Source organism: Phacochoerus africanus, chromosome 2 (genome assembly GCF_016906955.1).
Source record: "Phacochoerus africanus isolate WHEZ1 chromosome 2, ROS_Pafr_v1, whole genome shotgun sequence".
NCBI classification, from domain to species: domain Eukaryota; kingdom Metazoa; phylum Chordata; class Mammalia; order Artiodactyla; family Suidae; genus Phacochoerus; species Phacochoerus africanus.
The window spans coordinates 272,250,999-272,387,300 of NC_062545.1; the positions used below are offsets into that span (position 1 = coordinate 272,250,999).

Below are 136,302 nucleotides of genomic sequence, written 5' to 3' on the forward strand. Positions count from 1 at the left end.
CTGCAACCTGCACCCTCTCCTTGAATGAATGGCTCCCCTCCAGGCTCCTCTGGTTCTCCTTTCTGCCCTCTCTGGTTCACAGCACATAATCACCGGCAGGCTTGGAGCAGCTGCACAGGACATGCGCTGTGTGTGGCTCACACTCCGGCTGTCTGGAAGGCTGTCATCATCTCTATGCTCAAAGCAGCCATTTAATACGGGTGTCCTTTATACCAGGCCAGAGTTACGGCCTTTGCAGGCGTTCTGATCTATCGTTATCCCCATTCCCCAGATTAGATAACTGAGGCTCAGAAGGGATCTGGATTGTAGACTCGTCGAAGGCCCTGACCAGTCTTCTGGGATAGAGTCTGCCTAGTCTCCTCTGCCTGCCTGGGAAATGGGGTACCCCCTCACTTCCATCAGGTCTCTGCTCACATTTTGGGGGGCGGGGGTGGGGACCGCACCTTCTGTATATGGAAGTTCCTGGGCGAGGGTTGAATCCAAGCTGTCACTGCCGGCCTATTCCACAGCCACAGCCATGCAGGATGTGAATCACATCTGCAACCTAACGCCGGATCCTTAACCCACTGAGTGAAGTCAGGGATCGAACCCACATCCTCATGGATACTAGTTCTTAACCCCCTGAGCCACAACGGGAACTCCCTCTGCTCACGTTTTTACCAGAGTCCTCCCCCAATCACCCTATCAAAATAGCAACATTGCCCTCGCCTCCAACCTTCCCTAGCTTTTTTGTTTTCCAAAGCTCCCATCACTATCTGACAATTCTATTTATTGGCTTGTTTGTGCCTTGTCCTCTTTTTTCCACTAGACTGTTAGCCACACGTGGGTAAGGATTTTGTTCATCGTGCTCATTGCTTTATATCTGGAGTCTAGCAGAGCTCCTGGTCAATAAATATGCCTCACATGGGTGCATGAGTGACCGTCTCTGCCTCACAGGCCACTGATCTGCCAGCGATGCGGCCACTCTGTTCACACACAGGGTGACCCACAACAGCATGGGACAGGCTGGCCTCTCTTTCCAGGCCTCCTAATGGGGAATCCAAATTAGGTTCCTTAAGGGCAGAGGTGGATGGCTAGGCCTGGGGCCCCATGGTCTCTCCATGCGACAAGGATACACGGGGTAGGGCTGTGGGAGTCCTAGATTCAAATCCCACTGTTTTACCACCACCATGATGGTTGGGTTTGGAAAAGGCTGCCCCTTTCCCAAATGAGAAGGCCCAACTCTCCCAAGAAGGGTCTTCCAAGCGTCATGGGCTTTGTACTCGTGGTTTACTTGGGCTGGCATGCTCCTCCCCCCTGATCTGCCTGCCTGTGGCTGGTTCCTTCTCATCATTTAGGTCTCCCCTCACATACCACCTTCTCAGGGAACCCCCCTAATCTCCCAGGCTAAAGAGGCCTCTTTGCACCCACACAGGTACCCCTCTTCACACCCCTTGTGTATTTCTTCCATCCCTATTAGTATAAACTATTTTCACTTGCCCTGTTTCATGTACCTATTTATGCATTTACTGTCTGTCCCCACCACCTGGAAGTAAGATGTATGAGGGTGGAGACCTTGGTTGTCTTGCTCACTGCTGTGTCTCCAGTGCCTCGGACAGGGTCTGGCTTATAAGTAGGTGTTCCGTAAATTTTCATTGAATTCATGTTCTGTTATCTTCTCATTCTACAAACGGGAAACTGAGGCCCGAGGAGGGGAAGGGACAGGCCAGAGATGAATTAGTGCCAGAACGTACAGTAGAAGGCAGTGAGGCCAAGTGGCACTCCAGGTCACTGAGACTGTGACCTCGCAGGAGGCCCATCTCTCCAAGCCTCAGTTTCCCCATGTGGAAGATGGAGTGAGGCAGCCATGACAACCATCCGTGGGGCCGGGTACGAAGACTGCCTAGTGCCTAGGACATTTTGCCCATTTACAGGAACGACATCTACTGTGAAGCCTTCGCCCCCACCCCTCCCGCCCCCGCCCCCGCCCCCGCCCCCGCCCAGACACGGCTCCAGCGCCCCAAAAGCCGCAGAAGGAGAAAACTACAATCCCCATGGTGCAGCGGCGGGCGCCTGCGCATGGCTGCCGGCCCGCAGCACTTCGGGCGCCCTCTAGCGGCACCCTGGAGCAGCGCTCCGCTCTGATCCCCGAGGGGCGGGGGACCCGCGGCGCAGGCAGTCGGAGCGCGCGGCTGCAGCGGCGGAGCCGAAGCCGAGAGCACCAGCGGCGGCCGCATCGCAGCCCGCGGGGCCCGCCGCAGCCATGGGCAACCGCGGCATGGAGGATCTCATCCCGCTGGTCAACCGGCTGCAGGATGCCTTCTCTGCCATCGGCCAGAATGCGGACCTCGACCTGCCGCAGATCGCCGTGGTGGGCGGCCAGAGCGCCGGGAAGAGCTCGGTGCTCGAGAATTTCGTAGGCAGGTAGGAACGGCGCGCCCCTGAGCGCGGACTCCCCCAGCTCGGGTCCTCCCGGCCTTCGCCTCCCGGCCCCGACGGCGCCGCGACCTCACAGCCCCTGGCTGGGCGCCGCGGACCGCGCGCCCCCCACCTCCAGCCCGAAGGAAGCGGCCCTCCCCTCCCCAAGAGCCCCTCAGGGGTGCAGCACCCCCTGCTTGTCCGCAAACGTCAAGCCGGCGACCACGGGATCACGCCCCCCTCCTCCGCCCCATCCTTTAGGGAAGACAGCGCTGTGCCAAGAGACCCTGGTAAAGGACTGTCCCCCACCCCCCACCCTCCATGGGCACTGAGGGGCCTGCATTACTCAGCACCTCCCTACGGCTCTGGGGGGGGGTCCCTTAAAGCGGGCAGCGTCCCCAGGGCAGTTCCCCCACCCCCAGGCTCTACGGAGGACAGCTCCCTCCCTTCACGGGAATTCCTGGACCTTGGCAGGGGACACCCCCCCCCCAATTGCCCCTGGGAGAAGACATAGCCCCCTGGGCATCGGGGACCAGGCACAGCCTCCCCCCCGCCGTCACACACACACACCTCTGCGGCCCCAGCCGCCATCCGTGCGCAGCGCGGAAGAAGGGGGAGGCGCGGGCTGCAGGATGGGTTGGGGGGGGGATCCTTTACTGAGCAGCCGGCCCCTTGCCCCGCCGCCGCCCCTGGGTGGGGGTGGGGGGAGCCTGTCAGTGTTGTTCTCCCCTTGGCCTGGCAGAGGAATTGTAATGGAGGGAGAAGGCGGCGGAGGGCAGAGATGACTAAGACAGGGAGGCAGGATGGCGGGGAGGAGGGGGGGGAGCCATTTGCACAACCTAATCCCCCTCCTGCCTCTGATCCCACAAGGCGCTGGGAGGGCCAGGTGGCAGGGAGTGGGGGGCAACCACAAAGACAAAGGATCCCGGGTTTAGGGAGGCAGGCAGGGTCGTGACCCCCCCAGGGTTCCCTAAGAAAGGGGAGGTGGAGATGGCTTTTCGGGTGCTGAGAAGGAGAGAGGGGGCGCTCTCCCGGTGCTGGAGGGGGGGGGGGCTGGGCAGACTGAGGGAGGAGGCAGGAGAATTGACACTGACCTCCCCACTCTGTCATCTCCCTCTCTCACCTTCATCAGAAACCCTAGCTTTCTTCCAATGACCTTCATGGCTAAAGAAGCCAATGGCACATGGGAGAGGGAGGCAGGCAGAACTTCCCCCTCAGAGGGACACAGTTCTGGGGCAAAACATCCTGGGTCCAAGCCAGGCTCTGCTGTGAAACCTCAGGCGAGTCACTACCCTCTCTGGGCCTCTGTTTCACCATCTCCATTGCGGACAGCCAGGCTGGAGAGGTCTTGCCTCTTAAATGACCTGGGAAGCCCAGCGCCAACCCCAGGGGCGAGAGGAGAGGGTCGTGCCTGGAGCCATGTATCTGTGGGCTGTTGGAAAGCCACTGTGGGGGTGGCCAGATCCATCTGGTCAGCAGAGAGGGGTGCCGTCTGTTTCCAGGGGACGGACTCCCACAGAACCCCCCCTCCTGCTCACGTGACACCCCCCCTCCCCAGAGCTGCAGAGACACCAGCATGAGACACACAGATGGGCCCCTTTCCTAAGGGCTGGCAGTCAGAGTCCAGGGAGGGGGGGTGAACCCTGGAGACAATAAAGCCCTGAGGCCTTGGTGCTGTAAATGACACGGACACCCAGCACTTTACAGTGTGCAAACCACAGTCCTTCCTTCCATCCGCTGGACGGCTGCTGAACCCCTGCTCTGTGCCTGCTGCGTGCTCTGCGCAGGGGCTGCAGAGGGGAAGGTGACCCCAGCACCCGTCTGCTGAGCCCTTCCCACGGGCCCCACACCATGCTCTATAGGCTGGGTCACACAGCCTCATGAGGCAGGTACCCTGGTGGCCCTCCCGCAGGTGAGGAAACAGACCCTGAGGTTGGAGGCCTTGCCCAAGGTCACACAGCCAGCAAGGACAGCATCTATTAGACTCCCATGTCCAGCCCGCCCAGCCTGAGCACCAAGCTTTGCACTGAGCTCGGGGATGTGCAGGTGTGGTGGCCCCATTTTCCGCATCTGGGGAATGGACACACTGACAGCTGCCGCCCTGCCCTCCTGATCTTGGCTGTGGGGCTCCAGGGAGCTCAAGGGTGGCAAAGCCCTCTTTTGTAAACATGTAGGAGGGAGCTGTGGATAGGTTTGGGGACACACCTGGACGGTGGCCTCTTGGAGCGCACTGTCCAGCAGAGAGGTGCCAGTGGGGAGACAGGCCCGGCCACCATCTGCAACTGTTCGCTTGTCAGCTGGTGGAAAAAGATGTGGACTCTGCTGGGGAGGCCGGGGCCCTCTTTCCACCCTCCGCCACCCAGTACCCGTTGATGGAGGGTGCACAGGGTCACGAGATGAGGCAGGCCCCTGGCAGAGCAGGAGGCTGGGCCTGGGGCTAAGGAGCGAATGGGGAGGTATGGCTTGATCCTCGTGAAAGCCAGCAAGGAGGCCAGGGCTGGAGTGCAGATAAAATGTGAGCATTTTGCCAGGGCCCCAAGTTTCCCTTTGTCTGCCTGCAGATGTGAGCCCCGTCCCCACAACATCTGTCCAGCCCTGAGTCCAGCATCCTGGAAGAGGCTTCCAGGCTCCTGTGCCCCTGGCCTCGCTCCTTCTAGTGCCCAGGCCTGCTGGCAGTTGGGCAGTGCCCACCTTCCCTCCAGCTTGACCCCTGGTGAAGCCAAGGCCAGTGGGAATGTGGCAGAGGGGCTGAGGGCTCGGGCTCTGGCATCAGACCTGGGTTTGTAGCTTAGCTCTGCCACTTAAAGCGGGGCACTATTGAGCATGGTTTTGAAGCCCTGCTCAGCCCTGCCTGCTCTGCCGTGGCTCTCAAGCTCCCGACCTAGGGCTGGGTCCCCAGACCCGTGAGCATGGTAACAGTGGCTCTGCCTCCTGAGGCTTTCCGGGAGTCAACCCCCCATGGAGAGGAAGTGGAAAATACTCCAGAGGAAACAGAGGCTGCTCCAGGCCGGGCTGGGCTCCCGGGCACCCAGGAGGAGCCTGCTGTCAGCTCTGCAATGGAGGTGGCCCAGATAGCTGCCCAGGACCCTGCCAGGATTTGCCTGGGGCTAGGCTGTCTCTTCATTCCCCTTTTAACAGAGGGGAAACTGAGGCTGGTTCCTTCCGTCATTCAGCAGACATCCACGGAAGGTCCATGACGTCTCGGCACTGGGGATTTCATAGTAGAAAAGACAGAAGCTCGCCTTCCAGAGGGGAAGCTCTGAAATAGTAAACACAGGCGCACGGGCGTGCGTGTAGGTGAGGAAGGCAACCGGGAGTGCGGTCAAGGCCGGGAGGGAGAAGGGCTGCGTTCACAGGGAGGTCCGAAAAGGTTTTTAGGAGGCAGTGGCATCTGGGATGAGAACTGAGGGGTGAGAAACCACATGACTATCTGGAGCAAAGCATTCTAGGCTGAGGGGAAAGCAGATGCAAAGGCCCTGGGGCAGCAGTGAATTTGGTGGGTTGAAAGAACAGAGAAGAGGAGTTCCCGTCGTGACTCAGTGGTTCACGAATCCGGCTAGGAACGATGAGGTTGTGGGTTCAATCCCTGGCCTTGCTTAGTGGGTTAAGGATCCAGCGTTGCCGTGAGCTGTGGTGTAGGTTGCAGACGAGGCTCAGATCTGATGTTTCTGTGGCTGTGGGGGAGGCCGGCGGCTACAGCTCCTATTAGACCCCTAGCCTGGGAACCTCCATATGCCTCGGGAGCAGTCCTAGAAAAGGCAAAGAGACAATAATAATAATAATAATAATAAATAAAAATAAAATAAAGAACAGGGAAGAAATACTGTGGCTGGTGTTTGGTAAACAAGGTAGCCACGGCTTGGCGGGGGTAGATCTCCAAGATCCTCAGATTATGCTGAGGAGCTGGGTTTGTTTTCATTATCGTCGGAGGCTTTTAAGTAGTGGGGTGACTTGAGCTGATTCCAGCAAGTGTGTGATTTGGGGAGTGGGGCGGGAGACAGCTGAGGAGGCTGCTTCGTGGGGAGTGAAGGGGACGGGGGCCTGGACCAGGGCCTTAGCAGAGAGAGGAGGAGACTGATGGGGTTCAGGATGTATTTAGGAGGAAGGTCCCACGGACCCTGCCAGGGAATGGGATGTGGACGGTGTGCAAAGAGGAATCCCGGATGCCTTCAGCGCCTCTGACCCTGGATGGGTGTTGTTGCCATTAATGGAGGAACAGGTTGGGGGGGGGCGGGGTGGAAGGTGATAAGGAGTTTGGTTTTGAACTTGTTGTGTCTGAGATGTCAGGTGGGCAGTGTGGTGATGCAAGTCGGAAGCTCAGGGGAAAGGCGGCGGGTGGAAATAGAAATTTGGAAGAGATGGGGTGGAAACCCGTGAGCATAGATGAGATCATCTCGGGGGTAAGTGCAGACAGAGACTGTGTGGGCCCCCGGGACACCCCAGCATTTTGTCAGCAGATGCCAGGTACCCTAGGCTTCCCTTTGTCTGCCCCCAGCCGCGAGCCCCCTCCCCACAACATCTGTCCAGCCCCGAGTCCGGCATCCTGGAAGAGGCTTCCAGGCTCCTGTGCCCCTGGCCTCGCTCCCACTAGTGCCCAGGCCTGCTGGCAGTTGGGCAGTGCCAACCTTCCCTCCAGCTTGACCCCTGGTGAAGCCAAGGCCAGTGGGAGTGTGGCAGAGGGGCTGAGGGCTCGGGCTCTGGCATCAGACCTGGGTTTGTAGCTTAGCTCTGCCACTTACAAGCTGGGCACTACTGGGCATTGTTTCAAAGCCCTGCTCAGCTGCTGTTTCTCATCTGTAAAATGGGGATAATAACAGCCCCTCCGGAGTTCCCGTTGTGGCGCAGCAGAAACGAATCTGACTAGGAACCATGAAGTTGCGGGTTTGATCCCTGGCCTCGCTCAGTGGGTTAAGGATTCGACGTTGCCGTGAGCTGTGGTGTAGGTTGCAGACACGGCTTGGATCTGACATTGCTGTGGCTCTGGCGTAGACTAGCAGCAACAGTTCCGATTGGACCCCTAGCCTGGGAACCTCCATATGCCTCAGGTGCGGCCCTCGAAAGACAGAAAGACAACAACAATAATAATAATAATAGCCCCTCCCTCCCAGGATTGTGGCAAATGTTGAGATGGTGCCTGTGAAACACTCAGGGTAAGCTGTGGCACAGAGGACTTGCCCATTCTGTTCCCACTCAGGGCATAGATACTGGTTGGGGGGGGTGGGGGGGATGGGGGAGGGGAGGGGAGGGGAACCTCCTCCAGCCAGGAGGGGTCCAGGAGCCTGGTGCGGGAGCCTCTGCCCTCGTGACCCCTCCTACCCTGCTCAGGCCCCCAGCCACCTACCAATCCCCTTCCCCCTTCCTCTGTGCTCTCATCCCAGCAGGGACCAGTGCTGCCAGTCTCTGGCCTCCGAGAGCCCCTCCCTCTGTCCGCCCCAGCCCCAGCCACGGGGGACTGCCCACTCCCCACTCCTAAGCTCTGTCTCTTCCTCCGAACACTTTGGGCTACACCTTAGTGGTCCCATTTCCCAGATTTGGAGATTGAGGCCAAAGAGGACTAGGGGATGGTTGAGACCTCGAAACTAGAAAGTCACTGACTGGAGCGGGCAGTGACACCTCCTTGGCACTCGCAGTGAGCCAGCCAGGCCCTGAGGATACAGCTGTGAACCAGCCAGACCCAGGCTTGCTCTCAGGGGGCTCACAGCTGAGCAGGACAGACGGACACTAAATCACATAAGAAGCTCCTTTGTTGTGGATTTGAAAAGGGGGCCAGGAGCCTGACATTGAAGGGAAGGGTGTCATCAGGGGGCCAGAGAAGGCATTTGAGCCTTTAGGTCTGGGCCTGAGCAAAGACAGGGCTGGGTCAGGCAAAGGAGTGAAGCGCTCCAGGAGCGGGGTCCCACCTGAGCAAAGGCCGGTGGTGGGAGGGACCCCCGTGGGTCTGAAAACGCAGAGGAAGCGCATGTGGCCCAGTGAGAAGCAGAGGCCGCAATGAGACCAGAGGGTCGGGGACAGGCACCCCCACGCAGGCAGCCTCGCTCTGTTCACCCTTCTCCCTTCTCAGAGTGTGCACCCCCCGCTAGACTTGCATGTCCATCCCGGCCAGGCCATGACCTCCCCAGCCCCCTGCCCCACCCCGCGGGCCCCCAAGGAACTGGGAATGAAAGGCGACTCTGGCAGACAGCATCTGATCCCGGCGCCAGGAGAATCGAGTTTCCCAGGCCTTGGCTGGGGTCGTGGGGTCGGAACCTGGGGGAGGGGGATGCCGGCGGGCGATGCTGTGGGGTGGAGCAGGAGCGGAGGAAGCCCGGCGCGCGGTCGGCGTTATGAGGCCTGGAACAGGAACAGAAGTGGAGCCCACGTGCCGTATGTCTAAATATTCCAGTTATAAATCAAGCTAAGGAACTGCTAAATACAATACCTCTGCCCTCCCGCCTTGACAAACACACCTGCAAAGCAACCTGGCAGACTGGTGTTGAATTTAGAATTTCCTCGGAGTTCTGTGGTGAGAGGTGACCTTGTAGGGACAGGTGGCCTCTCTTCTGAGGCTGCCCTCATAGTCCGGCTTCATGCATGTCCCAAGAAAGGATCCCCCCATTGGCCCAGCAGTGAGGGCAGCCCTCAGCTACAGACCCTAGAGGTAGGCTTGAGACCGAGAGAAAAATCCAGGGCCCTCTGTTTTTCCTAGACGGGGTGCACAGGCTCCAGCTGGGCACTCCCCTCGGTCCTTGGGAGCCCCCTTGCTTCACAGGGAAGGTGAGGCCAGAGATCCCAAGAGGGCTGGGGCCCAAGGTCAAGGCCCCGACTCCCCATGTTCAAGGGCAGTGCTGATTACTACCTTCTTGGAACCAACAACCTGTAAGTGGAAGGAGCATCATCCCAGGTTTTCAGGTGGTGAAATGGCACAGAGAGGGGAGGGGATCTGCCTGAAGTCACCCCGGCAGGACAGGAACCAGCACAGGTCCCCTGCCTCCATGCGAATGAACTCCTACCCCCTCCCTGGCCTGAAAGCTGGCCGAAGAGTAAAGACAGTTGGGAGCAGTCAGCTTGGAATTACTACAAGCAACAGGAAAAAAAAAAGAGGAATATTGGCCTTGGAAGGTGTTTGAGACATTGTCCTATATGCATCTTCCCAGTGCCCAGGTCAGAGGTCCCGGGGTCAGCGCCCCCTGGCCTCTCATCCTCTCTGTCCAGTTCTGTCCATAAGCCCTGTGGATTCTACCCCCGCCCACCTCCTCTCTCTACCTTGGCTCCCACCCCCTTTGTCTTAGCACCAGCCAGTCTCCTCTCTTGCATTTGACAGCGCAGGACTCTCCATGGCCTCCCAATCTGATCCTCTCCTCGGCCCCCTGCCCTCCAAACACAGCCTGAGCTTCTGAGCTGGGGCCCCTGAGGTCTGCCTTACCCAGCCGGGCTTCCCCTCCAGCCACTCCCTCCTGGTCCGCCTGAGTATGTTTTTTTGTTTTTGTTTCATTTTTGTCTTTTGTCCTTTTAGGGCTGCACCCATGGCATATGGAGGTTCCCAGGCTAGAGGTTGAATTGGAGCTATAGCTACCGGCCTACGCTGGAGCCACAGCAACACCAGATCCAAGCCGCATCTGCCACCTACACCATAGCTCACGGCAACACAGGATCCTTAACCCACTGAGCAAGGCCAGGGATCGAACCCGCAACCTCATGGTTCCCAGTCGGATTCATTTCCACTGCGCCAGGACAGGAACGCCACACCTGAGGGTCTTGTAGTTCAAGGGGAAATGGGCTGTGTCCTCTCTCCTGAGCACCAGTGCCTGTGCTGCTTTCTGCTGGGAAGCTCTTCACCTCACTTTCATCTTCTTCCTTCACTGGCTCATCCTCCAAGTCTCACATCCACCGACACCTCCTCCAGGCTGCCTTCCCTGACCACCCTCTAGCCCTTGACCTCAGTGTTGGGGGGGCAGGGCTCAGTTTTCTCCCAGAATGCAGAGCCATTGAAAGAGAAAAAGGCCCATAGTCTTGGGGGAACTCTTTTTTTCCCCTTGGTCTCAGTGCGCAGCAGCTTGATGTGGAATCTCAGTTCCCAGACCAGGGATTGAACCCGGACCACAGAGGTGAAAGCACTGAATCCTAAACACTAGGCCACCAGGGAACTCCTGAGGCCCATGGCCTTGGGCTGAGAGTTCCTGGCAGAGGAGGCCCAACCAAGGTCACTATGAATATTTTATCTGTTTGTACCATGCCATTCTTTTATCACTGGTCTTACTTAGCACAGGGGAATGAAGCCACCAGTCAGGATGGGGAGAAAAATTTCAACAGGTGAATGCGTGCTCCCCTCCGCCCTCAGCTCGCGAATGCAGTGCTCTCGTAGGCACCAAATACATGACAGGCACTCAGGTAGCTCATGGCACCATCCGTGGGCACTCTGTTAGACCCTTCTACAGCCAGGATCTCAGGGCCTTCCTTCAACAGCCCTAGGAGGGAGGTGCTGGCTGGGGTCCCATTTCACTGATGGGGAAACTGAGGTTTGGAGCAGGGAAATGATTGGGTGGTGGAGCTGAGATTGCTTCACATCAAGCTGCTAGTGATAAGAAATAAGGATCCAGGAGTTCCCGTCGTGGTGCAGTGGTTAACGAATCCGACTAGGAACCATGAGGTTGCGGGTTCGGTCCCTGCCCTTGCTCAGTGGGTTAAGGATCCGGCGTTGCCGTGAGCTGTGGTGTAGGCTGCAGACACGGCTCGGATCCCGCGTTGCTGTGGCACTGGCGTAGACTGGTGGCTGCAGCTCCAATTAGACCCCTAGCCTGGGAACCTCCATATGCCGCGGGAGCGGCCCAAAGAAATAGCAAAAAGACAAAAAAAAAAAAGAAATAAGGATCCATAATGAGCGACTTGGGACACGTCCATGGTGGGCTGTCAGGCAAGTAGAACCGCTACCTAAGAGTGGCTACGAGCCTTAGTTTCTTTCCCTTTAAGATGGGGAAACTAGGGAGCTCCCTTCGTGGCTCAGCAGTTAACGAACCCAACTAGGATCCATGAGGATGTGGGTTTGATCCCTGGCCTCGCTCAGCGGGTTAAGGATCCAGTGTTGCTGTGGCTGTGGTGTAGGCAGGGAGCTGCAACTCCGATTTGACCCCTAGCCTGGGAACCTCCATATGCCACAGGTGCGGCCTTAAAAAGCAAAACAAATTTAAAAAAACAGAGAGAGAGAGATGGGGAAATTAGTCACAACATCCTCATATAGCCGATGCATATGCAGATTTCTTTTGACTGCAGTATCTCAAGTCTCTGCAGAGGTGCGGGTTCAATCCCCAGCCCAGCTCAGTGGGTTAAAAGATCTGGCATTGCTACAGCTTCAGAGTAGGTCACAGCTGGGGCTTGGAGTCAATCCCTGGCTCCGGGAACTTCTGTATACCATGGGTGCAGCCATAAAATTAAAAACAAACCAAAAAAACAGGATACAGATTTCTTAAACAGCTTTATTAAGGTTTGATTTATGTCATAAAACTCACCCCTTTTTAGTGCGCACTTCAATGATTTTGAGCATATTCACAGAGCTGTTGTGCAACCATCATCACAATCTAATTTTAGAACTTCCATCACCCCAAAAAGAAACCTCGTGATGATGCCGATTTTAAAGCCCCCAGCAGTTCCTGGCCAGCAGTCAGCGATTCCTCAGTATTTGCCATGACTGTTAACCATAAATGATAAAATGTTTACAATAGTGATCCCCAGGTGTTGGGATGATGGGTGCTTTTTATTCTTTCAAACATTTTATGTATTATTTGAAAATGTTTTTAAAGGGAGAACATAAGATTTTTTTAAAGTAGGGGCAAAAGAGAAATCTATTTCCACTTTGCAAGTATACAGTCGTCCACGTTTGAAAGAAAGGAGGGAAGGAAGGGAGGAAAGAGGCAAAGAAGAAAGACAAAAAGTGGGGAGTTCCCATCGTGGCTCAGCAGAAATGAATCTGACTCGGATCCACGGGGACGCAGGTTCGAGCCCTGGCCTCACTCAGTGGGTTAGGGATCCGTCGTTGCCGTGAGCTGTGGTGTAGTTCACAGGGCTCGGATCCCACGTTGCTGTGGCTGTGGTGTAGGCTGGCAGCAACAGCTCCGATTGGACCTCTAGCCTGGGAACCTCCATATGCTTCGGGTGCAGCCCAAGAAAAGACAAAACAAACAAACAAACAAAAACAACAAAAAAAGATCACAGGTTCTCTTTAATGGAGAAAATGGTTGTGGAGCGCTCACCGGACGTGGAGTCCAGACAGACCCCGGGGTACAGTCCTATCCTGTCACCAACTTCCACTGTGATCTGGGGCAACACTTGTCCCCCCCTTTTTGTGCCTCAGTTTCCACATCTGTACAATGAAGGCGATGGCGGGAACATTGGAAGCTCGTCCTCAAATCATTCTTTCGGCTGATCAGGGGTGACCTGATCTCAGGCTCCATGCCAGGCACCCAGCTGGGTGCCGGGCAGACGGTGGTAACAGGACCAGCCCAGCCCCTGCTCTCAAGATATCAGAACATCAGGGGAAGCCAAGGCCAAGGCTGCCCTGAAATGCTCCAAACTTAGCTGGAGATTCATGGGCCATGTGACATGGGCTGGCCTGGGGCCTCCTGGGGCAGCAGGAACAGAGAGGGACTTGTTGCCTGGAGGCAGCCTCACCTCCTCCCGACTGTATTTCTTGGCCTGCCCACTCCCTCACCTCTACCCTAGCTCCCTGCTTCGGAGAGCACCTCGCAGCCTGCCCGGCCCCCTCTCTCTCTACTTCTGAGGCAAGATTTGTATGGAACTGTCCTGGCCTCCGCCCCCCCCTTCCTCCGCACCCCCCCACCCCCGATGGGTGACACGGTGGTGGGAGCCCAGCCTGTATTCTCAGCTTGCTCAACAAGTTGTATTTATAATCACTGCTATCATTTATTCAGGCATTAATTTATATAAGCCTCACAGAAACCCCATTTTACTGAGATGGAAACTAAGGCTCAGAGAGGTCTAGTCATTTGTCCATAGCCACACAGCTCCTTCGGGCACCTCTGACATTCAATGCCAGGCCTGTATGACATTAGAGCCCAGGAAACAGGAGACTTAGAAGGATGACCACTGCTGGGTACATGCCAGATCAAGCATGCTGCTTTCCGGTGTTGTCTGCATTCAGCAGGACCTGGGAATCAAGGTCCCTTGAGCTCTAGGCCCAGATCTCAGATAACAGAGTAGGGCTGGGGGTCACTTTGGGTTTTGGGGTAATTTCTCCAGGGCTCCTGGGGTGACAGTGCCAATTTAGACAGGGAGTTGTGGTGCCTGGAGGTCCTGAGCTGTGTTTATTTCATCATCCCTGTTCTTGGGGTTTGAAGGTGTCTCTGCAGTCAGCAAGGCAAGGCCTCCCTGGGAAACCGCCATCTGTCCAGAACAAGTGGGAAGAGCTGGCATGTCACCATCCACCCCTCCCACGCGACATTCGAGGCTGGTGGGCCCAGCACACTTCTCTCTGGGCACCTGTCCTGTCCTCCCTCAGGCTAACCAGGAGCTGGGTGGGAGGTGCTGGGGTGGCTCTGACTGGAGACCAGATCAGGCTCCAATCCCCAGGGAGGGGGTGCCAGGGGGCACTTTAACAGAGCACAAGGGGCAGTCTGTCCAGGTGGAAGGCAGGAGCTGGGGCGGGGGGGCACACACTTGTGCCCAACCTGTGCCCAGCAGGAAGTCCAGCCAGGAGCTGGGCACTCGCAGTCTGGACAAGGGAAGCAGCCGGTGCTCTTCGCTGCCCATCCAGGGATGGGCCTCCCACTCTGATCCCAACTCGGCCCCCTCTCCCGTGGCTGTGTGGCCTCACAGCCCCCTGCTCCTCTCCGGACCTGGGTCCCATCCTCTGGACGGTGACAGAGGAGTGAGATGAGCTCTGAAAACTCCTCCTCCTTGCGGTCCACCATTTCCATCCAACATTCGGTGGAGAGAATCCCACGATCTGATTCAGAGCCCAGAGGAGGTGAGACAGAGGGTTCTTCAGATGCTGGATTTCGTGTTGAAATTTGGGAATCCTCCGAGGGAGGAGGCTGAGCACAGGAAGCGCTCAGCAGGCCCCTCTGATGCTGAGCGCCTACTCTGTTCCAGGCACAGGCTAAGCTCTTTCCTTGAAAAGGCTCCACGACTCGTCCTGCAGTCGTGAGTGGTAGCCTGCGGTGCTGGGTTTAGATCATGTGGCTTACAGCTGAGAACCCAGAGGCCCAGAGGGGGAAACTACTTGCCCAGGGGCACGGGGCCAGGGAACGGCCCAGTTGGGATTCGAACCCAGGGCCTCTGCCTGGCACTCACTCCTCATCACTGAGCCAGGGATTCTTAAACTTGACAGGAACATGAAAATCACATGGGGAGCGCATTTAAGATCCGGATTCCCTCCTCCTCCCCACCCCCACTGAGATTCAAACCCAGCCTGGGTGAAGTATGTGCATTTTAACAAGCTACCCAGGGAATTTTTTTTTACATTTTATTTTATTTAAAAAAGCTATTTTCATCATAGCTGATTTGTCCAGGGAATTCTGATGTGCAGGCCCTTTGAGAGCCTGGGCCAGGGCCAAGATGCCCACCCCCCGGGGCACCCACATCCCCACCCTGGCTCTGGGAGATCCTGGTCTGAGGAGGTGCTTGGCTCCCACACATGGCTCTGCGCTCTAATCTCTGCTTTCCATAAGCTGCTTGTCCTTTAAGTAGCCCTGGGAGGGAGCGACAGGGAGCGGACTAGCCCAGACCCCTGACAACCCCTCCAGCTGGGCTCCCCAAAGCTTCCATATGACACCTCAGGGACCACTGCCCCTCAGGCCTACCAGGGCCGAGTGGGCCCATCTCTGAGGGGCAGTTGCGGGGGTGGGGGTGGGGAGCGCTCCAGGGAGGGTTCGGGTCTCTGCATGGGGAGGGGGCGCTTTGTGGGGAGCCTCATCCTTCCCAGCCCCTCCTGCAGTTTCCATGGCAACAATGGTTGGACCAGTATCGCTGGGTGAGGAGCTGGTGGGGAAGACGGTGGACCTCAGGTCCCCAGGCCCACCTCAGCCTCTGTGAGACCAGAGGTCCCGCCTAAGGGGTCACCCCCGGCAAAGGAGTAAAGGATGGGAGAGACAGAGACAGGAAGTCCCCCACCGGCCCCCCAGTTAATCACCTCCCTCGCTGTGCTGCCTGGTGCGCCTCTGTCTCAGCACATGTCACACCGCATTGCATTATCTGTTGACATGTCTCTCCCACCACGCTGTGAGCTCCTCGGGGTGGGAATTGTCTGACTCATCCTCTCCCATCCCCAGGGCCCAGCACAGGGCCTGGCACAGAGCAGCTGCTCCCAACTATGTTCTAGACTGAATTAAACTGAATTACATAAAAAAGCAAGTCTGGGAGTTCCCGTCGTGGCACAGTGGTTAACGAATCCAACAAGGAACCATGAGGTTGTGGGTTCGATCCCTGGCCTTGCTCAGTGGGTTAAGGATCTGGCGTTGCCATGAGCTGTGGTGGAGGTGGCAGACTTGGCTCGGATCCCGCGTTGCGGTGGCTCTGACATAGGCTGGCAGCTACAGCTCGGATTCGACCCCTAGCCTGGGAACCTCCATATGCCATAGGAGCAGCTCAAGAAAAGGCAAAAAAAAAAAGACAAAAAAAATTTTTAAAAAAAGGCAAGTCTGGCTCCTCAGGTTTAGGGGGCAGCAGAGTGTGATGGGGAAGTTCCCAGGCTCTGGGGTCCAACAGACGCTGGCTTTGACGCTCAGCCTTGTCATTCCTAAGCGAACTTGAAGAAGTTGCCTCACTTCTCGGAGCCTCAGGTGCCTCCTCTATAAAAATGATCATTTCCATATGAGAGCACTTTTCGAGGACGTGGGGCTTCAGTCCTCTTTTTTGTACTTTTATTTTTATTTTTTGGCCACATCCATGGCATAACAGGAGTTCCCAGGCCAGGGATCAAACCTGCGCCACAGCAGTGACCAAAGCCTCTGCAGTGACAGTGCAGGATCCTTGACTTGCTGTGCCACAAAAGAACTCCTTGGTCCCCGTTTATTAAGGACCTCCCGTGAGCTAAGCCTTGTGCTGGGCCCTGGGATACAGTGACATACAGAAGGATGCAGGCCCTACCCCCTGAAACTCACTGTCTTGCACAAATGAAAAGCATCTGTCTGGCATCTAGAGGTGATGGATAAATGCAGGATTTTATCATCCTCCTTCCCCATAACGTGGCTGGCTCCTCCCCGCTAGTCTCTGCTCTCCCCAGAGGTAGGGCAGGGTGAGGACAGGGGATGGAAGAGGCCTCCCCAGGGCCCCAGGAAGAAGCCTTGAACCCAGAAGCCTAGGCCTAGTCTGTTGTCTGGGGTGCAGGAAGCTTTGTGAGTCTGGGTTAGGCTCTCAGCTGGGACAAGGGACCCAGGTTCATGCTCTGGCTCTGTCCCAGTCCTGTAGGTCCTTGAGCGTGTCCCTTCCCCTTCCCGGGTCTCTCTCCACGAATCAGGTGGCTGGCCAGATCGCTACAGTCCCTCAGGCTCTGGCCTGCTCCCCCTTTCCAGAGTCCTGGGAATCCTATGACTGTGATCCCAAGAGCCTGTCCCTGGAGAGGCTTCATTCTTGTGCTGGCCTGAGTGGGACCATGGGTGGGTGGGGAGATGAATATTGCTGACCGGACATAGAGAAGTGGCATGCTCAAGAGTTAGCCGAAAGGCACAGACTTGGAGAACAGACTTGTGGTTGCCAAGGGGGAGTGAGTGGAGGGGGAGTGAGTGGATCGGGAGTTTGGGGTCAGTAGATGCAAACTTTTACATTTAGAACAGATAAGCAATGAGATCCTGCTGTATAGCAAAGGAAACTACATCCAGTCACTTGTGATAGAACATGATAGAAGATAATATGGGAAAAAGAATGTATATATATTATGTGCGACTGAGTCACTTTGCTGTACAGCAGAAATTAACAGAACAAGAGTTCCCGTGTGGCTCAGTGGAAATGAATCTGACTAGTATCCATGAGGACGCAGGTTCAATTCCTGGCCTCGCTCATTGGGTTAAAGATCTGACATCGCCGTGAGCTCCGGTGTAGGCTTGGATCTGGTGTTTCGGTGGCTGTGGCATAGGCCAGCAGCTACATCTCCGATATGACCCCTAGCCTGGGAACTTTCATATGCTGTGGGTGTGGCCTTAGAAAGACAAAAAAAAAAAAGTTTAAAAAGAGCTGAAAAAACTGCTGAGGTTGACACTGGCACAAGAAACTGTCTGAGGAATAGATATTAAGTCTGGGGGCAGGAGGTGACCTAGCAACCCCTTGGATCTAGTCCTTCAAGGGGAGCTGGGTCTGCAGGGAGCTAAAGGGCAGGAACCTTTCACCAGGGGGTCAAACAGATCTGTGCCCAAGGGTCTGGTAGATACTGGCTTTGCAACCTGAAGGTCTCTGAGCCTCAGTGTCCTCATCTGTAAAATGGGGATAACAGCAGTGTCTTCCTCGTGAGGCTATTAGGTGGAGTCCATGAGACACTACCCACAAGGAGCCTGGCTTGCAGTAGTCACTTAAGAAACATGAGTTTTTTTCCTTGTCTCCTCCTTCTCCCATCCCCCTCATCCTCAACCCCAGCCAGATGGGGCCTGGGAAGGGGAAGTGAGAGGGTGCCTTTCCCCACAGCGGAAGGGAGGGGAGGAGGTGCAGCCCCATTTCCTTGGCATCCATTCTGGACTGGACACTTAGACATGGGTGGCGGGGCATCGCATGCCTCAGTTTCTCCTGAGTTGAATGGCAGTGGCTGGGTTGGGGCAGGAGCTTCCTGTTGGCTCAGAACCAACACAGAGCGGATCTGAGAGTGGTCTGGGGGTCTCTGGTCTTGTTTTGGGGGCAGTTCAGATGCACAAATTCTGTGACCCAGAGAACTCAGGTGGCCTTTTCACCTTTCTCACCTGCCCTCTCCCCTTAGTGACCTAAAGCCCTTGGGCTAAGGTGTGGCAGGGCACTTTTGGAGAGCTTCGGAGCTCCCAGTGGCAGGACAGGTGCCCCTAGGACAGAGGGAGCCTCCTCAGACCTTACCCCTCCTCTCACTCCCAACTCACTGCAGGGACTTCCTGCCACGAGGATCTGGCATTGTCACCCGACGTCCCCTGGTTCTGCAGCTGGTCAATGCTACCACAGGTATGGGCTTCCCCTCTTGGGGCCTCATTTCCCATCTGAACAGCGGGGATAAAAATGCATAAGGGAGAGGTGGCTTTGTTGTGGGGGGAGGGAAGAGAAGGCGGTGTTGGGGATGCGTGTGTGTGAGGGATCTTTTCCCAGGGGGAGAAGGGATCCAGGTGGGTTCTGGGCTATGATGCTTACTCCCCCTCCCCCCTCCTCCTTCTGGGGCAGAATATGCCGAGTTCCTGCACTGCAAGGGGAAGAAATTCACCGACTTCGAAGAGGTTCGCCTGGAAATTGAGGCCGAGACAGACCGGGTCACCGGCACCAACAAGGGAATCTCTCCAGTGCCCATCAACCTCCGCGTCTACTCGCCGCACGGTGAGGCGACCGCTCTGCCCGCGGCCACTGAGCGCACTTCCTGAGCCACGCCCCTTGGGGAACCAGCTCCTTGGCCCCGCCCCTCAGCTGGCACCTCCTTACAGACCCCGCCCCCACGGCGGCTTCTCCGAGCCTCCTGCCCCACGCCCCACCTTGCTATGGCTCCGCCCACCCCTGGCCACGCCTCTAACGGGCCTCTGCAGTAGCTCTCTTCCCTAACCCCACCCACCTACGGCCAAGCTTCCCAGCGGATCTCTAAGCCCCGCCCCGTTCCTTAATTCCCCCCCCTCCCCGCCGCCCATGGCCACGCTCCTCGCCTTGAGCCCGCCCTCTTGCCGCCCTGTCCAGTGCTGAACCTGACCCTAGTGGACCTGCCCGGAATGACCAAGGTCCCGGTGGGGGACCAGCCTCCTGACATCGAGTTCCAGATCCGAGACATGCTGATGCAGTTCGTCACCAAGGAGAACTGCCTCATCTTGGCTGTGTCCCCTGCCAACTCCGACCTGGCCAACTCCGATGCCCTCAAGGTCGCCAAGGAGGTGGACCCCCAGGGTAGGTTCCCACAGGTACCTGACACGCAAGGCCCCGGGGGTCTATTCACAGTGTAGGGGGGAGCCACCAGAGGGTCTCAGTGAATAGCCGTGGGATCAGGTTTATATCTTTAAAAATCATTTTAGCCACTGTGAAGAATGAATGAGTCGGGGAGAGAAGAGGCAGGCAGTGGGTGAGGGAGGGAGTGGGCTGGGAGATGGGGGGAGTGGGGTGAGATTGGGAGAGCCTGGGGTCTCCTGTGTGAGGGCGAGTGCGGATGTAGACAACCCTCTCCCGCCACCACCACCTCCCGCCCCAGGTCAGCGCACCATTGGGGTGATCACCAAGTTGGACCTGATGGACGAAGGAACAGATGCTCGCGATGTTCTGGAGAACAAGCTGCTCCCGCTGCGCAGGGGTAGGCAGGCCACGCCCCTGACCCACCCACCGCCCCGCCCCTTGGCCCCAGCCCGCCCCCTGCAGGGCTGGTGGCCCCTGACCTCCGCCCCGTCCACAGGCTACATTGGCGTGGTAAACCGAAGCCAGAAGGACATCGATGGTAAGAAAGATATCACGGCTGCCTTGGCTGCTGAACGCAAGTTCTTCCTCTCCCACCCTTCCTATCGCCACTTGGCTGACCGCATGGGCACGCCCTACCTACAGAAGGTCCTCAACCAGGTAGGGGCTCAGGCCAGTCTGAGGCCTGGCGAATCCAGCAGGAGGACAGAATCATTAAAGTTTGTTTTGCGAAGGTTGCCTACCATCCCATAGAGCTTTGCTGACTGTTTTCTGTCTGGGGCCAGGCAGGGGAGCCCCGGAATCCCCCAGGATGGAGAGAAGTCCCAGGCCTCATGTGGAGGTTGGCCCTGACAAGGGCTTGGGCTTGGGGACTCAAGACTGAAGACCTTGGTTCCTTTTGAAATTGGGAGAGGCTCATCTGGGGATGGGTGGTTCCAGGGGCTTCCCTAGGGTGTTTCTCCATCTCGGATGGGGCCTGCAGAATTACTGAGGGGTGTGTGTGTGTGTCTGTGTGGCATGGGGCAAAATCAAAGTCTCTGGAGGCCACACACCTGGGTTCCTCTCTCAGCTTTGTCGCTCACCCACCAAGACTCTCCAGCTCTCTGAGCCTCTATTTCTGCATTGGTAAAATGATGATTGGTGATAAGATCCATTCCTTAGGGTTGTTGTGCAGTTCCTCGAGATACTGTGTGTGGGAACCTAACCACAGTGAGCCCCAGAACTTGAGAATTACCTTAAAGGAGGCCTTAAACCCAGAGAGCACAAGGGGACAGCCTTCTAGCCATCACCGGCCGGGATTCATTTCCTTTGGCTCTTGTGGTGTCCGAAAATCTTAAATTAGTCAAAATCAGGTAATTTCAAATAAAAATCTAGGGAGTTCCCGTTGCGGCTCAGGGGGTGAAGAGCCCGACTAGTATCCATGAGGATCCAGGGTCGATCGCTGGTCTCACTCAGTGGGTGGGGATCCGGCGTTGCTGTGAGCTGTGGTGTAGGTTGCAAACGCGACTCGTGGATCCCACGTGCCAATGCAACCCCTCACCTGGGAACTTCCATAAGCCGCGGGTGCGGCCCTAAAACAAAACAAAATCTAGATTTCTGGCTTCTATTGGAAATGGAGTTATTGATTCTTTTTTTTTTCTTTTTTTTTGTCTTTTTTGCTATTTCTTGGGCCACTCCCGCGGTATATGGAGGTTCCCAGGCTAGGGTTCAAATCGGAGCTGTAGCCACAGGCCTATGCCAGAGCCACAGCAACGCGGGATCCGAGCCGCATCTGCAACCTACTCCACAGCTCACGGCAATGCCAGATCGTTAACCCACTGAGCAAGGGCAGGGACCGAACCCGCAACCTCATGGTTCCTGGTCGGATTCGTTAACCACTGCGCCACAACGGGAACTCCTGATTCTTGAACTCAGTTAATACATCTCTGTGGCATGTACTGGGTGCCAGGCCCTGCCCTCCGGCAGCATTCATTCTGGTGGGCAAGGCAGCAGTGGGTGGGGCTGTGGCTACACACGTCACCAGGGCCACAGAGACCCCAAACATGTGGGTCCCTGCCTGATCCTGTGGGCATTCCGGGGGTTGTGACCATGGCTTCAACCCTTTCCTCGACCTCATCCCCAGCAACTGACAAACCACATCCGGGACACACTGCCCGGGCTGCGGAACAAGCTGCAGAGCCAGCTGCTGTCCATTGAGAAGGAGGTGGAGGAGTACAAGAACTTCCGCCCCGATGACCCAGCACGCAAGACCAAGGCTCTGCTGCAGTGAGGCCCTCCCCACCTCCTGACTCCCGAACACGGAGCTGCCCCCCCACTGCCCAGCCTCCCAGCACCAGGCTCTCCCTCCCCTGGGCTGCTGCCACCCACTCAGGTCATAACCCTCTCCCCTCCAGGATGGTCCAGCAGTTCGCTGTCGACTTTGAGAAGCGCATTGAAGGCTCAGGGGACCAGATCGACACCTACGAACTGTCGGGGGGAGCCCGCATCAACCGGATCTTCCATGAGCGCTTCCCCTTTGAGCTGGTCAAGGTAGGCGGGTTCCCCAGGGGCAGGAGGGCTACCCTCCCTCTTACTCACCTACCTAGGTCTTTCCCACGACCCCACTAGAGGCCCTGGTGCCCAACCGTGGGAGCAGGATAGGCCCTGACCCACCCTCTCTTGCTCTCCTCCGCAGATGGAGTTTGATGAGAAGGAACTCCGGAGGGAGATCAGCTATGCCATCAAGAATATCCATGGCATTAGGCACGTATGGGGCCTGGGGAGGGGAGCTGAACCCTGGAAAGCAGCAGGGGTCTAGCGCAGAGGCAGAAGGAGTGATGGAGTGAGCCTCCCTCAGGAAGGACCAAGAGCCCCAGTCCCCAGTCTCCTGTCCCCCAGCTTTCTGGCCCCCACTTTGGATGGGCTCTGGCTGGGGGGAGGTGGATGGGAGATGTGGCCATCCCCCTACCTGCAGCCTGCTGCCCTCCTTTGCTTGGCTCTGAGAGTAGGGCTCGGAGGCTAGACCAAGCTGGATGGAGCCCAAGACACAGTGGCTGGAGAAGCACCCTCAGGGCTTGGGCCCCCCGGCCCATCTAAAGCTGCCCAGACCACTGGGGAGGGGCCTGGGGTGGAGCATCTAGCTGTTGGTCTGTGAACCTTTTATGATGGGATGGGGCCTCTCCACCCTCCAGATCCTCCCATAATCCCATTAGCTCAAACTTGGCCCCATTCCACCCCACCTCCCTCCCTCTAGCCAACCCCAAAGCCTGTGAAGCAGGAAGGAATACTGGAAATAGACTGTTCCTTAAAAGCTTAGCTCCCCTTCAGGGACCCAGATCTGCAATGATCATTCAACGAGAAAACTTTAAAGCACCTGCTATGTGCCAGGCAGTGAACAAGACCAGTCCCAGGTTCAATTCCAAGGTTCAGCATGGAATTTACAGACTGCATTGGCCAAGGCACAGGGGAAAAAAAAAAAAAAAATCCTCTCTCCTAGTTCCCTTCAGCAGATAGAACCTTTTGGAAAAATAGAATCTTAAGATGAAACAGGACACAGTATGCACCAGTTATAAGCAGACCTTGTCTTGCCCTAAAGAGCATCGATTCAGAATTCCCATCATGGCTCAGTGGCTAACAAATCCGACTAGGAACCATGAGGTTGTGGGTTCGATCCCTGGCCTCGCTCAATGGGTTAAGGATCCTGCGTTGCCATGAGCTGGGGTGTAGGTCGCAGATGCGGCTCAGATCCGGCGTTGCTGTGGCTCTGGCAAAGGCCAGCAGTGACAACTCCGATTTGACCCCTAACCTGGGAACCTCCGTATGCCAAGGGTGCTGCCCTAGAAAAGGCAAAAAGACCCCCCCCCGCTAAAAAAAGAGCATCGATTCAAAGTCCTTCATTAGAACCCCTCAGGTGGGGACACTGAGGCCCAGAGAGGGGTAGTGGGAGGACCCCGAGGGCAGAGCTCAGGGGGTTGGGGTGGGCCCCTGGCCTGGTGCTCCTGGCAGGAGCTGGCCTGTGACACCGTGCCCTTCTCCTGCTCCGGGCGTTCAGAACGGGGCTCTTTACCCCAGACATGGCCTTTGAGACCATTGTGAAAAAGCAGGTGAAGAAGATCCGAGAACCGTGTCTCAAGTGTGTGGACATGGTTATCTCGGAGCTAATCAGCACCGTTAGACAGTGCACCAAGAAGGTAACCAGCGCCCGGCCAGCCCCCCCTGCCCCGCCCTGCTCTGCTGCTAGGCGCTCCTGCCCCACCTCCCCCACTGCCTCCTCGGTAGCATGTTCAGGCCTCGGCGGGGTGGGGGAGGCAGGCCACCGCAGTCCAGGACAGGGGGACTCTCCCAGGGGGCCCCACTCAGCCCCCGGCCCCTAGGCCCGGGGACCAGGGCTTAGACGTTGGTCAGACAGCTGTGAGGGTGGTGATCCGTGCTCGGAGCCCACCCAGGGCTCCCCCAGCTCAGGGAGAAGAGGCCTTGAGGGCACCCTAAGCCCCTTACCTGCCCTCAGAAGGGGGGGCCTCTCTGGGGGCTCCGAGAGGGGTCTTGGGGAAGCCTGGGCCCTGGAGACAGATGAGAGACAGGACTTTCTCGGGTGCTGCCCTAGGGGCCTGGAAGGCCAGAAGGCTCCAGAGGACCCAGGTCAAACAGGTGTCCCGACTCCCCACTGCCCCGCATCTTCCCCATCGTACCCACCCTCACGCAGGACCCTCCCTCGGGACTGAACCCATCCCTTCCATCCACATCCAGCCTTCCAGAGACAGAGCCCGCTTCCATCTGCTGCATCATCTGAGCCTCGCAGAACCACTCAAGGAGGGCAGGGCAGGGCAGGGAGGAGGGCACCCATTTCACAGCAGGAAAACCCGAGGCTCAGGAGAGCAAGTGACTTGCCCAACATCATATGAGCTAGGAGGTGGCAGAGCTGATACTCGGAGCCAAGGCTTTGGACTCCAAGTCCAGTGCTCGTTTGATTCCACCCCCAGCCTCCCTCCCTTTCCCCTCCCCACTCCTGCCCTGGCCCCTCTCTATCACCATCTCCACTCTTTCTGTCTTCCCTTTTCTCTCTCTTTCTGTCTTTCCAAACTGAGTTCCTCCAGACCCCTTTGGGAGAAAGGCAAAGAACACCCCTCGAGGAGAAAGGGAAGGGCAGGAGTAGAGGAGGGAGCTAGAGAATGGTGATCAGGCAGCTACACAGCAACTCCAGAGGGCACCATCTGCATCTTTGTCTTTGTAAATGGAGCCCCCTTGAGTTGTGCAGTGCACAGCCTGGGCAGCTGGATGCAACGACCTTGATGGAGGTAGGGAATGTTCTGGGCTTTGGAGTAGGGATGCAGTAAATACAGGAGGTTCTGGGAAACCTAGAATTGAAGAAAATATGAGTGGGTGGAGTCCTGACCTGGGTCAGCTCCTCAGCAGGACCCAAGGCTGTGACAAAAATGTTGTAGGAAAAGCGAGAGAGGGCAGGCTCAGTGTAGCTAAAGAATGGGGTGGGGTGGGGGGAGCAAGCCCTGGGGAGAGAATATGAACTCAATAAGGGCCCTTGGATGAGGCAGGGGCTTGGGCCCTCAGACCCCTCCAGACCCTCAGAGCCCTGGTGGGAGGTGTTTCTTGGCAGCACCTGGGAGGTGCCAGTCCGGGTGGCAGCAGGATGGCCAGGTCCCACGCTCACATTGTCTTCTCTCTCTTTCTCTGTGTCGGTGTCTCTCTCTCTTCCCTCGTGCCCGTGCCATCCTCCACCCCGGATCCTGGCCCTGCTTGGCTGTCACTCCCCTCCTTCTCCTTGCCCGCCCACCCTGGCTGCTCCTCCTCCTCCCGTCCCCTCCTCCTCCCCGGGTGCAGGACGGGCCTCTTCACACCTGACCTCGCTTTTGAAGCCACAGTGAAAAAGCAGGTGCAGAAGCTTAAAGAGCCCAGTATCAAGTGTGTGGATATGGTAGTCAGTGAGCTCACGGCCACCATCAGAAAGTGTAGCGAAAAGGTATGACGGCCGCCTGGGAGGGGCTGGGCCTGGCCGGCCCTTCCTCAGGGCCAGGGCCTCCCGTGGGCAGAACCATCCGCTGAGCAAGCCTGGCAGCCTCTCAGCCACCCACGTGGACCCAGACGCCCAGGCTGGTCCAGGTGATTCCTGGCCCTGAGGTCTCATGCCAGCTAATACCCCTGGGTCTGCCTGCACTCATGATTCCCTCAGGCCCCATCTCTGCCAGAAGACTTTGCTCGAACCCAAGCATCCTCAGTGGCCTCTTTTGATGACCTGGGTGAAAGGAGTTGGCCGCCGTTTATTGAGCAAGTGTTCAGGTGGGCTAAGTGCTTGCCCTTGGTATCTGACATGATCCTTTTAACAACCCGAAGAAATGGGCAGTACTATTCCCCTTGGACAGAAGACAAAACCGAGTCTCAGAAAAGAAAAGCAGAGACTCAGGGACGCCAAGGGAAGAGATCTGGGATCAGGGCCTCCTGGGGTCGGGGAGCTTCCCCAGTCCCTCCATATCAATTTGCCGAAAAGCATATTGGATTACTCACTTTTCTGTAATCCGTACATGTTTGACGGGTCAGCCTCTTTTGAGTCATCTGTGACCTTTTCGATGCCTTTTTCCTGTCTGTCACCTTTGGGACATGTGGGGGATTTTTAGCCAGACCATCTGAAGCAGTTCTTCCCAGGGGACTAGATGAGCCCAGCCTCACCTGTATTTGCAAAAGTTCCCTATGCTGGGAAATGGGGGCACCTCTGCCTTAACTTCCTGTTTCATATAAGTATCATGGTTTTCGTGGCTCCTCCACAGATAGTCCCGTGCACCCCTTTCACAATCCTGCATCACTTGTGTGCCAAATGGGAACAGAGGAAGCAAATCAGCATCCACTCGGTGCCTGGTCCTGGTGGGATCAAATCTGGGCTAGAGTCTCCGTTGCATAATGTATATCGTAGCATCTAAATTATAGTCCCACCGCATCATGAATACTAAGCAATACAATCTTACTTTTTTTTTGCTTTTTGGTTTTTGCTTTCTTTCTTCTTTTTTTTTCTTTTTTCTTTTTTCTTTTTTTTTTTAACTTTTTAGGGTCACACCCGCTGCACTTGGAAGCTCCCAAGCTAGGGGTCAAATCGCAGCTACAGCTGCTGGCCTACGCCAACGTCACAGCAATGCCAGATCTGAGCCATGTCTGTGACCTACACCACAGCTCACAGCAACACCAGATCCTTAACCCACTGAGTGAGGCCAGGGATCGAACCCACATCCTCATGGCTCCTAGTCAGGTTCATTAACCACTGAGCCACAAAGGGAACTCCCAACACAATTTTACTTTTGCTACACTAAAAAAACATCGAGTTTATTTTAAGCTGCCTCAAATCCCTTTACAGAAGAAGACAAAAGATAACTCAGTGGTTTAAAAATTTGGGTTTTCATTACAAAAGTAGCACATGCTCAATGAAAGAAAATTTGGAAAATGCCCAAAAGTAAAAAGGAGGCAACAACCCTCCCTTTCCAGCGAGGCACATGGAGATGGCTGTACATTTTCTGCAAGTATAATCCTTATTTAAAAAGTGAAATTATCAGCGTTGGTTTTCTTCTGATCATACGTGATTATTAGAAAAATATTCAAATAGCCCAGAGAAAGCAAAAGTCCCTAAAACCCCACAAGCCTAGAGATAAGGATTGCTGATGGCACACCCTTCCTAACTAATTACAGAGATACACCAGTTTTAACCTAAATGGGATCACGTGATCACACACTGATTCATGAACACTTTTTTACCACGCAGTGTGGATAGAATCCTTCCATGTAACTACATAAAGATCATGCCCTTGAGGGGTTCCCTGGTGGCCTAGCCGTGAAGGATCTGGTGTTGTCACTGCTGTAGCTTGGGTCACTGCTGTGGCATGTTCTATCCCAGGCCTGGGAATTTCCTCATGCTGCGGGTGTGACCCGCCCCCCCCCAAAAAAAATCATACTCTTTTTTTTTCTTTTTTGTCTTTTTGCCATTTCTTGGGCCGCTCTCGCGGTACATGGAGGTTCCCAGGCTAGGGGTCCATCAGAGCTGTAGCCACCGGCCTACGCCAGAGCCACAGCAACACGGGATCCGAGCCGCGTCTGCAACCTACACCGCAGCTCACAGCAACGCCAGATCCTTAACCCACTGAGCAAGGCCAGGGACCGAACCTGCAACCTCGTGGTTCCTGGTCGGATTCGTTAACCACTGAACCACGATGCGAACTCCAAAAATCATACTCTTGAATGGCTGAATTGTACTCTGCTATAGACATATGACAGGGTTTATTGATGCAATATCCTACTGACAGGTAGGTTGTTTCAACCTTTTTTTTCCCCCCTTTTTCAAACAGTGCTGTATTTGTCATATTTAGCCTGTTGTTTGTGGAGGACAGATTTCTAGTCTAGGATTGCCTAGTCAATGGAGGTGAGGACTCACAGTTTTGGTAACTTCTGCAAGATTTGCTCTCCAAAAAGTTCTCACCAGTTCCTCTCTCCAAACCATTTTCCCTATGCACAGGCTTATTTATCTTGTTAGGTATTCACACGGTGAATATACTAGTATCCTGCTTTTTCTTTCTTCTTTTTTTTTCTTCTTTTTTTTTTTTTGTCTTTTTAGGGCTGCATCCATGGCATATGGAAGTTCCCAGGCTGGGGGTAGAATTGGAGCTGTAGCTGCTGGCCTACACCACAGCCACAGCAACATGGGATCTGAGCTGTGTCTGCAACCTACACCACAGCTCATGGCAATGCTGGATCCTTAACCCACTGGGCAAGGCCACGATTTGAACCTGTGTCCCCCTGGATGCTAGTCAGATTCATTTCCACTGAGCCACAATAGGAACTCCTTTCTCTTGAGAATATATATTTCGGGGGATATTATTGCACAGTCTACAGCAGCATTCTTAATGATTGCACAATACCCTATTGAATAGAATTATCACGGTTTACTTAATCGTTTTCCTATTGGTGAACATTGAAATTGTCTCCAGTTTTTCAGTATTATAAATAACCTGGCAATGAAATTTTTGTGTATAAAGAACTTTGTTTTTCTTTCTCTAGGATTATTTCCTTAGGATAGATTCCTAGAAGACTGATTACTAGACATAAACATTTAAAAACTGTGGAACGGGAGTTCCCTTCATGGCTCAGCGGTTAACGAACCCGACTAGAATCCATAAGGACGCGAGTTGGATCCCTGCCCTTGCTCAGTGGGTTAAGGATCCGGTATTGCCATGAGCTGTAGTGTAGGTTGCAGACGCGGCTCGGATCCCACATTGCTATAGTTGTGGTGTAGGCTGGCAGCTGTGGCTCTGATTGGACTCCTAGCCTGGGAACCTCCATATGCTGAGGGTACAGCCCTAAAGAGTGGAAAGAAAAAAAAAAAAAAAAGACAACTGTGGAGCCCTTTGCTGAATTGCAGACCAAAAAAGCAGTAATTAGGGTAAATGGTAATGTTTTAGGAACAACACAAATGTCCATCAAGAGGGGATTGATTATAGGATCACAAAAAATGAAAGACTATAGTTGTTAAAAGGCCAAGGACTATTTACTTCCATTCACACGTCCCTCCACAAGGTACTATGGAGAAGAAAAAGCGGGTTTCAGAAAAGAATATATAGAATTTTTGGGAAATGGAGTTCCTGCAGTACACAGCAGGTTGAGGATCTGGCACTGCTGCAGTTGTGGTGTAGGTTGAAGCTGCAGCTCTGATTTGATCCCTGGCTCTGATTTGATCAGAGTATGGCCAAAAAAGAAAAAATAATAATAATTTTTGGGGAAAAGTAATATATATAAGTGATAAATATATAAGCTATATATCATATAGTAATATATGTAAATGATAAAATTCCAAAGGCATAGTTGCTAACCATTATTTTGAGAGAGCAAAGAACATAGGAATATTTCTGTTTCACAAAGTTTAGTTCAGATTTCTTACAATGAGTCAGTAAATTTTTGTGTGCAGAAAGTTAGTCAACAAAAAGCTTTAGAAAGGAAAGCCTGGAGTTCCCGTCGTGGCGCAGTGGTTAACGAATCCGACTAGGAACCATGAGGTTGCGGGTTCGGTCCCTGCCCTCGCTCAGTGGGTTAATGATCCGGCGTTGCCGTGAGCTGTGGTGTAGGTTGCAGACGCGGCTCGGATCCCGCGTTGCTGTGGCTCTGGCGTAGGCCGGTGGCTACAGCTCCGATTCGACCCCTAGCCTGGGAACCTCCATATGCCTCAGGAGCAGCCCAAGTAATAGCAACAACAACAACAACGACAAAAAGACAAAAAGACCAAAAAAAAAAGAAAGGAAAGCTTTACACCATTTCTACAAAAATATTTTTGCCTTTTGATTGATTTAATGCATAGTCATTTTTTTGTTTACATAGTAAAATTCACCCATCTTTATCTTAATTTTTTTTTCCTTCCTAAGTCTTCTCAATCTAGCAAGCCACTCTTTCTTTCTTTTTTTTTGCTTTGCTTTTTTCTTTTCCTTTTTTTTTTTTGTCTTTTTAGGGCTGCACCCTCAGCATATGGAGTTCTCAGGCTAGAAGTTGCAGCTAGAAATTGAATTGAAGCTGCACAGCCACAGCAACACAGGATCCGAGCCATGTCTGTGACCTACACCACGGCTCACGGCGAACGCCGGATCCTTAACCCACTGAGCAAGGCCAGGACTTGAACCTGCGTCCTCATGGATACTAGTCATGCTAACCATTCCTAGCCCTTCTGGGATGAGAGTTTTCACCTCTGCATGAAAGGCAGAGTTTAATGGCAATCACGGGGTGTGCTGCTCAGTCCTCCCAACAACCCCAAGAGGGAAGCTGCCTTTGTTACATCCATCTCACACATGGCGAAACTGAGCTCAGAGAGGTCTCATCATTTTCCCAAGGACAGTCAGTGGGACAGAGGGCTGGCTTTGAACCCAGAGCCATGTGGCTCCAGGGCCTGTGTTCCTGACCACTAAACAGTGGGCTCCAAGCTGACTGCCCTGCTGAGCCAAACACAGAGAGAAATGTTCCATTTGAAAAACTGGCTGAAAGTCCTGGAAATGCTCAGAGGCAGCCAGAATGGAAAAAGATGCTCAAAAGGAACAGAACTTCTCAAAGGGACTGAGGCTGCCCTGTCACGTGTGTCACATGGAAAACTTGACAGATGTGACATCCAGGCGGTTAGTGGCAGAACTGGTCATGCTCTTTGGCAAATTGCTGCCTCCTTCTCCCTCCTTGCCCCCGCCCACCCCCACCCTGGGAGGGAGCACTTGGGACCGTCTCGGAGGAGGCTTTCTGGCAGCCGTGACTCGGTCTCAAATCTGCCCCAACTTGGAGACTGTGGGAAATGAGAGCCCATCCTTGAGCCTCACGGGTCCACTGGGCCCCTCCAGCCAGTGTTGTTTTTCAAGCCCCTGGTCTCAGGCTGCCTCTCTCCCAGGTCCCCTGAGCTTGGCCACATCAGCTACACCTTTGGCACCGCCACGGGACAGTCAGGGGGAGATGGGAGGATGTGGCATCTTTCAGGTCTGCCTCTCCTGGGCTGGCATCCAGGGCGCTGCTCTCCCCCACCAACCTCCCAATAACCCCCACCCCCCCCCCGCCACCGCCCCATCTCCTTGGCCTCTGTCTTGCCCTCGAAATCACTACCTGTGACCCGGGCACGCTAACCTCCAGCTCTTTCCCACATAGGGGGACGCACCTGAGGGGCCTGACCCAGGTGCGGAAAGAGGGACGAGGGCTAGGTCTGGGCCCCACTGTGGCAGAGGAGGAGGCTCCCACCAGGGGCAGCTCAGTGAGGTCCCCCCTCTGAGGAGTTGCTTGTTCAGGAGCCAGAGGGCAGAGGAGCCCACACGCACCCACCCTGACAGGAAGGGCAAAGACATTCATCCTTCATTCATTCCCTCATTCCCTCAACATGCCCTCTTGGAGCACTGGTGCTGTGCCCAGCCCTGCCCCTGCCTTCAGGGCAACTAGTGAGGGGGTGGGGCGGGGTACATGGAGGTCACTAACGCAGATCACGGGTGATCTCGGCAGGCTTCCCGGAAGAGGCGACATGCAACAAAGTCTTGAAGGAGGAGTTGACATGGGCTTTGTCCAGAGCCGGGCTGAGCTGAGGACAGAATTCACAGGCAGAAGGGGAAGAGCTTGGAGCAACCTTCCCTTTGCCCTCAGCAGATAAAAACTGGGGCGGGGGGAACAGGTCCTGCTGAGTTCCTACCCCAAAGGAGTGGGGTAGAGACAGGCTGGCCGGCCAGCTGGGAGCCAGGCGGATGTGGTCGGGAGGGGAGGTGGTGCCAGGCCAGGGCATGCAAAGGGAGGCAAAATCGGGTGGATTCTACCAAGAGGGCCCCAGGGTCCAGCCAGGCCCCCGCAGGGTACTGCTCATGCTGCTGGCACCCCAACTCTGCATGCCCCACCCCAACCCCACGCATGTCTGTGCCTCCTGCATGTCCCTTGTGTGACTGCTGGTTTTCGCCTGCCCGCTCCCCCAGCTCTGACAAGGAGCATTGCCCGTCCCCAGCCTGACTCAGGAGGCCACCTGGCACCTTGGGCCCTGCCCTCCCCAGATTCTCCCCGGATAGTCATCTGCAGGCTCTTACCTGTCTGCTGCCCCACCTGACAGTGCCACCAGGCCTTGGAGAAGGCAAGCAGTAGCCCTGAGGACCAGGGAACACTTGGGGAGCTAACGGCGCCCCAGACCATTCTGTTTCCGAGACGGCTGCCACCGATTCCGGGCGTTCCTGCGCCCCCGGGAGCCGCCTCCCCCGTGAAGTTGCCCGAGTAGGCTAGCGAAGAGGGCCTGGAGCCAGGAAGACCCTTGAACTGCCATTTGGAACCCACAACTGGGGGAAAGGGGTGGCCGTGGCTTGGTGCCATCAGCTTCCTGGGACCCCAGGCCTTGGCGTTCTGTGTGCGCCCGCCCCCGCGCCCCACGACCCTGGATCCCCCGACTCTGGTGGGTTTGGGTGCTTCCCGCCCGTGCCCCCCGTGTACGTGGCTCTCTCCCCTCCCACCCTTGCCCAGCTCCAGCAGTACCCGCGCCTGCGGGAGGAGATGGAGCGGATCGTGACCACGCACATCCGGGAGCGCGAAGGCCGCACCAAGGAGCAGGTGAGTCCCCAGCCCGCCGCCGTTCACGCCTGTGACCCTGGGCTCGCCCCCTTCTCCCCGGTCTGGCTCTTCTGTCTCTGTCTCCTTTGTACTTGCTCTCCTCCCACTAACTTTCTGCTTCTCTCGCTTTTTCACTGTGCGAAAATACGTATAACATACATTGTACGATTTTAACCAAAGTGTGCATTTCAGTGGTACCAAGTATATTCAGATTGCTGTGCAACCATCACAGAACTTTTTCAATCTTTCTAAATGAAACTCTATTCCTCTTAAACAATGGCTCCTGTTCCCCCCTCCTCCCAGCCCCTGGCAACCACCTGTCCACTTCCGGTTTCTATGAACTTGACAACCTAGGTACCTCTATAAATGAAAGCATGCAACATTTGTCCTTCTGTATCTGGCTTACTTCACTGAGCATCATGTTCTTAAGGTTGTAGCATGGGTCAGAATATCTTTCCTTTTTACGGCTGAATAATATTCCATTGTATGGATAGACTTTTTTTCCTTCTTCTTCTTCTTTTTAGAGCTGCACCCACAGCATATGGAGGTTCCCAGGCTAGGGGGGTCGAGTCAGAGCTACAGCGGCTGGCCTACACCACAACCACAGCAACACAGGATCTGGGATGGGAGTTCCCTGGTGGTCTAGCAGGTTAAGGATCCAGTGTTGTCTCTGATGTGGCTGGGGTCACTGCTGTGGCTCAGGTGCGATTCCTGGCCCCGGAACTTCTTCATACTACAGATGCGGCCAAAAAAATAATTTTGGTGTGTCCTCTTCCAGACATTCATCCTAGGAACATATAGATTCCAGATTTCCTCTAAATCTTTTTTTTTTTTTTAGGGCCGCACTCACAGCCTATGGAAGTTCCCAGGCTAGGGGTTGAAATGGAGCTGCAGCTGCCAGCCTACACCACGGCCACAGAAACCCAGGATCCAAGCTGAGTCTATGACCCACAGCTCGCAGCAATGCCGGATCCTTAACCCACTGAGTGAGACCTGGGATCGAACCCGTGTCCTCATGGATACAAGTCGAGTTCGTTACCACTGATCCACAATGGGAACGCCCGGATTTCCTCTAGATCTTAAAGAATCACAAGCCTGCTGTGTGTCTTGCCTTTTTTCTCTAAAGATAATTGTAGCTAACATCTCTTGAGCACCTGTTACATGTCAGACACGTGACTTTCCTCCTCCTGTTGTGTCTTCACCACTTCCGTGAGGCACAAACACTTCATTTGTGGAACGTGAGGCTTTGTGAGGACAAGCTCACCGGAAGCCGCAGGGTCTGGGTCTGAACGCAGCCGCGTGCGTCAGGAATGGCATTCTCATCATGCCTCCGTTATAAATCCTATCTTTCTTCATTACTTGCAAAGGGGATTTGTCCAGGCCAGAACCGAGAAGTTATCCTCATTCTTTTGAACCGCTGTAGAATGCTTTCTTATTTAGAAGATACCAGAGTCTATTTCACCTTCTGATGACCATTGGCTGGTTCCCAGTTGTTCTCTGAGAGATGGTTCTAGAAATGAATATATACTTAAAAAAAAATTTTTTTTGTCTTTTGTCTTTTTAGGACCGTACCTGCGGCATATGGAGGTTCCCAGGCAAGGGGTCCAATCAGAGCTACAGCCTCCAGCCACAGCCACAGTAATGTGGGACCCGAGCCGCATCTGAGATCTACACCACAGCTCACGGCAATGCCGGATCCTTAACCCACTGAGCGAGGCCAGAGATGGAACCTGTACCCTCATGGTTCCTAGTCGGATTCGTTTCCACTGAGCCAAGACAGGAACGCCTATACATATTAATATTGTCAAATATTGCCAAACTGCCCTCCAAGAACATGATGCTAATTTACATTTCCACTAATAGTGTGAGGGAATCTGTCTTCCCACCATTGTGCCCACATTGGTCATTATCAATATGTATTATTAATCTGATAAGTTAAAAGGGCCTCATTTTAACTTCTGTCGCTCCATAAATGAGAGGGACCATTTTTTACATACCCTTATAGGTTGTACGCATTTCTTCGATGGATTACGCATTCATGTTCTTTGACTCTTTGGATCTGTGTGTCTCGGCTTTCACTTATCCATGGGGAGGAACTGTGTATTTGTGATGGATACTATTATAGATCCAGTTATTTATTTCTTATGGACTAGAGGTTTATTTACTATGGATTCTACGTATGCTGCAAGTATGCTTCTCCCAGCTTTTCATGCATTTTAAAACTCTGTGGTATCTTTTCCCCATGTCTACTGACCTGTGTATCCTCAAAGGTCATGCTTCTCATCGATATTGAGCTGGCTTACATGAATACCAACCACGAGGACTTCATAGGCTTTGCCAAGTGAGTGCTCCCTGGTCAGAGAAGGTGACATCTCGTGTGATTCTGTGTGTGTGTGTGTTTGGGACCTAGGTCTGCTGGGTTAATGAAGCCCCTGGATCTGGTGGCTACTGAGCAGGGGCGATGAAGCTGAGCCTCTTGAGAGATGTTCTGAAATGCTTCTTTTTCTCTCCCCATTAGTGCTCAGCAGAGGAGCAACCAGATGAACAAGAAGAAGGCTTCAGGCAACCAGGTGAGTGAACCCCAGGGCCCCAGCCCGAGGGATGGAGGGTGCCGGATGGACGCCAAGCTCTGAGAGCCCCCTCCCCCGAGGAGAACGGTCCCACGGGGCCCAGGGAGCCTGTCAGATGCCAGCCACAAGCCTCCCACTCTGCCTCAGTAACCCTCTCTCCTCTCTCCCGATGCCTCTCGTGGTTGCTATGGTTACCTCTTTGCAGGATGAGATTCTGGTGAGTACCAGGACTGGGGCTCTTGGTTTGTGCAGTGAGGGGGAGGAGGGACTCCTTCGTAGCAGGAATGTGCAGGGGTCAAGAGGGCACTCTTTGGCTTGAGCTGCTTGCACACACAGGCATATGGGTGTCCACTCATGTCCTCAGGCCAGAGGCAAGGCCTAACCACACACAGAGTCCTGCCAATCTGTCCATCAGTGCGCATGTGCTAAGCATCTACTTCAGCTGGAGGTAAACCACGTGGGCTGGGGTGGGTGAAAATGCCTGGAAGGGGCCTGGCACTGAGCTTTTTAAAATATCTGCTGGATGGATGGATGGATGGATGGACAGACGGATGGGAGAGACGTGTTTTTAAGCTGGCATCTCTACCAGAGAGTTGAGTGAAGATATGAGTGAGGAATCCCCTGGTGGCCTGGTGGGTTAAGGATCTGGCATTGTCTCTACTGTGGCTCAGGTCACTGCTGTGGCACAGGTTCAACCCCTGGCCTGGGAACATCTACATGTCATGGGTGCAACCAAAAAAAAAAAAGGAATTGAATGAAATGGCAAGAGACCGGGGAGTTCCCATTGTGCCTCAGTGGAAATGAACCCAACTAGTATCCATGAGGATGGGGGTTCCATCCCTGATCTCACTCACTGGGTTAAGGATCCAGCATTGGCTCAAGCTGCAGTGTAGGTTGCAGATGCCGCTTGGATCCAGTGTTGCCGCTGTGGTGTAGGCCAGCAGCTGCAGCCAGCCCCTAGCCTGGGAACTTCCATATGGTGCAGGTTCATCCCCAAAAAAGAAAAAAAAATAAAAGAGAGAGAGAGAGAAATAAAGAAATGACAACAGAGTGCCTCCTCGCCTGCTCTGTCCTTCAGATCTCTACTCAAACATCACTTCTCGACCCCAGTGGTACCACCAGCATAGAGTCTGAGCTTTTCCAGAGGCCACAGTTTTTGTGATAATGCAGGTGTTTGTGTCATCACTGACATTGTATCATTTCCCTCTTGACCCCTATGAGGGGAGGGGCTGGGTCTGTCTTGTGCACCAGTAAATCCTCAGCCCCCGGCACCATGCCTGGCACACAGTAAGTGCTCAGTAGAATGAAAGAGTTCATGAAGGCACCATCCCAGGACAATTCGGTTCAGCAAACACTCACTGGTGCCTACCCTGTGCTGGCTCCTGGGCAGGAGTGAGACCCTGGCCCTGCCCCTCGGAGACCTGGGCTTGCACTCAGGCCACAGGCAGGGCGGGAGTTGGAGGAATGGGAAGTCCCTGGTACCAGGCTCTGGGAGGGGGTTTTGAACGAGCAGGGATGAGGGCAGCGCTGGGGGTGGCTGAGCGAAGACAAAGGCTGCCCATCAGGGCAGGAGGGAGGCGGAGAGGTCTTTCAGATCGTGGAGAGGTCTTTCAGATCAAGGAGATGGAGGACGGGGCTGTGGCATGCAGACTCAATTCCAAAAACAATGATGAGGAGTTCCCATTGTGGCTCAGCAGTAACAAGTCTGACTAGTATCCTTGAGGGTACGGGTTCAATCCCTGGCCTCGCTCAGTGGGTTAAGGATCTGGCATTGCCGTGAGCTGTGGTGTAGGTTGCAGATGCAGCTCCAATCCCACATGGCTGTGGCTGTGGTGCAGGCTGGCAACTATAGCTCCGATTCAACCCACAGCCTGGAAACTTCCATATGCTGCAGGTGCAGCGCTAAAAAGCAAAAGCAAAAAAGAAAGAAAGAAAGAAAAAAAAGGCAATGACAAGATGGGGACAGAATGAGAGAAGGCTCATGGCGCACCTGGCTACCATGTCCCTGTTCATGGCCAAGGCAGCCACTAGCTCTGATCCACTGTGCGACGTGAGTTCTCCCCAGGCTTCTCGGGGAAGCCAGAGGGGGTTAAGGGGGGGCTCCAGGTGGGGCTCTGAGGGTCTCAGCAGCAGGCTTGACCCTAGAGGGCTTTCTTGCCAGCCCCTTGGTCTTTTCTGGATGCTCAGGAGAGATGCCAGGGAGGCCAGGGCTGAGGGAGGGGGGCAGAAGCAGCTCCCTGGTGCCCTCGGTCTGGCCCACCAGCAGGGTCTAGTCAGTGGTCCTGCCCCTTGGAGTAGAATTGACAGGCCCGGAGTTCTGGTCGTGGCACAGTGGTTAACGAATACGAGTAGGAACCATGAGGTTGCGGATTCGATCCCTGGCCTTGCCCAGTGGGTTAAGGATCTGGCGTTGCTGTGAGCTGTGGTGTAGGTTGCAGATGCCGCTCAGATCCCGCATTGCTGTGGCTCTGGTGTAGGTGGTAGCTACAGTTCCGATTCAACCACTAGCCTGGGAACCTCCATATGCCACTGGAAGCAGCCCTAGAAAAGGCAAAATGAAAAAAAAAAAAAGAATTGACAGGCCCTGGTCTGTGTCAGGCAACTTAGGACAGTCCCAAGGAGAATTGCTCCCTGACGTGAAAGGAGACCCTTGCCCCTTGCTGTGGGCTTTCCCCGGGGAAGGGGGATGTGGGCAGTTTGTGCTCAGCCCCCCACCCCCACCCCCTGTCTGCACACTCTGTCACACACACACCCCCCCCGGGGCCTGGGGGCAAAGACTCTTAGACCCCTGCTATCACAGCCTTCCTGTATGCATGCCACAAATATTCAGTGACCACTTACTTGCTGTCCTCGGAGCACACAGTCAAAGGCTGGGAACATACATCAGTGACGGAGAGCAAGACAGGCTGACATCAACAGGTAGCTTCACATACACACAGAAATTCCAAGTTCCAGCCACCGCCATAGAAGAAGACTTAAGAGAGCGATAAAAGATTATAATAGGGGTCCTGGCTTATGCTGGGGCCCAGGGAGAGCCTGCCTGAAAACGTGACCTCTTTTTTGTTTTTTTGTTTGTTTGTTTTTTTGCCATTTCTTGGGCCGCTCCTGTGGCATATGGAGGTTTCCAGGCTAGGGGTCGAATCGGAGCTGTAGCCACCGGCCTACGCCAGAGCCACAGCAACACAGGATCCGAGCCGCGTCTGCAACCTACACCACAGCTCACGGCAAGGCCAGATCGTTAACCCACTGAGCAAGGGCAGGGACCGAACCCGCAACCTCATAGTTCCTAGTCGGATTCGTTAACCACTGCGCCACGACAGGAACTCCTGAAAATGTGACTTCTGAGTCCACACCCAGACCAGGAGTAGGATTTGCAGGGCGAACAGGAGGACATGCTTTCCAGGCAGAGTCAACAGCAGCCTGTGCAAAGGCCCTGAGGTCAGAAAGACGGCTTCGAATAAATTGACTCTTAAGTTGAAAAGATGCTCAGAGTTGTCTTGCCCAGTTGGCCACTGAAAACTCCGCTTGCACACTTTTTAGCAGCGGGGAGCTCATCCCCTCCCAAGGCCACCAGTCCCCTACTCAGATGGCTCTGACGCACAGAGGCCTCTTTGTCCTGAGCTGACCTCTGCTTTCCCCCATCTTCCACTCTGTTCACTTGTGTTTCAAGCCAGGGCAGGTCTGGTCCCCACCCTCCCTGACTCAGCCAGACCTCCAAGGGCTGGGGGAGGGTTGGGCTTTTGAGGGATCCCTCTTTGCCTACCCCATCCTCCAAGGGGGATCCCGGCCTCTGCCCTCTGACCTCCTGCCCCCTCACCCCCCAGGTCATCCGGAAGGGCTGGCTGACTATCAACAATATTGGCATCATGAAGGGGGGCTCCAAGGAGTATTGGTTTGTGCTGACCGCCGAGAATCTGTCCTGGTACAAAGATGACGAGGTGAGTAACAGGCCACTGGTCATCTGGGGGAGGGGGGGTTGGCTGATGGCCAGAGTCAGGCCCGGACCCTACACAGGCTGGGACTTGGAGCGGACCACACAGCTGGGGTAGCGAAAGTCCCATCAAAGACCTGTGGGTGGAGGTGGCAGGCCCTCCTGGGAACTCATCCAGGCCAGATGGAGAAGATGGCTTTGGCAGGACCAGGGGAGCTTGGGGCTGAGCGCCCTGGAGGAAGTATGCAGGGGTGCTGGGCTCGCCAGCCCCCCGTGACCCCACCAGCCCTACAACCTTCCTGTTTTCCTGCTCCAGGGCGTGCCTCCTCCTCCGTGGCCCCCACAGGCCCATGACACACACGAGTCCAGCTGCCAGACACCCTGTTAACCCCTGCACCCCAGTGCCCCAGACCTTGACAGTGGGAGGGAAACACCCAGGGTGCCTCCAGCCCAAGGGGCCAGGAGTGACGGGGTCCCACAGAGGCACCACGCCAAGCCCTCCCTGCCCCCGCCCCCTGGGGCGCGGAGAACCCCTGCCACCTCCCTCCTCTGCTGCTGGTCTCCTTTAAGAATGAGTCTATTTGGCTTCCACATCTGGATTCCAGAGGTGACCAGAGAGCAGGGAGGGCTGGGGTGGCGGGGGCTGGGGGGGTGTGGTAATGAAGTCCAGCTGGCCAAGGGGTGGGGGAGGGACCCTCTTTTCCCTGTGGGGGCTGTTCAGCCGGGGAGCCCAGAGGGTGCGCTCAGCGGGGGAGCGGAGCGTGGGGTGGTGGCCTGTGATTTTGGTCTCCAAGCCCCCTCCTTGATCCCTGCCCCCCCCAAGTGGCCCCAGGCCGGTCCCCCCTCCCCACCTTGGGCGGGGCCCTCCGTCATCACTGGCGGGGGCGCCAAGCCATCTGGACCTCATTACCCCCAGCCCTGGCCTCTCCCAGAGCACAGGGGCCCCTGGAAGGGATGGAGTGTGAGATGGCGGGGCACACGGGTGTGGGGGGCTCCTCCTGCTCGGGGAGGCTCCCTAAATGTGCCCATGACTGGGGATGCCCACGGCTGGCCCCACAGCTCCTGGTGCCTCTGTGTTGAGGTTCCTTAGCTGGGGCCAGGGGACAGTGTGACCTGGGCTGAGGGCCAGCGACTGGCTACAATGGGGGTGGGTATAGCTGAGAGGGGCCCCCTTCTTGTATTTGTAAGGGGTCGTTTTTGAGCCTTGTGTGTACATTTGAGTTGAGTCCCATGGGGAGCTGACGTTGCAGTGTGTGTGTGTGTGTGTGTGTGTGTGTGTGTTGGGGGAGTGGGGTGGGCCATCCGTGCTGGGAGCTGGGGGTCTATGTGAGGCTTGTGGCCATGATGTGTGGGTGTTTCGTAGGAGCGCATTCGGGGGATAAGCATCTGGGTGGGTTCGGTTCATGAGGTCTGCATGTGTGTTTGGAGACAGACCGTGTGTGCCTGACGTGGGACCTCGGGTGTGCGTGCCTGTGCTTGGTGTGTAAGTGTCGGTGTATACATGTGACGAGTGGGCTGGTGGAGGGAGGGTATGCGTGTGTACTGTTCGAGAGTATGTATTGTCTGTGTTCGGTACATACAGATGGGAGAGGGCCAGTGTTCCATTGTGAGTGGGTGTGTGTGTCTGTATGTGCGTGTGTGTGCATGCACGTGTGATGTGTGTGTGCTTAGGACATGGGTGTGGGATTTAAAGTTCGCATGTGGGAATGTACGTTTCTGGGTTGTGGGGGTGTTGGGGCTGAGGCGAGGTTTTGTGTGTGTGTGTCGGGGGGATGGGGGTAGATTTTTGGGGTTAAAACAGCTGGGGTCATGGAGGTGGTCCAGGCTGGGGGGACGTTGACCTATCTCCCTTCTCCATCCAGTCCCGAGCCTTCTGGACTTGGGGACTTGGGTGGCCCTCTGGGCAGACAGGCAGCCGCCCACATCCCCAGCCCTCCCTGCTCCCCCATCTTCCGCCGCCACCCACCCTCCCAGCCACCCATGCCTCTGTGCCTCCCCCCAGCCAACCCTGTGCCCCCCCACTAGCCCCCTGCCCCAGCTCCAGGCTCCGGTCCTGGGATGGCGGGTAGGGGTCCATCCGGCTCTCCAGCGGTGGCGCCGAGGGTCTAACCCAGCCCAGCCTAACCAATGTGCAGACTACTGTACAATTTGGGAGTCCTGAACAGATAGTCTAAACACTGGGTAGACGGAGTGGAGGTGTCCTCTGATCCATCCAGGCAGCCGGGTCTGTCTGTCCGTCGGATGAGAGCTTCGGCCCCATGTCTTGGAGATGCAAGGCCCCCAGCCCAGCCCAGCCAGCCCGGGGTCCCCTCTCTGCTCCGACTCCCCTTCTGCCTCCTTTGACGTGGCAGGGGTGAGCGGGAGCTGTGGCTGGGGAGGAGGGGCCTGGGGAGGGGGCCGGCCTGCAGGAAGGAGGAGGCTGCTCCTACCTAGTGTCCAACCCCAGAGCGCAGGGCGGGTTGCGGCGGGGCCTCCCTCGAATGCTTCCAGATGTTCCCTGGCCGGGTGTGCAACTTCCTCCTCTCCTCCCCCAGCCACCCTCTGGGGCTCCCGGCCACCCGCCTGGCATAAAGAGGGCTTTATGTGGCTGGACGGGCCAGGCGAGTGTGGGGGGCAGAGGGAGGTGGGCAGGATAACGCCAGGACGGGGATCAGGGCGAGACCCATGCCCAAGCCCCGAGTCCCCCCAAGCCCCGAGTCCCCCAAGCCCCACACAGACCCCCTCACACACCACCCCCAGGCACTGGGTGGACTAGGGGGGTACAGGCAGCAGAAACCCCTCCCCTCCTCCCATAGCCCCAGCCTGGGGTACCTCCCAAAGATGCCTGAGAATCCCCTCTTGGACAGAGAAGCCCACAGAGGCATGTCAGCCCATACCAGGGGAGCACACATGTCACGTGGGCCTGGCACCCACACGCCCATCCACAGATGCACGTAACTCCTCCCAGACCATACAGACAAACCAAACTGATTCAGCCCATTATGCAAACGATATGCATGTAAATATGTGCACACACAGCACGTGTCCCCCAGGCACCTTCGTGCAAAACACAGACATTTACAACCACCACCTACACCTACAGAAGTATGCTCACACACACACACAGCCAGCCTGCCACCTCCTCAGGCACACTTGAACACACCCAGGGACACATGGGTGTGCATAATGGTGAGAGGACACGTGCTCAGGCACAGCCACACAGCCACACACGTTGCACACACAGACTCACCATCTCCAGGCTTGCGCTGTGTGCCTGATTGCTAACACATGGGCGGCTGTGGGGAGTGGGCTGAGCCAGCTCTTTGATGGCTGGTGGCCCCCCTTCCCTGTCTCCCCAGTCAGGAAATGAAGTCAGAGGCTTATCCAAAGCAGGCCCTATTGGCCAGACCCGGGGCGAGAGAGGCTGGGGTCCCTGGCTGGGACTGGCCTGGCTCCCCTCCAGGGCTTGATTAGGCTGGGACGTGGCAGCCAAGCTCAGCCAGGCCACCCTGGGCTCTTGGGCTCTGCATGATTGCAGAGGTAGTGGGAAGGGCCTGAATGCCGTGGGGAGCCATGCGGAGCCGAGGCGCCCCCCCAGGCCCAGGGCTCTGAAGCCAGGTTTGCATCAGGGAGAGCCTGTGCTGTGAAAGGGGGCTGTGCCGTGCCTTGGGGTGTCCACAGGCCCAGGGCCACTCTGGGGGTCCACCGCCCAGCCACCGCCCCCCCAGCATAGAGCCTCCTTAGGGGGTGAGGCGTGGCAGAGAACAGGGCCAGCCTCACCCACCACTCCTGCCTCTCCTCCAGGAGAAAGAGAAGAAATACATGCTCTCCGTGGACAACCTGAAGCTGCGGGACGTGGAGAAGGGCTTCATGTCCAGCAAACACATCTTTGCCCTCTTCAACACGGAGCAGAGGTGCCTGCCTGCCTCCTTGGGGGCTGGGGGAGTAGAGAGGGTCCCCCAGATCCGGAAGGGAGAGGGACCTGGCGCAGGCCCTCCCATCCAGTCCTTATTCAACACGTTTGTTGAGCTCCTACTCGGTTCCAGGCTTCATGTCTGTATCGCAGGCCTGTGCTCCCTCCCCCTCTTCCTGTCTCCCTCCTTCCCTCCCTCCCTCTCTCCTCTTTTTCTCCCTCCCCCCCTCTCTTCCCTTCTCCCTCCCTCCTCTTTCTCCCCACCTCCCCTCCTGTCCTTCCGCAGTCACCGGTTGAGTACCTGCCCTGCCTAAGATGCTAGCCCCCTTCTCATGTTGTTCAGTGTCCAGTGGGACCGGCGCCAGTACCAGGCCTCTCACCCCCCAACCCTCTAGTGGACTTTCTCCTACTCAGAGATGAGGTTCAATACAACTGCCATCAGAGTCACCTCCCCTGCCATCAGGGGTAAGCCAGGGGGCTGAGATCTAAGCCAGACGTTGCACTGCCATGGGTGCCCCTTTTATGAGGGCTCAGTCCCTCTCTTTCTTTTTTTTTTAATGTTCTCTTTTGTCTTTTTAGGGCCGCACCTGCGGCATATGGAGGTTCCCAGGCTAGGGGTTGAATGGGAGCTCCAGCTGCTGGCCATAGCCACAGCCACAGCAACTTGGGATCCAAGCCACATCTGTGACCTCCACCACAGCTCAAGGCAACAGCGGATCCTTAACCCACTGAGCAAGGCCAGGGATCGACCCCATGTCCTCATGGATACTAGTCGGGTTCGTTAACCACCGAGCCACACTGGGAACTCCTCAGACCCTTTCTAATAGAGTATTTTACCACTCCTTCTGCTGAAGCCTCACAAGAAGCCTAGGAGGCAGGAATTGTCGTTACCAACCCATCTTCCAGATGAGAAAACTGAGGCTTAGAGAGAGGAAGGGACTTGCCCAATGTCACCCAGCTGGGAAATGAGAAAATCAGGACTGGCCCCCAGGGCATCATGACCCCAGTCCACGCATGCCCTTAACCAGCAGGGTGAGTGGCCTTTGCCCTGTCTCTCCTCCCCACCCGCCCCATTGCAGGAATGTCTACAAGGATTATCGGCAGCTGGAACTGGCCTGTGAGACACAGGAGGAAGTGGATAGCTGGAAGGCCTCCTTCCTGAGGGCTGGCGTGTACCCCGAGCGTGTTGGGGTGAGTGACAGGGGAGAGGGGGCACGCTGCTTAACATGGGGTCCCTGGGGTCCATCCTCAGGGATGCCAATCATGCCATATTCTTGAGCTTTTCTTGGGCTCAGAAATAGCTGGGGGAGTTCCTGTTGTGGCTCAGCGGATTAAGAACCTGACCCAATGTCCACGAGGATACTGGTTCCATCCCCGGCCTCACTCAGTGGGTTGAGGAGCCTTGCTGCCAGCTTCAGTGTAGGTCGCAGATGCAGCTCAGATCTGCCATGGCTGTGGCTGGGGTGTAGGCCGGCAGCTGCAGCTCCAATTCGACCACTAGCCTGGGAACTTCCATAGGCTGCAGGTGTGGGCCTTAAAAAAAGGAAAGAAAAAAAAAGAAGAAAGAAAGAGGGATTCTCCCCCTACCTGCCCTGGGGTGGGATTGGAGTTAAGCCTTCTTTCCTCCCATCCTTCTCCAGCGCAGTTTACATACCCTTCCTCTGCCTCAGATGGCCTTCTGCATCCTTTTTGTATGATGGTAGTTTCCTGCGACCGCCTTCACTTTTCTCCCCACTTTCACTGGGACAATGTCTAGCGTTGCCCTTGGGCTGGGGAGCAGGGCCCTGGGTTCACTCCACCTCTCCTTGTTTTTCCTCTCTGCGTCTGCTTCGGCTGTGCTCGATGGTGGTGGCGGCGGTGGGGACAATGCTGGTGTGGTGACCTCCATGGCTTTGGTGTGGGCCTCCCAGGACAAAGAGAAAGTGAGTGTGCCCGTCCCTCACCTTCTGCCAGGCATCTCCAGCCTAGAGCCAAATCTGGCCAGATCTTTTGACTTAGGAAGGGACCTTGGAGATGTCCTTGCCTGGTTTATGGACTGGGAAAAGAAGGCAAATTCTAGGCGCTAGAGTCACTGCCAAGATAAGGCTGATTGAGAGGCTGGGGTCCTGAGAGACTCTGGGGTGGGCAGAGCCCAGAGCTATGGGGGAGCTGGCATCTTTGTATACAGGCCAGTTGCTTCTCCTGTGCTTCAGTGTTCCAGGCCCCCTTAAAGGAGTGGGACCCCGGGATGCCTGGAACCTGGCCTGGAGGGTCCAGACACCCTAACGCCCTCTGTTCTCAATGGCAGGCCAGTGAGACGGAGGAGAATGGCTCGGACAGCTTCATGCACTCCATGGACCCCCAGCTGGAGCGGCAGGTGGAGACCATCCGGAACCTCGTGGACTCGTACATGGCCATCGTCAACAAGACCGTCCGGGACCTCATGCCTAAGACCATCATGCACCTCATGATCAACAATGTGAGTGCATCAGCGCGCACGCGGGGGAAGGGGGCCCTTTGGGGGACCGAGGAAGCAGGTGGCCAGGTTGGCCTGGGTGGGACAGAGTTTGGGGAGGGAGGCGCAGGGCCACACCAGAGCTGTCGAGTAGAAATAGAACATGAGCTTCGTATATTACTTTGTAGATTCACATACCCAAACGTGCTTCACTGTTTTCCAGAAGGGGCTAGGAAACTGCATCTTTTAAGAGCTCCCACACCGTGTGTTGAAATACACACCCCCACAGAATCACTTCCAACTGTGGCTTAGTGAAAATACACGGCCGGAGGGAAATGAGAACCCTGTTGGAATCCTGGCTTTGCCGCAAGTTCGCTGGGTGACTTTAAGCAAACCACCTACCCTCTCTGAGCCTCTGTTTTCTTATACGTAAAATATGGATAATAGTAGAGTTGAGGATTCAATGAGTTCCCTGATGGCCTAACAGTTACAGATCTGGCGTTGTCACTGCTGTGGTGCCAGTTCGATCCCTGGCCCAGGAACTTCTGCGTACCAGAGCAAGGCCAAAAAAAGAAAAGTGCATGACAACACACCACCTGGCATGTAGGAGGTGCTCGGCATGTCATTAAATAACGAATAAATGAAACAGGCCTATGGTATAAAAAAAAACCCCTCAGGATCTCTCCATATATGTTCCAGAGCCAGGGGCAGGTAACATCTGGAGATTTTAAGAACATTAACCCACCCCCTACATGCAGAAGCTTGCACTGCACCCAGTTCAGGCACACATTGACACCTGTTATTCAAGGACTCAGGAGATTTTAAACTGTCCTCTTCCTTACTGAGGTCCAGTGGAGCATACAAGTCCTTGGAAACGGTGTAACTGCCTTCTTTTACACTGAGAAAGCTGTGTGGCCCGTTGTCCTGGTTCCATGATAGGCCCTGAGTGTCCACCCAGATCTATGACCTTAAACAGTTCACTCTTCTTCTCTGGACCATCTGAGAAAAAGAGCAAGGGAAGCAAGGGAGATCTCTTGAGTTTAGGCGGTGGCAGAGCCCCATTCCCGAGCTCCAAGTCCTAGTCGGGGCCGGCGGGGCGGGCAAATTGGTACAGGCCTCAAGTCCAAACCCTCTCCTCTCTTTGCCTGCCCTCAGACCAAGGAATTCATCTTCTCGGAGCTTCTGGCCAACCTCTACTCGTGCGGGGACCAGAACACACTGATGGAGGAGTCCGCCGAGCAGGCGCAGCGGCGAGACGAGATGCTGCGCATGTACCACGCACTGAAGGAGGCGCTTAGCATCATCGGCGACATCAACACGACCACTGTCAGCACGCCCATGCCCCCGCCCGTGGACGACTCCTGGCTGCAGGTGCAAAGCATACCGGCCGGACGCAGGTACCAGGGCCGGCCCCCACGGCCCCAAAGCCCCCCAGCCCGGGGCCCGCGGGAGGAGGGCCGGGACCGGGCAGTGGCGCGCCCGCGTCACCGGGGCGGCTCCCACCTGGAGCGAGGGGCGGAGCTTAGAGAGGGGCGGGGCTTTTGCGGGGCGGGGCTTGCCGTGGAGCGCTGGCTGCGGGGCGGGGCGGAGCGTCTGGGGCCGGGCTTTAACTCGGCCGAAAACCCTAGGGCGCATCGGGGCGGGGCTTGTGCGCATGGGCGTGGCCGGCACCGGGCTGGGGGCGGGCCCTCTGGGTGGGCAGAGAGGCTCAATCTTTCTCTCCCCTCCTTGTCCTTTGCTCCCCGTCGCCCGCAGGTCACCCACGTCCAGCCCCACGCCGCAGCGCCGAGCCCCCGCCGTGCCCCCAGCCCGGCCCGGGTCGCGGGGCCCTGCTCCTGGGCCTCCGCCTGCTGGGTCCGCCCTGGGGGGGGCACCCCCCGTGCCCTCCAGGCCGGGGGCTTCCCCTGACCCCTTCGGTCCTCCCCCCCAGGTGCCCTCGCGCCCCAACCGCGCCCCGCCCGGGGTCCCCAGGTGAGTAGGGCTGAAAGCGGCGGCAAAGACCGCCGAGCGGGCGTGGCCGGGAGGGAGGTGGGGCCGGATTCTGGAGCCCCGGCGCTGGTCGCCAGACCTGGCCCTCTCCATCCAAGTCACTCGGACTGTGGGTGCCAGAGCCACGAGGAAGTGTGGCAGAGGGCTGGCGGAGCCTGCTCCCCAGGGAGTGCTGAGTCCCGCAGGTGGTCGTTTCTGGGGAGGGGGCCGTGGGGCACCTCCCACCTGCCCCCATCTCTCCAGCACTTGCATGGCGCTTCCATCCTTTTTCACTGTCTCCCACACATTGCATCCCTTCCCCTTTCCCTTCCTAGCTGCTCTCCTCCGTTCTCCATTCCATCTATCCCATTCTGTCCTCTACTTCTCTCTCCCAGCCCCCAGTGAGCCCTCAGGTCTGAGGATCTGACTGCCCATCCTCTCCGGATTTATAGACTTACACTCAGGGCTACCCGGATGCCCCCACTTCCCAGTCCTGACTCTTTGGACCTGTGCCAGGGGGATGTCTGGCCTCTGGCCCACAGGAACAGAGGCCAGGCTGTGACTGTGTGACCAGCAAGGTGTGTGATGTGTGTGTGGGCGTGCACACGGGTGTGAGAGTGTACGAATGGCACCCAGACATGGGATAGGACATGGAGCAGCTAGGGCAAGGGTCCGGGAGCCATGGGGCAGCCGGATGGCTTTCTCCCTTCCCCCTGCCTCTGGCCTGGACCAACGTGGTGCGGGGGCGGGGGGAGGCAGGAGCCGATGAAGGCTGCCCCATTCCCAGAGATTTTTCCAGAGAAAAGGATTCTACTTCATCCCTTGGCCTTGCCTTCTTGATTCATGAGCCTCTTTCAAGGAAGCCCACTCTGATGGCTCACTCAGTCTGCCCTGTTTCTACTGGCCATGTTCCCTGTGAGGAACAACACATCAGACCCATAGCATTGGTTTATGTTTCCAGATGGCTGGAGGGTAGGGCCGCGGGTTCTAGCCTCCAGGAACCTAAAATGAAGCAGAGATGGGACCTGCTCTGTGGTGACCCGATGACCAGGGCAGATGGGGTAAAGCAGGCAGCCCTGGGCTGCAGTGGGCCTTTAGACAAGTCATTTTCCCTTCGAGGGCCTCCGTTTTCCTTCTCCCAAATGGTATTTAACATTCTGCCTTTCTCCCAGGGTTGGTGTGGGGATCAAGGGAGATCTTGGCTATAAGGATGCTGCATTAACAGCACCTGTGGTTACAGGCGTTCTTTGCTAACTTCCGACGTGCCTTCAGATTCTCAAGGGTATTTGATATGCCCGGGCCTGTGCTGAGGTTTGTCATGAGAACTGTAAGCTTTGGTACCTGTTCTAACTCTCGTCTGACTGACACATGGAAAACCTTTGCCAAGTCATGGCTTCAGGGGCGAGAGCAGTCTGGGCAGCTTCAAGGTAGTGAGAGCCAGGAGCTGATGGAGAGAAGGCTCCGGTGGTGAGGAGCAGGGAGGGCGTTGAGGTAAGGAACGGCAGGTGGGCAAAAGTTTGGTGCAGGGTGCCTTGAGAGCCACTGGCCTGAGCAGAGTGCAGATAAAAGGAGGAAGAATAAGGAAAGGTTGCCCTGGAGTTCCCTAGTGGCTCAGCAGGTTAAGGAGCTGGCACTAACACTGCTGTGGCTCTGGTTACAGCTGTGGTGTAGGTTCAGTCCCTGGCCCAGGAATTGCCCTGTGCTGCAGGTGTGGCCAGAAAAAAAAAAAAAAAAAAAGTTGTCCTTGTGGAGGCAGGTTTGAGAACCTTCAGACTCCACAAAAGAGGTTGACTTATTGGGACTCAATGCTGTGGGCAATAGGGAGCCAGGGAAGGCTCTTGGGTGGAGACATGACAGCTGAACCCTAAGAAAGCAAGACCTGTCCCTTCTGGAGCAATGCAGGTGGCCCTCTGAGCACGCCAGGCACGAGTGTGCAGGGAGCTGGTGCAAATGCCTCCTGTGTGCAGGCGAGCTTCTGTGTTGTGACCCAGCCCCCGCGTGTGCTTCAGTGTGCCAAGCGGCTGCATGCCCCAGGTCCATGCTGCACGCGCCGGCCAGTGAGGATGCCGGGCAGGGGGAGGTGGGGGAGGTGTATGCGTGCTGTTCGTGGGCATGTGTGTCAGCGTGTGCATGCAGGGCCATGGGGCCTCACCGCATGTGTGTGCACGCCCGGGCGTGTGCGTGTGCGTGTCCCCCACCCCCAGGCCTGCCCCCGTCTGAGCGTGTGAACTGCCATGTTGATTTCGTGCTGTCTTTCAGAATCACTATCAGTGACCCCTGAGGAGCGTCAGCCACGGTAGGTACAGGCCTCTCCGCCTGCTGCATGAACGGTGTGTCTGCCCCCTGCCGCACCAGCTCCACATTGCAGGGCGCACCTGGGACCTCAGAGGCAGGCCCCCCTCCCTCGCCCTTCTGCAGCTCCAGACTTATTCTTTCCTCTTTCTGTCCTCGCTGCCAGCTGGCTCTCTCACCTCCCTTTCTCAGCGAGCCTCGGGACTCAGTGCCACTGCCCAAGGCCCCCGTGGCGGAGCCTGGGGAGGTCTTGGAACAGGCTCCGCGCCCAAGCTGGCCGACCTGGCTGCTCTCTGGAGCCATCAGAGAGAACAGAGAGCTTGTGGTTCTTGGTGTCAGGGGCAGGGAGCTTGGTGAGGGTTGTGTGTAGGGCTGGACTCAGGCAGCCAGAGGCCTTGGCACCTCACTCGTTCCCCAATCTGAACCGCGCTGCCGGGGCAGGACAGTCAGCTAGCTGCCAGCCCGGGAGCTCTGGAAACCGAACCCACGATAAAGCAACGGAGGTCAAGGTCCCACCTCCTTTATCGCGCCAGCAATCGAGCAGCGATTTGGAGTGAAGGCTCTGGTTGCTGGATGATTTCAGAAAGCCTGAGTGCCCCATCCACACCGTCAGCCCAAGGGACACCTCACAGGCCAAGCAGGCCACTGAGCCCCTTCCCCTGCCTCGAGGGTGTTGTCACATAGGCTAGTGCACAACAGAAGGCAACGTCCTCGCCCCCTGGTGAAGCACTGTAGCCAGTCCCCAGGCTCATGGACCTGGGCCTGATGCTCTTAGGGGTGACCGACACTTTTCAGCCAAGGAGTGACAGTGTCCGCCGACCTGGGCAAGTCAGCTTCTCTGAGTTCCGCCCCAGCTGGGCCCCCAAACGCCCAGCGAACCCACCTGCCAATGCACCCGTGCTGACTCTTGCTCTTCTGCTTTTCCCCAGCAGGAAGGGCCCAGCCTCACCTACGCGACCTGCAGTCCCCCGGCCACCTGAGGCTCCCCTCTTAGACTTATAAGCCTGTGGCCGCTGGCATCCGGCCACCTGCCCTTCCTCCCTCCCCAGGGTCCCGTCAGAGGACTCCTGGGCTTTCTGCCCACCCAGAGGGGCCTTGAGCGCTCCCCTCCAGCCAGTCTTTGTAGCTTTGCCCTCCTGGTTCAAACAGTGTTCTTTGTCTTGTCTTTCTCCATCAGGCCTGGTGGCTGTCACATGGGGCTCATGGCCCCATGTTTCCCCAGGGCTAGGGGTGGCCCTAGGCCAGTGGGTTCAAAGACAGGAGGGCCAGAGAAGAGGGAAGCCAGAGGGGGCCGAGCACGTGTCTGGAGCTGTGGGTGCACTGCCTGGTGGTGTGTGAGAGACCAGTGTGTGTGGCGGGGGGTGCTGTCCCAGCCTTTATCCCAGAGCCCCATGGAGCTCTGGCCCCCCGCCCATCTTCCGCTCCTTCCACCTTCCCTTTCTCGTCTCTCTCCTCTATTCCAGAAGCTGGCCCACACCCTTCCCCGTGTCTTCTGCCCCCGCCCACCCTCCCCCCACCGCTGGGCTCGAAGGCCCTTGCCTTACCAGCTCTCCCCCCCCCCTTTCTCTCCTTCTCTCTTTGCTTTCTCGCCAACTGCCAGCCGATCGGGTCAGGCAAGTCCATCCCGTCCTGAGAGCCCCAGGCCCCCCTTCGACCTCTAGCCAGATCCCTCCTAGTCCTCGGAGACCTCCCTTTCCAAGCCTGCCTGGACGGCTATTCTGTGACTTGACAGTGGCTACCCAGCCCCAAAGCCACCCCCTTCATCTGTGACTTAGTCTGTTGTAGTGGTGAGCTGACACATCCAGGCGCGATGTTGGTGAAACTTGTGCCCCTCTGTGGTGTTGCTCCTGCCCCGTTCTACAAATATCTATAAATACTCATGTACACACACACACACACACACGCACAGCCGCCACAGCCTCGCCTCTAGTGTTGGGATCAATCACCACGCTGCCCTTGAGGAGTCTTGTGGCCTGACTACAAGGGATCACTGTCATCCTGGCATCCCCTCCAAAGCGTGCCACCTCTGATGAGCCTCCCTGTCAACGCCTGGCCTGCGGACAGCCAGCCCCTCTGCCCCTGTCCCCTCCTTCCCCACCTCTTTGAGTGTGGGGGTGCTGTACTGGCAGCTGCGTGGTTCTCTGACCGCTACCAGTCTTGCTGTCTCCTGGCTGAGAATAAAACCCATTTCTGGACAATGGGGAACACTGTGTCCTCTGCTGGCTTGTGTTCTCTGTGGCGCTCCCGGGGAGGCAAAGGTTTAAACACTGGGTGAGGGGTGGGGGAAGGGCCCAGCGCTTGCCAGGGTGCTGTAAGAGGTGGCGGGAAAAAGCCCCATGCTTCGCCAGGCGTACTGGGAAACCACCTGGAGTCAGCCGATTCCTCAGCCCGTGAGCCTGCGCCAGGCGCCAGGGGGCCGGCCAGGCAGGCGCTGGGGAAGGACGGGTCCAACGGGCCACCCCAGGGGCAAGGTCAGTGGAAAACACCTGGACCAGAGACCAGCACGCACCCGCCGCGCACCCCGCCTTCCCTGCCTGGGATTAGGTCAGACTTCAGAGTCTCCCGGCCACCAGGGCAGACCTGCCCCTGACCGCCCCTCGGCAGCCCTCTGGCTTCACCAGGCCGCACGGAGGGCACAGAACGTGGAGGACCCAACAGCCCCGTTGGACCGACTCAGACGCGCTGGGCCTCTGCACAACCAGAAGCCTGCCCTCTGCTGGCAGGCCCCGCTCCCTGTTCCGTGCTCACAGCACAGACCCCAGGACCCAGGGATGGAAGAAAGGCACGTGCAAGCACCAGGCGGTATGGCTAAATCCATTTATTCTGAAATAAAAAGTGAAATGAAACAGGAGTCGACTCACCCGGGCACAAACCCGTCCCCGCCTCCACCTCCTCTCCATCCTACGTTATCAATAAATAAGTTTCCCCAGCCCCAGATATTTAATGGAAACTCCTCCCCATTTACCAGCTCTGACCTCCCCTGTGATACAGGGGGCTGCTCTACCTCCAGAATATACAAAATGTTACACAGTTACAGTATAAACACTGGGGAGGGAGCCCATTCCGCCACCAGCTTATGTCCTTGCCTGGCCTCGGTTTGCCCCAACTTCCCAAGGCCTATTAGAGTGCTGCCCAGTTGTCTAGCTGGACAGGGGGGGACACTTGTGCCCCAAAGTGCCTCTGAATAGAGGATGCATAAGCCCCTCTTAATGAAGGACTGCTTGATGGGAGTGAAGAGGCTACCAGGGAGCCCCTGCTCCCCGAGAAGGGCAGCCTCCTAAATCAACTGTCTTTATCGAGCCTCTGGCTCTTTGTTTTTCTGGAACTATTAATCGTCCAGAGATCAAGACACAGCCCTGGCCAAGACGGCCAGGGGTCTGCACCTATGTGTCTCCCCCCATTAGAGGGGGGGGCTTATTCCCCTTTCCAGGGGCGTTAGCTTGCTAGTCTAGGGATGACAACGTGACTGGGAAGGAGGGGCAGGGAGGAGGGACAGGGTGGCGGGGATGGGTGGGGGCAGAGCCCCCGGCCCCAGTTCTCTGGTCTCTGCCTGCCAGCCTCAGGCACTTAGACCACCATGATCTTCACTTCGTCGTTGTCGTCAGCCCGGTAGAAAAAGGGGATGCAGGGGTTGCTGCCCAAGCCTAGGCGCTCCTGGGGGTTCTGGATCTCGCGCAGCAGCTGCATGATCTGCTGCGCGGTGGGGTTCTCGGTGAGGGTCTGGCCCAGCAGGGCCTCCCCTTGGGTGGGCTCCACATTGTCCGAGAGGCTCACCTCCAGGAGACCTTGGGAGAGGGAGGGGCAGGCTGGGGAGTGGTGTGCCAGCTCTCCCTGGCCCGCCCAGCCACCCGCCCTCCCCGAGGCTGCTACTCACCACCCTGGTTCTCAGCAGCGCCAAGCTCCTGGGGGGCTGGGGGCGCCATGGTGGGCTCCCCAGCAGGGTTCTGGGCAGCCAGGAATTTGCCTTGCCATTCATTACGCTCGCTCACCAGGTGTAACACCAGCTCCTGGAGCTCCAGCAGCTTCACCTGGGGGGACAGGCGCTCAGCAACCCCGCCCCGGCCCCGGCCCCGGCCCTGGCCCTGCCCGCCCCTCTGCAGAGATGGTCGGGACCCCTACCTTCATTTCCTCTTTGTCCTGAGCCAGCCGGCTAATGTACTCCTCCTTCTCCCGGTGCCGCTCCTTCAGCACCGCCCTCTGGCTCTGATAGAGAGCAATGTACTCTCCTGCAGGGAGCGGGCGGGCGGCAGGGCTCGGATGGTCCAGCACGCCCCCCCCCAACCCCCACCGCCACCCCGGGCCCCGGGCTCCCGGCTCACCGATAGTGTCTGTCTCTCCGGACAGCTGGATGCAGCGATGTTCCAGTTCCTCTACCCGCTCCTTCAGATCCACTTTCTCTTGCATGAGTTCAGTAAAGCGGCCCTGTGGCCAGAACGGCAGGGTTGGGGCTCAGCAGCGACCTGCCCGCAGGCTCCTACCCTCCCGGCCCCCGGTGGGGGCGACTTGCTCACCTGCAGCTTGTCCATGGCCACCTGGAGGGCCTGGTGGATCTCCACAGGCACACTGTCCCCCCCGGTCCCGGGGGCTGACACACTGTCCCCCCCGGTCCCGGGGGCTGACACACTGTCCCCCCCGGTCCCGGGGGCTGACACACTGTCCCCCCCGGTCCCGGGGGCTGACACACTGTCCCCCTCGGTCCCGGGGGCTGGGGCCTCCTTCTCCACCCCATCTTGGGCTGGAGCTGCCAGGTGAGCCAGGCGTTGGCAGCGAAGCTTCTGCTCCTTCAGCTCCCTTCGGAGTCGTGCCTGCTCTTCCTCGGCACTGGCTAAGGCCGAGTTAAAAAATTCCACCTGTAGGCAAAACGTGTGCATGTGTTTTTTGGGGGGGGCCATGCTCATGGCACATAGAAGTTCCTGGGCCAGGGATGTAACCCTCGCCAGACAGTGACAAGGTCGGATCCTTAACCACTAGGCCACCAGGGAACTCCGTGCGTTGGGAGGGGCACTCAGGACCAGCAGGGAGACTATGACAGTGGCTCCCAAGGGAGTTCGGGGTCCAGAGGAGTCAGAGGGAGGGAAACGAAGAGAAGCAGGTGCAAGACGAAAGGGGGGGTGAGATGGGCAAGGAAGGGGAGCTCAGCTCACCACGGCCTCTCGGCTATCCAGCTCCTCTGGCACGCTCAGCTTTGGCCGGGGAGCTTCCCCGGCCTTGTCCTCATCCTCAATGTCAAGCTCAGTTCCTGGAGGGGGGCAGCCAGAGGGTCCTCAGACAACCCGGCCAGGGAGATGGAGCAGGTCGGGAGGAAAGCTCGGGGCCCAGCTCTGCCTCCCACCTCTCAGGGCAGCCCTGGGCCAGCCGTCGCCAGAGGGAAAGGATCCGTTGTTGTAAAGGTCTCCTCTAACTCAGTTCTCCGCTGCTTCCACGCCCCCCACCCCCTTCCCCGGGCCATGCCACTTGCCTTCCCCAGGCACAGCCATGAGGTTCAGCTGGGCCTGTAGCTGCTGGTTATGCTGGTTGGCAGCTTCCAGGCGCCCCTAAGAGGCCAGGAAAGAGAGTGAGCAACATGGAGTGCAGGCCTCCCTGCCTCGCGGCCCAGCACTCCAAGTCCCTGACCTGGGCATCCTGTAACTCTTGCCGGGCTGTCTCCACCGCCATCCTGCCCTGCATGTCCTCGTGCTGCAGCTGGTCCACGAGCTGGGTCTGCAGTACCATCTGCTTGTGCAGCAGCTCCTTCTCGGCGGCCAGCTGCTGGTAGGCGGCCACATACTGCTGTAGGTGGCTTAGGTACTGGTCTCGCTGCTGCTGCAGATCCTGTGCCTCTTGGCTCTTGACCTCCACCTGTGGGAAGACCCTGGGAGTGAGGGCAGGTGGTGGCTTGCTTCCGGATTCTAGGCCCCTAGCCTGCGGAAGTCGGGGCTCTGCTGGCTGCCCAGGTCCCTGGCTTCCTTGCTCCAGGGCCTAAGTGACTGCCACCTTCACCCAGCCTCACCCTCATCACAAGCTTCTTTCCATCTGAACTTCAGGCCACAGGCTGGTGGAACAGCAGAGAGCAGCAGCCAACATCGGCGAAGTACACACTGCATGCCCAACACTTTACATGCGGGATTCTCATTTACCCCTCAACACCGCTATGAGGAAAACACTAACCTTCTTTTAGCTATGCCTGAGGCATACAGAAGTTCCTGGGCCAGGGATCGAACCCAAGCCACAGCAGTAACCCACACCACACAAGTAACCCACACCACAGAAGTGCCAATGACAGGTCCTTAACTGCTAGGCCGCCAGGGAACTCCCTAACCTCCTTTTTAAGTTAAGGAAACTGAGGCTCAGAGATGTGAGGGCTGAACCCAAGCAGCTAGCAACCGTATACCTTCTCCTCGCCTCTAATTCGGGGCTCAATGCCTCTAGTGGGGATGATGACCTAAGGCCCAGGGCTACTCAACCCTGCAAGTCAGAGGCCAGGGGGGGGGCAAGAGGCAGTCACAGGCTCTGAAGGACTCTGGGGTCACCTGGCCTGGCTCTGGCCCCGGCCCCACCCTCCCCGGAGGCTGCTGCCCATCTCGGAGCCCTTCCGGCTGGGGTAGGGGTTACCGTCTCCTTCAGCTCTCCCAGGTTCTCCTGCAGCTGGCCCAGCTTCTTGGCCAGCTCCTTCTTGACATGCTGCTCCGAATGCAGCGCGCTGGTAATCTCCATGTTCTCGTTGGACTGCACAGAGAGGAGCAATCAACTAAGCTGGAGCCCGGCTCAGGGACCAGTGGCAGCAGGCGGGAAAGCCCTGCCCCTCCCCAGCCCCCTCTGCGCAGGGCCCTCTGGCTCACGGGTGGCCTTCGTGGGCCCCATTTCACTCAAGGGCCATACCACCCATTTCACAGGTGGGGAAACAAAGGCCCAGAAGGATGAAAGGTCTCGCCCCGCCCCAAAGGACCTGGCCAGGGAGGGGGACCGGCGGGCTGGGGAGGGTTGCTTACCAGCCTGACGAATCCGTTCTGCAGCTCAGCCAGCTGCTCCTTGAGTTTGCGGTTCTGCGTGAGCGCGCGGCTGATGGTGGTGCGGTCGCTCTGCATGCTCTCCAGCATCTGCTTGCGCTCCTCCGCCTGCTCCCCCCAGCACTCGGCCGCCCGCTCCAGCTCCATCAGCCGCTGCTCCTGCTCCTGATTCAGGAGGCTCAGGTTTTCATTGTCTTTCACCTGCGCCTGTAGCTGCCTGGCCAGGCTCTCCACTTCCTTCTGTAACTGCTCAGCCTCTGCCTGCAGCCGCTGTTCAGTCTCCGAGGGCCCTGATGGGGGCGCTTGGGGTGGGGGCACAAATAAGAAAGGGAGCCTGCTGTCAGGGCCTCTAGGCTCTGCCATCTCCAAAAAATCCTCTTCTTGGTCCACAGCTGCTAACTCAGCTTCTTCACCACCAAACCTTGGCTTCCTCGTTCAATCTTTCAAGACTCTTTTTTTGTTGCTGCTTTTCAGCCACACCTGTGACATGCGGGAAGTTCCCAGGCCAGTGACTGAACCCACGCCACAGCAGTGACAGCGCCAGATCCTTAGCCTGCTGTGCCACTGGGAAACTCCTCGAGACACTTTCAGACAGAGTTCTTTACATCTTTATACTCAAGACAACCTCGGGAGCTCCCGCTGTGGCACAAAGGGATCGGCGGCATCTTGGAAGTACTGGGATGCAGGTTCAACACCTGGCCCGGCACAGTGGGTTAGGATCCAGCGCCTGTGGATCTGATCCCTGGCCCAGGAACTCCATATGCCGCAAGGGGTGGCCAAAAAAAAAAAAAAAAAAAAAGACAACTTCGGGGTGAGTGACAGTGGGCTTTCGACCCCTTTTGTACAGATGGGAACACGGAGGCTCAGGGACTGCCAGCTCCTGGAACGGACCCCTTTCCCTTGACCCCAGTGCCCTTCCTGCCACACGCCTCCATTCTGAGCCACCTTGGCCGGCCCTGACCCCACCCTGCTCCCCGACGCCCTCGGCCCCCCGCTCACCTGCCTGGTTCCTCAGTTCGGCCAAGCTGGTCTCCAGCTCCTGCACCTGACTCATGCTGTGCTCTTTTTCTGCCCTCAGCTTGTTCAGCTGCCCAAGCACAGGGGGGAGGCCACATGAAAGGAAGGGGAGAGGGTGAAGGAGTGACCTGGTGACCCGCGCCCTCTTCACCTCCAAACACATACTTCCACCTCCGGCTGCGCGTGGCAAGCGACAGGAAGATCAAGGGACTGAAGGGAGGTGGGGGCCGTAGGTCACGACTCACCTGCTCATTCATCTGCTGCATCTTATGCTGCCAAACGGTGCTGTCTTCTTTCAGATTCGCCACATACTGGTCTCTCTCTGCCTGCAGCTGCCTCAGCGAGTCCTGCAGCTGCAAGAGTGCGTGCAGAAGTGAGCAGGGGCTGTCACTGGGCCTCCCCTGTTCCTGGTCCCTCACTGTCATCCTCCCTCCGGATGCCTCCCCCTGCAGAGCCTCACCTGCCCCACACAGGTCTCCAGCTGTGCCCGCTCCTCCAGGGCCTGCTGCAACTGCTGGCTGCTGTCAGGGGTAGGCTGAGTAGAAAACTGGATGGTGAAAAAGGAGGTGGTGAGACCCGGGGGGCCCAGGCTGCTCCAGGCAAAGCCCCCCGCCCCGAGAGGTCGGCGTGCAACTCAGGGTTGTCCTCATGTTATCCGTACCACAGGCAGAGGCTTTATCTTCACCAAATGTTCATGCTCAACGATTCAAATATAAGTGTTCGAGGTCCTCCCAACCCTTCCTCTAGCTCCCCAGTCACCCCAGTCCATGTGTGTTCTTCTAGACCCTTCTCCATACACACGCAAACACGCTTAATTAATGCACACTGCAGTGGTGCTGTCCTTGAGTGGTATCGAACATGGTTCTGCAACTTCATTTCACTTTGCTGCAAAGTGAAGACGCACTGGGTTGCTGGCGTGGTTCCATCGCGGTCACTGTGTGCACACGGCACACCCCCAGCTCACCCTTACTGACGGCATGAAGGCAGACAGTTGCCGGGTGGGCAGAAAAACTGAAGGGGAGGTTCTCTGACTTCAGGCACCCTGTCTACCTGGCGGCTTTTGACCCCAAGAGGGAGGAAACAGACTCACGAGTTGGCCTTATAACCACCATTCACAAAACAACGGTTTTCGACCAGGGTGTTTTTAAAAATAAACACAGGAGTTCATGTGGCGAAGCTGGTTAAGGATCCGTCACTGCTGTGATGCGGGTTTGATCCCTGGCCTGGGAACTTCCACATGCCACGGGTTCGGCCGAAAAACAGTAACAATAACAATAACAACAAAAACCCCACCCCGGAGTTCCTGTCGTGGCACAGCTGAAATGAATCCGGCTAGGAACCATGAGGTTGCGGGTTCGATCCCTGGCCTCGCTCAGTGGGTTAAAGATCTGGCATTGCCGTGAGCTGTGGTATAGGTTGCAGACGGCTCGGATCCTGTGTTGCTATGGCTCTGGTGTAGGCCGGTGGCAACAGCTCCGATTAGACCCGTAGCCTGGGAACCTCCATATGCCACAGTTCAGCCCTAAAAGACAAAAAACAAAAAACAAAAAAACAACAACAAAAAAAGCAAACCCATCCCTGAGATTATGATTCCAGAGGTCTGGGCAAGGCCTTAATTTTCCTCCCACCTCTGGAGGATTCCATAGCAGGACCAGAACAAGGATCCAAGTCTTCTAGTTCCTGGCCAAGGCCACCCTAGGTATCCTGAGACCCTGGCCTGCTGCGGGGGGCAGAGGGGCACCCTCCCTGGGGCTCCAGCTCCACCTGCTGCAGCAGCAGCTCCGACATCTCCAGTTTCTTCTGAAGTTCCTCCATCCCCAGCTGCATGGCTGCCTTCTCTGTCGCCATGAGCCGCAGCTTCTCCTCCAGCTCCGACTTCTGCTGCTTTAGGTCCTCATTGCTTTTGCTGCGCTCGGAGGCAGTGGAGGGAGGCGTGAGTGAAAAACAAAGGACCGCTCTGGTGATCAACCCACCGCCCTCGGCACAGGACCACAGGACAGTCACTTTGGAAGGGACCCGGGGATCAGGAGTCACAAGCGGCAGGCCAGAGACAGGACACGAGTTGCCTGAGGCCGCAGCATGAGTTGGCGGCACAGCTGGCATGAGAGCCTAGTTCTGCTCTCATCGAAACCTCTCCCGCCTCCTCACCCCGCTCACTGGGATGCCCCCCCCAACTTGGCAGCCCCACACCAGCCAAGGCCCCCCACCCCGCCCCGTCCTCCCCATCCTACTTGTTCTTGTATAATTCCAGCTTGAGGGTGTCTCGCTCTTTGGTTAATTCCTTGTTGTACTGCAAAGGCGGAAGGCCGAGGTCAGGAAAACAGACTAACGGCAGCAACAGTAACTCTCAGCAACGTGTCCTCACCTGGTGTCACACTTGACATGTTTCCAAAAGCCCTTCCCAAGTTCACGTTCGCATTCGGTATTAACAGGAACTCGGGAAGAGTGGAAGAGGTGGGTGAAGAGATCTAACTCCCGGCTGGCTGGCTCCCAGGCCCAGGGCCGACAGGTAATGCCACCAGCTCTATCACCGTTACCGTCACCAGGTCTGAACCTTTTCCAGCACTTTCCCCTTTCAGCCTCATAATCACCGTGGGAGGCGGTTACTATTACTGCCTCCATCGTACAGGTGCCCAGCACGGAGTAGCAGGGAGCAAGGGGCTCCCCTAAAATCACCCAGAGCTGGGACCAAGCTTCCAGATCTGTTGGATTCCTTCTTTTTTTCCTTTTTAGGGCCACACTCATGGCAATTGGCATGGGTCAAATTGGAGTTGCAGCTGCCAGCCTACGCCACAGCCACAGCCACACCAGGTCCGAGCCGCATCTGCAACCTACGCTGCAGCTTGCAGCAATGCCGGATCCTTAACCCACTGAGCAAGGCCAGGGATAGAACCCACATCCTTATGGATACTAGTTGGGTTCTTAACCCGCTGAACCACAACGGGACCTCCCCGGTCTGTCTGATTCTTTAACCACGTTTTCCCCCTGGGGTGGGGGGGTGCATTATGAGGGGGATTGAACTGTATTGTAAGCTTGTGTTCATGGTTTGAATGGATGGTACCTCCGCAGAGCCCCAAACTCAGAAGGTTCAGAAGTGACAAGTCTCTCAGCCACCCTGTTCCTCCCTGCCAGGTTGCTATGAATCCCTCCCCGCATGTCTGAACACATCACACACGCATACGTCTCCCCTTTTTAGTTTGGCAACGTACTAAAAATACCATCATGGACCTTCACTGTCCAAACACCTAGCATGGGGCCCAGGGCCCACAGCTAGGCAAGGGCAGGGCTGGCACTCAGGCTCTGAGCTCTGCATCCAGGGCTCACACTAGACAGCACCTCCACAGTGACTGCACTTGCGCGCGTGCATGTGCACGCGCGCACACACACACACACACACACGGGCAACTGGCCCGTGGCAACCAACTCGTGCCTGGGTTGCTTCTATCAAGCACACGAGTTTAGAGCAGCGGGAAGTGGCCAGTGCCGCCTTCTGGGCAGCAAGTCACCCCATCCTGTGGAAGGGACCTCTGGGCTCACTCGCCCTCCACTACACGTCCGGGGAGGGCTAGGCTGCCGGGCTCACCCTATCGGCCTGCTTCTGCTGCGTGGACACGGCAGACAGCGTCCGCTCCAGCTCGCCCACGCGCTGCCTGGAAGACTGCAGGCGACTAGCCAGATTCTCCGACTCTCCTGAAAGGACGGCGTGAGAGGTGAAGCCCGAGGAAGGACTCCCGCTCCAGGCCGGCCAGCGTGCCCGGCCCAGGGGGTCACAGGGCACCCAGGTTCCCACCTGCTTTTTGCCGGGCTGCCTGCTGGGTGTGAGCCAGGGCGGTCTGCAGTTCCGTCTTCTCAGACACTAGAATCCCGATGGTCTGGATGTGGACCTGTGGGACAAAGGCCGAAAGGGGGGCTTGAGAACGCAGCAAAGTCACGTTTCCCGGGGGCCGCGAGGGAACCCGGCAGGATCCACTCACCTGCAGCTGTTCTCTCAGAGCCCCTTGTTCCTTCGCAAGCTTCTGCTCAAATTCCTTCTTTTCCTGCGGGAAGAGAGGAGAAACAGCTCTCACCTGGAGGAGGTGCCCCCCAGAAAGGCACCACTGGCCCAGGACAGTCTCACCAATGAGAACATATAATCGGGGGTGAGGGAGGGGTGGCGAGGGCCAGGGAGTCCCCCATTTCTCCAGGCTGCGATCAGGCGCGAGGAGAACGGGCCTCTACGTCTCAACCCTCCCCCGAAGCCACCAGCCATGAGGGGGACAGACACAGAAATCACGTTACTTTTTCCAGTTGATCCAGAGTTTCCTGGTTCTCTTGTTTCTGTGGGGAAGAAGCAAAGGGAGGAGACTGAGGTCGGCCCCCTTTCCCACAATCTTCAGACCAAGGAGGAGGGCTGAGCAGGGGCCAGGGATGGGCTTCAAAGGAAGAGCTGCTGGGGACATGAAGGGGCCATCGCTTCTCAAGCCAAGAGACTCTGGGTCTTGGGAGGTGGGGCTCACAGCTACAGAAGCGAAGGGTCTGAACCTGATTCCCTTGCGAGGACAAGGACATAAGCCTCTCAAGCTGGAGTGTGAGAAGGGAGAGACCACATCCTCCGCCAGCTCGCAGTCTGGGAGGCTGCATCCGCTCAACACGCACATACCACGGGCTGGGGTGTTCTTATCAGCAAGGATATAGGAATGAGAAGGACCTTCAAATCTTTGACTTTTTTTTTTTTTTTTCCAGCTCAAAGGGACCTTGGACGCCCTCTAATTCTACCTCCTAAAGCCCAGGGAGGACAGGTGACTTGTCCAAGGTCAAAGTTGGAGCGAATCAGGGGCTGAAGCCGGGGCTGGGACACCCTTGTCAAGCTAGTGTTTCCCCTAGAGGCACCAGGCCCAGGGCAAGGGTGGGGAGGACTCAGCAGGGGCGTCTGGAGAACAGAGGAGGCAAAGAGGGCAGCCACAGAGAGAGCCATGCTGCATGCCGCACTCCCGGGTCCCTCTCACTGCAACCTGGGCCCCCGGCACCCCATTCTCCCTCGGTACCAGGGGCCCCCAGCCCCTTTCTTCGGAGCCCCAAGGTGGAACTGGAGCCCCAGATTGGCAGCGTGGAATCAGGGGACAACACTGGACTCTTACCAATTCCTCTATCTTGCTACTGAGTTGTTTGTTTGTTAGATTGCTGGAGTCCAGGGCTAGTGATAGTTCGTGGTACCGGCTCTGAGGCGCATGCAGAGAGGAGGAGGAGTTGGAGGAGGGTGGGGGGAGAGGTAGAGAGAGCAATCATTAGGGTCGGGGGGTGTCTGAGCTGTCTCAGCTGGCAGTGGGGAACCTAGCCCCCGCTGTGGGAGGAGGGGGGGGGCGGGAGGTGGCTGACCTGCAGGGTCACGGGGCCACGGTCCAGGCCCACTTACCTCCAGCTTCTTTATGTTAGCAGGAGATGCTAGGCCCTCCCCATTGATATAAGGTGAAGACTAGAAGAGATGAGAGGGCTCACATGGAGACGTTCTCTGTCCCCCTCGAGGCCTAAGCCCTCCGACATCCTGTCTTGCCCATCGACTGGCAACATTTCCTTTTCTGCCTAAGCTGGTCCCCTTCCCCCTGCTCAGGCCCTCTGTGCCAGCTTCTCTGTGTCCCTCCCTCCCAAGCAGCTCCCATCAGCAGGACAGAACGGTGGAACCAGTCTCATGGTCCAACCCCTTCATCTGTACAGCTACAAAGAGGAGACTCAGGGAAGTAATGATTAGCTAAACATCGTCCAGCCAAGCTGGCCGCTCCCAGGATCTTCCCTTCGCCTTGGGAATCTCTGCCTCGGTTCCTTTCTGCCACATTTTCCTTCCCTCTCTAGCCCCCTTGGGGCTCCAGGTTGGGGGTACCTCGGACACAAGACCGTTGAGCTGCTGAGATAGCTGTCGCAGGCTCTCGGTGGATGAGAAAGATCTGGGGATAAATACAGGAGTCAGCGGGGCAGGAGGCTCGAGGGGAAAGAGGGGGGTCATGGGCAGTGGCCTGGGGACTGCTGTCACCACGGGAGACACTCACGTGTTTTCATCAATGGGAACAGGACCATTTTCAGCATCATGGTTCTGTTAGGGAAGAAATGTACGAAGCCGTCATTTAATTTCTGGTAAGAACCACCCAGGGGCAAGGTGAGCCCAGTTCATTCCAATTTCCTTCCATCACCCCGAACCTTAAGGAGAACCTGGTGTCGGCCTGCCCCACCCCAGCCCTCGGGCAGGGTGCCTGGCTCTAGCAACCACGCCACCTGAAGGAGGGGCGAACAGACAGTGAGGCAGCAGGCAGAGGCACAAACCTGAGTCGTTGCCATGCTAGTGCCACGGAGGGGACTAGCACAGGGGGAAAGGACACCGCCAGGTGACACGGTGTCATCAGCAGACGATGTAACAAGATCTGCACTATCTTTAGGTGCCTGTCACAGAACAGAGCAGGGGGTTAGGGCCATGCAGGGAACAAGGCGCCTCGCTGCCATGAATGCAGGGGTGCAGAGCGGGTAGGACAGGTGTTGCTGCAGTCAGAGTGACAGTCACACATGCTGGGAGCCACTCTGGGGTGTGGCTATGGCTCCCCAGACCCCGGGCCACTCTGCAGCCTTCTGGACGGCTGATGCTCAGAGCATGAACTGCACTGGCTCCGTGAACACGAGGGCCCCATCTCCCTGGAGTTCAGCCAATGACAGGATGGGCCTGACCTGCGGCAGCCACAGCAGGTGGAGGCAGGTGTGTCAAGTCGGGGAGAAGGCAGGCCCTTCCTGCTCTTCCAGAAAGTCACTCTGCCTTAGGCCGACCGTCGCCCTGGGCCCCTGCCGGGCAGAGGGCGGCAGTGACAAGGAGCAGAGCTACCTGCCTCTTTCCTCTCCTGCACTCCCCTCCTTCCTTCCCTTGTACCCCAACCACTGGCTGCCTCTCCCCCATTTAGGCCTCTTCCAGGAAAGAAGCTGCCCAACCAGAAGCCTCTTGCTGTTCCTGGAGGAAGCATGGCCACTACACCACCACCACCTCCTATCTCCCAAACAAGCTGAGAAACCAGAGGTAAGAGGTCTCCCCTTGGACTCTTGGCAGCCCGGAGAACAATCATGGGATTCAGCACCAGGAGCCATGGAGAAACTCCCTCTTCCCCAGATGGACCCCGCTGGCTTGACCAGAGCCCTACTCAGCCTCTCTCCAGGCTCAGGCCTGACACTGAGCCCAAGCCTCTGGCTCTAGGGATCTAATGTTCAATAGGCCAGATGGGCAGAGATGGGGAAGAGGGCTGACAAGCTAAAGCTTGCAGAGGGAAGAGCTCCAGGGAGCCGAGGCCTGGCCAGCGGAGCTGGGTCCAGAAGGAAGATGCTGAACCTCTCCTAGGAGAAAGGGCTGCCTGCTCTCTGGACCCTGAGTCCTGGACACCCAAATCTACTGCCCGCCTTAGAGCAAGTGCTGCAGAGCCTGGAGGAGCTGAAGACGAAGCTGTCTGTATGGTGACTGTCCACTCAGTGACCTTTGACCCTGGAACCTGCTGTGGCCTTGCCAACCTGCACAACTGAATCTAACAGGTGAGAGCAGGGGTTCAGCGGCTGACCAGGCCTGAGACGTTGGGGGAGGGGAGCACACTCTGACCTTTGGGCCCTAGTGAGCCCTGGGTCCCTCCTGGTACCTTGGGAGCCCATGGACCCCTCGCATATAGAAACAAAGCTCAGAAGGGGGAAAAAATATATTCCTGAGGACTTAAATACACGGAACACGACTATTTCGTGAGCAACCAAGATATTGCATAAGTTTGAGTCATAAAGCTAAGTATGGAATTTTAAAAAACATTGTCCACTCCCCTCACATGTCCCATTCCATTAAAAAAATTTTTTTCTATCCATTTTTCACTTATATAAATGTCATTAGCTCTACCCAGGATACTGCAAGCGCAGGCCTGCATCACCAAAGTAGAAAACTTCAGGGGGAAAGAGTTATTGATACAAAGAGGATTATAAGCCAACACGAAGGGAATACAGGGATCCGGCTCTGCATTTCCAGGAGAGCAGAAGGACGCGGGCCCAGAACCTCAGCAGACACACGGCCTCAGGACTCCCATAGGCCTGCACTCCCCTCCCCGTGCCACCCGGCGTCGGATGAGGTGAGTCACTGCACCTGGACAGACCCGACTGACTGGGCGTGAGCAGTCCTGATGATGGGAAGACTAACGCCAGCCAGGCGCCCTGTCCCAGCCCCTCTCCCCTGGCCCATCTCCAACAGGACCCGGCCCCATTCCAACCCTCCTCCTCTGGCCTGGCAGGTGTCCCCCAAGGGAGTTAAGGAAGGAGGAAGTGCCCACATCATGTCCAGAGGAGGCCCCCTCCCAGTCCAGGTACATCCCAGGCTCTTCTCACAGCTCCTGTGAGCTCCCAATCCTGGCTGTTTCCTGGGTTACGCCCTCTGCCCGGGACTCCCATTTCCCCTGCTCTCAATGTGTATGGATGCTCCCCCACCTGTGGTCTTCAAACCGGCCTCAAATGCCGCTCCCTCCAGCCTCCATCTGGAATGTGGCCACGTTCCACCTTGCGTCTCTCACCTGTTTTCTCCAGCACCTATAGCCACGTGCCTCTGCTCTCAGGGACCCACTGAATACGGTTAAGTGTCCAGTTGATTTTTAAGAGACCAGGGGCAGAATGTCCTGATCACTCATGTGTTTGGTTAACCTCACATCCTTCACAGGTAGTTCCACTGCAAAAATAACTTCAATCCTTGTAACCGTCACGCACACTCCTTGTCTCTTAACCCTCCATTGCCTACTCCCAAACCAAAAGGAATCGATCATTTCCCCCCCAAAAAAAAATCACAAACTGCTTTGTGGTCTATTGGTCTTTTGGGGACAGATGCCTAGGGGGCTAGACTTGACAGCACCACGGGGCATTCAAACTGGAGGCTCAAAAAGCCCAAATCCCACACAGCTGCTCTGGAAGCCATTCCTGAATTACCTTGAACCTTCAAGGAGCATCTCGCCATCTCCAAGAAAATAAAAGATGTGGGAAGCTAGGGGAGCGGGCAAATCCAACCAACCAAGCAGGTGACAAAGCAGACATGAACAGGCTGAGGTTAATGACAGCAACATAAAATAAGCCAGAGGCAAAGTATCCCCCAAACCAGAGAAGCCTCAGGGCATGCAGAGCTGGGAGGGAGCAAGCCAGAGAGGGGGGTCTCGGCACTGCCTCACCTTCCACTTGTCCAATGGGGGGATCGCTACCCCATTGGAGCGGTTAAGGTCGGACACCAGCACCTTCAGAATGTCCTGAATCTACAGGAGGCGAAAAGGGAAAAACAAGGGCAGGGGGAGAAAGAGACAAGTGGCTTAGAGAGAGGCAAGAGAGTCAGGGAAGGAAGAGAGATGGGTTCAGGGCAATGGAATGCTGGAGAAGAGAGAAAGGGACCAATACCGTGGCCTGTGCCATCTTTCCTACCAGCCCCTGGCTGCCTTGCCAGAGACGGAAACCAATGTAAACAAACAGGTGGAAAAGTCCCCTGGAGGATGCAGTCACGTAGTTCCTTAGACGAACAATGCAGCTCTTCACGGCAACTCAGACCCTTAGGCCCAGACGTTTAAAAACCAGACTTCAGAATAAGGGTCTGCTTGAACAAAGGGGGCTACCACTAAAAAACTGAGTTTGAAAGACAATGATCTGATCCAACAGTGTCATCTTCACAGATGAGGAAACTGAGGCCCAGGGGAGGAAGTGATTGTCCTGAGGCCACCTAGCAAGCTGGTGGCAAAGATGGCCTTGAAACTCAGACGGTCTCCTAATCCAAGTGCCTAGGACCCCCCTCAGATCACCCTGGGGCTCTGCTGGTGCTTCTACATGGAGAGCCTGAGGGCAGGTGGCTGTTGGCACTGCCTGGCTTCCCCTTGAGGCTGGGCATGAGGAAGATGGCCAGAGTCAAATAGCAAGGACTCTTGATTGAATGTTTACTCTGCACCAGGCCCCGTATTAGAGGATTATTATAAAACCAACGACAATCTCATTCAAGCTTCCCAAGGGTAAGACAGTACGACCCCAGTTTTACCAATGAGGAAACAGACCCAACGAGTTTAAACAATTTGCCCCAAACACATCCCCAGCAGAGGAAGAGGTAGAATTCAGACCCCAAATTCTTAGCCAATATCTGACATTTCTTCCACAATCTTAACCACTACCCTCTACTGTTGTCCCCGGAAGCCAGTCAGGCAAGACTCACATCCTCAGGTGTGGGACAATCCCCAGAAGTGGTTGTCTCAGGGCTACTCCCATTCTTGATCTTTCTTTTTTTCTTAGCTCCTGCAGGAACACCAGGGCTGTGCTTCTGCTGATATTCCCTTAACTGCAAAAAGGGAAAAGCAGTGAGACTCATGAGAACTATAAGTGCGCCCCCCCACCCATTTCACATCCTACTTTAAAGTTTACAAAATACAGAGGTCCCCCATCACGGCTCAGCAGAAACAAATCTGACTAGTACCCATAAGGATGCAGGTTTGATCCCTGGCCTCGCTCAGTGGGTTAAGGATCCGGCATGGCTGTAAGCTGTGGTGTAGGTCACAGATGCACCTCGGATCTGGCGTTGCTGTGGCTGTGGCGTAGGCTGACAGCTACAGCTCTGATTCGACCCCTAGCCTGGGAATTTCCATATGCCATGGGTGCGGTCCCCCCAAAATAAAATAAAATAAAAAAGATTACAAAATACTCTTCATATGCCATCAGATTTAATGTTACAGCAACTCTACCAGGTGTCATAATTGTCCATGATTCAAGAAAGGGACTGATAACATGGCTGGGGAGGGGGAAAAAGGCAATAATGGGTAATAAGGGAATTTAAACTCAGTCTTCAGACACTGAGTTCTGGGGTTATGACATCTGTCAACAGCTGCCAGAGGCAGAGGTGGAAAAGTAAACATTTAATCAGACATCAGGGTCCTTTCTTACACCTGTTAGAGCTGCACACCAGTTCTTATCAAACTTTCACACCCATTATCCTAATGGCAGAAGACAGTGAAAGCAACACCCCTAGTAAATCTGGAAATGTAATAGAAAGGGGACAACTCAGAGAGAAGTCTATTACAACCTTACGAATCTATGCAAATGTCATCCCTAACTACATTAATACGAAAGGCTTCTCTCTCAAGAGAATCAAGCCAAATTGATGCTGCAGTCCCACATTTCATCCTGTGGCACTTAGGGCACCCCATGTTGAGATGATGATTTGGGAAAGATTCCCCAGCTGGGAAGTTCAATTTCCGGGGACCTGTTCCACAGAGGATAAGCAGATCTCACTCCAAAGAGCACTGAATGAGGGGCACTCTGGCCTCAGATTCACAGGGAATTAGAGATAGAAAATTCAGGTGAAAAATGTGAAAGTCTCTCTGGATAGAAACCTGGGAGAAAACCAAACTAAACAAAACACATTCTCCCCATTGCCACCCAGAGATGATGTCCATGTTTCGAGATCACTGGTGAAGTGTAAAGCGGGGGTCTTTTACGCTATCAACATCCAAGGATGGGGTACAGTCTAGAGTAAAGGGGCCTGAAACCCAAGTCGGACCTAGGTCCGGTAGTTCCGACTTCCCATCAAGCTGGAAATCTGTGCCGCGGCCAGACAAACCGGAAAGGGTGGGAAAACACTAGGGGACCGGGTCGTAGTATCAAACACCGGGGCTCGGGCTCCGGGCGGTAATGACAGTTCCGAGGGGGATTATGACGTAACTACATTCCACTCCTCCCTCCCGACGCCCGAGTCGCCGCTCCGCGGTGGGGGAGGGGAGCGCAAGGCCAGGACCGAGGTCCTTGGAGACCGGGAGACTAGGGAGCCCAGGGAGCCCAAGAGGTCCGGTTCTGGGCGGCGGGAGGCGAGGGCCGAACCTGAAGCGGGAAGCCCCGGGGGTCACCAGCCCAAAGTCACCCGGGGGTGACGAGTGAGGGCGGGGGCTGGGCTGCCAGGGGGCGGGACTGGCTGAGAAGACTTTTTGAGGGGGGCGCCAAGGGGCGCCGAGGGGCTCGCCCCGTGTGCCTTGGAGGCAGCACAGACTCTGGCCATGACCCGGCCATCGAAGGGGTCTCGGGCTGAGTCAGGGAGCCGCGACCCCGCACGTTTTACCTTTTTCTTGGCCGCAGCCAATTTGCTCTGTCGGGTTTCTTCCGACATCCCGGGACGGGGCGGGGGAAGGGGGGGCCACATCAGCACGATCCCGGCAACCACCGCGGAATTGCTTCCGGCAGTCACCGCGCCACTGTGCGACTGAGCCAGAAAAGGAGGGACCGGGGCGGTTCTAGGCAGCAGCGGCGTGGGCGTGGCCTAGATTCTCCAACCCCATTGGCCGATTGGAAAGATGAAAGGAAAAGGGGGCGTGGCTAGGCCGCCGCGAGCCAGGTGGAATGGGTGGAGTCATAATACAGGCTGCGCGCGCAGCCGCGGTCCCCGCCCACCTCGGCGGGGGGAGGGGCGGGGCCTGCTCTCGCAGGGTGCGCGCGCAGCTGGCTGTATAACGACTCCTGGTCTCCATCACAGGATTCGGAATAGCTGGCGGGCTGAGAGGCCTCTTTTTCGCCCTCGCCCTGGACCCTCCTGCACTGCAGACCCCCCCGAGTCGGGGGCCCCGAACCCCAGGGCTGAGGAGGTGGGCGAGGAGCGGACAGCACGGGGAAAGCACATCTCTTCCCCGTCCCTCTCGCTCCCGTAGCTTTGCCCCCAACTTTCTTTTCCCTGAGATCACCTCCAGAGGCCTCCATCCGCTCCTCCAGACTCTACCCCCTGTCCGAATACCCTCCTCGAGGAACCCCACCCTGATCCCGGGAGCATTATCTGCCCCCCGACCCAGTCCCGGTCGCTCCTCCCGCACGGCTGTTCCTCCTCTCACACCCCCAGAGTACCGCTTTCCTGCCGAGGCGGACTCTGGGTCCAATCAACTTTTTCCCTTGGATTCCTCTCCAGGACTCAACCAGGACTTTCCAAAAGCTGCCGCGGCGCCTTCCGATCCCCTGTGAGTATGCCTCTGCCCCCTCTCTGGCCCTCGCACCCGGTGAGCTCCCTCGGCTCCCAGCCCCCCTCTCCGTCCCCAGCAGCGGCTGACCCACCCGCTGCCCTCTTCGAGGTCTTCCCTCAGCTGACCTCATTCTGCTGAGAAGGTCCAGGTCATTTCGCAGCCCTTCCCCTTCTTTTCCTCCTGCCCACCAAGCTTCAAAAAAGAAAGAGCATCCTGGCGTTCGTCAGTGGTACCCCAGGCTCTGCAAGTGGGCTCCGTCTCTCCTTCCTGCCAGCGCCACAAGTGGTTGGTTGGTTTCCTTCTTTCCACACCACTGTCCCTCCCTTCCCCTGTCCCTCCCTCACCCGTTCCACCCCCTTGGAAACCACTCTCATTCCCTCAAACACATGTGCTCTCTTCTGTCTTGGGCATTTGGATACACTGACCCCTGTCTGGGATACTGCTCTTCCAGCTTTTGGCCAAACTGATACCTACGCATCCTTTAAAGCTGAGCTTCCTCAGAGAAATCTCAGCTCCACTTTCTGGCTCAGGCCAGTGGCTCTGTGAGACACTCCCTTGGCACCCTGTACTTCAAAGCCCTTTGCAGATGGCAGTTAGTTGATTGGCTGTTTGTCAGTGGGCTCATTCATTTGACGGACTCATTTGAGATAATACCTGCTATGCGCCAGGGACTGTTAGAGACACAGGGCAATCAGCAGTGAATAAAACGAAGTCCCTGCCCTCATGGTGTTTACAGCCCCGGGGTATAACACTGACAATGGACATAATATTATTCCTGAAATGTACAACATGTCGGGTGGTGACTGATGTTAGGAAACATCAGGACAGGGAGTTCCCGTGGTGGCGCAGCAGAAACGAATCCAACCAGGAACCATGAGGTTGCAGGTTCGATCCCTGGCCTCGCTCAGTGGGTTAAGGATCCGGCATTGCTGTGAGCTGTGGTGTAGGTCGCAGACGTGGCTCAGATCTGGCGTGGCTGTGACTGTGGTGTAGGCAGGCAGCTATAGCTCCAATTAGACCCTGAGGCTGGGAACCTCCATATGCTGAGGGTACGGCCCTGAAACAACAAAAGCCAAAAAAAAGAAAGAAAGGAAACATCAGGACAAGGGGCTCGGGAGTGACTGAGGAGTGGCCATTTTAGCTGGGGTGGTCAGGAAGGCTTTTCTGATGAGGTGGGACCTGTGAGGAGAGCTTTAAATGGGAATCTCTGGGAGTTCCCGTCGTGGCGCAGTGGTTAACGAATCCGACTAGGAACCATGAGGTTGCGGGTTCGGTCCCTGCCCTTGCTCAGTGGGTTAACGATCCGGCATTGCCGTGAGCTGTGGTGTAGGTTGCAGACGCGGCTCAGATCCCCCGTTGCTGTGGCCATGGTGTAGGCCGGTGGCTACAGCTCCAATTCAACCCCTAGCCTGGGAACCTCCATATGCCAGGGGAGCGGCCCAAGAAATAGCAACAACAACAACTACTACAACAAAAAGACAAAAGACAAAAAAAAAAAAGACAAAAAAAAATGGGAATCTCTGGAAGAAGAGCCTAATTGTTTGGTGTTTTATGTCTGGGATGAGGCTCTACAGTCTGTGACGGCAGGGGATAAAGCCTGGATGTCTTATCCATTGCTAAACCTCTGGAGCCTTTGCCAGTGCCTGGCAGCTAGTATTTACTCATGGTCCATTGACTGGTTAAAAGCCCCTATCCTAAGAATGCGAACCACGTCTGCCTCTGTCTCGTATTAGAGTTGCTCCAACACCCATTTCCTGAAGACTAGCCTAGTACCAGGCACCAGCCCTCGCAGCTTTTAGAGCCGGAAAGGACAAAGATGAACAGAAGGGTTTTGCTACCCAGTGAGACTATAAACCCAGGGATAACATAGATTTGAGAGGAGAACCCAAGAGGTGGACCTGAAGTGGATTCTCGGGTCAGACTGGGGACCAGATAAAGATGAGTTTGGCTGAGAGTAAAAGAAAACCCCAAGTAATGAAGGCTTAAACAATCATCAGGCTCCCTCTATAATCCAGGACGCCTTTCAACTCCAGCATCCCTCCAGCTGGCAGGAAGGAGGGAGGCCACAGAAAAGCATGCCTTCTCCCTTGGAAGGCAATTCCCAGACGTTGCATACACCATATCTGATTAAGTTCCACTTGCTGGAACTTAGCTGTAGGATCCCATCCGATTTCCAAGGGAAGCTGGGAAATGTAGTCCTGTTCCTGGGTGGAGGGTGTCTGTTACCAACCAGAAGCAGGGACAGGCAACTGGGGGACAACTTGTAGGTTCTGAATTGTGGATAGCTGGTCCGTCCAGCTAATGACTCTTTGTGCCACTCAGCGGCCATCTGCCAAGTGTGACCAGGCTGATGCAGCCAGTGAGGATTCTCTGCACCTAGACATTCAGAGGCTGAAGGAGAAGAGGGACATGCTGGACAAGGAGCTCTCCCAATTCATATCTGAGTAAGTCTCCTTGGGGTCCTCGGTGTGCTTAAGATAACTATTTTGGCCTCATCCGAGGCATGTGGAAGTTCCCAGGCCAGGGATCAAACCCACACCACAGCAGTGACGATGCCAGATCCTTAACCCACTAGGCCACCAGGGAACTCCTAAGATAACTTTTAACTAGTGCCCAGTAACTGAAACCTAGCTCAGCATAAAAACAGGACTGTGCTGCTGGCACCCGAGGGTCATAGTTGCTATCTCAGGTAATGTGTGGTCAGGCTCAGAAGACCAGGAACTAGGAACTGGAAAGCCGTGGTTCTCCCAGTCTCTGTGGGGCCCATGTTCTCTGTCTGCACGTGGGCTCCATACTCCCTCCGCAGGTGTCCAGGGGAAGCTGGCTTTTCCACAACTCCTGGGTTTCCCCACACACCGTGCTGCAGCCACATGGCATAGAGTGAGCAGCCTTTGAATGTGCATTTCACATGTGAGGGGATCTGACTGGCCACTCATGTGTTGTCCTGGGTTACATAGCACCAGTGTGGCTGCAGACCCCTCCCTAAGGGTATGGGAAGAATTTGCAGGAGCGAGGGGGTAGACAGATCCCCTCCCCTACCTTAAGCTTCCTGAGGGCAGGGTCTGTCTTGGCATCACTGTGTTCCCAGTGCCAAGCACCCAGTAGGCCCTTAGTGAACATGGGTTAAATAGATGCCTTGTTACATGGAGTTCCTACTGTGGCTCAGTGGATTAAGAACCTGAAGTTGTCTCCATGAGGATGTGGGTTCTGATCCCTGGCCTCGTTCATTGGGTTAAGGATCTGGTGTTGCAGCAAGCTGCCAAGAAGGTCACAGACTCAGCTCGGATCTGGCATTGCTGTGGCTGTGGTGTTGGCCGGCAGCTACAGCTCTGATTCAACCCTGAGCCTGGGAGCTAACATGTGCTTCGGGTGCGGCTGTAAAAAGAGAAAAAAAAATTATTACTCTCTGAACCTTGGAGCCTCCTCAGCTTTCTAAGGGATTCTCCCTCTCCCTTCCTTCCCCAGAGGCTACAGTGTGGATGAACTGGAGGACCACATCGCCCAGCTCCACGAGTATAATGACATCAAGGATGTCGGCCAGATGCTCCTGGGTAAACTAGGTGAGGGAGTCCCCACGCCTCAAGGCTGGATGGATTTTACTCCTGGGCCTTTTTTTTTTTAGGGCTGCGCTTGCGGCATGCGGAAATTCCTGGGGTAGGGGTCGAAGTGGAGCTGTAGCTGCCAGCCTACACCGCAGTCACCACAACTGGGGATCTGAGCCGCAACTGCAGCCTACACCACAGTTCATGGCAACGCCAAATCCTTAACCCACGGAGTGAGGGAACTCCCACTCCTGGGCCTTCTAACTTGCCAACCTCCCCTTACCGTTTGCAGCTGCCACGCTCCCTGAATGCCCTGCCCTCCCGGGCCCCTCAGTGAAGCGGCTGTGCAGCTCCTACCTGAGTCCCTTGGGTTTTTTCATTCTAGTGGAGAGCCCGCTTTGGAGCTTCAGGCAGGTCAGAGTCTGGGCTCACCCACCTTCCAGAGGACTAAGAGTCCCAGTTTTCTGGGCCCTACTCAGACTAATTGAGACCACCCCCCTTGCCTCCAGTGGCCAACATGCTACAGAGACAGAAGGTGCAAGGGTGACCCCATGGCTTAAAGGGGTGTTTTGTTCTTCCTTGAACACGATCTCACTGTCCAGGGGCTGAGCCAAGGCACAGACACCTATATGTCTGGGCTGGCTGGGACAGCCCCCCTGGAGGTCAGGAAAGGTGTAGGTGGCCTCGCCTCCATCACGTGGCTCTGATCTTCAGCAACCAGTGACCATTTAGGACAGTGTTCAGAGCCGGGCTGTTTGCCCTGTGGCTGCCTGAGCTGTAGCGCTTGTTGCAGAATTGCCCATCAGCAGCCGGGGTCCCACGGCAGGAAGGAGGGAAGGGAGCAAAGAGCAGGAGGGAAATAGAGGTGAAGACAGGAGGAGGAGGAGTTCCCCTGTGCCGCAGCAGGTTAAGGATCCGGCCTGGTCACTGCAGTGGCTCCGGTCACTGCTGTGGCACAAGTTCGATCCCTGGCCTGGGAATTTCCACTTGCTGCGGACACAGCCTAAGAAAAGAGAAAGAGGAGGGTCGAGCCTACGAAGAAAGGAGTGTGAGGGCACCGTAGCCTGGAGGCTGAGGGGAACAAGCTCTTGTTAGACAGAGCCCAGCCTGAGACCTGCCCTGCCAGGTCACAGGACCTGCAGCTGGTGGCCTCTCCTCTTTCATTCATTCAGTGAATATTTCCGGAGCACCTACTCTGTGCCGCTCTACAGGGCCTGGGGACACTGGTGAACCAGACACTCGAAGGTCTCTTGGGACTTGTGTTTTGGTGTTGGGGTTGCGGGGGGAACAGTCAAGAAGTAAAGGAACACAGGAATCCCATCGTGGCACAGCAGAAACGAATCCGACTGGGAACCATGAGGTTGCAGGGTCGATCCCTGGCCTCGTTCAGTGGGTTAAGGATCCGGCGTTGCCATGAGCTAAGGTGTAGGTCGCAGACATGGCTCGGATCTGGCGTGGCTGTGGCTGTGGTGTAGGCCGGTGGCTACAGCTCCGATTCGACCCCTAGCCTGGGAACCTCCACATGCCGCAGGTGTGGCCCTAAAAAGACAAAAAAAAAAAAAAGCAAGGAACACAAGTGAATTATAAAATATGTTAAGTGCAAGGAAGGAACAAAGGGCAGACATGGAAACCATATATGAATAGGGCGGCAGTGGGGACCAGGGGAGGTGGTCAGGGCAGGCCTCTGAGGAGACCCCCTCGCAGGGGGGAGAGAGGAGGAACAGCGTCACCAAACGACAAGAGCCTGGGCATGCGTGCGGGCTGGGCTTGGCGGCACAGTGTAAATGTAAATCTACATTTTCAGCACAGGACCCCTGCTGCCCTCTGTGGAGAAGCGATTCTAGGGAGCTTTTTTGCCTCCTCTGCAGTGGGTGAGGGTTCAGGGAGTCTAGTTTCAAGTGGCCAGACAGGGCCCACAGCGGAGGGGCCTGGAGGAAGTAGCCAGAGGGGCAGCAGGGAACGGGTGCGGTGGGGGGTCCCGGGTAGGCCAGGGCGTTGGCCAGTCCCCCGCCCCCTTCTCCCGGATGGACATTCATCCTTTCTTCCTTCTTTTCAGCTGTGATCCGAGGTGTCACTACCAAAGAGTTGTATCCAGAATTTGGCCTGGACATGGACGACTGAGCAGAGGCTCACAGCCCCTTGTTCACGGTCCACCGGGACAGGTGGATGTGGACGGGAGAAGCAGTGAGAGCCCAGCCAGAGCACCTGCAGCTTTCCAGCGAGGAAGTGTCAGAAGCCCTCTTCTAGAGATCCCAGACTGAGCCAGGAAGGAGCCCAGGGGAGGCGGGGGCAGAAAGGAAGGGGTGTTCCCAGCTCCGAGGTTCCTGAAATGGCCCAGTGACACCTGTGTATGTGTAGAAGTATCCTATTTGTAAATAAACATGTGTGATCTTGGCACAAATCTGTATGTTGATTCCCTCTCCTGACAGCACCCCCCCCCCCCCCCGATCCTAACCCCGAAAAGAAGAGCCTGCCTTGGGTTATAACCAACTTCCGTGTACCGGGCACTGTGCTAAGTGCCCTCCATTCATTATCCATCCTATGAGGAGTTAGTATTACTTTCCTCATTTTACAGATGCGGAAATTGAGGCTCAGAGAGGCGCAGTGACTTGCCCAAGGTCACACAGTAGGTGGCAGAACAGGGGTTGGGGCCCAAGTCTTGACCCTGAAGCTTCTGGTGTGCAGTACTGCCTTTCTGGGCTGGGGAACAAGCGGGTAAGAGCTGAGAGTGAAATAGAGTGGGGAGGAATTCTTCCCTCGTGAATTGATCTACAGAGTGGGGGCTGTTGTCCCCATTGTAATCCCCTGCCAAGTCCAGGTGAGCTGCTGTCATTTCTTCACTGTGCCTTGCCCATCATGAATAACCATCACCAGCAGAAGTGTTGCAACTGCTTGGTGCGTCCCAGAATAGGATTTCATATGGGACTTACTGAGTGTCCTGACTATGCCAGCTGCCCACTGTCCTGTCCCTGCTGGCCACTCTCATAAGACTTCAGATGCAATAGCAGTGCTTGGGGACAGGCCGTCATGAGGTGAAGTAAGTACAGTTTCTAAAATCCAGCCATGTGAGTCAGGCCTGTGTTTGAATTCCAGCTCTGCCCACTTGCAAGCTATGTGAGCATGGGCAGCTGGCTTGGCTTTTATAAATAGAAATGAGGGTGTTCCCACTGTGGCTCAGCGGGTTACGAACCCAACTAGTATCCTTGGGGATGCAGGTTCGATCCTTGGCCTCACTCAGTGGGTTAAGGGTCTGGCATTGCTGCAGCTGTGGTGTAGGCTGGCAGCTGCAGCTCCAATTTCACCCCTAGCCTGGGAACTTCCATATGTGGCAGGTGTAGCCCTAAAAAGCAAAAAAAAAAAAAAAGAGAGAGAGAGATGGTAGTCATACTGTCAGCATTGGATGCAGTCCGCATCAGCTGCCTCAGCAGCCCCCACATCTCCACGGCTGAACACAGTAAATGAGCCTTTGTCTCACGAAGTCCACTGAGGCTCTGGTAGTCCTTATGTTCCAGAGCTTCGCCACTGGAGCCCACCTGGGGTCGGGGTGGGGGAGATGGAGGAGGCACATCATCCCTGAACTAACTCACCCCCAAATGGACAGACGTCTCTTTTGCTCACAGACGGTGGTCCAGAGCTAGTCCCGAGGGAGGCTGGGAAATGAGTGTGAGCACCTGGGTATTTCATGGGGACTGGCTGCCGTCCCAGCGCTTTGCTAATGAGCACCTCATTACAAAGGGCGCTTCAAGGATCTGGCGAGCAACCTCCTAGGACCCAGTGCCCGGGAAGGTTAGTCCAGCTCCCCTTTAATGCCAGACAGCAACCTGTCCTCCTCAGTGGACAGCATGACCCAGGCCTGAGCTCCAGTACTTTCAAGAACTGCAGACAGTCGGTTCTCTTGCTCCATCCACACAAAAGGCACGTGGAGTCACGGTTTCTGTGTCTCTGCCCCAAAGTGTTTATCTGCCAGCTGGAAGTCAGGGAACTAAGAGGCGATGAGAGTGCAACATGCTCGAGGCTGTTGTGGGGTTATAGGAGCACATTTGAGTGGCATTGAACCAACTTGGGGACATTGAAGAAACTTGCCAGCAGAAGAAACTTAGAAGCCTGTGCAGGAAAAAGTCAGCCAGACAAGAATGCAGGAGGAAACGGCATTTGCAAAGGCCCTGAGGCCGAGAACTGAGTGGGCCCAGGACACTAGGGACTCTGGTTGGACAGTGATTTCAAATGGAACTGCCCCCAAACGCAATCAGCATTTTGTACCAATCTATCGGAGGAGGGGTGTTGGGGGAAGAAGGATATAGTTTTTATTTTATTCAACTCACCTTTCTGATTTTTATTTCATTTATTTATTTTATTTTTTTGTCTTTTTAGGGCGGTACCTGCGGCACATGGAGGTTCCCAGCCTAGGGATCAAATGGAGCTGCAGCTGCCGGCCTACACCACAGCCACAGCCGCACCGGATCCACAACCCAGTAAGTGAGGGCAGGGATCAAACCTGCATCCTCATGGACACTAGTCATATTTGTTTCTGCTGAGCCATGATGGGAAATCCTATTTTTATTTTTTCATTTTCGGCTGCCCCCACACATATGGAAGTTCCCAGGCTAGGGATCAAATCCAACCTACATGCCACAGCTGCAGCAATGCTGGATCCTTAACCCATTGTGCAGGGCTGGGGATCGAACCAGCACATCCACAGAGACAAGCCAGCTCATTAACCTACTGTACCGCTGTGGAAAGTCTTTATGATTTAACTCTTTTTTTTTTAATTTTTCTTTTATTAAAGTACTGTTGATTTATAATGTTGTGTCAATTTCTGCTGTATAGCAAAGTGACCCAATCATGCATATACATACCTTCTTTTTTTCATATTATCCACCATCATGTTCTACCACAAGAGATTAGATATAGTTCCCTGTGCTATAGAGTAGGACCTCATTGCTTATCCATTCTAAATGTATAGTTTGCATCTACTAACCCCAAACCCCCAGTCCATCCCACTCCCTCCCCCTCCCCCTTGGCAACCACAATGATCTAACCCTTATGTTTGAAAAAAATCTAAAAAAGACATTAAAAGCTGGAGTTCCCGTCGTGGCGCAGTGGTTACCGAATCCGACTAGGAACCATGAGGTTGCGGGTTCGGTCCCTGCCCTTGCTCAGTGGGTTAAGGATCCGGTGTTGCCGTGAGCTGTGGTGTAGGTTGCAGACGCGGCTCGGATCCCTCGTTGCTGTGGCTCTGGCGTAGGCCGGTGGCTACAGCTCCGATTAGACCCCTAGCCTGGGAACCTCCATATGCCGAAGGAGCGGCCCAAGAAATGGCAAAAGACAAAAAAAAAAGACAAAAAAAAAGACATTAAAAGCTGACATGCAGGAAAAGATAACAAAGGCAGTGCACCAAAATAATAATAATGTTTATTTGTGAGGGTAGGGGAGTTCCCATTGTGGCTCAGTGGTTTATGAACCTGACTCATATCTATGAGGATTCGGGTTTGATTCCTGGACCTCGCTCCGTGGGCTGAGGGTCTGGCGTTGCCATGAGCTGTGGTGTAGGTCGCAGATGTGGCTTGGATCTGAGCTGCTGTGGCTCTGGCATAGGCCAGCAGCTGCAGCTCCAATGTGAACCCTGGCCTGGGAACTTCTTCTTTTATTTCTTTCTTTCTTTTTTTTTTTTTGTCTTTTTAGGACCACACCTGCAGCATATGGAAGTTCCCAGGCTAGGGGTCTAATCAGAGCTTCAGCTGCCAGCCTACACCACAGACACAGCAACTCAGGATCAAAGCCAAGTCTGTGACTTACACCACAGCTCATGGCAATGATGGATCCTTAACCTGCTGAGCAAGGCCAGGGATGGAACCCACAACTTCATGGTTCCTAGTTGGATTCTTTTCTGCTGCGCTACAATGGGAACTCCTAGCCTGGGAACTTCCATATGCCATAGGTGTAGCCCTAAAAAGCAAAAAAAAAAAAAAGATGGTAGGATTATGGGTGGTTTTCCTCCTTTTCCCCCACTTTTCTAGATGGCATGCAATGTTATTAACTTGTCGTCAGTAGCACAGTTGTAAGACTAGGTCTCCACGCCTTCACCACCTCTTACTTGCTTAGTTCTCAATCTAGCTAGTTAATTTTAACTTTCCTGTAATTAACCCATCCTTTATATTCGGTATTTCTTCCACCCTGTTTTGGTATGTAATTTCAAATCTTATGTAGCAAGATATCTTTCCCTCTTTCCTAACTTTATACTAGTCATTTTGTTTAACTCTAACTTATCCTTGACCCTAATTCCAAATGTTACTGGAAGGCGAGGACTCTTCTCACTTGTTCCCTGAAATCCCTGCCTCTTTACAAACAAGGCCATGTGCTTGTTTTCCGATGGTCGCCCTGAGTTGCATTTTTTCCATAAGGGAACAAAAGGTACTAAGGTAGATTCCAGGTTCTCAATTTGAGAATGATGATGCTGCCAGTGCTCTAAAGACTTTTGCACTCCGGGGCCAATTTTAAGGCACCCTGGAGAATGCGTGATAAGCATTTCCCTCTGGGAGGTCAGCTCTCCCAGGTGTCATGGCGGACAGAGGCCTCAAGGGGGCAGTGTCTGCTCAGAGATGCGCATAACCTCCAGGGAAGCTGCCTCTGGGAGGGTTTTGCTGGGTAGGTCTGGTCCTAGCCAAGCCAATTGGCCACCATAGACATCCTGAGAATGCCCCACATAGAAGGGGAGTTTCTCTCTGGCAGCACCGCTCCCAGAGTCTGAAGTGACCCCCACCACCACCCAAGGCAGTAAGGAGCCCCCTGGTTGTGAGATGGATAGTAACATGTGCTGTGGCTCAGAGTGAGCCTGGGCGGGGCTGGAAAGCAGGCTGCAAGGGCAACTGACACTGAGCACAAGAATGTCGTTTGAAGGAGTTCCCTTCGTGGTACAGCAGAAACGAATCCTACTAGGAATCCTCCTATGAGAATGTGGGTTTGATCCCTGGCCTCGCTCAGTGGGTTGGGGATCCGACGTTGCCGTGAGCTATGGTGTAGGTTGCAGGTGCGGCTGGGATCCCATAGTTGCTGTGGCTGTGGTGTAGGCCCACAGCTGTAGCTCCGAATCAACCCCTAGCCTGGGAAAAACTTCCATATGCCGGAGGTGTGGTCCCAAAAAGAAAAAAAAAAAATATTGTTTGATCACATGTGCAACAAACCTTACTACAAAACATTTATCATCTGGCGCATACTGGAGTTCAAAACACTAACAAAATACAGCCTGTATTCTCATCCGTGAAAGAGGCTGAAAAGAGGTCGGGCAGCCTGACCTCACCGAAGCTGTGTCACCAAATAGCACCACATTTTAGCTTGCTCAGAAGAGGACACATCTGGGGGGAGGGGAGGAAGGCCAGGCCCGCATCCCATGGGCCCCCAACTCTGATGTCTGGAGGCGCTGTGATGAAAGCTCAGATGGGCAGGGAACCAGGTGAAAGGTTGACCATCACCACCCAAACCAGTCATAAGCCCAAGGCTGCCCCAGAGAAGGCTTGAGGGCTTGATGTGTGAAATCCTGGAGTGTGCGTAAGTGGAGTATCCTCGTTCCCAAACGAAGGCTGAGGATGGGGAGGTGGAGTGACTCACTCAAGGTCACAGTTCCAACAAGAAGCTGACTCCAGGTGAGCTGCCCTGCCTTCCCAGCCATGGCTCAGTCTCTCTCAAGTCTCTCACCCAAGGTCATGCCTTAATAAAAAGGAGTCCAAACTTGAACCCAGAACTCTCTGAGCCTTTAAACCCAAGGTCTTAGCCACAAATCTCTGCTGTGCTTCTTAGAAGTTGTACCTGCCCAAGGCGCTAGTTGTACCTAGAGGCCAGACTAGTGGCCAGACACCAATAGCCTTGACCTTAAGTTTGGCCTTGGCCCCTCTCTCCTAGTCCCTCTGAGCAGGAGGCTTTGCTCCCTTGCCAAGTCTGAACAGGAGCAGGTCCTTCTCCTGGCCTGGAGCTCCCTCAGCCCCTTGTGTTTGTCCCAGAATCCAGGAGATCAGCAGTCAACCCTGGGAGCACAGACTCTGCGCCAGCGCTCAGCGTGACTGCAAGTACTCCCGACGCAGCCCTGAGAGGTACATGGTAGCCCCGTTTCCCAGGTGAGGCAAATGAAGCTCAGGGAGGTTGAGTCACTTTCCCCAGGAAGCAAAGGTAAGGAGCAGACTCAGAAGGGGAAGTTTCCACAATCAGATCTTTCATCATCAGAAAAAGGTCTGTGACTCTAATCCCCTCCCTAGGGATTCTGATTGGACAGCCCACCACCCCACCCATCACACCCAGCCACCAACGTGATGTGTTTTTGGTTTTTTGGGGTTTTTTTTTTTTTTTTTTTTTTTGCTTTTTAGGGCCACACCCATGGCATATAGAAGTTCCCGGGGGCTAGCAGCTCTGATTTGACTCTTAGCCTGGGAACTTCTATATGCCATGGGTGTGGCCCTAAAAAGCAAAAAAAAAAAAAAAAAAACTAACATGGGATTTTATCTGACTTCTCCCCAGAGCCCTCTCACAGGCCCTGGCATTCATTAGCCCTACTCCTGGGCTGGTGCTGACCTGTGGCTTCACCCTCCGCCTTGGCACCAGCTACCTGCCCAGCTGGTTTACCAGGCAGGAGCGCAGCCTGTTTGGCCTTCTTGGGTCTCCTCTTGCTTCTGATTTATTGGGGGCTCAGGGGTTGGGGGCGGGGACCACAGAACAGTGCTGGGCAGGGAGTCACTTTGACTGCAGGCTGCTTTGCAGGCCACAAGGGGGCTAGGGGGCCCCAGGACAGCCCACCACCCCACCCATCACACCCAGCCACCAACGTGATGTTTATTTCTCTTAGGCAACCTCCCCAGCCCCGGTAGCAGCCTGATCTGCATCTCATGTAGACAGGAACTTCTTTGGAGTGACTAATATGGGGCCCACCTCCAGATAAGTCCCACCCCGCCTGCTAAAGGGCTCAAAGGAGGCGGTTAGTCAGGGTCTGACTGGACACTGCAGAGAAGATCAGATGATGAGATGGTGGTGGGTATGGGTTTTTGTTTCTTTTAATTCTGTGGCCAAACAGCTGAAGCTCAGCCAGCCATGCCATGTGGAGACAGGTGCAGGAGGCTGGCCCTCCGCAGGCCTCGGTTTCTTCATCTGTAAAGTAGGGAAGCGACGAGTTCCCTGGTGGCTCAGGGGGTTGAGGATCCAGCCTTGTCAATGCAGTGGTTTGGGCACGGCCAAAGGAAAAAAATAAACAAAGCAGGTAAAATCATCTCTGCTGAGACCCCTTCACAAAGGATCACAGATATAAAAGCTGGTTTCCTGGCTATAACGAAATAGACAAATGCCAGCTCATTGGTATGATGTTACGCTGGTGTGTTTTAAGCATATTCCTGGGCCCCAGGGAATGCAAGGTCCTTATAGCTAAAAGTGGGGCTTTGATGAGCTAATGTTCTTGGTGCAGTTGGGTCTGGGGAGGGGTGCAGAGGGAAGGGCTGGATGGAGTAAGAAAGGGACATGGAGAGGAGTGGGCTGGAAAAGGCACGAAGAGAAAACTCTTACCTTGAAAGATGTGGTTATCTGGGCGTTGATGTTCATTCATTCAATGAGTTGTTTTTGGTTTGGTTTATTTGGTTTTTGTCTTTTTAAGGCCGAACCTGCAAGCCTATGGAAGTTCCCAGGCTAGGGGTCAAATCAGAGCTGAAGCCGCCAGCCTACACCACAGCCACAGCAACACCAGATCTGAGCCGTGTCTGCGACCTGCACCACAGCTCACAGCAACGCCGGATCCTTAACCCACTGAGCGAGGCCAGGGATCGAACCTGCGTCTTCATGGATACTAATCAGATTCATTTCTGCTGAGCTACGATGGGAACTCCTCAGCAAATATTTTTTTTCAGACACTGCTCTAAACTCTGGGGATACGATAGTATAGAAAATAGACAAATATCCCTTCTAAGGTGGAGGAGACAGACAATAAAACTAATAAAAAATAAGTCACAGAGTTCTCGTTGTGGTGCAGCAGGTTTGATCCCCAGCCCAGTGCAGTGGGTTAAGGATCTTGCATTGCCACATATGGGGCGTAGTTTGCTGCTGTGACTTGGATTCAATCCCTAGTCCAGGAACTTCCATATGCTGTGGGTGCTGCCAATAAATAATTAAAAAATAAATCATTCCTGGTGTTCTCTGCTGGCCTAGTGGTTAAGGACCCAGCATTGTCACTGCTGTGGAGCAGGTTCCCTGGCCCAGGAAATTCAGCATGCTGCAGGCACGGCCAAAAACAAACAAACAAACAACAACAAAAAATGTCATTCTTCATACAGTGATACATGCTGGGAAAAGGGATGAGACCTGAAGCCTATAAAATTTGGGCCTCCCTTCCCACCAAATATGTACTGACTAAATTCAAATTTAGGTCCAATTGACAGTTTTTGGGGTTTGGGGTTTTTGTTTTTGGTTTTTTTTTTTGCCTTTTTTAGGGCTGCACACTTGGCATATGGAGGTTCCCAGGCTAGGGGTCCAGTCGGAGCTCTAGCCGCCGGCCTATGCCACAGGCACAGCAACACGGGATCTGAGCCACATCTGCATCTACACCACAGCTCATAGCAACACCAGATCCTTAACCCGCTGAGCGAGGCCAGGGATCGAACCCGCAGCCTCATGGTTCCTAGTTGGATTTGTTTCCGCTGTGCCACGATGGGAATTCCCTTGGCAACAGTTTTAAACAGGGTGGGAAGGTGTCAGAGGAGCGGAAACCCATGGGAGGGAGGGACCCTGTGGATACCTTGGGGGAAGCAGAATGAGAGGCAGGAGGGTTTGAGGAATAGCTGAGGAGCCAGTGTGGACCCAACAGCGCCACCAAGCAGGAGGGTAGAGCAGATGGGAAAAGAAAGGGAAACCCACTGTGCCACCAGAGAACTCCTACTCTTTCATTTTTGTAGCTGTTTTTTGTTTGTCTCAATTTATTTTACTGAAGCATAGCTGTGTTGGTGTCTATTCTTGCAGAGAAGAGAAGGGTTTTGACTAGAAAAGTTACAAGATCTGGCTAGTATTTTTACAAAATCCCTCTGTCCACGGGGTGGAGGGGATGGTGCAAGACTGGTGGGTAGTAAGAAGTGGTCAGATTCTAGAAACTGCAGGATTTGGAGGGCAGAGCCAGCAGGGTTTGCTGATGGGCTACAGATGGGGTGTGGGAGTTCCCGTCATGGCTCAGCGGAAATGAATCCGACTAGGAACCATGAGGTTGCGGGTTCGATCCCTGGCCTTGCTCAGTGGGTTAAGGATCCGGCATTGCCGTGAGCTGTGGTGTAGGTCAAAGACGTGGCTCGGATCCCACGTTGCTGTGGCTGTGGCATAGGCCAGCAGCCACAGCTACAATTAGACCCGTAGCCTGGGAACCTCCATATGCCGCAGGTGTGACCCTAAAAAGACAAAAGACAAAAAAAATGGGGTGTGAGGAAAGGGAGCCCTGCTGGCCCGAGTGGGATGGATGGGAGGGTGGAGTTGTGATTTACTGGTGTGAGGCAGTTTGGGGAAGAGCAAGGTGCAGAGGAAGATAAGGAGTCAGGCTGGGGATCCGTCAGGTTCGAGATGCCAGCTCTGCCTGGTGAGTGGAGACGTCAGAGCAGAGATGTTGGGAACTGTGGTCCCCTGGACGGGTCCCGAGAGGGAGAGTATGCATGTGGGGCCAGCAGTGCGACAGGTCGGTGGCATTCGAGCCGTATGATTTCCAGCGGACATCGCCAAGGAGCAGGTGTGGACCTAGGAAATATCCGGCTGGAGCTTGGAGCCACCAAGGAAGGAGAGCTGGGCAGAGGGGCTCCTGCAAAGAGGCTGAGAGGGAGCCAGGGATGGCGGAGGAGACCGGTTCCAGGAAGGGGGGCGACCGGCTCTGTCAGATGCTGCTGAGAAGCAACCACGGGTTTTAAAGTTCCCCTGGTGGCTCAGCCATCACAAACCCGACTAGTATCCATGAGGATGAGGGTTTGGTCCCTGGCCTCGCTCAGTGGGTTCAGGATCTGGTATTGCCGTGAGCTGTGGTGTAGGTCACAGAGGTGACTCGGATCCAGTGTTGGGTGGCCGAGGTGTAGCTCCGATTCGACCCCTAGCCTGGGAGCTTCCCTATGCCATGGGTACAGCCCTAAAAAGACAAAAAAATAAAAATAAAAAAATAAAGAGGAGGAGGGCATCGCTGACCTTGGCAAGGGTGGTTTCTGGAAAGCAGTGGAGAGTGAACATCTGCCTAGAGGGAGTTCCAGGGAGCCCTGGTGAGAATTGGGAGCTGCACCTAGAGACAGTCTTTCCAGGAGTTCTGCTCTTCAAAGAGGTAGAGAGATACAGTAACTGGAGAGAGGTATGCGAGGCCACGAAGGAGCTTATATGTATTTTTCTGTTGGGGTTTTTTGGGGGGGGTAAAAATACACATACAATTTACCATTTGAGGAGTTCCCTGGCGGCGTGGCGGGTTAGGGATCTGGCGTTATCACTGCTGTGGGGCAGGTTCAATCCCTGGCCCTGGAGTTTCTGAGTGCTTTGGGAGCAGCCAGAAAATTTTTTCATTTTTATGTATTTATTTATGTTGCCGTGTTAACCATGGCTAAGCATACAATTTGGAGTTCCCTGTGGCAAAAAAAAAACCCCAAAACCAAAAACCGAAAACCAAACCAAAACAAAAATACATGCCTCTTTCTCAGGCAACCCTAGTTAACATGGCCAACCTCCCTTTCCCCACTTGGTATTTGGGCTCATTGACTAACGTATCCCTGCTGCCTGCAGCAAGATCTAGCAAATAGTAGACACTAAATGAATATTTGCTGAGTAAATATTGAATAAACCGCCCAGAACCTAGGCCTTTGGGGAAGCTGCCCCGTCCCTGCAGCACAATTTGCACAACAGAAGGAAACGGCTTACTGGCTGGGTGTTACTCAACCTATCCAGATTTGGGATGTTTAGTCTGGGCCGTTGCAAGGATTCAGGGTGACAGTGCATGAGCAATGCTTGTTACAGTGACTGTCACATCTTAACCATTCCACCATGATGTTAACTGTCCCCATGTGTACACTAGGAATGTCAAAGGGTCTTTTTTTTTTTTTTTTTTGGTCTTTTTAGGGCCATACCTGCGGCATATGGAAGTTCCCAGGCTGAGGTCAAATCAGAGCTGTAGCTGCCGGCCTACACCACAGCCACAGCCACTCGGGATTTGAGCCATGACTTCAACCTACACCGCAGCTCACGGCAACATCCGATCCTTCACCCACTGAGCGAGGCCAGGGATTGAACCCTCGGCCTCAGGGATACTAGTCAGGTTTGTTACTGCTGAGTCACAATGGGAACTACGGGAATGTAAGGTTCTTAACCACAGCAACGCAGGATCTGAGCCCCTAGGGAACTCCAAGGAGGGCCACTTTTTAAAACCCTGGTATCTCATACATTGGGGACTCGCTAAAAGGCAGATTTCTGAGCTGCACTTGAGACCTACAGAGTCAGAATCCAAGAGCTGGGGCTCGAAGCCAAATTCTCAAAGATCTCTCCAGGTGTACATTTTCTTCCCCAATAGACTGTCTTTTTAGAAGTTCGAAGAAAAATTGAGACAATAGTAGAGAATTCCCACATAGCACCAGGTTTCTCATATTATATTAACATCTTAGATTCGTGTGATACATTTGTTACAATTAATGAACGAAGGAGTTCCTGTCGTGGGAAACTAGAAATGGCAAAAAGATTTAAAAAAAATTTAATGAATGAATACTGATCCTTTTTAAAATTAAAAATGGCAAAAAGATAAAAAAAATTAATGAACAAATACTGATCCTTTTTAAAATTAAATTATACTAATGCTTTCTTAACCAGTGTCCAGAGATTATTTCCATTTCCTTTGTTTTTTCACCTAGGGTCCCTTCTTTCTGTTCCAGAATCCCATATTACGTTTAGTTGCCATGTCTCTTTTTTGGCCAAGGCATGCAGCAGCTTGATGTGGAAATCTCAGGAACCAGACCAGGGAGTGAACCCAGGCTGCAGCAGTAAAAGCACCAAGCCCTAACCACTAGACTATCAGGGAACTCCCAGTTGCCCTGTCCTTTTAAGGCTCCTCTTGGCTGTGGCAGTTTCTCGGACTTCACCGCTTTTAAGGACCTGGACAGTTTTGACAACTGGTCACATGTTTCATCGGAGGCCCTAGGATCAGCATCTATTTGATGTTCTCATGATTCGACTGGGCTTATAGGGTATTGGGAGGAAGACTAGAGGTGAATGGCCATTTCCATCTGATCCTATCAAGAGTACATACTTGTGCGAGTTCCCTGGTGGGTTAGTGGGTAAGGTCCTGGAGTTGTCACTGCAATGGCAAGGGTTTGATCCCTGGCCTGGGAACGTTTGCATGTCACGGATGCAGCCAAAAAAAGACCGTACATACTTAAAACATGACCTGTCACTGTTGATGCTGATCTTTTTTTTTTTTTTTTTGGTCCTTTTTGCCTTTTCTAGGGCCGCTCCCATGGCATATGGAGGTTCCCAGGCTAGGGGTTGAATCAGAGCTGTGGCCACCGGCCTACACCAGAGACACAGCAACACGGGATCTGAGCTGCATCTGCAACCTATACCACCGCTCAAGGCAACGCCGGATCCTTAACCCATGAGCAAGGCCAGGGATCAAACCTGCAACCTCATGGCTCCTAGTCGGATTCGTTAACCACTGAGCCACAACCAGAACTCCTGGTGATGCTAATCTTGATCACTTGGCTGAGGCAGTGTTGACACAGCTTCTAACTGAATTTTTTTTTTTGTCTTTTTGTCTTTCTGGGGCCGCACTCGTGGCATATGGAGGTTCCCAGGCTAGGGGTCTAATCAGAGCTGTAGCTGCCAGCCTACACCACAGCTGCAGCAATGTGGTGTCCGAGCCACGTCTGCGACCGTGTAGGCAACACCAGCTTATGGCACAGCTTTTGGCAATGCCAGATCCGTAACTCACTGATTGAGGCCAGGGATCGAACCTGCAACCTCATGGTTTCTAGTCAGATTCATTTCCGCTGCGCCACGACAGGAACTCTTCCCAACTGATTTTTATGCCAGAGAATCAAGAGGCGACAAAGAGGCCTCTGACCTTAGCTGGGGCCACCGTTTTGGGTCACCATTCAGGAGAAAGTAGTCATAGCAAGCAGAAAGTTCATACAGAGAAGGTCTTATGTGCCAGCCCTTGTGACAATGACCTGACTGTGACTTTGTCCCCACAACAATCCTGAGAAGTGGGTGAAGTCATTCTCTTGTTCCGGATGAGAGGGCTGAGCTCCCAGCTGGAAACCCACGGAGCCACACCAGCTCAGCACCGCTCTAGGATGCTGGCTGCCCTGGAGTGAAGGGAGGGAGCAATGGTGGCTGGGCCCCCTCTCCCAGGGCAGTAACAGGGACAAGAGACATGCAGAGCTTCCCCTCAAGGCATAAACCAGAGCCCTGGCCAGAGGCCAACTGGATCCTTCTAGCCCACGTGTTCTGGGTGAGAAATATCCACATGGATAGAGATTAAAAGACAAATCATGGCATGGAGTTCCCATTGTGGCTCAGTGGTTAACGAATCTGACTAGGAACCATGACGTTGCAGGTTCGATCCCTGGCCTTGCTCAGTGGGTTAAGGATCCGGCGTTGCCGTGAGCTGTGGTGTAGGTTGCAGACTCGGCTTGGATCCCGTGTTGCTGTGTCTCTGGTGTAGGCCGGTGGCTGCAGCTCCAATTCAACCCCTAGCCTGGGAACCTCCATATGTGGCAGCGACCCTAGAAAAGGCAAAAAGACAGGAAAAAAAACAACAACAAGACAAATCATGGCCAAAAAAAAAGTACACGAGGCCAAGGTGTCCAAAGCCAAGAGAAATAAAACTGGCAGAAAACAATGGCTAAAAGAAAATTGGGGAGGGGGGATAATTTTCTTGAGGATAGTAGAGCAGAGGCTTTTTTTGTTTGTTTCCTGGCCAGGCCTGTGGCAGGTAACAGTTTCCCAGCCATGGATGGAACCAACGCAACAGCAGTAACCAGAGCCACAGCAGTGACGACACAGGACCCTTAACTCACTGAGCCACCAGGGAACTCCTAGAACAGAGCCTTTTGACCCTGTGTGTGGCATATTTATTTAGGCAGTCTCTTACTGACTGATGGTAATCATATTTCCTGTTTGTTACTATTACTGCGACAATGCAGCCATGAACATCTATATACCTAAAACTATAACCTACCCTAGAAGATAGATTCCTGACACCGTACCTGCTGAGTCACAGGCTAGGAGTATTTTATTTTTTTTTATTTTTTGCTTTTTAGGGTTGCACCCATGGCATATGGAGGTTCCCAGGCTAGCGGTCCAATCGGAGCTACAGCTGCCAGCCTATGCCACAGCCACAGCAACGACAGATCCTTAACTGCTGAGTAAGGCCAGGGATCAAACCTGCAAACTCATGGTTCCTAATGGAATTTGTTTCTGCTGTGCCACAACGGGAACTCCAGCCAGGAGTATTTTAAATGTTGAAATATACTACCAAATTCCTGGGAGTTCCCGTCGTGGCGCAGTGGTTAACGAATCCGACTAGGAACCATGAGGTTGCGGGTTCGGTCCCTGCACTTGCTCAGTGGGTTAACGATCCGGCGTTGCCGGGAGCTGTGGTGTAGGTTGCAGACGCGGCTCGGATCCCGCGTTGCTGTGGCTCTGGCGTAGGCCGGTGGCTACAGCTCTGATTCGACCCCTAGCCTGGGAACCTCCATATGCCGCGGGAGCGGCCCAAGAAATAGCAAAAAAAAAAAAGAAATATACTACCAAATTCCTCCCAAAAGGCTACAGAGTTGTATGTTCCTACCAACAGTCCATCTTCTTAGATCCTTCCCAATTCTGGGTGTTATCTTTTCCTGTTTCTTTTTATGGCCATACCTGTGGATGTGGAAGTTCCTGGGCTAGAGGTTGATTACAGCTGCAGCTGAGGCCTATGCCACAGCCACGGCAACACCAGATCTGAGCCACATAACCACGCCACAGCTTGTGGCAACACCAGATACTTAACACACCAAGTGAGGCCAGGGATTGAACCCCCATCCTCACGGAAACTATACTGGGTCCTTAACCTACTGAGCCACAATAGGAACTCCTATCTTTTTCGTAATTAATCTGAAAGGCAAATATGTCTTTTTTGTTTGGTTTGGTTTGGTTTTTTTGGCTGTGCTCCCACAGGATGTAAAAGTTCCTGGGCCAGGGATCAAACCTGTGCCACAGCAGTGACTTGAGCCACTGTGGTGACAATGCCGGATTCTTTTTTTTCTCATCGTCCGAGGGCCGTACCAGAGGCATATGGAGGTTCCTAGGCTAGGGGTCCAATCAGAACTGTAGCTGCTAGCCTACACCACAGTCACAGCAACACCAGATCCGAGCCACACTGCGACCTACAGGCAGCTCACGGCAGCGCAGATCCTTAACCCACTGAGCAAAGCCAGGGATCGAACCCGCATCCTCATTGATACTAGGCGGGTTTGGTAGCACTGAGCCACAAAACAAACTCCACGTTTTCATTCTTAGAAAAGGTGAGCATCACTTCAGATTTACTGGCCGTCTGGATTTCTTTATTTCTATATAAACACACAGTTTGTGTCATTTGACCAATTTTCTTGTCATCTTTTTATTTTACATGAGCTCTTTATATATTATAGATATTAGTCCATATATATATATATATATATATATGTATTTTTTTTTTTTTTGCTTTTTAGGGCTGCACCTGTAGCACATGGAGGTTCCCAGGCTAGGGGTCCAATCGGAGCTGCAGCTTCCGGCCTATGCCATAGCAACGCCAGATTCGAGCCACGTCTGCAATCTACACCACAGCTCATGGCAACACCAGATCCTCATCCCACTGAGTGATGCCAGGGATTGAACCCGCAACCTCATAGTTCCTAGTCGGATTCGTTTCTGCTGTACCACGATGGGAACTCCTGTTCATCTTTTCTCTTAGAGCTTCATGGTTTTCCGTCACATGTAAGAAAAGCTCCCCCTCCTCTCCGTTCTGCAAAGTCATCAGTTTGGGTTCATGAACGATTCTTTTTCTTTTTCTCTTTTGGTCTTTTTAGGGCCGCACCATCAGCATATGGAAGTTCCTGGGCTAGGGGTCAAAATGGAGATATAGCTGCCGTCTACATCACAGCCACCGGTCTACACTGCAGCCACAGCAATGGCAGATCCAAGCTGCATCTGCGCGACATACACCACAGCTCATGGCAACACTGGATACTTAACCCACTGAGTGAGGCCAGGGATTGAACCCGTGTCCTCATAGAGACAAGTCAGGTTCATTACTGCTGAGTCGCCAAGCGAATGCGGAACACTTCTTATCTTTATATACCCACGGCTCCACCAGTGCCCGGCCATTCAATGCCCCACATGGCCGTCCAGTCCCAAGGGGGGGCTTGGCCTCTCGGAGTCCCAGGACCGGCCTGGACCAGGGAGCAGCTGGGTAGCCAGCCCCGGCCTCAAGCTCTTCTCCAACTCTGCTGCCACCCGGGGCGCTGCGGCCTGGATGGCATCCTGGATGCTGTGTAGGTCCCACTGGGTCCTCAGGAGGGCGTCGTCCAGGGTGAAGAAGCCATCGCGTGTCCGCCGCACCTGGGTGCAGACAGCGGAGCTCTTCAACTCCAGGCCAATTTCATGCACCAGCCTCCGCAGCTGCTTCTGTGTCTCATGCATGCACTGCACCTCTGCCCGGGACACACAAAGACAGATGCGGTCGTCAGGGCACGGCCTCTGGTGTCCGCAGATTAGAACCACACCCCCTGAGACCTCCTGGCTGTGCCATCACCTTAGCAAGACACCTGAGCTCTCTAGGGCTTCCCTCTTGCAAGTGTGGCCCAGGGCCAGCCCTGAAACTTTGTCAGACAACCGTTCAGAATCTCAGGCCCCACCCATACCTATGGAGTCAGATTTGCCTTAAAAAGCAAGGAAGAAGCCCAGGTTAAAGCTCTTAAAGTGCTGCTCTAAGACTTGGTTTGCTCCTCTGTAAAACGAGTGGTTGTGAGGAATCTGAGATAAGAGAAAATTTCTTTTCTTTTCTTTTTTTTTTTTTTTATCTTTTTAGGGCTGCACCTGCAGCATGTGAAAGTTCCCAGGCTAGGGGTCAAATGGGAGCTACAGCTGCCAGCCTATACACCACAGTCATAGCAATGCCAGATCTGAGAAGAGTCTTTAACTTATGTCACAGCTCACGGCAACGCCAGATCCTTAAACCCCATGAGCGAGGCCAGGGATCGAACCCTCATCCTCATGGATACTAGTTGGGTTTGTTACTGCTGTGCCACCATGGGGACTCCTAAGAGATAATTTCTATGAGAAGCTTGGCTTCGAAAGAGTCTTGGTCAGCACTCAAGAAAAGGGGAGAAAAATAGAAAGAAAACAAAGCTGGTGCAGTGGGTTAAGAATCTGACTGCAGAGGCCTGGGTTGCTTCAGAGGTGAGGGTTCAATCCCCAGCCAGGCTTAAAGGATCCAGCAGTGCCACAGCTGCATCATGATGGACAGAGAAGAAAGAAGTGGGGGGGAGGGCAGTGCTGAGCTGGGTGGGGTCCCAGAGGGCAGAGTGACATTGATGGCCCACAACAACCTGAAACACTACAAACGAGTGGCTCTGGAAAAGAGCCACTTAAAAAGCAAATATAACCTGTGCTTGTTAAGGTCTGGCTTCAAAGGAGGACTTGGCAGGAAACAGGAGAGCATTTGTTGCCTGTGATGTATAAAATCGGCCAAGTACAGCCCCAGGCCAGGAGGGAAGTCGGCCCCTGGTGCCTTGGCCAGCAGAGATCAGGGCTCAATGCGCTGGCCTTTGCCAGGGGACGTTTCACACTGACTCCCCAAGCCCAGGAGCCCCAGGGCACCGCTCCAACGTCCCAGGGTCACTTACCCAAGAGGAATTCCGGGGGTGCAAACTGGAGGCATCGGATGCCGGTGATTAGCATCGGGGACTTGTTCATGGGCCGGATCACGCCGCTCACGGCCATCTCATAGGCCTCCTGGGTCTGCAGGTCGAGGTTGGAGTACCTGGGGGTCAGGAGGGGCCTGAGTGGGCAGCCGGCGTGTGGTGAGGGAGCTCGGCTGACTGCCTCCCCTGGCTCTGCCCTGCTCGTGCCTTTGCTGAGGCTCTTGCTTCGCGTTCCACCTTCCCTGCCCCTCTAGCCACCTTTGCAGCGGTCTGTCCCCTCCAGTCCCTAACTGCAGGCCCTGCTTCAACCCGCGGACACATGCTGACCGCCCCATTCCGCCGGATCATCAGAGGCTCCCTAAGAGGCTAGCTGGGGTCTCTGGTTCCCCTTGGTCTCCCCAGGGGCTGGCCCAAGACCCGGCACAAAGAAACACTTCTGAATGCTGAGAGGGATGGGAGCTTGTGTCCGTTTTCTGGCGGGCTCCGAAAGCAACATCCGTGGAATCTGCCCAGGGTGGATGGAGCCTAGAGGGAGCCTATGGGCATCTCCTGTGCTGCCAACACTTCCTTGAAGGCCCCCTTTCAGGGAGGTGTGGTCAGGTCTCACTTACATCACCAGGGCCTTCTGATGGGAACCCTGGATCAGGGCCAGGATGCGGTCCAGCTTCTCTCTGGTCACGTGGTCTGGAAAAGTCAGAGGATGGTCAGCCCACAGGTGCCCACTGAGGAGGGGCAGCAACAAACTGGCCAACTCCCTGCCCCTCTGGACCCAAGGTTCCCATTTAGGGAGTCGAGAATCCTTGGAGAATCTTATGGAAACTCTGGACCCTCTTCTCTGAAAGATACACAAGAACTCAACAGTTTGAGGACATTTTCAAGGGGCTCACCCTCTCCAGGGGAAGAACACGTTCTTCTGAAATGAGGCTCAAAGATGTCTTGTGACCTGCACAGTAACCTAAGCCAGGTCCTCGAGCCCCAGACTAGGACTTTTCATGCCAGGGACCCCAGGAGAGAGGGCGCCATCGGCCCACATGCAGAAACAGGTGGCAGGAGGTGGGAGTGGCTCTGCCTGCTGGTCCCACACAGTGAGTGCGGGGCAGGCAGCAGCAAAGCCTAGGGATGCTCACAAGCGCTGGGGGAGGCTGGTCCCGTGGGCCAGCTGCCAACCTCTGACTCTATAGGCCAGCGCTCTGGGAGGAAGCGTGGTGATTAGAGGCTGGCCAGCTCAGAAGGGCCTGGGCCTCTCATCCCTTCTGTCTGGTTTCATTCATGCTGTTGTCTGATCTGAGATGTGCTGGCTGCTGCCTTCTCCCCATTCATTTATAGCTCAGCTCAAATGCTGCCTCCTCCAGGAAGCCCCTCTTGGAGCACATCACTTCTTCCTCTTGGCTCCTGCCACTCTACACCTGAGTCTCTCTTTTTTTGGTCTTTTGTCTTTTTAGGCCCACACCTGCAGCCTATGGAGGCTCCCAGGCTAGGGGTCGAATCAGAGCAGCCAGATCCGAGCCGCGTCTGTGACCTACACCACAGCTCACGGCAATGCCAGATCCTGAACCCACTGAGCGAGGCCAGGGATCGAACCCACAACCTCATGGTTCCTAGTCAGACTCGTTTCCACTGCACCATGACAGGAACTCCTGCACCTGGGTCTCCTTCCCAGCATTTCGTTTTCTTTGATGTTTTAGTTTTAAATTACATAATTGGAGTTCCCGTCGTGGCGCAGTGGTTAACGAATCCGACTAGGAACCATGAGGTTGCGGGTTCGGTCCCTGCCCTTGCTCAGTGGGTTAACGATCCGGCGTTGCCGGGAGCTGTGGTGTAGGTTGCAGACGCGGCTCGGATCCTGCATTGCTGTGACTCTGGCGTAGGCCAGTGGCTACAGCTCCGATTCAACCCCTAGCCTGGGAACCTCCATATGCCGCAGGAGCAGCCCAAAGAAATAGCAAAAAGACAAAAAAAAAAATTACATAATTGACATATGTGTCTTCTTGAAGAAAGTTTTTTTTAATAGTTATTTCCCCAATACAGTTTTTTTCCTCCTGTGTAGCATGGTGACCCAGTTACACATACATGTACACATTCTATTTTCTCACATTATCAGGCTCCATCATAAGTGAGTAGACATAGTTCCCAGTGCTACACAGCAGGATCTCATTGCTAGTCCATCCCAAAGGTAAGAGTCTGCATCTATTAACCCCAAGCTCCCATCCACCCCACTCCCTCCCCCTCCCCCTTGGCAACCACAAGTCTATCCTCCAAGTCCAAGAAATTTAGCTCAGTACCAACAAACATCTCCTCCCCTCCAAATTCTGGCCTCCTCTCTCCCAAAAGTGTCAGCTTGGTAGTTAGGATGTCTTAGAACATGAGGAAAGTGAGAAATAAAGAATAAACCACCACCTAACTACCCACCTACCCATCTATCCATCCATCCACCCACCCACCCATCCCTCATCCACCCGTCCATCCATCCATCTACCCACCCAGCCACCCATCCCCCATTCACCCATCATCCACCCATCAATCCTGAACTTGCCAAGTCCCGTGCCCTGTCCTGTGCCCACAGGAATGGAACTACACAGTCCCTGCTTTCATAGGTGACATTCTGGTGGGGAAACAGATATTAAATAATCTCTAATGAGCAGTTGATGACTTTTCTGACAGCACATCCACTCCAAGCCTAGAGGCTAGGGAAGCTCCCTTGGGGAGGTGACATTTCAGCCGGGTGAGAAAGCCGGGAGGGAGCACAGGGCATTCTGCAAAGGCAGAACGTCGAGTCCATGCCCCCAGCAGCCAGCCCAGGCTCGGTGTGTTCGAGAGTGACTGAGCAGGGGCGGGGGGTGGGGGTGGGGTCAGGGTGAGGAAGCAGATGAACAGGCAGCCCCCACCCCCGCCCCCGCCCCGGACTCCCGCCGCTCGGCTCTCACCAAAAGTCGTCTTCTCCACCAGCCGCCCATCCTCACAGAAGTCATCTGTGGCCTTGCCCAGGAGGCCACGCACGGTGTAATCCTGCGAGACACGGAGGCCACGGGATGGTCAGCCTCTGAGGAGGGAGGTGCGGCCCTGAGGTGCTCGACTGAGGCTCCCCATCTTCCCTCCGGAGCTCATGCGCTCAGCCCCTGCCTGGCTGTCCCCTGGGAAAGGGCACTGGGCTTTCCTGCCAAGGGGGCCGAGAGCCACCCTGTGACCAGCACGGGCCTCCATGCCTCTCCGCTTCCACCCAGCCTGACAACTTATCCCGCCTCCCAGGATGCTGCCAGCTTCTCTCTCTCCTCCAGATCTGTTCTGTGCAGCTAACGGTAACGACAATGACAATGGCAGAGAGAAGGACAAGTGACATCTACTGAGCATCCACTATGTGCCAGTAGCTGTGCTAAGAGCGTTCCCTGCAATCACTAAGGAGGAACTACGATCCTTCTCATTTCAAAGATGAGGAAATGGAAACACAGAGATGTTACGTAACCACCCAAGGACACACAGCTGGCAGAGCGGTACAAGCTAGGTTTCTCCTTCTTCTTTTTTTTTTTTTGCTTTTTTTTCCAGGGCTGCACCCAAGGCATATGGAGGTTTCCAGGCTAGGAATCAAATCAGAGCTACAGCTGCCAGGCTACACCACAGCTCACGGCAACACCAGATCCTTAACCCACTGAGCAAGGTCAGGGATCGAACCTGCAACCTCATGGATCCTAGTGGGATTCATTTCCGCTGCGCCACAACAGGAACTTCGAAAGCTGGGTTCTTGAAGCAAAGCCACCTGGCTCCAGAATTTGTGCTCTTAAGCACTGAAAACACGGGCCAGCTCATGTGGCATCTCCGCACAGGCTCGTGACGCCAGACCCACGGCCCAGCACAGACGCAAGCCCCCAGAAGCCAAAACAGTGGTGTCTACTTCTCAGTCTCAGGCAGAGAATGCAGTCGGGTGCTGGTGTCAGGCAGATCCAGGTTAAAATCCCAGCTCTGCCGCTTAAAGGCTGTGTGTCCCTGAGCAAGTGACATTTTCTAGGCCTCAACTTTCTCATCTGTAAAATGGGCTGAAAACAGAGCCTATTTTATGGGGACACCGTAAGGTGTCCACAGAGGAGTCCACATCGAGCACTTGGCACAGAGCAGCCAGTGTGCGATCGTGCCACCTGTCATTATGTTACTGTTAGGTCCCCCAGCACACAACCACAAAAAATGCTCGCAGATGGCCTGGCTGTCCCCCAAGGACTCCTCTCAGCGTCAGAATCCTACCAGTGACCCCAGGGAAAGGGCCGAGGGATAAGCAGACCGTCCCCAGCCCCCGTACCTTGGTGAGGTGGGCGTTGTACATGTCTGTGAGGAGCCTGCGTCCGTGTCCCACGCCGAGCACTGCAAGGCACCCAGTCTGCACATCTGGCTCCCCCTTCCTGCTCCCCTGGGACCTCCAGCCCCCACCCACTCCAGGAGAACACTTTCCACTTCCAACACAGCGAGGGGCAAGGAGAGCCGCTTCTACAGGGGACGAGGGAGCGCCTCTGCGGAAACGTGAAAATGCAGATTTCCAGGTCCCGCCTGTATTTACTGACTCTGACCATGGGGGAGGCCTAGGATCCTCAGCAAGCTCCCTGGGGGGCCTGGATTCACTGAAAAGTAAGCAGCCACGGGCCCAGCCACACAGACCTACACCCAAACCTGGGGTAGCTCTAAGCATGTCCTTTAACCTCCCTGGGTCTCAGACTCCCCCGGCAGTAAAATGGGATAAAAACACTCTGATGCCTGTGGGTTCTGTGCTGATTGAGAGAATGCGTGGGAAGCAGTCAGCACAAATGAAGGGCCCAAAAAACAGGGCCATCGTGGCCACTCCCTGCCTCTCCAGCTCTGTTTCTCCTTCTGGCAAAAGGAAAGAATGACCCTCCATTCACTCCTGGACAGGGAGGGCTGGGCGAGGGGGCAGGAGGTCATGGCCCCTGGCGTGTCCCAGGAAGTAAGGCCAGTTGCTGTGACTGTTGCATGGGGGACGTGGCCACTGCCTGACCCTGGGGACACAGATGGCACATGTCTCCGGGCTTTGTGCCCAGCTCTAGCGTCCTCCAGACCCTGGCCAGTGGCACAGAGTCACATGCCTGGCTTCCCCGCACAAGCGATTTTTCCCCTCTCTGGACCAGGGACATTCACTAGCCACGTGACCTAGGATGAGTGACCTAAGCTCCTGGAGCCTTACTTTCTTCGTATCACACAGCATCTACCAAATAGTTAGGGCAAGACAGGTGCACTAAGGGTTCCGAAGCACATGTCACAGACAGGAATCAGTTGATAAACTGGGCGATTACGACTTCCCCCTTTCCAACAGCCACCTCCCCAGAGGATCAGACTTGGCAGGAACCAGAAGACAGTGGTGGGAGATGGCTGTCAGGTTACAAGAGGGCTGGGCTCCTGGTGGCTCCCCGATCCCTCTCCCAAGCCTCTATCACTGCACCCCAGGCTCAGCACACCACCTACCCAGCACCCCAGACGCCTGGGCATCCAGTCGGTGTCCCACGCCAACCTTCAGGCTGGTGAATGCTGGTCCACGTACTGGAAGGAAAACAAACAGGATCCTCTTGCTCAGCAAGTCCAGCCTCCAGGATGGGTCTGGGCTACGTGGCACCTCACTCCTAGCGTGTAGCCTCATAGAGCCCAAACCAGGGTCAGGTTGAACTTTCGGACTTCCCCCCCATGGAATCTGGAGCCCCAAGCCGTTTCCTCAGTTTCCTGGGCCCAGAAAAAGGCAACCCAAGAGGCCTATTACTCTCTGCTTTCGCCACTCCCCCCAGTGAGAGGCTCTGAGTGGACTGAGTAAGACACCCGAATCAAGACTGTGGGGTTCCCCACCCAGCTCCTGCAGGAAGGGGGCCTGGCCACCATCCCAAGGAGATAATGGAGGCTGTGAGCCCCTTTGGGCAGGGCCTGGGTCTATGTATTCACAGTTCTGATTCCCTGACCCAGAATTCACTGACGGCTTGGGAAATAACTGTTGAAAGAATGAACGGCCACCGATCATATGATTATGTTAAGTACATAATACTTTTTTGGTATCAATTTTATCTCAATAAAGCTGTAAGAAAAAAAAAAGAATGAATGCAGGAAAGAGCTACAAGGTTTTATACTTTGGTAGATCAAGCTGAAGTAAGAAGGAGTTCCCGGTCGTGGCGCAGTGGAAACAAATCCAACTGGGCAGGTTCAATCCCTGGCCTTGCTCAGTGGGTCAAGGATCTGGCACAGCGGAGAGCTGTGGTGTAGGTGGCAGACACGGCACAGATCCTGTGTTGCTGTGGCTGTGGCATAGGCCGGCAGCTGTGGCTCTGATTAGACCCCTAGCGTGGGAACCTCCACATCCTGTGAGTGTGGCCCTAAAAAAAGCAAAAAAAAAAAAAAGGAAGTGAGAAGAAGGGGTGCTTAAGAGCCTACCAAGCTACCAAGGGAGTTCTCGTTGTGTCGAAGCAGAAACGAATCTGACTAGGAGCCATGAGGTTGCGGGTTTGGTCCCTGGCCTCACTCAGTGGGTTAAGGATCAGGCGTTGCTGTGGGCTGTAGTGTAGGCTGCAGATGCAGCTGGGATCCTGTTGCTATGGCTGAGGTGTAGGCCGGCAGCTATAGCTCCAATTAGACCCCTAGCCTGGGAACGTCCATATGCTGCAAGTGCAGCCCTAAAAAGCAAAGGGAAAAAAAAAAAAGGAGCCTACCAAATCCAGGGTACATGACATAATGTCAACACAGAGCCCAGAGTTCCCTCATGGCTCAGTGGGTTAAGGATCTGGTGTTGTCACTGCTGTGGCTCCAGTCACAGCTGTGGTGCAGGTTTGACCCCTGCCCTGGGAACTTCCACATGCCTGGGGCATGGCCAAAACAAACAAACAAACAAGCAAAAAATTCCCATGGAGCCTCAGTTTTCTCATTTGTGCAACGGGACTAGACCCCATCTCATAGGATTCAGTAAGGCAGTAGTTGGGAAAAGCTTAACACAGTATAATACAAAGTAAGTCCTCGACCCATCATACTTCTTATTGTTATTATACTGTGGAGTGACTGTATTTCTGTCCAAGGGTCCTAGAGGTCCCTGGTCAAGTTCCTTAGCCTTCCCAATGCATGCCTGAATCACACCTAGTGGAGGCGGGGGTTCATTTTCAGAACTAGTTCTACTGTTGGGCAGCTATGTTGACTAAAATGTCACTCTTTCACAGGAGCCCAAAACGCCCTGCACAGGAGTTCTACCTGAGGGCCTCGATTCCTACCTGGAGTCCCAGAATAACAAAGGGGCCAGCAAGCTACAGTCCACAGGTCACATTCCCAATCCTGGGGTTTTCATGACCTACCATTTAAACTGGTTTTTACATTTTTCAATTATTCAAAACAAACAAACAAACAAACAAAAAACCAAGAAAGGAGTCCCCCTGTGGCTCAATGGTGACAAACCTGACTAGCATCCACTGACCCCGCTCAGTGGATTAAGGGATCCAGAGTTGCTGTAAGCTGTGATGTAGATCACAGACACAGCTCAGATCTGGCATTGCTGGGGCTATGGCATAGGCGGGCAGCTGAAGCTCCAATTCACCCCCTAGTCTGGGAGCTTCCAGATGGTGCAGGTGCAGCCCTAAAAAGCAAAAAAACAAAACAAAACAAAACAAAAAACTTAATTAAAAAAAAATGTCCGTGTCCATAAGTAAAGTTTTATTTGGAATACACTCAGGCTCGCTGCTTTACATACTGTCTATAGCTACTTCTGCACTACAATGGCAGAGGTGAACCTGCAAAGCCTAAAATATTGACTATCTGGCCCTTTCTAGGAAACTTTGCCAATCCCTGGTCAAATACTTCATCCCCACTGCCACCCTACACTGGTTCGGGACAGTAAGAGTCTGAGCACTGGCTAGGACACTGATTCTGAGCAGGGATTTCCTGGGAAGTGACACCCAGGCCCCTTCCTAAATGTGCTTTACCCAGAGGATGGTCGATGAGGGAGGGCACAGTGGTGGCTGTGAGGGTCAGCTCCTTCTCTTCACTGCCTTCCACCGGACCCAGCAGGAAGCGAACACGCTGTTCAGGAGCAGGAGGCTTCCCAGCATTGAGACCTGAGCACACACATGTAAATAGCATCTCATCAATCCCGTGTGAACACCCAGGGGTGGGCGGGACAGAAAAACACGGAGATAAGACAGTTGAAAGTCCACGGGTGCAGAGAACAGTAGCAATTAGGAACAAGGATTGGAGTCAAATACTGACTCTACTACTTATGACAACTAAAAATAGAGTCTGTTTACCCATCTAAACACCGGGGAAAGAGAGGAACAACAGAGTGCATACGACAGACGATTAGGAAAAGGCAGCCGCTCAGGCGACTAGGTCACATGACAGACTTTACCCGCAAAGATCAGAAGCGGAAATAGACTCCGAGGGAAATGAGAATGGGATCGTTAAGACTGGCTCGATGCACTCACCTTTCAAAAGCTGCAGCTCCACCGTATCCCGCAGATGCTTCCATTTTAGCCCCGGGGGCTTGTAGGCGGCAAAGAGCCCATGCAGCCGCGCCAGGCCGGCTGACCCCATCCCGGAGCCCGCGTCTGGGGTTAGCAGAACAGCGGCACCCGGCGGAAATGCCATATGGTCCCGCCCCAAATAGAGTCCTTCCAAAGGACGCTGCCATGTTTCGCAGCCGGAAGAGGTTCTCGTCTTTCTGTCCTCGGGGAAAACGTGCTGCGGAGAACAAAGTACGGTCCGACACTGAACCCCAAAGCCAGGCGGGCTTACTTAGAGACACTTTGGGGGGCAAGGTGAAATGGGGAGAATTTTATATCCTTGGAATTAGATCGCCTGGGTTTCTTCATACTTAGAGATAGAGACCTTTCCTGTCCGTGCTCTTTCCCCCGTCCCGCAAAAAAAACCCTACTCCGCGCCGTAGGAATCGAGCCCTTTTGACTTCTCCGGCGCGCCGTCGTCGGGGAAGTCTGGGGCATTGGCGTTGGCCTTCCCATCCTCCCGCGGACGTCCGACTGCACCCGCTGCCATGGCGACGCTTCTGCGCGGGGCCCTGCGCCCCCTCCGCGCCTTCCAAGGCCGCGGGCGGCCGGCTGCAGGCAAGTGGCGGGGGCTGGTCGGCGTGCTGGCGGCCCCCGGCTCTTTTGACCGCGCGGCCTTTTTCTTGCCTCGCAGATGTGCCCCTTCGTGCCACGAGCCATGGCACCGGCCTCCTCTACCCCGAACACATCCCCACTTCCCTGCTGCAGAAGGCGCTGTTGGCCGCGGGCTCTGCCGTAATGGCCCTCTACGACCCTTATCGCCACGGTAAGGCAGCCAGCCCGCGCCTGGCGTTCTCTTGGGAGGGCGGGGGAGGGGGGAGGCTCGCCCTTGCCTTGGAAGTCCCGGGGCGGTCCCTGCCACTGTCACAACCTCCGTTTCCTTTGGGTAACTGGAAACAAGACAAGGCCAGAGTACCCAGACCAAGCTGCACCTCACAGTCACTTGCAGTATTCATAAAATGCTGATGCCTGGATCCCACCCTAAAACTTACTCAATTCGAATCTTGTGGGAGTGGGGAAGGGAGGCAGGAAAGGGCGTGGAATCTGAGCCTCTGCCTTTTTAAACTGCTTCCCGGGAGATTCTGTCATCCAGCCACACTGAGGATCTCTGGGCTAGATGATTTATGCCCGTAAAAGTATAACGTCCCTTTAGAAATTAAACTTTATGAGGTCGGGAACCAAAACTACCCTGTTCCACTGGAGTGGTAGCATTTTGGATAGGGCACGGGACATAATAAATGCCCCATAAGTGCTTGCTAGACATTTGACTAGAACGTTCTTGGATCCTACACTGCCTTTCTCATCCCCTCCAGGATTTCTAAGTCTGGAAAATTCTGTTACTCCTGCTAGTAAAAACAATAATGCTGGGAGTTCCCGTTGTGTCTCAGCGGTTAACGGCGGTAACGAATCTGACTAGGATCCTTGAGGACGCAGGTTCGATCCCTGGCCTTGCTCAGTGGGTTAAGGATCCCGCATTGCTGTGAGCTGTGGTGTAGGCCAGCAGCTGTGGCTCCAATTCAACCCCTAGCCTGGGACCCTCCATATGCCGTGGGTATGGCCCTAAAAAAAAAAAAAAAAAAATGGTAACTGCTCATTAAGCCCTTATTTTGGTTGCTCACTGCTCAGTGTTTTATATACGTGATGTTCTTGATTTTTCATATTGACCCTATAAGAAAGATATTATCTGCACTTCCAAGTTAGGACACTGAGGGTCAAAAATGTGAAGCAGTTTGCACAAGGTCCTCTAGACAGTGATTATATCTGGGGTCGAACCTAGCACTCTGTAATACCAAAGTCTGCCCCTGTCCGTGGAGACATGATATTCTGTTGTAATGATGGATGTGAAAGTGATTCATAAATTTGTCAGAGCACTGTGCTCACCAGAGCCACCTCACCCTATTAGACGAATAACAGTCATAACTATATTGAGCTTTTACTGTGTGCCCAGCGCTTCAGTACATGTTTAACTTGAATCGTTATAACTTAGAGGTAGATATTCTGTTTGCTCATGTAGGAAATTGAGGCTCAGACCAGGTCAGGCGATCCACCGAAGATCACATCCTCCACGTGTCCCCATTTCTTTCCTTTCAGACATGGTTGCCGTTCTAGGAGAGACCACAGGACGCCGAACCCTGAAGTTCCTCAGGGACCAGATGAAGAGGGATCCAGAGGGTGCCCAGATCCTGCAGTAGGTCCCAGCTCTGCCTGGGAGATTGAGGGCATTCTTTGGAGCTTCCCGTCTGTCTGGAATTGCATTGTGTTCCTCTGGGGAGCTCTTCTTGATACCCTGGCCGTGAGTGGTGGCCGTGGGCACTGCCCGAATCCATAGGCACCACTCACACAGACACTGTTGACCCCTAGGTGATGCAATACGATGGCCTCAGCCCAGTACCAGCAACAGGGCTCTTGTGCCTTCACGGAGGTGTGTTAACACATACTGGCCGCCACCCCCTCCCGCAGTGCCCTTTGTGAATACCCTGATCCCATCTGAGGCCTCTTTAGCTGCCTTGTGCCCCCCAGCAGGAACCATGGCCTTAGCTCGTGGTAGTCTTCCCCCGTCCCGGCCACCAGCCTGGTCAGTAGTAGGTGCTCCATTAGGACATGTGGTCCCATTGCTGCCCTCTGTCCCTTCATCTCTCACCGGACTTTTCACCTGCCCCTGCTGGTGCCCTCCCAACACCTGAGTCCTGGAGTTCCCGTGTGGCTCAGCAGTAATGACCCTGACTAGTGTCCATGGGGTTTCGGGTTTGATCCCTGCCCTTGCTCAGTGGGTTAAGGATCCAGCGTTGCCATGAGCTGTAGTGTAGCTTCAGATATGCCTCGGATCCCTCATGGCTGTGGCTGTGATGTAGGCTGGCAGCTGCAGCTCTGATTCCAATTCAACCCTTAGCCTGGGAACCTCCATATGCCTCCAGGGCAGCCCTAAAAAGCAAAAAAAAAAAAAAAACCCAATACCTGAGTCCTGCCTTCTGCCTCACAGGGAGCGTCCCCGGATCTCGACATCCACCCTCGACCTGGAGAAGCTCCGAAGCCTGCCTGAGGGCTCCTTTGGCTGCGAGTATCTCCGTTTCCTGGATGTGAATGTGAGTTTCCACTTCTGCGTGTTTGGCAGTCACCGGAAAGGGCAGAGGAATGGCACCAAAATGATGTCCCAAGGAAGGGGCCTTGGGCTGCTGCCATGGGCAGAAGTGCCTTGCAGTCTCTTGGGCCAAGGTTTTGTCATTTTCTCTGGGACAGGCAACTGTGCCTGCTCCAAGCAATAATAGCCAGCACTTATTAATCTCTTTCTGCATGCAGCCAGACCCATACATGATCTCACTGAATCTTCCCAGCAACCCTGCTAAGTAGATTTTAACAGTATCTCCTTTTAGCAGATGAGGAAACTGAGGCTCAGAGCAGTTAAGCAATGTGCTGATTTCACAAGCTGGTATTAATAGAAGCAGTATTCAAACCAAGAGTATGTCCTTAACTATTGCATTGTGTTCCCCTGTTCAGAGAGACGTGTTTTCCCTGGGTGTGACAAGTTGTGGCACTTGCCAACCCCAGGCAGAATGCTTAGGTGCCGGAGGGGCGGAGTCCCAGCTACTCAGAAATTCAGTCATTTGTTCAGACAACAAAAAACAAAACCAAACAAACACTGTCGTCAGCAATTAGGATACAATGAATGAAACCAACAGAGAGCCTGTTGGGGCTTCAGTTCTAGCAGATGGTGCTGGGAGGACAGCAGTCAACGTGACAGAGGGTGGGGCAGTGGCAGGTGCCACTTCAAATCGGGTGGTCGCGGGAGGCCCTGCCGAGGAGACCTAGAAGATGAGGAGGAGCGTTTTGGGCCAAGGAACTGGCAGGTGCAAGGCTCTCTGTGTTTAAAAACAAAAGGAAGAGTTCCCATTGTGGCACAATGGTTAATGAATCCGACTAGGAACCATGAGGTTGCGGGTTCGGTCCCTGCCCTTGCTCAGTGGGTTAACGATCCGGCGTTGCCGTGAGCTGTGGTGTAGGTCGCAGATGCGGCTCGGATCCCACGTTGCTGTGGCTCTGGCATAGGCCGGTGGCTACAGCTCTGATTCGACCCCTAGCCTGGGAACCTCCATATGCCGTGGGAGCAGCCCAAGAAATAGCAAAAAGACAAAAAAAAAAAGAATAAAAGGAACAGTGGGGAGTTCCCACCGCCTCGAAGCGGAAACAAATCCAACTAGGAACCATGAGGTCAAGGGTTCAATCCCTGGCCTCGCTCAGTGGGTTGAGGATCTGATGTTGCCGTGAGCCACGGTGTAGGTCAAAGACACAGCTCAGATCCTGAGTTGTGTCTGTAGCATAGGCCAGCAGCTGGAGCTCCAATTCGACCCCTAGTCTGGGAACCTCCATAGGTCAAAGGTGTGGCCCTAAAAAGCAAAAAATAAATAAATAAATGGAACACGGACTGACCAACATGGCCTATGGGGCCTTAGAGGAGTGAGTTGGGGGGAGACAGCCAGTGCTCTAGGAGGCCTTGCCTGTCCTGGGAAAGGTCACCCCCAAACTGGGTTTACTTCTTGGTGGGTGTCGAGCCGAAAGACACAACCAAGCCCGAAGCAGAAGGAAGAATTGCTTGCGGCAAGTAAGGCTCCTGCTGGGGCTCTTTCCTGAAGCACTGTCACCCTGGACAGCAGAGCCGGGGCATGTGCACGTTCAGGAAGCGGCTCGAACAGAGGATTCCACGTAGAATTGGGGCAAAGGTTGACAGAGTCCAAGCTTCAGTTGATTGAAGTCCCAAGGGCTAGAAAAAGTCAGCCTCATCATTTCTTAGGTTCTGACCAGTCTGACATCTTACTAGTTGCCATTCTCCACCTGGGTGGGGGCCTAAGTTCCTGTAGAACAACTTAAAGATAGCATCAGATTGTTATCGCTATCTTTTGAGGAGGAGCTAGGACTCTCTCTTTTATCGCTGGGTTGTTTCTTAACTGCTTTTCCTCCATTCCTGCATTCTTGTAATCCTTTAAGATTGTGAGGTACTGAGACCTGTTTCAAGGGCAAGCATTGTGGCCAGGCTTCGATCACAAAATGGCTTAGGCCTAAAATGGCTTCTCTTATGTCACGAGTGCCATGCCTGGTTCTCTTTCTCCAGGGGCCCCCCTACACTGTCTGCTTAGAAAGAGTCTGGAGTTCCCTGGTGGCTTGGGTGAAGGATCTAGCATTGTCACTGCTGTGTTGTGGGTTTGATCCCTGACCCAGGAACTTCTGCATGCCTTGGGCATGGCCAAAAATGAAGAGAGAGAGTCTGGTTTTTTTTTTTTTTTTTTTGGTCTCTTTGTCTTTTGAGGGCCACACCCACTGGCATATGGAGGTTCCCAGGCTAGGGGTCTAGTTGGAGCTGTTGCTGCCGGCCTACATCAGAGCCACAGCAATGCCAGATCCTTGCCGCATCTGCGACCTACACTACAGCTCACGGCAACGCCGGATCCTTAACCCACTGAGCGAGGCCAGGGATCGAACCTGCAACCTCCTGGTTCCTAGTCGGGTTTGTTTCCACTGCACCATGACGGGAACTCCGAGAGTCTGTATTTTGTAATAGGAGTGATAGGAAGCCACTGAGGTTTCCAACAGGATGATAGCATGCTCTGATTTATAAAAGGACCGTAGAAAACAACACAGCACCTTCCCTGTCCCGACTCCTTCCTCCCCTCCACACACATCCGGTCAAAGCACCTCTGCTAAGTGGCCGTGCCGTCCAGCTAGCTGCTGGAGCCAGCCAGGCCGGTGGAAGTGAGAGAAGGAGCAAAGGTTACCCTAGATCTGGATTTCTCAACCTTGGCGCTGTTGACTTGGGGCTGGGTAATCCATGGTTGTGAGGGCTGCCCTGTGCCTCGTGGGCTGTTTCTCGCAGGCTCCCTGGCCTCTGCACACTCGATGCCAGCAGCACTCACCACACTGAGTGGTCTGGTGACAACCATAGGCGTCTCCGGACGTTGTAAATGTCCCTGGGAGGACAGTTGAGAAGCCCTGCTTCAGGAGATTATTATCCCTGAGAAAATAAGCTGCTCCCCATTCTCTCCTGACACTTGCCTCTGCCCCATTCTATGCCATCTCCGAGATCTCACCAAGATGCAGGTTTATGCCATTAATGGGAAATCCACCAGGGTGACCTGCTCCAAGGGCCACCCAGGAATGGATAGTCTTCTTCTGAAGCCACCAGAGCCTTTTGTCCTGTTGCTGATGGGCCTGCTAGGGCCTCTCTGGGCGCCTTCCCCAACCACAGCCTTAGTGTGGTGACAGCCCTAGACCGTGATGCATCTAGAGCATGGGATCCAGCAAACCAGGAAGGAGCACCTTTGTCTCAGCTGAGGTTTAGCTCAAAGTTCAGGGTGAGGCCACCCTCCCTGAGGCTGACGTGGGTGGGGGATATGGTCATCCTGGAGGCCTCAGGATTACAGGCATGAGCCCTGGCGTTAGGAGGAGGCTGAAGAGCCCCCATGGCTCAGCAGTAACAAACCCGACTCGTATCCATGAGGACGCAGGTTTGATCCCTGGCCTCGCTCAGTGGATTAAGGATCCGATGGTGCTGCAAACTGCTGTATAGGTCGCAGATGTGGCCAGGATCTGCCATTGTTGTGGCCGTGGCACAGGCCTGCAGCCTTGATTCGACCCCACGCCTGGGAACTTCCATATGGCCCTATAAAGGAAAAAAAAAAGAAAGGCTGAGTTAGGATCTGCCTCTCTCCCCAGCTTTAATGCCCTGGGCAAATCATTTGACCTCTGAGCCTCAGACCCCTTCTCTGAGATTAGGAAACCTAATGTTTATCTTCCCAGGCACTTATCTGGCTGATGACTAATGGATGTTAAGGCTGCTGGCTTTGGGATTCAGCAGGCTTGTCTCAGAGTCCGATCTTGGGTACACTGCCTTATCTCTCTGAGCCTCATTTTTCTGATTGGTCCCTGAGGGTCTTAACAGTATCTACCCCTCGATGGTGAAAGATGCAAGATGCCAATATGTGTAAAGGACTTCATTCTGGCACATAGTAGGGACTTGGGAAGTGTCGGCCATCACTGATCACCTTCAGCTTCACAGCAGGTAGAACTCCGTAGAGGAAATTGGGACCAGGGACCCAATAACGTCACACACAGACCATGGCACAAGCCAGCAGCCCCAAACAATAAAAGCATCAAATCCCTTGGCTTTGGACAGGCTGAGGCTGGGCTTTAGCAGTAGGAAAACCAGGCTGTCCCGACTCTGCAGGGGTCTTCTGAGACTCAGAGAGGCGGTGGGGGAGTAGGAGGAAGACTCTTGTCGTCCCTACCTGGGGTCAGAAAAGCATCGGTTGCTGGCCGTTTACACATGCAGTTACAAGGTGATGGGGGAGTTCCTGTTGCGGCGCAGCAGAAACAATCCGACTAGTATCCCTGAGGACGCAGGTTCGATCCCTGGCCTCACTCAGTGGGTTAAGGGTCTGGTGTTGCCGTGAGCTGTGGTGTAGGTTGCAGACGTGGCTGTGATTCCCCCCCTAGTCTGGGAATTTCCATGTGCCTCAGGCAAGGCCCTAAAAAGCAAAAAAAAAGAAAAAACAAGAAAAAGAAAGAACAAGGGAAAGAAAGATAGATGGATAATGGATAATGGGAGTTCTCTTGTGGCTTTGTGAGGTAAGGATCTGGCATTGTCACTGTAGCAGCTCCAGTCACTACTGTGGCACAGGTTCGAGCCCTGGCCCAGGAACTTCCAAAAACAAACAAAACATAAAAAGATGTTTAGGAGTTCCTGCTGTGGGCAGTGGGTTAAGAACCTGACTGCAGCAGCTCTGGTGGTTGTGAAGATGTGGGTTTGGTCCAGCCCAGCGCAGTGGATTAAAGGTTACAGCGTTGCAGCAGCTGCGGCATAGGTCAAATCTATGGCTCACATTCAATCCCTGGGAGTTCCCGTCGTGGTGCAGTGGAAGTGAATCCAACTAGGAGCCATGAGGTTTCGGGTTCAATCCCTGGCCTCGATGAATGGGCACTTGTCAGACATTAAAAAAAAAGGAGGTGTTTATTCACCAGGGCCCTTCAGATACAACAGTGAGCAAAACAGTCAGCCTGGTCCTATGCTTCTGACAGGCTGCTGCCATAGTGTTTATTGCAATAGCATCCAAGCCTCAGAGGTAGTTTAAAATCTGCTGCTAGCCACTTTAATAAAAGCAAAAAGAAACAATTTTAGTAACACAGTTTGTTTAACCCAATCAATGTACTAAATATCATTTCAACCTGTAATCAATTTTTTTTTTCCAGCTGCCCCCACAGTACATGGAAGTTCCTGCACCAGGGATCAAATCTGAGCCAAAGTTCTGGCAACGGTGAATCCTTAACCCACTGCACCAGGCCAGGGGTCAAACCTGCACCTCAGCAGTGACGCCAGCCACTGCAGAGACAATGTGGGGTCCTTAACCGGCTGTACCACAGCAGGAACTCCCCAGTATTTTTAAATTACCAAGGTTTCACAATAACTCTATACCAAGTCTTCGAAATCCAGTGTATTATTTTACTTGTAGACCACACCTCAATTGGCATTTGTGCCATTTTAAGCCTCAGTGGCTGCCGTGATGGGCTGCTGGACAGTGCAGGGCTGCAGGAGAGACACTGATAGCCACGTGTGCTAAACCTCACAATGCAATCGCCTTGAACACCACACAAAGTACAGGATGCCAGCAGGGACCGTAACATGGACCTGGTCTGTCTGAAGGTGGGACAGCCTCCCTGCAGAGGGGACATGTCAGCCAGGTCATAAAGGATGAGATAGACATGGTCAAGGTGAAGATAAGGGTGCTGGGAAGGAGCAGCTCATCCGAAGAATTAGGGGCGGAGTTCCCGTTGTGGCTCAGCAGTTAACAAATCCGACTAGTATCCATGAGGACACGGGTTCGATCCCTGGCCTCACTCAGTGGGTTAAGGATCCAATGTTGCCATGAGCTGTGGTGTAGGTCGCAGATGCGGCTTGGGTCCTGTGTGGCTGTGGCTGTGGCGTAGGCCGGCAGCTATAGCTCTGATTGGACCCCTAGCCTGAGAAATTACATATGCAGTGGGTGTGGCCCTAAAAAGACGAAAAAAAGAAGAAAGAATTAGGGGCCTTGGGTGCTCCTTTTTTTCCCCCAATTTAATTTATTTCCTTTTTTTTTTATCAGTTTTGTTTCATTATTATTATTATTATCATTATCATTATCATTATTATTATTATTATTATTAATTTTGGTCTATACACGGGCATGCAGAAGTTCCTGGACCAGGGATTGAATCCACACCAAAGCAGCAACCCAAGCAAAAGCAGTAACAACACCAGATCTTTAACCGGCTAGGTCATCAGGGAAATTCCCCATTTTATTTCTAATTGGGGTTTTTAAAAGTGGTTACTGTCTTAACCACTTCTAAATGGGCAGTTCGGGAGGGTTAAGCTTACTTAACACAGCACATTGCTGTGAAACCAGTCTCCAGAGCCTTTTCATCTTACAAAACTGAAATTCTATACCATTAAATAATTCCCTTCTCTCCCCCCCTCCCAGAGGTTTCTTTGCCATAGATTCCCAGTGTACGTCATATGTGAGTTGGGGGCGGGGTGGGGGGATGCCAGTTCACCATCTTCCTGCCTGAGAATACACCCGTCTGCATGTGTGGACAGAAAGTTTCCAGGGATTTTTGGTGTTGGTAGGCATGGGTGAGAGGGTCCAGGAGAGGCTGGCAGTTGGATGCTGGGAACCATCCAGAAGGGGTCTAGGAGAGGTTCATGGTTGTCAGAGGGTCTCCCCAGACACCCGAGCACCGACGCGATTCGTGGATGACGAGGAGCTGGCGTACGTGATCCAGCGGTACCGGGAAGTGCACGACATGGTCCACACTCTGCTGGGGATGCCCATCAACATCCCGGGTGAGTGCCAGCCGCGGCGGGGATCCGGGTCGGGGTGGGGCGCTCCAGCTAGCCTGCTCCCGGGTCTGTCTGCAGGGCCAGGGCAGGGCTCACCTGTCTCAGCCACCCACCCATTAGCAGGCTCGGTGCCCCGTTTCTTGCTTTACCTGAATACCTGGGTACCTCGGCCCTGCATCCTCACTGCCTCTCTGGCTCCTACCTGGCCATAGCTACATCCTAACAGCAGGGCTCCCTGCCGTGTCCTGGTTATTAGCTCCAAGCTCTGAAGCCCTCACTGGTTCCCTAAGGCCTGGGCTCCTCCCCATGGCTTTTGGGATCCTCTGCATTCTGACCCGAGCTGCCCTTTCCAGCCCGTATTTCCTTCTGCTCTTTCTTGGACCCTCTTCCCAACCGCAAGCCAAGTGCCCCTGGTCCCAGCATTGCTGACCCCTGGTAGAGGTTGGAAGGAAGCAGATGCCTCCCGGTGCCCAGCCCTAAACATCATGGGCCTCTCCTTCTGGCCCTGCTCACCTCCTGCCCCATCCCTCCCTCCCCCCGCCTGCCACCAGGGGAGATCGTGGTGAAGTGGTTTGAGGCTGTCCAGACCGGCCTGCCCATGTGCATCCTGAGTGCGCTCTTTGGCCCCATCCGACTCAGCGCCCAGTAAGTTCTCAAGTGGAGAGGAGCCAGGGCTCCAGCAGCAGGAAGAACCCATAGCTTCACCGAGTGGCCCCTGTGGTTCTCAGGGAAGCCAGAGTGGGAAGAGTGGGGCGGAGAGGTGACCCTGGCCTGGTGCAGGGTTCCCAGATGATGAATGAAGCCCAGGACTTGGTCCCTCGGGCCAGGCTTCAGTATCTGGTCAGAACAGTGGAGTCAAGGGCCTGGGGTGGAGGCGGGAGAGGCATTCTGGCCTGAGTTTCTGGAAGTAGGTCGTCCTGTGCTTTGGCATGTTCAAAATGTGCCAGGGTTTCACCTCATCGAGCTTCTCTTTCCTCATCTGCAAAGTGGAGGTGATATCGGCCTCCTTGGCTGTGTGTGAAGATTAACTGAGAAAACGCAAACCCGCTGCAGGGCACAGGGCATGCTCAGGACCTCCTGTTCCTTTGGCCCCTGCTGCCCCACAGGAGCCTGCAGGTGCTGGTCTCGGAGCTGATCCCGTGGGCTGTTCAGAACGGACGCAGAGCCCCGTGCCTCCTCCACCTGTACTACGAGCGCCGTTGGGAGCAGCCCCTGCGGGCCCTGCGGCAGGAGCTGGGCATCACGGAGCCCCCCGTGCGCGTCGAGGACCTGGTCTAGGCCCTGAGGCGCTGAGCCAGGAGGGCCTGGCGCGGCTCCCAGCCCCCCAGCCCCGCTCCCCGGGGGGCAGAGCGCCCCTTTGCCAGGACCTTTTCTTTGAACTCAGCCCTTGGACATCATTAATCATAATTTACCATAACCAGGAGTTCCCATCGGGGCTCAGTGGTGACAACCCAACTAGTAACCATGACGAGGCAGGTTTGATCCCTGGCCTTGCTCAGTGGGTTACGGATCTGGCGTTGCTGTGAACTGCGGTTTAGGTCACAGACTCGGCTTGGATCCCGGGCGGCTCTGGCTGTGGTGGAGGCCAGCAGCTACATCTCCAATTTGACCCCTAGCCTGGGAACCACCATGTGCCACCGGTGCAGCCCTAAACAGACCAAGAAAAGAAAGAAATAAAATTGAATTCTCTAAAAACAAAAAATTATCGGAGTTCCCACTGTGGCTCAGCGGAAATGAATCTGACTAGGAGCCATGAGGTTGTGTGTTTGATCCCTGGCCTCACTCAGTGGGTTAAGGATCCCGTGTTGCTGTGAGCTGTGGTGTAGGTTGCAGATGCGGCTCAGATCTGGCATTGCTGGGACTGTAGCAGTGCTGTAGGCCAGCAGCGGTAGCTCGGATTTGACCCCTAGCCTGGGAACCTCCATAACAATAAATTATAACCACTGCGTGGCTTCAAGGGCTAACCCAGGAGGGAGCAGGTAGTGCAGTGGAGCCAGGAGCTACTGAAAGGGAACTGGGAATCAGTCTTCTAGGCTTGTGCTGGGATGGCTTAGGTCCACAAACTCTGCTCCTGACCCCTCCCTGCCAGTTATGGTTTTCTGGGTGCCAGGCTGGGGGAGAGCTTTGCAGGGGGAAGGGTGATGTCCAGTTCTGAAGGGCGGGGGGCAGGGGGCGGGAGTCTGCTCTCTGAACAAAGGTTCCCATCAAGTCAAGGGTCTGCTTCTCCTGCCTTTGCCCAGCGCTGCCCGTGACTGGCAGCCTCGGGCCTTGAGCACTGAGGACAGACGTGCCCTCCAGCCTGGGCTTCCACTGCTTGTCTCATCTCTGGTTCCTCGTGGCCACCAGGTCCCAGTCCAGGGCTCCCAGTGGCAGAATGAGGGTGTGGGAGGCTGGAGGCCTCAGCTAGAACCAAGAGGGAAGCCTCGCCCTGAATTTCTATAGGAAGAGGAGGGGCTTGGGGTGAGCCCATCACTCTGCAGCACAGGCCACCTTCCCAGGGTCCCAGGCACCTCTACCCTGAGGTTAGGAAGAGCCAGCAGTGCCACAAGCAGGGGGAAGGTCAGACCCTAGATGATCTTCTCACCTGCTCCAGCCACTAGGCGCCCAGGTGGCCCTGGGCCTTCACAGCCTCGAGGGATGGGCACCAGGCATCAGGATTAACTGGGGATGGAGTCTGGTCTCCAGAACACAGGGTGGCATTTTCGTCTGCAGCTCACAACAGGAGAAAAATTATACCGGCAATAGCTGTGTTCTTACCACAGCCCCTGAGGCCTGTCACTTCCAGAAACTTCCATCCTTCGTCTCCGTGAACTTTGCTGGTCTTCTTCCTCCCTTTGGGAACATCACCCTGTCCTAGGCGATGACACGGCCAGCTCCCCGTCATTCACATCTGCGCTGTGTCACCTCAGAGAGGCCTTCCCCGAGGCCTCGGGCCGAAGTCTCCCCTCGCCCCACAGCATCGCCGTATTTTCTGCCCAGTGCCTGCCACTCCCTGGGATTATCTTCCCATCATTTATTTTTTGAGTCCAGAAGGGCAGGGGCCTCGTTCTTGCCCGCTGCTGCTGGGAAGAGCGCCTGGTGCATGGTGGGGGCTTGCCACTTCGTGGCTGAAGAAGTGGGTGCCAGGCCTGGTACTGAGTGCCTCACCTGCAACCTCACTTCACAGGGAAGACCCAGGGTCTCGGGCCTGGGGAGTGTCCTAAGGTCCCACAGCCGGGCCTGTCCTGGGCCAGGTACACCTTGAGTCCTCTCCCGATGGCCAAGGGGAAGCTCCCTTCCCCCTGCCTGAGGAAAAATTCAGGTGGCAGACCCCACCATAGTGTGTGGGGGCACAGGCTCTTAACGGCAGACAGACCTGGCCCTGCCGCTGAGCAGCCCTGCACCCTTGCCATAATCACACCATCCCTTTGAGCCTCGGTTTTCTCATCTTTAAAATGGGGAGAGTACATACTTACCTCACAACAGGGCCACTGTGCCAGCGCAGTGCTTTAGCACATAGTAAGCACCTTGGAAATGAAAGAGGGGAATTGTTTACCACCGAGGCCCTTCCAGGCTTCTGAAGTCACCAGTACCCAGTCAAGCCAGAGCTATTTATTTTGCACACACCCAGAGTGGGAGGACTTAGAGCCCAGGGGTCCTAATGCCAAATGCAACTGGTTATCTTATCAGTGGGTCAAGCACCTACTCCACGATGGGCCAGATCACTTTGGCGCCCTGGGGAGGGTTAATTCCTTCAAAGGCGTTCAAACGTCAGTCTCCGTTATGCCTGGAGATTTAAGGGGTGTGGTTTGGTCCCTTAATGCAAGGCATATGGGGGTGCAGCAGTGGTGGGAGCCCACTATGCGGGCAGCCTAACTTCAGCCTCTCCCACAAATGACAGCCCCCAGCTTGCCCTTCTTAAGAACCCTCAGTGGGGAGTTTCCGTCGTGGCTCAATGAAAACATATGTGACTAGCATCCATGAGGATGCAGGTTCGATCTCTGGCCTCCATCAGTGGGTTAAGGATCCAGCATTGCCGTGAGCTGTGGTGTGGGTCACGGACGTGGCTCGGATCTGCGTTGCTCTGGCTGTGGTGTAGGCCAAGAGCTATATCTCTGATTCAACCCCTAGCCTGGGAACTTCCATATGCTGTGGGTGTAGCCCTAAAAAGACAAAAGAAAAAAGAAAAAACCCTCAGTGACTTGTCAGTGCCCCAGTATAAACTCCCCAGCCTGGTACACAAAGGCTTTTCCAGTCCCTTCTCCCATTCCGTGGCCTTCCCCTCCCCATGTATCCTGATGCCCGAGCCCACTAGTCCTCAATCTTGTCATCAAGATCTTGTAAGCGAGGCCGAATGCGGGGGTTCCGAGGTGATCGAGTCCGTTGCAACCCTGCCCTGTTGGAGTGGAGTTGCTACAGCAGCTGGGGGCCTCCCCGAACCAGCCCCAAGCCGAGCTTGGCCTGCATCATCTCGGAGTCCACACTCAGCCCGAGCTGTGGGATGGAGGCAGAGACTGCGCAGCCCCTATTCGCATTTTACTAACAAGGGCACTGAGGCTCCGGGGGGAGAGGTGATTTACCCAGCAGCTCACAGCTGGGGCTGGGAGTGCCACCCAGATGTGTCCGACTGGAAAGCAATGAAGACAAATCAAAATCCTGTGCAGTGAGTGTTGACAGAAGTCGGGTGAGTCCTGGGGAGGGACAACCTACTCCAGGGATCTAATCTCCACCCACCCTCTCTGTGGGCTCAGCTAGACTCTCAGCAACTTGAAGGCAGATTGTCTCATCTCTCTAGGTCTCCTTGCATCTCTCCCCATCAGGCCAGGCCCCGTGTCTGGTGGGGTACAGCTTTGCCCTCACCAAGGTGACCAGGGTGGAGGAGAGTGGGGGTGGGAGGCGGGGCCCATCACCACTGCCTCTTCCTCCAAATTCTCACTTGCCCACTTTGCATGTGACCTGAGCAGTTGACAGAGCACTGATCATGCGAAGGATCCTGGGGTGGATAGGGTCAGAGCTTCCAATTCACTCTGCCTGTCATTCACTCAGCAAACATTTATCAAGCTTCTATTATTTGCTAAGCCCTGTGGGTGCAATCAGATGTAATCATGTCTAGATTTTGTATGTGCTTTGTGGTCAATGGACCTGTAAGCCACAATAATAGAAACATTAAGCGCTTATTGAAATACTCCCAGTGACTCGCCACACCAACCCTGTGAGGCAAACACTATTAGTACATCCTCATTTTTTTTTTTTGTCTTTTGATGGCCGCACCCATAGCACATGGAGGTTCCCAGGCTAGGGGTCTAATTGGAGCTGTTGCTGCCGGCCTACACCACAGCCACAGCAATGCCAGATCCCAGCCGCATCTGTGACCTACACCAAAGCTCACAACAACACTGGATCCTTAACCCACTGAGCAAAGCCAGGGATCGAACCCGCAACCTCATGATTCCTAGTTAGATTCGTTTCTGCTGTGCCACAACGGGAACTCCCGTCCTCATTTTTCTGTATGAGAAATGGAGACAGAATTTTCTTTTTTCTTTTCTTTTCTTTTTTTTTTTTTTTTTGTGATTTTAGGGCTGCATCTGCACCATATGGATGTTCCCAGTTTAGGAGCTGATTCGGAGCTGTAGCTACCAGCCTACACCACAGCCGCAGCAACGCAGAATCCGAGCCGTGTCTGTGACCTATATACCACAGTTCTCGGCAACGCCAGATCCTTAAGCCACTTAGCGAGGCCAGGGATCCAACCCATGTCCTCATGGATACTAGTCAGGTTCGTTTCTGCTGAGTAACAATGGGAACCCCAGACTCTGAATTTTCCACTGCAGAGTTGACCCAAGCCCCTTGGATGCCAATGTCCATGCCCAGAACCACTGCACCTCACACCTCCTGGATGCAACGGGGGAGGGGAGGTGGTGCTTTAATTTAGTGAGTTCCCCCAAAAGGAGGCAGCCTGTACTCTGGACGAAATGGGTTCAAATACTTGTCAGACCAAATTTTCGCTTTCAATGCCTATAAATATACCCTGAAAACTGTCCTTCCTTGCTTTTAAGGACTCCTACTGGATTATGGGAGTAAGGGCTCTATTTAAGGACAGGTAGCAACTGTGGATGCTCAACACGTTTGATTATCAAGGCACCAAGTTTTCAGAAGCCCAGAGTGACATAGAGCTGGGAAGCTGGCAGATGGCATGACAACTGTGGTCAGAGGCTGCTTAGAGACTGATTTGCTGCAGGGTCCGGACCGACCAGAGGCCAAAGATATGTACAAGTCTCAAGGCGCCGTGCCCTTTGTACCAGCAGGTGTGTCACATTGCTTTCAGGATATCAACGAAAGGAAAGGCTTCCTGCGCAGGAATCCCAACGCCCAACTTTATTGCTGTCCCAGAAGCAGAAGTGTCAGCCTCAGGTCTGCAGGAACGATTGTGTGGGTCTCCTGAACCTTAGGGCCTAGGAGGCCACAAAATTTCGAAGAGGAAATGTTCTTTGAAAGGAGCTGTCAAAACTTCGACTCTGGTGGGACTCGAACCCACAACCTTTGAATCACCACGCTTGGGTTGGCTAGAAGTCCAATGCGCTATCCATTGCGCCACAGAGCCAGTTACTGCCGCCTGCCCTCCAGCTCACCTCTGCTGTAAACCGCCCTTTTCCCGCTCTTCTAGGTGTGGCGCTGGGCCTTGGCCAAATTCTGTTCCGGTCTCCGGAGTGTGGACTCCGGATTCTCCGCCAGCGGTGCGGTGGGGGTGCTCTCTTCCCACGAAGGGACGCCGGGGACAGAGGGGTCAGGGCTCGGGCAGAGTCCGCCTGTCACCTTCCCGCCCCAGGGGTCTCTGCGGCCGGGCGGGGCGGGGCGGCGCGGCGCGGACTACAACTCCCAGCGTGCTGCGCGGGACACCGCCGGAGGCCGTCGCTCGCGCAGGGGCGGTGGGTCGGGCGGCGCCGCCAGCTCTGCGGCTTGCTCACGGTGGGCGAGGCGCGGTAGGCGGTGTTGCAGGCCGGCGCAGCTGGTTTGGATTGCGGGAGGCAGGCGGGGGAGGAGCGCCGCAGGCGGGCGGGGCCGGCCGGGTGGCCGGGCCCTGCTGGGCGCAGAGCTGGGAAAGCTCTGCTGAGACCCGGCTCTGCGCGCCCGGGCGCGGCTGATGCCCCCCGCGCTCCCCACTCTGCTACCACGGCACAGCTGCATCTGGACTGGCGGAGCCGACATCAGGTGAGTACAGGTCAGGGCAGTGGGTCCTCGGGCTGGGGAATGTTCCCGGCCGAGTCCTGGAGAGGTGGCGGTACCCGCCTGGGTCGGGGACGCGCCATGGTGCTCTGTCTCCAGCTGGGCATTCTGCTACTCCCCTGGCTTTTTAGAGGCCAGGGCGGTCCACAGTGACCCAGGATCGAGGCCCGAGGGACCTCGGCATCCGCTTTCCTCCACTTGGTCCCATCGCCCAGCCTTCCGGGACGAGCTCTTGCCTTCTGCCCTGGTGGGTTCTGGGAGCCCAGAGAACTGAGGACCTTGGAGACCCTTGGCATTTGAGTTTGGGGGCGTTGGTTCGGTCCCCCGCCGGGCTTTTGCTTCTCGCTTTGAGGAGGGGGAGGTGGTCTCAGGTGAGCTCATGTCCTCGTCTTGACTTGGAGACTCTCAGGCTACATCATAGCCGTGACCTTCAGCCCCTCCCCAAGAAAAGGAGAACCTGAAGGAAAACAGTTGCATCGGTTGCACCTCAAGCAAGTGTTTAAAACGCCAGGAGTCCTAATCCTAGCCCCGCCAGCTGTTCCTCTCCCCTTAAGCCCCCATTCCCAAAGATTGATCTGAGTGGCTTGCTGAGTGTCTTTGTGAGGGTGCCTTCAAGGCCCTCTTCCTCTCCCTGTATCACTTTTCCCCTCTGGGCGGTAGCACCTCCAGGCTCTAACCTGTTTTCTCCATCGCCCCCTGTGGGCCAGCAGAGGCATGGCGCTGCCTGGGCCTTTGGGCAGGGACTGAGCAGGGCTCCTTCTCCAGATGGGGTGTTGTGGCTTGGCCTGATCATCCACACAAACTCCCTAAGTCTTTGGGTGGAGAGTTGAGACAGAGCGCTAAAGTCAGTTCCCACTCTAAGCCATTTTGGTTAGGACCCTGTACGTCAGGAGAGTGGACTGTCCTGTTTTGACTGGAAGGGCTTCTGAGAGCAATTCTCTTCACACCCATTTTACAGAGGGGAGGACTGAGAACCAAAGTGGGGAAGGGACTTGCCCAAGGTCATTCAGAGGAGTTCCCGTTGTGGCTCCACGGTTTAAGAATCTGACTAGTGGAGTTCCCATTTGTGGCTCAGCAGTAACCAACCTGACTAGTATCCGTAAGGACAGTGGTTCGATCCCTGGCCTCGATCAGTGTGATTAAGGACCTGGTGTTTCCGTGAGCTGTGGTGTAAGTCACAACGAGGCTTGGATCCCACCTTGCTGGGGCTGCGGCGTAGTCCAGCAGCTACAGCTCCGATTGGGCCCCTAGCCTGGGACCTTCCATACGCCGTGGGTATGGCCCTAAAAAGACAAACAAAAACTAAGGTCATTGAAAGAGTCATAGAATCATAAGCAGAGAAGAGATTAGGGGGCCAGAACCCAGCCTCTGCCTCTCGGCTCTGAAACTCCTCACCTCAAGTCCCATGCCGCTAGCCTGCTCCTTCCGGACTGTCCCAGAGAGGATCCTGGTCCTCAGCTACTGTATTCAGTATAGCTAAGCCTCACTATAGGTTCGTTAATGCTTTGAGATTATAGTGGCCTGGCCGCCTGGGCCAGGAAGTAGGGGCCCCAGGCATTTGAGTCCACTGACTGCCTTGTGCCCACAGGCCACCATGCTGCTTGGGGCATCTCTAGTGGGGGTGCTGCTGTTCTCCAGGCTGGTGCTGAAACTGCCCTGGACCCACGTGGGATTCTCCCTTCTGTTCCTCTACCTGGGGTCGGGCGGCTGGCGCTTCGTCCGAATCTTCATCAAGACCGTCAGGCGTGATGTCTTGTGAGTACCTAGTACAGCCCTTCCTGGGGTCTCCTACTCCATGTTGGGCTCCTATGCCCCCAAATCTCCCCAAACCAGACAACCATGGCTGCTCCCAGCACAGGGCATCTGGGCCTCACAGGAGCAGCCTCTGCTCCACACCCTTCCCCTTGCAGTAGTACATGGTACCTCCATCTCCAAGGTCAAAGTCTCCTCCCTTAGAATCTCCTTTACTTGGTTCTCCTTAGCCTGGAGCAGACTTGGGAGCCTGGGCTGTACATGGAACCCCAGGCATGTTGAGGGACATAGCAAGGGGTCCCAAGAACATGCTGTAGCTTCTGGGAGGGTCAAAAGGAGCCTGCAGGGAGGGCCCTGTCCTCCAGCTGGCATGAGTCTGAGAGGGCACTGAGTTCTAGAGCAGGGCCCCAAATCATGTCTGGGAGAACCTGCTCCCCAGTGAAAGTCAGGTATGGCCCACGGGGATATCCTGTACCAGAAACACCTGCTGCCCCTGCTCTGTGCCAGGCACTGGGCTGACTCTGGGGCTCAGGGGAGAATGAGGCAGACCTGGTCCTGGGCTGAGCTCAGACTGGTCAGGGAGACTGGATTGGACACAGTAAACCTCTAAACGGGCAGTGCCATGCACCCTGACAGTCTTGCTCACAGCAGTGTCCCAGTGACACACACTTAGGACAGGCAGCTCTTTAGTCGTCATTCTGAGTTGACTACAGAAGGCGGTGTGGAGTGGCCACTGCAGGAAGGGTTGTAGCAGCAGAGAGCTGTGGGAGCAGAGGGCACAGAGAGGTGGCTGCAGGCCGGGGCCTTGGGGACTCAGAGACGGCCTCTGGGAGGAAAAGCAGTTGTACTCGAGAGTCACCTCAAGGAGGTGGGAGCCGGGGGTTCCAGCCAGAGGGCACAGCATCAGCAAAGGCATAGAAGCTGGGGAGCTGGGAGAGGTCTGGGATCAAAGATGACAGGGACGGGGCAGGAAAGGGGGCTGTTGCCAAGCGATCCCACAAACACTAATTGAACATCTGCCCTGTGCCCGGCACTGAGTAGGGGGCAAGGTGGGGAACGGGACAGAGTGCCCCCCGCCCCCACCCCTTGCTGGCTCTCTGTGATAGAGGGTCGATAGGGGGCTGGGGGAGGTCCGGGCCGAGGTGTTTGGACTTTGACTTGGGGCCCTGGGCTCGTGGAAGGCTCTGTCAGCAGCAGACTCCTGCAGAGCTTAGAGGGCAGCAGGAGTTGAACTCTGGAGCCAGATAGGACTGAGGTTCAAGTGTCAGCCCTGCCATATCCCCCTTGGGAAGCCCGGGGCCAGCCCTCTGTACCATGGAGAGAGTCGTCACCTAGGTCCCCAGTGTTACCGTGCAGCATGGGTGAGCCCCGCGTGTCGCTGCTCCGCACACGGGTGCCCGGAAAGGGGAGCATGGCAAGGGACCCCACTCTGGACCTTCAGGCCAGTGGCACAGCAGCCTGAGCCGAGGTCTCGAGACCCCCACATCCCAGCCCAGCAGTCACGGCTCCCTTGCTTGCTTCCCCACCAGCGGCGGCATGGTGCTCTTGAAGGTGAAGGCCAAGGTCCGCCGGTACCTGCAGGAGCGGCGCACGGTGCCCGTGTTATTCGCTGCCACTGTCCAGCGCCACCCCGACAAGACAGCCCTGATCTTTGAGGGCACAGACACACGTTGGACCTTCCGCCAGCTGGATGACTACTCGAGCAGCGTGGCCAACTTCCTGCAGGCGCGGGGCCTGGCCTCGGGCGACGTGGCTGCCCTTCTCATGGAAAACTGTAATGAGTTCGTGGGCCTGTGGCTGGGCATGGCCAAGCTGGGCGTGGAGGCAGCGCTCATCAACACCAACCTGCGGCGGGACGCCCTGCGCCACTGCCTGACCTCCTCCCGCGCCCGGGCCCTCATCTTTGGCAGCGAGATGGCCCCAGGTGAGCCCCCGAGGGGCAGGAGACTAGCAGGGCCCACCCTCCCCCAGGCACTGCCACAATCCCCTGCCAGCCCCGGCAGAGGCTGTGTGGCTCAGAGGTTAGGGGCATGAGCCCTGGCATCGGGTGGCCTGGGCTCTGCCCCAGTTAAGCAGAGACCCGAGAGGTGGAAGCTCCTGCCTTGTGCGGTTTTCAGGGAGCTGCTTCACCTCAGGCACTTGCAAGGTGGCTGATACCAGGCGAGCCCTCAGCGTGGTCCCTGTCCTTGTGACTAATTAGACCTCAGTTGCCTCATCTATACAGTGGGACGAGGACTCTGTTCCCTGCTTTCCTGCAGAGCTTATGTTTATTGGCTGCCACTGACCAAATACTGAGCTTGGGGCTTTACCAAAGGAGCTGTGATCTTCACAAAGCCTGGCAAGGTAGAGGTTGTCCCCTTGGCATTAGAGATGAGAGACTGAGCGTGGTGAGAGGCACCTACACAGCTGTCACATGACAGCACTGGGATTTGATACCAGGCTTGACCACAGTGTCCCTGTTCTTTCTCTGCACGCTGCTGTGGCTGAGGGATGATGGGCAGAGGAGGTTATTAAGATGCTGCAAAGGGGGAAGGATGCAGCAGGGAGAGGGGAGGGGGCTGGACAGATCAAGAGGCAGCCAGGGGAAGTGTGGCCAGCTGGGCAGGGACTGGCCTGTGCTCAGGCCGGGTGAGTAGCTGGACATCTGTAGTGCGCAGAGGAGCCTGAGAGAAGGTTCCTACCCTCTGAAGAGGCCGGAAGACCACCAGCCTGTGCCCTGCTGTCCTCCCTTCTAACCAGACCCCCGCAGACTAGCATAGCACAGTGAATCAGAGGGTGAACCTTGGTGTGGGATAGAGCTCGCTATGAGTCCCTGCTCCAGTGCATTCTGGCCAAGTCTCTCCCATTCTCAGAGCCTCAGTCTTCTCATCTGTAAAATGGGCTGATACTGGTACCTATTTCCTGGGGTGTGTGAGCAGGAGAATGCATGTAAAGAGCCTGCCTTGTGGTTAGCCAGAAGCGAACGGGAGCCCTCGCTCCTGTCAGCATCGTCCTTAGAGTGAGGCCCCAGATGCTTCACCCATCTCTGACCCACCCACCCAGACAGCTTGCTCAGCCCAGACACGAGCAGAGGTCCTGGAACACGGGGTGTGCTGGCCTGCCTGCTGATCTGCCCTGTCTCCCCGCAGCCGTGCTAGAGATCCATGCCAGCCTGGACCCCTCGCTCAGCCTCTTCTGCTCCGGTCCCTGGGAGCCCAGCGCAGTGCCCGCCGGCACGGAGCACCTGGACCCCCTGCTGGAAGATGCCCCCAAGCACCTGCCCAGCCGCCCCAACAAGGGCTTTGTAGGTGGGCCCCCTGCCCCCACAGAGGGATTCTCTGGGCCTGGGTTCTTCTCTAAACTTGACTTGTCGCCTCCCTTTTCCATGAGGAAAAATGAGGACAGTAATCCTGGGCTTACTGCAGAGGCTGCGGGAGCAGATGCAGTGAAAGTGCCAGGCACGCAGCCTTCCTTGATGCCTGACCTGTGTGTGCAGGGCCATGGGGAGCCCAGGAGTTTGGGCTGGGGCTGGGGGCGGGAGGCGAGACCCTTTGCATATTCGCCCAGCACCCACTCAGTGCAGGCCCCCACTGGGCTGTGATCCCACCTGTGCTGGGCTGCCTGCCCCCGCCCCCTCCAGGCAGCCTCGAGGACGCTCAGGCCTCTCTTCCCCTGCGCACCAGCCTGCCTTGTGGAGCCTCCAGCTTCTGCATCACCTGGAAGCTCAGAGCCCTGGTGAAGTTCATATCCCAGCTCTGCTGCTTCCCTGTGTGACCCCGAGCTGCCCTCTGAGCTCCGTCCCCACAACCACAAAATCGGGAATGGTGACAGAACCTATGTTATGGAGTGGCTTTGAGGATGAGAAAAGATGCAGTGGGGAGTGAGGGTGTGGCCAGAAGTGCTCCATAACTGGCCGTCGTCATTTATTATTGTGTAACCTCTGCGTATGTGGGTCTTGCCTGCTGGGTGCTTTTGTAAGCTCCTTTTGTGTGTGTGTGTGTGTGTCTTTTTAGGGCTGCACCCACAGCACATGAAAGTTCCCAGGCTAGGGGTCAAATCAGAGCTGCAGCTGCTGGCCACAGCCACAGCCATAGCAATGCCAGATCTGAGCTGCATCTGCGACCTATGCTGCAACTTGCGGCAATGCTGGATCCTTTAACCCACCGAGCAGCAAGGCCAGGGATTGAACCCAAACCCTCCTAGGCACTAGTTGGATTCTTAACTCACTGAGCCACAATGGGAACACTTTTTTTTTTTTTTGGATAGCTCATTGAGAGCAGGGACTCCTGCTAGTTTAGCCTGGTGCTCTCGTGGTGCCCAGCTAGGGCTGGTATACAACAAGCACCCCCAAGAACATGAGATGGTTGCTCTGTAACATGCAGAGGCATCCGGTGGTGTCCTGACCTCCTGGTGGGGCTGAGCCTCAGATGGAAACTGTAACGTGACCATCCCTGGGCCGGGCTATGGGGGGATAAAGACATGGTCAGCAGTGCAAGAGTGACCACTGCACCCGCTCCCTGCAGCTAATGCCTCCCCACACTGAAGACTCGGGGTAGCCGTCACCTCCTTTGAGAAGCCCTCCCCGGAGTTCCCATTGTGTCTCAGCAAGTTAAGAACCTGACTAGTAGCTCTAAGGATGCAGGTTTGATCCCTGGCCTCACTCGGGGGGTGAGAATCTCGCACTGCCCCAAGCTGCAGTGTAGGTCACAGACATAGCTCAGATCCACTGTTGCTGTGGCTGTGGTGTCGGCAGCAGCTCCAATTCAACCCCTAGCCTGGGCATTTCCATAAGCCACAGGAGTAGTCTTTTTTTTCTTCTTTTTTTTTTTTGTCTTTTGTAGGAGTAGCCATTTAAGAATAAAAACAGAGGAAGTCCTGTCATGCCTCAGCAGTTAACGAACCCGACTAGTATCTGTCTTTGAGGATACGGGTTCGATCCCTGGCATCACTCAGTGGGTTAAGGATCTGGCTTTGCCTTGAGCTGTGGTGTAGGTCGCAGACATGGCTCGGATCTGGCGTTGCTGTGGCTCTGGTGTAGGCCCGTGGCTACAGCTCCAATTTGACCCCTAGCCTGGGAACCTCCATATGCCACGGGAGCGGCCCTAGAAAAGGCAAAAAGTCAAAAAAAAAATATGAAAGAAAACGTTTGTTGAAGGAACAGGTGCAGGCATTCGAGCAGAAAGGGGTGTCTGGGGTCCTCAGGGTAGGCTTCCTGGAGGCGGTGTGACGGGCGTGGCTGTTGAGCGATCCACACCTCTAGATGTCTGTCTGTCCGACTCTGCGCAGCCTGTGCTGCCCTCTCTCATAACTGCTCCTGTGTCTGTTTCTTCAGATAAGCTCTTCTACATCTACACGTCCGGCACCACGGGGCTGCCCAAAGCTGCCATCGTGGTGCACAGCAGGTAGGGGCAGGTGCTCTGGGGGGAGGCCCGGGGATGGTGGGCCCGGGGGCCTCTCCTCCCGCCTTTCCAGGCCCCCACCGAGCCCTTCGCCCTCTGCCCTCCCAGGTATTACCGCATGGCTGCCCTGGTGTACTACGGATTCCGCATGCGGCCGGATGACGTCCTCTATGACTGCCTACCCCTCTACCACACGGCAGGTATCCTGGGCCTGCCTGCTCCGCTGCCAGCGCCCCCAGAGCCTCAGGGAACCCCATCCCTCTTGGCGGGCAGCGTGTTATGTAGAAACGTGAGCTTTGACGTCACCACTGGGTTCATTTGACTTGAACCCAGATCCATTGTCATTGCCATGGCCATTGACTTGACCCCTGAATGAGAATGGCCGTGCCAGCATCACTGGGTGTGTGGCTGTGTCCCGCAGGGCACCTGGGCTGGTCTGACTTTTCAGTTCATTTCGACCTGTGCACAGCCTTGCTGCTTGGTCTTCAGGGCTTATAGAAAGACAGGGATGGGGAACTTCCATTGTGGCTCAGCAGGTTAAGAACCCGACTAGTATCCGTGAGGATGCAGCTTCGGTCCCTGGCCTTGCTCAGTGGGTCGAGGATCCAGCGTAAGTCACAGACGCAGCTTGGATCTGGTGGCGCCGTGGCTGTGGTGTAGGCCAGCAGCTGCAGCTTTGATTTGACCCCTAGCCTGGGAACTTGCATGTGCTGCAGGTTCGGCCCTAAAAAAAAAGAAAGACAGGGATGGAGGAAAGGTAGTTCCTGCCCTCATGGTGCTTAGAGCTTGGGTGTGTGTGTTTGGGGCAGGATGAATGATGGGAACCTACCCGACCACCCGATCCTAACACAGGCCGTGGCATCAAGTGTGAGGAAGGGCAGGGAGCAGGAGCTCAGCTCAGGGGAAGAGCCCACTGATGGCCAGGAAGGCTTCTGGGAGGAGGTGTACCCAAGGCAGGCCCATGCGAGGTGCAGAAGCCAGGCAGGCCAGCCCAGGCGCCCCCTGGCTGTTTGGGAGCAGGAGCTTGGGGCATCTCTGGAGGCCCCGGGGACCGTCTGAGAAGTGTGCCCTGGTCCCACGGGCCCTCGGGAGAGAGATGGGATCCGTGAGGGTTGGAGGGACAGGAGGAAGGAGGAAGACGGGGGAAGGACCTGTGAGGAGGTTGGGCTGTGCCAGAGGAGGCTCTAGAGGGAGGGTCCTCCTGTCTGTGTGACCTCGGGGCCCACCGTCTGCTTTCAGGCAACATCGTGGGCGTCGGGCAGTGCCTGCTCCACGGCCTGACGGTGGTCATCCGGAAGAAGTTCTCCGCTTCTCGGTTCTGGGACGATTGCGTCAAGTACAACTGCACGGTGCGCACCAAGGGGCGGGCATGAGCTGTCCGGTCCCCTCCTGACCCCCACCCACTCCACCCAGCGACGTCGCATTGGCGAAGGCAGCCAGCCGCCGTCTGTTCAGGGCAACACTCCCCATAGTTCGGAGGGGGAAACTGAGGCCCCGAGAGGGAAGGGATGGCACAGCCCGGCCCTGGGCTGGCCACCGGGCTCCGGGGGTCTGTGGTGCCGGGGAGCCATGGAGCCAGAGCAGCTTCAGGGGCCCAAACTCACCCCACGTCCACCCCCAGATCGTGCAGTACATTGGCGAGCTGTGCAGATACCTCCTCAACCAGCCACCCCGGGAGGCGGAAAAGCAGCACCGGGTGCGCATGGCACTTGGCAATGGCCTCCGGCAGTCCATCTGGACCAGCTTTTCCAGCCGCTTCCACATCCCCCAGGTGGCCGAGTTCTATGGGGCCACTGAGTGCAACTGCAGCCTGGGCAACTTTGACGGCCAGGTGCGGCCCAAGCTGGGGACCACTGGTGGCAGAGGGGAGGGAAGATCCCTACTGTGGGGGTGTGGGTGCCGCCCGCCCCCCAGTTGTCTGGTCTCGGGCCCATGGTGGGAGAGCCGGGGCCCAAGTCTTGGCCTTTGCAGGTGGGGGCGTGTGGCTTCAACAGCCGCATCCTGTCCTTTGTGTACCCCATCCGGCTGGTCCGTGTCAATGAGGACACTATGGAGCTGATCCGGGGACCCGACGGCGTTTGCCTTCCTTGCCAGCCAGGTCTGCTTCAGGGTTGGAATTAGGGGTCAGAGCGGGAGGGGCTGGCTCAGGAGGGAGATGGGGCAGAGGGGCAGGGGAGCCCGTCCTGACCCGCAGCCTCCGTCAGCTCTCTTAGGGCCGCAGGTCCTTTTTTCATCTGTCACCCTCCTCATCGCTGGTCCCAGCCAGCCCGCCGTCCATTGGTGCACTTCTGTGTTGTGGATCCTGGGTCCATCCTCCTGGGATCGATCCTGGCTCAGGCCCCAGCTCTGTGCCTTGTTCCCCTCATGTGCACACAGGGCTGTTGGCAGCGCCGCCTCCCGGGGGGCGCCCTGAGGATCCCTGCGGTAAAGAATGCGGAGCCCTTTGAGTGGAGCCAGCCCGGGGAGTGCCGGCTCCGCCGAGGCCGGCCACGCAGAGCTCGGCCACCCCATCATTGCTGGCTTTGACGTTCATCTGTTCAGTGACCAGACATTCTTGGGTTCCTCCATGGACCGGGGAGAAACGGGTGTTTCGGTGGGCAGAAGGGTGCCTTTAGAGGGTGAAGGCCCCAGGGCGACTCTGACACCGCCTCCCCTGCCTCAGGTGAGCCAGGCCAGCTGGTGGGCACCATCGTCCAGAAGGACCCCCTGCGGCGCTTCGACGGCTACCTCAACCAGGGCGCCAACAATAAAAAGATCGCCAAGGATGTCTTCAAGAAGGGGGACCAGGCCTACCTCACTGGTGGGTGGGCACGTCTCCCCAGGCTTTTAGCCCCTTGGGGAGGGGAGGGAGGGACCGAAGGGGCCTTTTCCCACCTTCAGAGGACCCCTCCCCGGAAACCACCCCCGACACACCCCATCCCAGGCCACACCCCTGAGCCCCAACTCACACAGCTGCTCTCCAGGCGACGTGCTGGTGATGGACGAGCTGGGCTACCTGTACTTCCGGGACCGCACGGGGGACACGTTCCGCTGGAAAGGCGAGAACGTGTCCACCACCGAGGTGGAGGGCACGCTCAGCCGCCTGCTGGACATGGCCGACGTGGCCGTGTATGGTGTGGAGGTGCCAGGTACCTGGTGGGGAGTGGGGGGGCAGGCATGTGGGCGGAGGCACCACAGGGGCCGTTGCCAGTGCTCACTGTCCACTCTGCTGCCCCCAGGAACCGAGGGTCGGGCTGGCATGGCCGCTGTGGCCAACCCCACTGGCAGCTGCGACCTGGAGCGCCTTGCCCAGCTCCTGGAGAAGGAGCTGCCCCTGTACGCGCGCCCCATCTTCCTGCGCCTTCTGCCTGAGCTGCATAAAACAGGTCTGTCCCCCCCACCGCCACCACCGACTTGCGCTCGCAGGGGCCAGGCCCAGGCCCAGGCCCGTTCCTGGGCCTTCTGGAAAGACCAGAGTGGCTGTCGTTCCGCGTGTGTCCACCCCCCACCCCCCACCCCCCTGCGGCCTTGCTGGGAAGTTGGTAACCTGACCTTCCTGTGCAGCCCCAGCCTTCAGCAGCCCATCTTTGCAAAACAAATGCCGATTGAGTGCCTAGTCTGCTCGGGGGCACTACTGCTAAGCCTTGGGGATATAGGTGACAAATTCCGGCAGGACCTCTTGGAGCTTCTAGAGCAGTAGGGGAGGCAGCCACAGGATAAGGAATTTCAAAGATAAAGATGGAATGGAGGTCACTGACCGAAAGGTGAAGGAGGTGGGCTGGGATTGACTGGGAGGCTCCCCGGAGGAGGTGTGGGTTTGGCTGAGACCTGAATGAGAGAGGGGACTTTGTGGGGGTGGCAGGCATTGGGGGTATGGGAACAGCCAGTGTGGAGTCCCTGAGGCCAGAGAGCGCTTGGGGGCTCGAGGAGGGAAAGGAGGCCCTGAAGCTGGAGCCAGTGAGGAGTGGGCAGCGGTGTGGGGTGGGACAGAGGGGGCTGCAGGGGCCTCATGTCAGGGGCGGTGGGGGAGGGCACGGACTCGGCCAGGGGCAGTAGGGAGCCACAGAAGTGTGTGAGCAGGGTCGTGACCTGGTCAGATTCGAGTGCTGCAGATGGCCCTGGGGGTGGGGGTGGGGTGATAAAAAAGGGGCCATGCTCACCCAGGGAGGGGTGAACAGGGGGTCCACTGGCACATGGCACGGTGGTATCATCTCTGTCAGTCCCCTGCTGACTCTCAGGAGTTCCCCAATGGGCAGGAAGCATGGAGGCTCGTGCCCAGCCCTCCCCTCTGCTCTCCTCGGTCCTTGCTGTCCGTCCTGGCTCCCCCACCACTGCTCAGCTTCTCCTGGCCGCTCAGCCTGAGGCCCTGTCTGCCTGGCTGCCCCAGGGGACCGTGACGTCAGCTCTGCCTTGGCGGAGGGCCTCCCTTGACTCATGTGGGTGCACCTGAGGCGGTGGGAGGGTCAGAGGAGGGTGCGCATCCTGCACCAGCCTGAGGGCTCCCTGAGGACCAAACGACCACTGTCACTTCTTTTTTTTTTTTTTTTTGGCTTTTTAGGGCTTCACCCGTGGCAGCATATGGACGTTCCAAGGCTAGGGGTCAAATCGCTGGCCTACGCCAGAGCCACAGCAACCAGGGATCCAAGCCGCGTCTGCCGCAGCTCACGGCAATGCCGCATCCTTAACCCACTGAGCGAGGCCAGGGATCAAACCCGCATCCTCATGAATGCTCGTCTGGTTCCTTAACCGCTGAGCCGTGATGGGAACTCCCACTGTCACTTCTGTGTCCAAGAGGGGCAGGGAAGCTGTCAGACCTCAGGCCTTGTTGCAGAACAAGCACCCCAAATTTACTGAGGGCTCAAAACAGCCATTTTATTTGTTCACACTGTAGGTCAGCAATTTGCAGTTAAGTTCAGCTGAGCATTCTATTCTTGGCGCCGCCTAGGGTTAAAGAGCTGCCATCAGGTGTAGGGTGGCCTCCCTCCCGTGGGGCTGCCAGCTGGCTGGCTCTGCAGCAAGGCCCATCAGAACTGCCTCCAGTGACGGACACGGTCACTCTTTGCACCCTCCAGCACAGCCCCCAGTAGCGACTGAGCACCAGAAGTGGAACCCGTGTGACTGAGAAACTGCATTTCAAATTGTGTTTAATTTTCGTTAGATTTGCATAGCTACTTCTGGCCAGTGACGCCCCTCTGGGCAGGGCCAGTCTAAGTGGCCTTTCCTGGGATGGTGCATCTTTGTTCTGTGTGGCTTCTCCTCCTCCAGAGGCTAGACGGGTCTTGGGGGTCTGCCACGAGGGTGGGGGTGGAAGCTGCAAGGCCCCTTGGGGCCTAGACCCCCGCAGAACAGCCTCAGCACCGCTTCTGCCACCTTCTAGGAGGCAAAGCATGTCGTAAGGCCAGTCTGGATCCAAGGAAGGGTTGAGAAAGACTCCGACTCTTGCTGGGAGAAGTGGCCCCTCCCATGTGGCAGAAGAAAACCAGGGCAGGGATCCAGAGCCATCTCCGGCATCTCTCATACCTGCCTTCAAATCCCGGCTCCAGTGCTTCTGGGCTCTGTGACCTGGGCCCAGAGATAGGCTTCTCTGAGCATCCGTCTTCCATCTGTACAGTGGGGCTCATCCCAAGGACTGGAAGGTGCATCATTTACATACTCTGCAGGGAAAAACGCTCCTGGCTGAGCTGTTTCAGAGATGTTAAAATCTGAAATCTTGCATCTTAGAATCCAGCTGCCCCTGGGGTTGACGTGTGGGTTAAATGAGGTCGCTTCTTTCTGCACCCGGGAGGTGCTCACGCACAGGGAGCCGATTCGGGTCCTCACTCTGCTGTCGCTCAGCATGTGGCTCTGGACACACAGCCTCCCCTCTTCAGGCCTCTGCTCCCCTGTCTGCAGGAGCCGGTGGGTGGCATAGCCTTGCCAGGGCTCCTCTGAGAAGCAGTACACACTGTAATGGATGGAGGCTTTGCAAACTGTAAAGGGCTGTGCCCCTCCTCCCACGCTTCCCCTTTCCCGGCTTCTCTCCAGCCCTCCTTCTTGGCCCCTGCCCTGCCGTCCTCTGATCCCTCCTTCCCTCTTGCCTTCCTGCTCCCTCAGGGACTTTCAAGCTTCAGAAGACAGACCTGCGGAAAGAGGGCTTTGACCCAGCAGTCGTGAAAGACCCGCTGTTCTACCTGGATGCCCGGAAGGGCCGCTATGTCCTGCTGGACCGAGAGGCCTACACCCTCATCCAGGCCGGTGAGGTGAAGCTGTGATTTGCCCCAAGTCCCTCTGAGGGCCAACGGATGCTGGATCCAGAGCCCCAGCTCCCAGCCCAGAGGGTCCTGGGCGAAGCCAGACCAAAGCAAGCAGGGCCCGGCACTGTGACCCCGAGGTGCCGACCCCCGCACCCAAACTGCCAAGAGCCTCACTGCCACCTCCCCCTTTCCCCGGGGCTTTCTGTGAAAGCCTCATGTCCACGTTCTGTCTTGGAGGCCATGCAGAGCCTCTGGCCCCAGGCTGAGACTGAGACCGGGCCCCTCAGGGTGATGTCTTGGGTCAGAGCAGAGGGGAGCAGAGAGTCACCAAGCACTCCACGGAGAACAGGCAGCTTGTAAATGGGACCGGGGCGGAAGCCCCCAGACTCAGGAAGCCAGTGGAGTGGGCAGGGGCAGTGGTGGCCGCCGAGCGGGTGTCTAAAGGGGATCCAGGCCCTGGAGCTGATCGAGTGTCACTCAGCCCTGCCTGTCCCTCCCTGAGAGCAGGAGGAGCACTGGAGCTGCAGGCGGAGGCCTGGCAGGAGCACCCCTCCCCCCCCTCCCCTCCCCTCCCCTCCCTTCCCTTCCCCTCTCAGGTGGCTGCCTGGCTGCCCCTCGGGCAGGGCCGTTCTGTCTTTGTGGGTTTGTCCCGGTCACCTGCTCCATCTCCCCCTAGCTATGAGAGGAGAAGGGGTAGGGGGCGCTCAGGAGCCAATAAATTCTGCCTTGACTCCCCCAACCTGCGTGCTTGCCACTGGAGCTCATCCCCAGCCTGCTCAGGCCTGACCCCTGCCCTGCTCTTGCATTCACTCAGCCACTCGCCCTGAGGGATGGGGCAGGTAGGGTGGCGCAGCCCCTGTCTGCAGCGCCTTGCCTTAGATGGGGGCAGTTCCCCTGGGCCTGGCAAGGAGTCCAACTGCAAGAGCTTGAACGTCCAAACCAGCTGTGTCACTTAGGAGCGCCTGGCCTTAGGCAAGTGACTTAGTCTTATCTGTGTCAAGGGAGTAGTTAGGGGAATTCGTTCAGAGAGCTAAGGTAGACCAGAGAAAAGCCCTCTTCGGGGAGTTCCCTTCGTGGCTCAGTGGTTAACGAACCCAACTAGTATCCACGAGGCCATCAATCCCTGGCCTAGCTCAGTGGGTTAAGGATCCTGTGTTGCCGTGAGCCGTGGTCGCAGACGCGGCTCAGATCTGCTGTGGCTCTGGTGTAGGCTGGCGGCTGCAGCTGCAATTCAACCCCTAGCCTGGGAATGTTCATATGCTGCCACAGGTGCAGCCCTAAAAAGCCAAAAAAGGAAAGAAAAGAAAAAAGAAAAGCGCTGCTCAGAGCCATGGAGGGTGGAAAGCTTAATGCAGGGCAGGATCCCTTCTGCAGACCCTTGCTTGTTCCCTCTGCCTGGGGTCTGGGGCTGCCCAGCAGCTGGGTGGAGCAGTATGTCTTTCCAGGGCTGTAGGTAGAGTCAGCAATAACAGAGGAGGGCCAGCTGTCCCGGAGAGCCCACCACTGCCGTTATGCCCAGGCTGGGAATGCATTTCCCAACTGGAAGGGGGTCCAGCCCAACCTAGGGCAGCAGTCGGCGTGCATGCCCCAGGGCGTTCTCTTCACTATTCAACCCTCACCACTGTCACTTGACTGAAGTCGCACAGCAAGTAGTGGGGCCTGGAGCCTCAGCCCCATGCCCTTCCTGCTGCTTCCTGGTGCAGAAGGTCAGATGAGCTTCCATTCCACACATGCTCATGAAGCCAACTGTGAGCCACACCCCAGGCCAGCCGCTGACAGTTTGGGTGGTGGGTGGCCATGAGGAGAAATCTGGAATGTCGCCTGAGGGAGTGATCTTTGAAAGACAGTGGAGCCAGGTGCCACGCTTAGGGGAAGGCAGGGGGCATGGGTGTGGGCAGAGCTGGATTGGCCCTTGGAGAGCTATGCCAGTGGGCTTTGGGAGTCGGGGGCATGGCTGCAGTGGCCGAGTATGACCAGCAGAGGGCGTATGGAACTTGCAGAATTTGGTCCAACCCTACCGCCCAGCCCTGGGAAGGAGGAAGGGGGCGGGGGAGCGATTGAGTCCGCACTTCGCCCTTAGGCAGGTGCCCAGACCAGAAGACTGTGGTGGGCCTTTGGGCTTCCAAGGGGCTGGACTTGGCCAACAGTGAAGCTTTCTGTCTTTAGCCCTCAGGAATGTGCTCTCCGATGGGAAGTAGCCCCCCCAGGGTCCCTTGTTCCTCCCTGCAGTCACCAAAAGGCAGTATGGAATAGTTAAACGCTCCAGCTCTGGGAGTTCCCGTTGTGGCTCAGTGGTTAACGAATCTGATTAGGAACCATCAGGTTGTGGGTTCGATCCTGGTCTCATTCAGTGGGTTGTGGATCTGGCGTTGCTGTGGCTCTGGCATAGGCTGGAGCAGCTACAGCTCTGATTCGACCCCTAGGCTGGGGCCGCAAGAGCGGCCCTAGAAATGGCAAAAAGACAAAAAGACAAAAAAAAAAAAAAGAGCCAATCTGCTCTGGGTTCAAGTCCACTTGAACCTCAGTTTCCTCGCCTGTAAATGCAGGTCCAGGAATCCCTACCTTGGAATATCTGTGAACATGTAATGGGATCTCTCTCGGAAATCTCTCTAATGGCTCTGGTACATGGCAGTTAAAAGAAAAGGGGGGAAGGGTTTCCTGTTGTGCAACGGTAACAAACCAAACTAGTACCCATAAGGAAGCTGGTTAAGGATCCAGCGTTGCCGTGAGCTGTGATGTAGGTCACAGACGCGGCTTGGATCTGGTGTTGCTGTGGCTGTGGTGTGGGCCAGCAACTACAGCTCTGATTTGACCCCTAGCCTGGGAACTTCCATATGCTGCAGGTGGGGCCCAAAAAATACACACACACACACACACGGATAAAAGGGGATATATTCAGGTGTTAAGACCCCCAGATTGGGAGTTCCCATCGTGGCTCAGTGGTTAGTGAACCATGCGGCTAGGAACCATGAGGTTGCGGGTTCGATCCCTGGCCTTGCTGTTCAGTGGGTTAAAGATCTGGCGTTGCCGGGAGCTGTGGTGTAGATCGAAGACACGGCTCAGATCCTGTGTTGCTGTGGCTCTGGTGTAGGCCAGCAGCTACAGCTCCGATTAGACCCCTAGCCTGGAAACCTCCATATGCCATGGGAGCAGCCCAAGAAATGGCAAAAAGACAAACAAACAAACAAACAAAAAACACCCAGATTAGGCTTAAATTTCTCACTTCCCACTCCAGGGTTGGGGGCAGGGATGGCGGGTGCTGCAAGCCCCTCCAGGAAGGCGGGAGGGCCTGAGCCTTGCAGCTCTCCAGTCTGGCTCTGGTCATCCCAAACCATGGCTGTGAGTCATCTTCCCAGGCCTGCCGTAGGTGTTACGTGCTTGTGGAGTTAATTAACGATAGCTACTGTTTATTGGCCATTTCCTGACA

At 55.5% G+C, this 136,302-nt stretch overlaps 6 protein-coding genes and 1 non-coding gene across 27 annotated transcripts; 4 read left to right on the forward strand and 3 right to left on the reverse strand.

The window, feature by feature from the left end:
• The first annotated feature begins 2,150 nt into the window (after positions 1–2,150).
• DNM1 (dynamin 1) lies at positions 2,151–51,752 on the forward strand. 14 transcript variants are annotated; one of them, XM_047768545.1, is made up of 23 exons: positions 2,151–2,403; positions 18,425–18,498; positions 18,712–18,861; positions 19,210–19,413; positions 19,712–19,810; positions 19,910–20,070; positions 21,533–21,675; positions 21,804–21,939; positions 22,085–22,152; positions 25,225–25,363; positions 32,374–32,460; positions 34,731–34,801; positions 34,979–35,030; positions 35,236–35,247; positions 38,855–38,968; positions 42,745–42,854; positions 43,933–44,044; positions 44,764–44,775; positions 45,141–45,311; positions 46,443–46,684; positions 47,043–47,258; positions 49,515–49,551; positions 50,477–50,535. In XM_047768545.1, the coding sequence occupies exons 1-22, from the start codon at positions 2,243–2,245 to the stop codon at positions 49,534–49,536; spliced, it is 2,556 nt and encodes an 851-aa protein (XP_047624501.1). In that variant the 5' UTR covers positions 2,151–2,242; the 3' UTR covers positions 49,537–49,551; positions 50,477–50,535. The 14 variants fall into 14 exon arrangements, 11 of the variants coding, with proteins under 11 accessions (XP_047624501.1, XP_047624495.1, XP_047624505.1 ...); XM_047768543.1 differs by lacking the exon at positions 25,225–25,363 and adding an exon at positions 23,441–23,579 and having other exon boundaries at positions 2,152–2,403; XM_047768546.1 differs by lacking the exon at positions 25,225–25,363 and adding an exon at positions 23,441–23,579 and having other exon boundaries at positions 2,152–2,403; positions 50,480–50,522.
• A 598-nt stretch (positions 51,753–52,350) lies between these two features.
• Positions 52,351–69,788, reverse strand: GOLGA2 (golgin A2). 5 transcript variants are annotated; one of them, XM_047768533.1, is made up of 27 exons: positions 69,636–69,788; positions 67,746–67,868; positions 66,730–66,810; positions 63,842–63,958; positions 63,571–63,614; positions 63,405–63,468; positions 62,943–63,002; positions 62,668–62,748; positions 61,829–61,867; positions 61,525–61,587; positions 61,341–61,434; positions 61,134–61,240; positions 59,782–59,840; positions 59,315–59,456; positions 58,011–58,097; positions 57,796–57,903; positions 57,533–57,620; positions 56,516–56,835; positions 56,139–56,252; positions 55,161–55,385; positions 55,006–55,081; positions 54,692–54,786; positions 54,059–54,397; positions 53,867–53,969; positions 53,667–53,773; positions 53,422–53,575; positions 52,351–53,332 (listed from the first exon to the last, which is right to left on the reverse strand). In XM_047768533.1, the coding sequence occupies exons 1-27, from the start codon at positions 69,714–69,716 to the stop codon at positions 53,115–53,117; spliced, it is 3,189 nt and encodes a 1,062-aa protein (XP_047624489.1). In that variant the 5' UTR covers positions 69,717–69,788; the 3' UTR covers positions 52,351–53,114. The 5 variants fall into 5 exon arrangements, with proteins under 5 accessions (XP_047624489.1, XP_047624491.1, XP_047624492.1 ...); XM_047768535.1 differs by lacking the exon at positions 66,730–66,810; XM_047768536.1 differs by lacking the exon at positions 63,842–63,958.
• Positions 69,789–69,913: 125 nt separating this feature from the next.
• SWI5 (SWI5 homologous recombination repair protein) lies at positions 69,914–76,464 on the forward strand. The gene is made up of 5 exons (XM_047769296.1): positions 69,914–69,917; positions 70,247–70,518; positions 72,844–72,965; positions 73,987–74,081; positions 76,120–76,464. The coding sequence occupies exons 1-5, from the start codon at positions 69,914–69,916 to the stop codon at positions 76,182–76,184; spliced, it is 558 nt and encodes a 185-aa protein (XP_047625252.1). The 3' UTR covers positions 76,185–76,464.
• A 15,652-nt stretch (positions 76,465–92,116) lies between these two features.
• Positions 92,117–102,640, reverse strand: TRUB2 (TruB pseudouridine synthase family member 2). 2 transcript variants are annotated; one of them, XM_047768550.1, is made up of 8 exons: positions 102,394–102,640; positions 101,896–102,027; positions 99,419–99,493; positions 98,247–98,308; positions 96,886–96,967; positions 94,573–94,645; positions 93,944–94,080; positions 92,117–92,749 (listed from the first exon to the last, which is right to left on the reverse strand). In XM_047768550.1, the coding sequence occupies exons 1-8, from the start codon at positions 102,554–102,556 to the stop codon at positions 92,424–92,426; spliced, it is 1,050 nt and encodes a 349-aa protein (XP_047624506.1). In that variant the 5' UTR covers positions 102,557–102,640; the 3' UTR covers positions 92,117–92,423. The 2 variants fall into 2 exon arrangements, with proteins under 2 accessions (XP_047624506.1, XP_047624507.1); XM_047768551.1 differs by lacking the exon at positions 102,394–102,640 and adding an exon at positions 102,217–102,286 and having other exon boundaries at positions 92,371–92,749.
• Positions 102,641–102,677: 37 nt separating this feature from the next.
• On the forward strand, positions 102,678–114,032 carry COQ4 (coenzyme Q4). 3 transcript variants are annotated; one of them, XM_047768552.1, is made up of 7 exons: positions 102,678–103,029; positions 103,106–103,237; positions 104,563–104,659; positions 105,452–105,554; positions 112,204–112,333; positions 112,882–112,975; positions 113,437–114,032. In XM_047768552.1, the coding sequence occupies exons 1-7, from the start codon at positions 102,960–102,962 to the stop codon at positions 113,606–113,608; spliced, it is 798 nt and encodes a 265-aa protein (XP_047624508.1). In that variant the 5' UTR covers positions 102,678–102,959; the 3' UTR covers positions 113,609–114,032. The 3 variants fall into 3 exon arrangements, with proteins under 3 accessions (XP_047624508.1, XP_047624511.1, XP_047624510.1); XM_047768554.1 differs by lacking the exon at positions 102,678–103,029 and adding an exon at positions 103,785–103,905 and having other exon boundaries at positions 103,105–103,237; positions 113,437–113,813; XM_047768555.1 differs by lacking the exons at positions 104,563–104,659; positions 112,204–112,333; positions 112,882–112,975; positions 113,437–114,032 and having other exon boundaries at positions 102,733–103,029; positions 105,452–105,552.
• A 4,787-nt stretch (positions 114,033–118,819) lies between these two features.
• TRNAR-UCU (transfer RNA arginine (anticodon UCU)) lies at positions 118,820–118,910 on the reverse strand. The gene is given in 2 exon segments: positions 118,820–118,855; positions 118,874–118,910. It is a non-coding gene; the product is annotated as a tRNA-Arg (tRNA).
• A 305-nt stretch (positions 118,911–119,215) lies between these two features.
• Positions 119,216–133,614, forward strand: SLC27A4 (solute carrier family 27 member 4). Its single transcript, XM_047768556.1, has 13 exons — positions 119,216–119,518; positions 121,122–121,288; positions 122,815–123,209; positions 124,414–124,572; positions 126,597–126,666; positions 126,772–126,863; positions 127,903–128,012; positions 128,285–128,494; positions 128,635–128,761; positions 129,326–129,463; positions 129,627–129,791; positions 129,882–130,028; positions 132,736–133,614. Exons 2-13 carry the CDS (start codon positions 121,128–121,130, stop codon positions 132,891–132,893), a joined length of 1,932 nt encoding a protein of 643 aa, XP_047624512.1. The 5' UTR covers positions 119,216–119,518; positions 121,122–121,127; the 3' UTR covers positions 132,894–133,614.
• The last annotated feature ends 2,688 nt before the right edge of the window (positions 133,615–136,302 follow it).

Excerpts from the sequence above, each read along its gene's own strand:
- TRUB2 (XM_047768550.1), bottom strand. The coding sequence starts at position 102,556 with ATGGCATTTCCGCCGGGTGCCGCTGTTCTGCTAACCCCAGACGCGGGC. Across the intron at positions 94,646-96,885 it reads GGTGGAGAAGACGACTTTTG|ACCACGTGACCAGAGAGAAG; the intron begins GTGAGAGCCGAG and ends TGACTTTTCCAG. Across the intron at positions 92,750-93,943 it reads ACCCCCGGAATTCCTCTTGG|AGGTGCAGTGCATGCATGAG; the intron begins GTAAGTGACCCT and ends TGTCCCGGGCAG.
- SWI5 (XM_047769296.1), top strand. Across the intron at positions 72,966-73,986 it reads CTCTCCCAATTCATATCTGA|AGGCTACAGTGTGGATGAAC; the intron begins GTAAGTCTCCTT and ends TTCCTTCCCCAG. Across the intron at positions 74,082-76,119 it reads GATGCTCCTGGGTAAACTAG|CTGTGATCCGAGGTGTCACT; the intron begins GTGAGGGAGTCC and ends CCTTCTTTTCAG.
- COQ4 (XM_047768552.1), top strand. The coding sequence starts at position 102,960 with ATGGCGACGCTTCTGCGCGGGGCCCTGCGCCCCCTCCGCGCCTTCCAA. Across the intron at positions 105,555-112,203 it reads TCCGTTTCCTGGATGTGAAT|AGGGTCTCCCCAGACACCCG; the intron begins GTGAGTTTCCAC and ends CATGGTTGTCAG. Across the intron at positions 112,976-113,436 it reads CCCATCCGACTCAGCGCCCA|GAGCCTGCAGGTGCTGGTCT; the intron begins GTAAGTTCTCAA and ends GCTGCCCCACAG.
- DNM1 (XM_047768539.1), top strand. The coding sequence starts at position 2,243 with ATGGGCAACCGCGGCATGGAGGATCTCATCCCGCTGGTCAACCGGCTG. Across the intron at positions 2,404-18,424 it reads CTCGAGAATTTCGTAGGCAG|GGACTTCCTGCCACGAGGAT; the intron begins GTAGGAACGGCG and ends AACTCACTGCAG. Across the intron at positions 20,071-21,532 it reads TACAGAAGGTCCTCAACCAG|CAACTGACAAACCACATCCG; the intron begins GTAGGGGCTCAG and ends CCTCATCCCCAG.
- GOLGA2 (XM_047768533.1), bottom strand. The coding sequence starts at position 69,716 with ATGTGGCCCCCCCTTCCCCCGCCCCGTCCCGGGATGTCGGAAGAAACC. Across the intron at positions 63,959-66,729 it reads CCCCATTGGACAAGTGGAAG|GCACCTAAAGATAGTGCAGA; the intron begins GTGAGGCAGTGC and ends GTTCTGTGACAG. Across the intron at positions 58,098-59,314 it reads CGGAGCTGCTGCTGCAGCAG|TTTTCTACTCAGCCTACCCC; the intron begins GTGGAGCTGGAG and ends TTCACCATCCAG.
- SLC27A4 (XM_047768556.1), top strand. The coding sequence starts at position 121,128 with ATGCTGCTTGGGGCATCTCTAGTGGGGGTGCTGCTGTTCTCCAGGCTG. Across the intron at positions 129,464-129,626 it reads GGACCAGGCCTACCTCACTG|GCGACGTGCTGGTGATGGAC; the intron begins GTGGGTGGGCAC and ends GCTGCTCTCCAG. Across the intron at positions 129,792-129,881 it reads GTATGGTGTGGAGGTGCCAG|GAACCGAGGGTCGGGCTGGC; the intron begins GTACCTGGTGGG and ends TGCTGCCCCCAG.